Source organism: Cornus florida, unplaced genomic scaffold (genome assembly GCF_030987335.1).
Source record: "Cornus florida cultivar Cherokee Brave unplaced genomic scaffold, ASM3098733v1 CherokeeBrave_3.0.0_Hap2_Chr01, whole genome shotgun sequence".
NCBI classification, from domain to species: domain Eukaryota; kingdom Viridiplantae; phylum Streptophyta; class Magnoliopsida; order Cornales; family Cornaceae; genus Cornus; species Cornus florida.
This window is the reverse complement of record NW_026775571.1, coordinates 42932290-43076468: the sequence shown is the minus strand read 5'-3', so window position 1 is coordinate 43076468 and position 144179 is coordinate 42932290. Positions and strand designations below refer to the sequence as shown.

The following is a 144179-nucleotide window of genomic DNA, read 5'->3' as shown; positions in this document are numbered from 1 at the left end:
TTGAATGATAACCAGTGTAATGACCCTGGATTTTTCAATCCAATGTCTTGTGATGACCCGAACTGGATCCAGAATATGGAAGCAAAAGATAAAACAATGGTCTTAGGAGACACCACACATCCCTAAGACACCAATGTGACCCCCATTGAGGTCATGGAACTCAAAGAAAACAAGTGTGGAAGCAACAGTTCACAAACGGACAAGAATAAACCAAAGGGCAAAATGGTCATTTTTAAAATCAAAGTGGGCGCTATCGAGCACACCATTGGAAAGAAAATGACAAAATAATGAAGTTAGACTCAAGAATCGCCTGATTCCGAGTCTGAACGGAAAAGATATGAATTAAAACAAAGTGGCCTTTTCCGTTTAAGAGATTCCACGACACTATTTTACTAGAATTGGAATAACTCTCACTATAGGTGAAGTTTTGATGAGTGGTTGGTACCATTGGAAAGCTAATTTCTAGCTCTTGAATTGAGACTCAAGAATGACCCATTTTGGATTTAAAACGAATGAGATATGATTCCCCAAAGTTGGAATAACAAAGCTATCTAAGGAAAAGATGAGGAAGATGGTTCCAGGGAGGATCGATCGGCCGAAGTGTAACCATTAGCTGACTGAAACTCAACCGTTGGTTGGCCGAACCCCCATTATCAGCCGGCCGAAATGAGGTTTTTCCTAAAAAGGCTACTAGAATGGCTCCTCGAGCATCGTCAGTTGGTTGATGGAGCTTCATCGGCCGACCGACACATCTGCTGCTGCTTATGAAAAGTTGTTGCAATGTGTGTGTGTGTGCTAGGTCCATCTCTAAGGCTCTATATGCTTTCTACATGATCCAAACAAGTTTCAAAACACTTCCTAGCCTCGTTCAAGCATCCAAAACATGCCGAAATAAGGAGGAACCTAAAATGATGCCCCAAGGCATAAATTTTCATGAAAATTCTTAAAATCACCCAAAAGTTGAAACTTAAGAATTTTGTGAAATGTGGACATGCACGCATGCGTAAAAAGACATTTAAGACGCGTCTTAATGGTCCGCGGCCTCAAAATGTCCTAAATGCAAAATATGACCTCTCAACAGCCAAAAATGCCTTAAAATGCAATAAATGAAACCAAAGTGCAAAACCTAGAATGAAATGGTGTTTGGCCCTTGGCCACACCTCGTGCATGATCATAGAGACTCTACAAAAGAAAAAGAATGAAATTCTCACGCCCGATGCAAAAGTTATGAAACAATGACCAATGATTTTCCAATATTTTCATAATAAACCTTGAAGGTAAAAGTGCATAGAATACATAATACATGTCATTGGCCTCGGCCTTATCTTATACATGTTGAATACAATGAAAATAGTGTACTTATGCACACTTTACATATATGGAATCAAAGAATACTCGTTTAGACATACAAAGTTATGAAAATGGCAATTTATACTAACATTTGCATGAAAAAGATACTTCCAGTCTATGAAACTTCCATGGCTTAGTGTGCATCCCAAATTAAGGTTCCTGTACCTGAAAAATGTCTCCACAACGTGGGTGAGTAACATAAAACTACTCGTAGGAGATGAGCAAGCATCGACCTAACATTTTACAATTATATCACCTTAAGGTGAACCATGTTAAAAGGGGCTTATGCCACCTAACGTCTATATCAAGATGAGACTCAGGGAGCATTCTAAGCTACCTTAGATCATTTCTAACATAAATCACATCATTCATGCAATTTAAACATTGTGGAAGCATGTTAGACAAAGTAACAAGATATAGGTTCTCAAAAGTATCAACTTGCAACTTAAGATACGAAAACAACTAAAGTGGGTCATGCCACCTAGCGTCTATGTTTTAATGAATCTGAGGAATCACCTAAGCTACCTTAGGTCGTTTCTAGCATCATCACATCATTCATGCAACTCAGATAATCATGGAAACATATTATACAAAATATCAAAATATAGATTCTCAAAGTCTTCAGCTTGAAATCTAAAACACGAAAACAACTAAAGTGGGTCATGCCACCTAATGTCTACGTTCCAAATGAATCTATATGATTGTTCCTAAGCTACATTTGAACATCAAAACACAAATCACAATATCGATGCCATTTAACCAACATTGGAACTTCCAATACAACGCATAAAGCATGATTTCTCAAAGTTAATATCTTGAAACTTAAAATAAGAAATCAATTAAGAACCAACAGGTTACAACATCATCTAGTTATCAACTTGAAATGAAAAGTGAAATCAAATAAGGTGGTTACTAGGACATCAGTCGGATCAGGCCGACACCTTGGTTACTTTAGGGTTACTAGCCCATGGTAAACCTCCCTACGTGCGTACTAGACTGTAGAGGGACAATCCCCCGTACTAGAACCATGTCCTAGCCGTAGTCAAACAACGACATTCCCAAGTTTCCAAAATCAACAAGTTGTGCTACGACATATATATCAGCATGTAGATACAAGATAATCAACTATCTACCATGCACAACCAAATTTGGAATCGTATACAATACATGCTCTAAGTCCACAACTACTATGGTATTACAAATGTCGAATCTTCAGTGTGCGATTCGTTACACGCTATGGCAATATCATTCAATATTGAAAACAGATACTCATGAATCTAATACAAGTCCAAAATCATGATTTAAACATACAACCAACGTCACACTCATCATTAAATCAACAATGCAATAGAAATGGAAATTAATCAAGTAAACTAATTAATCTCCCTAAGTTTCAATTCTCAACTAAATGGTCCCTAATTAACACATGTTATACAACATAGCTTGATCATGACATACATCATTTCAAAAACTTGATTAGGCCATTTGAACAATAAAATGAAATTTAATTAAATCTTAATAATCAATTCCCTAAATTCTAAAACAACGTCAAATGATCCCAATTTAATATATGCTAGTATACAAGTCCTAGTCATTACAAATATCAAGTTAAAAACTTAATTAGGTCAATGGAGCCATTAAATAGATTTTAATTAATTCTTTTAATTAAAATCTCTATATTTTTAAACTCGTCCAAATGCTTTCAAATTCACATATGTTAGGGAACATGCCAAGGCCTATTGTAATATCACATTACGAGCTTATTTCATGCAAATTATATCTATGTAAATTAAACTTTCACTAAAGATAAATATTAAATAAAAGTTGCAATTCTCATTCAATTTATCCCAATTTAATATATGTGAAAAAACATACAAAATCTTAATTTTCTAGCATGCCACAATTTAATTCTAAGTTACATAGCATTATGAGATTTAAATCTTAACCATAGAAAATAATTAAATTAAATTCTAAAACTTAAATCAAAGCATGCATATAAGTTGCATAAACTTCTAAAATCATCAATACAACAATAATATAAACCTAAGACACCCCCTATCTCAATTTGAGATGAAAATCTCAAATCCCCACCGAAAGGAAAGTGCTCCGAATTCGACGATACTTTGGGGTTTTGTCGGGGACAACACGATAAACAAGAATCACAAGGAAGCCCCATCAAAATCACAACTTGAATTCAAACCCAAACTCAAAATTTGGCGAAAAATGGTTTCTAATAAGGGAGAAAGGTAGAGCACATTGAGGCCTACGATAAATGTTAAGGCCGAAGACTTTTCACCAAGGAAAAGTGGTTCAAAGGAGGAGAGAGAAGGTGGCAGCCCCATGGTCTTCCATGGCTGTCGGCCAAGAGAGGAAGAAGAAAGGAAAAATCTGATTTTTCTTTTTAAATTGCCCTATTTATAGAAAAACCCTAAAAGTGTCCCGAAAGGGCCCCGCCGGGTTCAAAAAAGTGAAATTTGAGCAAACGCGCTCAAACGGCAAAAATCCGTGAATGAAAAAGATTCAAAAATGATAAAATATGAACAACAGAAGAAACAACATCGAAAACTGAGTCCCGGCCAGAGAGATATGCCTCGAACAAGTTCAGCGGCAACCGGGACCAGAAACCCTGAAACTAGAGAAAAACGACCAGAAGGAAATTCTAAGAGTACACGACTTGATGAAATGTGAAAATGAATCCCGTACGAGGTTCCAGGCTCCAGACGAGGTATTTTGCAATAGCTTTCATTAATTGCACAATAGCCCCTCCAAAAAGTGAAAACTGCACTAATGACCCATAATGAAAATATCTTCCAAAAATATTTTCTTAAAAACTCCTGAAATAAAATATCTTTAAAAGATATTTACAAAAAACACCCCAAGAAAAGAAAAAGATTATGAAGAACTGTGCTTCCATGCCCCTATGGACACTAGGAGCAACCAGAGTACTTTCTTACAAAAGTAAAGATACGTATTTCGTGGAAACTACTTAGAATGAAGATATGTGAAGTCAAAAACCAACTCTGAGCATGAAAAGTGAGGTTATGCCAACAAAGTGACAAATGGGGAAAAGACGAAATAGGGAAAAAGACGAAACAGGGAAAATGACGAAAAGTGAATAGTGTCAAAAAACAAAAAATGCGGAAATGACTTGGTCCTCAAAGGAAGTTGTCAATCCGAATAAAAGAGTCTTCGAAACCAATTCCAAGCACTCGAGACGACACTAAATGACAAGAAACAGAACTCGGAAAAAATTCATCCGTAAAATTTCAGGAAAAGGGAAAGGAAGGAAAATGACCGGGTTATTACAACCAGCTCACTGGGTATATTCCACCAGGGAAGCTCACCGATTTGTTTGACCTGTATATCCTGTCTCTCTTAGTTACTCTATTTGAAGCAGTTTCTGCTTTTCTTAAAGCAAGTTAATGACACTAAATGCTTGCAGAAATGTAGCTAACAACAAGCTTGTTGGCCCTTACCTAATAATCTCAGCTCTTGTACAAATCTTAACAGCCTATAAGCATTGAACCTTACTCGCATTGCTTTATTTATTGAACGTTCAATCATTTGAATATTATTATTTAATTACCAATTGATTTTGATGGTAGAAATGTGCATGGGAACGAGTTGAATGGGACTATACCTCCTATATTTGAAAGGCTGGAGAGTATGACATATTTGTAAGTTCAGCCCTTCTTGTCGTCATCATCATCTTCTTCTTTTGAAATTTGAGAAGTTTCATTGAGTTTATGTTGGTATTTTATAAGATTTTATTTCAATATCATTTGGTAACTTCTCACATTTCGATTCAGATTTCGTTTGGAAATGAAGAGCAGGCAGCAACAGATCTTAGGTCGGACTTGCTTGATGGTGATGATGACACCTATTGGCTCATTCTATTATTTTTATGATCTGATTGTTTCCTTCTTCTATTCTTCTATTTGGGACTTATTTGATGCATAATTGTAGTTTGTATTAATACGAATACAAGTTATTTGTTTCTAATACGTTATATGTTTTATTTCAAGTTGCTCGTAAAGAATGATGATACTTGAAGGATATATATAGTCTCTCCTTTTTCTTTTTCTTTTTTTCTTTTTTTTTTACGATTTAACGAGACATTAAAAATTCTTTTATTTCCCTTGTTATTGTGACATAGCTACACTAATAAATGCATTGTAATTCCTTTTTTTTTTTCTTGACTTTGTTGTGAATTGAGTTTATTTAATCAATAAATTTGGTTTATGAAAGGATTAACCTTGATTATAAGGACTTGAATTTTCCTTAAATTTGCTTCATTTAAATATATTGTTATAACATTTTAAAAAATTTTGTCATTTTTCAGAGCATTTATATTTGCTGTCATATGTTTTTAATATATGGCAGCACATATAATTGTTGTTAAGCCTATCGCGATACAGGTTATGACAGCAAATACAAATGCTGCCTATAAATGCAGCCAAGGAACTATGATAGCATTTTTTTTACTTCTAACAGCAAATAAAATTGTTATTAGAGACCATAATTGTTGTAGTGGAACCCTTAGATTATACTCTGATGCATGCTCCAATGTATCTGAAATATCGAAAGTCTACCCAGGCCTCCAAAGGTCATTTCTAACCCACACAAAGTCTCTAAAAAAATAAAGAATATATGAACAAATTTAATAATATTACTTCATTTAATATTTTCTATAGTTGTTGGGAATTGGGATAATGGATTTGAGTCCACAAACCCTTTTTGCATATCATTCCATAATTGTTCAGTGGTCATCCTTTGAACGCAATCAAACCAAGACCATTGATTTTTTCTACTTTAATATTGTTCTTTTTTGTAGCTCTTTACATCTTTTTTCTAGATATTGTTGGACAACTTTTTATTATTATTTTGGTAAGGTACTCACAAATGCCTATTCTGGGGCACGAACCCCAAACCCCACACCTCTACTTTAAGGGATGAGAGGTTATACTAGCTAGGCTAATGGCCAAGTGATTACATTGTCAGGCCAAACAACTCAATGTTTGATATTGTTTTTCTTTAACTCCATAATCGTGTTGACAAAAAATTTGATGATTTAATATAATGCACGAGGATTGGGATTCCATTCAAATCCAAAAACCTAGACACTCAGCATCATCATCCCCATTTAAACAAGGGTTACTAAAGTTTAGGGTAACATAAATAACACAGCAAATGCTTTACAATTATAAATCTTCTAAAATGCCCAAAACTCGGTCAAAAATATTCCTGCATATTTTCCAATCTAACCTTAGGTAGGAAAAGAAGTATAAAAGAATATAAAACATTGAACATTGCAGACTATTTTGATGACATACAGATCGAGGAAACAACCCCTTCCATATACTTAGCTTGCATGTTCCAATGCAAACTGATAGGGAAAAATAAACTTAACCTACCTTGACCTAACAATAGAGGCAACTAAGTATTGACCAGCCGCCAGATCTCTTCGGTGATCAACGATAATATTTTGTTATTAGGGATAATGATTTCTATTGGATAAGAATGATGACAAATCTTATCCAGGATAAGATTTCTATAGGAATGATGACAAATCTTATCAAGGATAATATTTCCATCGGATAAGGATAATGAAATTCCCTTATCAAGAATAAGAGAAGCAACAATAAATAGGAAGACGATTCGGGAATAAGGTGCACACAAAAAAAACTCTTACTAGGGAAATTACGATTGAAATTCTTTCTCTAGAAATCCCTACTAACTTGATCGTCGGAGGGTCAACGACCAGCACCACACTGGTGTTTGACTTTGCCATCTTTGTTTTGTAGGAAATGGTGTCGTACCAGGCCATGGCGAATTTTGACCTCAACAGTTGGTGCCGTCTGTGGGAATGACGATTCCCTTAAATCAATTAATTACTCAGTTGGGTATATACGTTTGCGATTCGGTATGGTTACCGAAGAAACACCTTTGCAGGGATCTAGTCAAAGGAAAGAGTCGGGTGAAAACCTAGACGTCCCAAACGACCAGGAACAACTTGCAGTGCTGGAACTACAGGTCCAAACTCTGAATCAGTGTATAGATCAGTTGATCCAGCAAAATACAGCACTCTTGCAACACCTTGTTCCACCAGTTCAACAGAGCTTGCCACAATAAGACCTCTTGAACCCAAACAGAGGTAATGGGAATCTTAAGGAGCAGGATAATCATCCTCCCTGATAGGAGACCGAAGTGGAACAAAGCCAGGTGGGGAACCAACATAGAGAAGTGATCTACCTATCTCTTCCATGGAGTTCCCGACCCTATGAAGACACAACTGTCATTGAAAAGACATAAGAGATTTCCCATGTTAACCTAGAGATACAGGATCCCAAGGCAAAGATAGAGGATATGATGCAGGCCATGAAGGGAAAAGGCATTACAACCATAAATGGCTTAGTACAGAAGACCAACTTGCCGTTCAGCCCCTCGGTTATGAAATGCCCCTTGCTGAGCAAATTTAGAATGCCCTCAATTGAGAGCTTTGACAGAACTAAAGATCCCCTCGACCACTTGGAGACTTTTCAAGCGCTTATGCATCTACACGCGATGCCAGATGAGATCATGTGCAGGGCTTATCGGCACGGGTATGGTTCAACAAGCTGAAGCCAGGGACCATCGAAACCTTTGAAGAATTAAGTAAGTGCTTCATGGGCCATTTCATTGCTGGCCAGAGGCATAGAAGGCCAGCTACCCACCTTCTTATTATAAAGCAGCAGAAGGGAGAGTCACTGCGAGATTACATTGGTCATTTCAACATAGAAATACTGCAGGTCGAGGAAGCGGATGACAAGGTGGCCCTAGCCGCCTTTATGGGAGGACTCCAAACCTCGAGATTCCTCTTCTCTTTATTAGAGGAACCCCCTACTAGCATGGTCGAGTTACTGGTTCGAGCTAAAAAAACATATGAATGCTGAAGATGCAATGATTGCGAGAAAGGGAAAAGAAGGGGATGATAAGAAGGCAGATAAGAAAAGGCCGGCTCTGGCAACCAAAGATGAAAAGGAAACCAAGTATAAGAAACCCATGGTCAACCAGAATGAAAGGGCTTCTTGCTATAAGAGCGCAGAGAGGTATACAAATTACACTCCTTTAAATATGCCAGTATATCAAGTTTTCCTGTAGATCCAAGATGAACAATATCTGAAGTGGCCACCGAAGTTGAAGTCAGATCCAACGAGAAAACCTCGTGATAAGTACTGTAGGTTCCATAAAGACCATGGACACGTCACAGAGGATTGTTTTGACCTTAAAGATCAGATTAAGACTTTGATCCGAATGAGGCACATGCGAAAGTTTATTGTAGGGAATGACAGAACTGACATTAACCCACCAAGAGCAGGCTGAGATAACCGTCCCCCTGATCAACAACCAATGGGAGAAATCAGGGTCATAACCGGGGGATGTGTAGGAGCTGGAGAATTAAACTCAGCCCGTAAGGCCTATGCCAGGAGAATGCGAAACTCATCAAAGGTGTGCAAAGTTGGAGTACAGATTCAACATTGAAAAATGCCTCGTCTAGGTGATCCTGTTATTACATTCCTAGATGAAGATATTAAGGACGTGCAACAACCCCATGACGACCCTCTCATTGTCACCATGATGATCACTAACTATAGTATTCGGTGGATCTTGGTAGATAATGGAAGTTCGGCTGATATCATTTTCCTTGATGCATTCAGCAAAATGAAGATTGGTAAGGAGAAACTCAGACCTACGAGATCACCATTGGTAGGATTCACGGGAGATAAAGTCTTTCCTCTAGGAGCGGTCATTCTTCCTGTCACTGCAGGAACCAGTCCAAAACAAGTTACTGTCGTGGTGGACTTCCTGGTGGTGGATTGTCCATCTGCTTACAATGCCATCCTAGGAAGAACGACCTTAAACTCGATGAGGGCCATCACTTCGACTTATAACCTCTTGATGCGCTTCCCCACAGAGCATGGCGTAGGCGAGCTAAGATGAGACCAGACCACTACCAGAGAATGTTATGTTGCGTCTCTCAAAGAAAAGAAGCAGCAAGTGGCTTTGGTTGTCGAAGAAATTGAAGAAAAGGAGCAAGACCGAACCAAGCCAATCGAGGACCTGGTGGAGATATACCTAAATGACAATGACGTAACAAAAAAGGTGAGGATAGGGTCTCTGCTCCCCTCAGATTTCACGAATATTCTTGTACAATTCCTTAGACAGAATCAAGATGTGTTCGCATGGTCACATGAAGACATGCCTGGTATTAATCCAGCTACAATCAAGTATCGATTAACCACGGATCCCACATTCAAACCTATCAGGCAAAAATAAAGAACATTTGTCGCGGAGAGGAACATGGCTATATCAAAAGAGTGAACAAGCTTTTGAAAGCTTATTTCATCCAAGAAGTTAATTATCCTGACTGGTCGGCCAATGTTGTATTGGTAAAAAAAAGCCAATGAAAAATGGAGGTTGTGCGTAGACTTTATCGATTTAAATAAGGCGTGCTTTAAAGACAGCTTCCCTCTGCCAAGAATCAACATATTGGTAGAAGGAACGGCTGGCCATGAGCTGCTCAGTTTCATTGATGCATATTCAGGGTATAACCAAATCTCAATGCATCCACCAGATAGAGAAAAGACCTCCTTCGTCACGGACAGAGGTTTATATTGCTACAAGGTGATGCCTTTTAGGCTAAAAAATGCTGGTGCAACGTACCAGCGGCTAGTCAACTTGATGTTCAAGAACCAAATCGGAAGGAATATGGAAGTATATGTGGATGACATGTTCATAAAAAGCTTGAAAGCTCAAGACCACCTAGCTGATCTATAGGAGACATTCCAAGTCCTCAGGAAACACCAAAGGAAGCTCAACCCAGACAAATGTGCCATTGGTGTCTCCTCTAGGAAATTCCTTGGTTACATGGTAAGCAAGAGAGGGATAGAGGCCAACCCCGAGAAAATCCAGGCAATTCTCAACATGCAGTCTCCAGCATCAACCAGGGAACTTTAAAGATTGACGGGAAGAATCGTTGCTCTGAACAGGTTGATTTCCAGGGCAACGGATAGGTGTTTGCGTTTTTTCATGTGCTCAGGAAAGCTTTTTCATGGACACCTGAGTGCGAGCAAGCTTTTACAAAGCTGAAAGAGTATCTCACTTCACCACCGTTACTATCACGGGCGATGCAAGGAAAGCAGTTGTATTTGTACTTAGCAGTTTCTCTATCGACAGTAAGCTCAGCCTTAGTCCGCGAAGAAGATGGAATCCAGAAACCAGTTTATTATACTAACCATGTTTTCAGGGGGGTAGAAGAGAGGTACCCAATGATAGAAAAGTTGGCATTTGTTCTAGTTGTCTCTGTAAGGAAACTCAGGCCTTACTTCCAAGCGCATACAATAATAATACTGATAGACCAACCACTTAGGCAGGTCCTCCACAAACCTGATACTTCAGGGCGACTCATGAAGTGGTCAGTAGAACTTGGAGAGTTCAATATCCAATACAAACCCAGAGCGGCCTTAAAAGCCTAGGTACTGGCAGATGTTATAACAGAATTCACACCAGAAGATGGGTACAAGCATGGCATAAATGAATAAGAAGAAACTGAATCTACTTGGACATTATATGTGGATGGGTCAGTCAACGCCCGTGCAAGTGGGGCAGGACTAGTAATTGTCTCCCCAAATGGGGAATGCATCAAATATGCACTCAGGTTTAGATTTAAGACAACCAACAATGATGCAAAATATGAAGCCCTTCTGGCAGGCCTCAGGATAGCTAAAGCCCTAGAAGTTGAGCGACTAATAGCGTATACTGATTCTCAATTAATAACTGGACAAGTACAAGGGGAATATGAAGCCAAGGATGAGAAGATGAAGAGTTATCTGCATAAGATAGAAGATATCAAGGGCTTTTTTAAGAAGTTCTCCCTTCATCGGATCCCCCGAGAAGATAATAAGCAGGTAGACGCTTTAGCTCGACTAGCAACCACAGATGAAGATAAAGCCATATCTGTGGAACATTTGGATGAGCTTAGCACAGTTTGGGATTAGCCACAGAAAATACACCAAGTGATCCAAGGCATGGAATGGGAGAATCCATTATCAGGTACATAGAGAACGAAAAGCTACCCCAAGATCGCATGGAAGCACGAAAGATTAAGATGCGTGCAACAAAATATTCCCTCATTGATGGGGTTCTCTACAAGAACGGATTTTCTATACCATACTTGCGTTGTGTCTCAATTGATGAGGCAAACTACATTCTAAAGGACATACATGAAGGCCTTTATGGAAACCATGCTAGGGGCAGATCACTAGCCCATAAAGCTATCCGACAAGGGTATTTTTGGCCTACTATGAAGAAAGATGCACTTAATTTTGTGAGGAAATGTGACAAGTGCCAGAGATTCGCCAATGTCCCAAAATGACCCGCAGAAGAGTAAATCCCTCTTACAGGGCTGTGGCCTTTTGCCTAATAGGGGACGGACCTCATCGGCCCCTTACCCCCAGGGAAAAAACAAACTAAATACGTAATTATGGCTATCAATTACTTCACAAAATGGGTGAAGGCTAAGCCATTAGCTCATATTGGAGCGAATAAAGTAAAGAAGTTCTTTTGGAAGACAATAATCTGCAGGATCGGAGCACCAAGGGTAATTGTGACAAATAATGGGAAGCAGTTTGAAAATGAACAGTTCCTTGATTTTTGTAATGAGCTTGGGATCAAAGTTCATTTCTCTTCTCCTACCCATCCCCAAGCCAACGGCCAAGTTGAGGTCACGAATAGGATAATACTGAAGATGATCAAGACACGTCTAGAGAAAGCGAACGGCTTGTGGCCTGAACAAATGCCTGGAGTCTTATAGGCCTATCACACTACTGTGAGAACCCCCCACTAGGGAGACCCTCTTTGGGTTAGCTTTTGGAAGTGAAGCAGTGATCCTAGTAGAAACAAAGGTTTCCACCTTTAGCACTAAGTATTTCGAACCTCAACAAAACGAGATGGAACTACGGTTAAACTAAGACCTGGTAGAAGAAAAAAAAGAACAAACCCAAGTCAAGGTTGTAGCTTACCAGCAGATGGTATCCAAGTACTATAATGCCCGGGTCAAGCTAAAGAGGTTCCAGCTAGGAGACCTGGTGCTTCGCTAGGTTACCCCGGCTACTAAGGAAAAAGGGGAAGGAAAATTAGCTCCTAATTGGGAGGGCCCTTATCGGGTAACTCGGAGCAATAGATCGGGGGCATATTGGTTAGAGACACTTGGTGGAAGCCAACTTCCCCACCCATGGAATGCAGAACATTTGAGGAAATATTACCGGTAGGTACTTGTTCCAAGCTTTGTTTTATTTTGTTATCTCACTTTTAAAGTGATAGAATGTTTTTAGCTTTAATAAAGCGGACTAGGGTTTAATGAATGCTGATGATCGACTATCGAATATTACTTTCGATAAGTTTTTAATAAAATAATTATTCGTCTTTATTTCACATTTTTCTACTGCTGACGACATTACTAATGATTTTAATAAGTTACGAAAGGACTAGTAAAGCGTTAAGTCCATTTCTTTATTAAAATAGATGATTAACATTCCCTTATTAAAGGGACGAGCTAGGTGAAGCTTGTAAAAACACATTCCTTCAGAAGAAGGACGAGTTGAGTGAAGCCTGAAATAGTGTTCGAATATTTCTTTAACAAATATGTGTTCAATACCATAAAGGGAGAGCCGTATCAATAGAAAAGGAATTCGGTATAAGGAAATAATAAGTATGGAGCAACATCATGAAAGACAAAATGTCAAAAGCAACACAACTATTTTCTGAATTAAGAGATATTCTGAAAGGTTTTAAGGGATCGACATGCTAAGGAAGTGAAAAACCTAGCATATATATATATATATATATATATATATATATATATATATATATATGACTACTACTACGAAGTTCAATCTTCCTCTTCGCTCTTAGCTAGAATATCATGCATAGAAAAATCTATGTCTGGACGATCTTTGCTGATAAAAGCTTTGAACTGGTCAAAACCATCACAGCAAGCCTTGCCTATGAGCACCTTGAACTCATTAAAATTTTTGAAGCTCTCCACTGCAGCTAGCTTCTTAAGTTCCAGCTTATCAGAGTATTCTTTGGTAAGTCTCACTTTCTCATCTTGAAAGGTTAATTTTGCTTTAGCCAAGTCATCTGCTTTATTTTTAAGTATAAAAGTAGCATCTTCGTATTTAGCCTTGAGGGAAGCTATCTCTAGGGAAAGCTTCTCGTATTCTTGTTCAATGGCAACAAAGTATGTAGTGCTCTATAAATAAATAAATAAATAAATAGTGGCAAATAGTTAAAAAAGAAAGGGATGCACATGACAAGAGTAAAGTCTCACCTGGCCAATTAGATGAAGAAATTTCCGTGAAAGCTCAGATGCCGGCAGATTCTGCAATCTGGCAGCGTCATCCTTTACCACCATTTTATGTAGCCTATCATATGCGACATTAGCGTTATCAAGAATTGATTCTCCTTGGAAAGAGGCTTGGTTGGTGGAAGTCAATATCGAACCAAGACTCTCAAAACTCGAAGGAACCCACCAAATTTGCTGAAACCTAAAGATGTAGGAGTATGACCTAACAGCACTCCAGAGCTTGAGGATCTACCATGATTTTCCTTTCTTACACTTCATAATTTTTTGGAAGCAGGAGTAGAGGGAAGATTACTTGACCGGACTTGGGCCAGGAGCCTTTTACTAAGTTTCTTGCCTACATATAAAATAAAAAGTAATAAGGAAAATATTAATGCAAAATTAATTAGACCTAGTAAGTTTATATATAGGTACCTTCGTTTTTCTTACCTTTCTCTGAATGGATGGGAGCTTCAATTGAGCTAGTAGCTCGTACGTACAATTCTAGAGTTTCATCAGTCATAAGATCACTAAAGGTCTTCACTAGGTAAGCAGAGGCATTATCAACATATTTTTCTTCTTGAGTTGAAAGAATTGGTTTGTCCTTGAAGTTTGGGAAAAGGAATTGTAAGCTGCAATTCTTTAAAAGAGTGATTAAAATAAATTTCTCTCAATAAAAAAAAAAATTATTGTTCAATGAACAGTACCCGAGGGAATAGTGCTGGGGCAAAAAAATATATATATTTTTATTGTTCAATGAACAGTACCTGCGGGCACTATTCGAAACAATGCCGGGGGCAATATATATATATATATATATACTGTTCAATGAACAGTACTTGCGGGCACTGTTCAGTGCCAGGGGCAAAAAAAAAAAATTACTATTCAATGAACAGTACTCGCGGGCACTGTACGGGAACAGTGCCCGAGCAAATATATATATATATATATATATATATATATATATATATATTTTACTGTTCAATGAACAGTACCCGCGGGCACTGTTCCAATAGTGCTGGGGACAAAAAAAAAAAAAAAAATTAACACCACCAAAGGATTAGAAAATATATACATATATATAAATCTTACCTGCAGGATCTGAATTATTCCAACAATTAGAAATTTCCCATATGCACTGGAAATAAAAAAGAAACGACTCTTCCAGCCTTATTATTTTCAGGAGTTGCAATGATGAGGAATATCTTCTTTGATCTACACTGGAAGTACCAAAAGTTATCCTTCTTCTTCTTGGGATAATAAAAATGGAAGAATTGATTTACTGTTAGATGACCATTGCCACACTTTCCCCAAACAATCAAACAGCCTATAATAATTCTCCATGAATTAGAGGCAATTCGAGAAGGAGCTATCTTCAGATGGGAAAGTATTTCTTCTACAAATGGATGAATCAGAAAACGCAAACCAGTAGCGAAAGTCGACTTGAAAAAGCATACTTCACCCAAACGAACAGAAGAACATCTATCATCTGGTTTGGGTATGTGAAGGTGAATAGATGAAGGAATGGAATATTTAAATCTACAATTACGTAAATTCTCATCCGTAATTAAGGATTCTCCATCGCGTGGGGGTTGCTTGGAAAAAGCAGTCCTTGGTCTTGAGGAGTAATCAATACCAGATTCACCAGCATAATCAAGATCAAGTTCTTTAACACTTTCAGAAGTTGAGTCTTGAGACTGTGATTCAACATTCAAGTTATTTTCATACACAGACATGATAAGATTGTGGATATCGAGAAAATAGCGAAACCACTTTGGAATTACACCAACAACCCGGCAGAGATGACTGGACCCAATTATGTATCCACAGATTGGGGTTTGGAAGGATCCAAGTAAAAGAAATACTAACTATAACGATCCACAAAAAACTCAGAGACAGGATCCAACTTAAAGGATTTCAGACAACAAGAAAAGAGAAAAAAATAAAAGAGGTACATAAATATATATATATATTTATAGAAAAATTCTATTTTTGGTAAAAATGAAATTCTTGTGAAAGAGTCCTAAAATTTGGAAGGGGGCTTGTAGTAAAAAGGAAATAAATAAGATATAAGAAAGTATATACATATTAGGTACTATTTCGTTGGTCTGAAACGTACGCAAAAATAGGGGACAACTGATAGGGAAAAATAAACCTAACCTATCTTGACCTAACGATAGAGACAACTAAGTGTTGACCAGCTGCCAGATTTCTTCGGTGATCAACAATAATATTTTGTTATTAGGGATAACGATTTCCATTGGATAAGAATGATGACAAATCTTAGCCAGGATAAGATTTCCATGGGAATGATGACAAATCTTATCAAGGATAAGATTTCCATGGGATGATGAAATTCCCTTATTAAGAATAAGGGAAGCGCCGATAAATGGGAAGACGATTCGGGAATAAGGTACACAAAAAAAAACTCTTACTAGGGAAATTACGATTGAAATTCTTTCTCTAGAAACCCCTACTAACTTGATCGTCGGAGGGTCAACGGCCAGCACCACACCGATGTTTAACTTTCCGTCTTTGTTTTGCAAGAAATGGTGTACTACCAGACCGCGGCGAATTTCGACCTCAACACAAAGAAAGGATCATAGATATTCCTAGACCACCAAGAATGATTAATGATTTTAACCCTCAAAAAATTCACAAACAGAATATATTCTTAACCACCCAAACCACCTTCATACTCTCGGTCCTCTTTCATTATCCTCTCCCACAACTTCTATGTTCCCCTATTGTCTTCTCTAATATCATTCTTCCCATGTTTTCTTATTTCTCTTTCCTCGTATTAGACACACAAGCATTTTTGTACACCTATGACCAGCATTTCAAATTTTCTGCAAAAGAATCCTCATCGTCTTCATATATACCAAATTTTCTCGACTCAAATCTGCACTTCTAAGATTCGTGAACTCGCAAATGTAAAACCATCACCAATCAACATAGTCGACAATTGCTGCCGAAACCGATCGTCTCAAAACCATATTCCCCATTCGTCTCAATTTCAGGAACTGTGTGTAGACATTTTACCATATTACTTCCTCAAAAATCTTCTCCCTTATATTTCATGTAGAATATGAAACGCCTTGTCAATTTAACATCTCCAGCACACAACACATCACCACTCAAAAGATCTGGTCACCAAGACTCTTGTCTCAAACAATTTCAGTGTCAACAACCATAAATGTAACACAAGACAACCACCACTATGATGGCCAATGTCGCCTCTCCAACCCGTGTTGATAGGATAAATCCTAACCACATTTTGCTCAACGTCAAAATCGAATTCAAGTTTATAAAGGAGTTGATGGGAGTAATCTTAAAATCATAATGTTGTTGGAGCTTTTGGGTTTCTCAGAAGTCGTAATATGGTTGCCATTGGGTTTTTCTTGGACCTCGCTCAGTCACTCCTTTTATGGATTGATTGCCTCTCATGTGCTCACTAGCTATAAGACACCTGTTTGTGCTATAAGACACCTAATTTTTTTTATTGTATTTTGGTCAATAATTGGGTTAGAAAACTGTTTATGTAGGTCAATATGACCCCTAGGACATGATGGTTAGTGGAATGGATATAATCATACTGGGTGTGGGTCAATGTGTCAGCTACTTGTGCTATAAGACACCTGAGGGTGTTTTTTTTTTTTTTTTTTTTTTTTTTTTTTTGTATTGTATTTTGGTCAATAATTGGGTTAGAAAACTGTTTATGTGGGTCAATGTGTTAGCTACTTTGTGCTCTTAACAGTAGATGGCTTTAATGAAGCCTTATGTATTATTACTAATATCTGCTTGTAACATATAATTAATGAAGAATTTTACCTTGATCAAGGAGTAGATTTAGGCCAACATGAATAAACCATGTGCTCGTTGTTAATTCCTGCTAAAACTTTAGCTTGAAAGATTTTAGGTTGGTCATCATTATCATTCTTGGCCTCAAAACTAATACAACAAATGACACCAACAGTAGCCTGTCAATTTGCCTTCTGAACGTTCACAAACCTGTATTTTGTATCCTACAAGAGATTTTATACAATTAAAAATAAGAGTAAGAAAAATAAAATAGACATGTAATATATATACATACATACATACATTTTCCTGATTGTAGCTTGTAATAGATTACTCTGAGAGAGTGTTGAGAAACTCAAGTGTCTTGGGGTATGTGGAGAGGTTGAGAAGTGGCATAATTATACCAATTATATCTGCAGAACTTATATCAGGAAATTCATCAACATCAAAGCCCTATAAGAAACAAAATTATATTAGCCAAATACACATATTTTAGTGCATTATTCTTGTAAGAAACAAAATTATTTAGCCAAATACACACATTTTAGGGCATTATATAATAGCGATTTTTGGATCTGCTCGTCATCATCGGAATCTACATATTCCTCTTTGTCATGTTCCTCTTCGTCATATTCCTCTTTCTAGGGATGCGTAGGTATCTGCTTATTCTTCATCCAACTTAAATCTGGCACGCCGAAAAATTCTTTTGCAATTCACAGTAATCAAAATCATCATCTTCATCTAACTCCTGCGTCTTCTCTATATCATCAGTTTCATTCAGCTTCTTCTCGTTATCATCAGTTTTGTACAGCTTCTTGTCACTATCATCAGTTTCGTACAGCTTCTTGCCGCCATCATCAGTTTTGTACAGCTTCTTCTTACCATCATCATCAGTTTCATAGAGCTTCTTCAAGTCGTCCTCATCAAGTTTCTGTCTCTTTTCTCCTGGTCCGTAAAATGCATCATCGGCAACAATATTCGAAGCCATTCAGAGCAGGGCCGGTCTTGGTAACTAAAGAAACATATATGTGTTCGGCTCCTAAAAACCGTGGTTCCACTTTCCAGGTGAGTGGAAAGTAGGGGTGTGAGTTGCAGGCATGCCAGGAATAGCAATAGTTCCAAAGTAGAAATGTTATCCAGTTGGAAAGTTGTAGGGATCAGGCGATTGTACGAAGGTCTAAAATGACCACTTTTGAAGGGCCTTTTTTGCCTTAGAATAAGGACTTTAAACTATTCTATGGCTAATGGAAATGAAGACGGTATTAAAGTGCAAGTGCTGAAATTTAAGGTAATTGAAGTGCAAGACTTGGAATCTAAGAAACAAAGTGCGAGTGCTGAAATTAAAGGTAATTGAAGTGCAGGACTTGGAATGTAAGAAAGGAAGTACGAGTGCGGGAATTGAAGACATGGAAAGCTACTGGACGGAAAGTAATGAAAGGAAGTGTTAGACTCAACTCAAACATTATGAGAATTCATCGCAGAAATGAATGCTATATGGAATAGCAAAGTACTGGACTCAACTTAAAAGAATGTAAATTCATTGCAGGAATGGAAATATATGTACTAGTAAAGTGTTAGGTTTAGACATAGTGTAAACTCATTGTTGAAATGAGAGATACATGAAAAGCAAAGATGTTTGTGTTGATGTATTGTTTTGGGCTTGGCAGGCAGACCTTGCAACCTAGCTTTGAGTGCTCTATTTATAGAGCTTCTTTGTATGCAGCAACTTGATGTGGCAACTCCAGCGATTTCCACGTGGCCAAATTTTGGATTGCTATGTGTCCCATGATCTTTCAGCCTTCTCTAAATGTTACCAAGTGTAAAACCATATTCTCCCATGATTTATAACGGGTAGATAGTGGACTTGGTGGTTGAATACATGCTTGCAAGCCTTCTCCCACGTTCTGGAACTGCCCAGATGGAAAGGCAGCGGTTTTCAGCAGCAGTTGAGAACTTCCACCTGGAAGGTCCAGATCGTGCCACAGGTCCCATGTCTTCCTTAGTCTTCTCCCTCATGCGTGGTCTTCTCCTTTATTTCAGACCATGATTCCCCTAATTTAGCCGTGTCATCCATTATCTTCAAACACTCCCTCAGTTAATGGTAGTTACCATATAAAGTTCCACCACTTTCAATCGACGTATTCTTGTTTGGCCAAGCATCCCACTATTTCTAATAGTCTTCCCCTTCTATAGAACCTTCCTTCTATATAATTTCTATATATATCATGCATGTATATAGAAATTATGCATATACCCACGTTCCCTTAGCTTTAGGTAACCTCTTTTGGTTGGACTTTCCTGTTTGGCCTTAACTTTCATGGCGTCGTGGCCCCTTTTTTCGGTGACTTCTCCTTCATAGGTTATATCTGATATATAAATATATATGCATAAATATATATCCATAAATACAGATATTCACCACGTCCCTTATTCTTCTACAAGCCCACGTTTCTTTGAATTTTTGGTAACTTCCCTCATTTCGACTTTCTTTTCTGAGTTTGGAATCTATGGCACCATGTACTCTTTCTTTTTAGTGACCTTCTCATCATAGGTTGGCATCCTCAACTCCTGTAACTTCCCTTATTCAAACTTTCCTTTCCGGTTCAAAGTTTATGGTGTCGTGGCTCTTGGACTTCAGCGGTTTTCTCATCGTTGGCTTATCCCCCACGTTCTTTTCTTCTGCCGACAATGCTCCCTGAATTTAAGCAATCTTCCTCAATCAAACTTCCTTTTCTAGTTTCATGGCATCATGCTCTCTGATTATCAACGATTTCTTTTCATCGTGGGTTTAATCTAATATATATATATATATATATATATATATATATATATATATATATATATATATGTAAAATAGATTAAACCCCATGCCATGCTTAATTTTACCAACAAAGTTTGACTAAGTTTAGATAACCCGCTAAAGTTTCCTAAAAAGAAGGAGAAAATATAGCGTCCACGTTCTCCTTTTCTGGCTTGGTCAACTTTGCAAATTTTGGTAACTCTTCAAGGGTTTTTGAAGATACGTGATTTACCCACAAAATTCACTCATTAATTCTTTAAAAGAAATAATATCTTATAGTAAGTTCCGTAGAACTCACCATGTGTCGAGAGCTAATTGGTTGAATTTATCTTAAATAATTGCATGAGATTGCATATATGGTAGTATTTCCATAGAATAATTCCTTCATTCCAAATAAGAATTTGTAGGCCATCACTATAAAGATGGCAAGTCCTAATAGGACTCACCTCATTTCTTTTAGGATAGAAAACTCTATATGGTATGATTGTACTGTCCCACTTGTCTTTAATTGCTACGTAAAATTAAATAGTTTTAATACTCCAATAATAACTTATTAGAGTTGTGATCCAGCGTGGTAAGTTCCATTGGAACTTGCCACTTGTCGCCTTTCCATTGTGTCAAAATAATGGAGTAAACATATGCCCCCCAAATTCCATGTCTTGTGGAACAATTTGATGACAAGGCATGGGATTTGAATTTCGCCATCATGAAGAAGAAGAAAAATAAATTGAAGGAAAAGAAGTGGAAGTACTAGAAGAATAAGAGGATGTTTTGTATAAAGCAAAGGAATAAGAAAAAGTTTCTCAGGTACTTTCAATATGCCTGAACTCAACTTGGAATTGCTAACATGGAAATGCATGTATATAGAAGCAAGATGAGTAATTTCCAGTATGAATAGAACCTGAACCATGTAGTGTAGCCTCTTTCTTAATGAAATGCTCTATACTTAGGAAATTAACTGATCTTGGAAATTCAGCTAAGTCTGTTTCATAACTTTAGCCAATGTACTTTTTCAATTACTTAGCTTTTTCATCTTAAAATGGCCAAAGTATGGCCATTACCCTTCTTTTCCAACTTTCTAGTTTACTTGGAAAGGAACGTACGAGCCACATTATGTGGCTGGTTGAAAAACTATGTCTTTCCAATTTTCATGAATGGAAGGGTGATACTCTTTCAAGTACACACCATTCACAGGATGCTCGTGGGATCCTCCATCTATGTCTATCAATCTATAAGCCCCTTTTCCAAGGACTTGTTCCACCAAGTAAGGACCGTCCCAATAGGGGTCCATTTTCCATATTCTAAAGTTTTAACCCCGGTTGAAAATTTAACTTGCCATACCAAGTCTCCTTCAACAAATGTCTTTGCCTTAACATTCTTGTTGTATGCCCGCATGACTTTCTTCTTCTGAGCAATAATATGGTCTAAGGCATTGAGACGGACTTCATCAAGATCTTCTAGTTCTACTAACATGGTGTGATTGTAGTCTGCTGGAGTTAGCTTGTTTTGGAAAGCCACCCTTGCAGACCTGATGGTCATTTCCATTGAGAGATCAACATCATGTCCATATGTAAGCGTATATGGTGTGACGCCAGTACTTGATCTTTTTGAATTCCTGTAAGCCCAAAGGGCCTTAGAAAGTAAGTGATGCCACTCCTTTGGATGATTCTCAATCATCTTTTCAAGGATGTTGAGAACTACTTTGTTGGAAGCTTCTGCTTGTCTATTTGCTTGGGCAAAGTATGGAGTAGAACTGATTACTTGAACGCCACATTCAGCACAATAATCAGTAACCTCACTTCCCACAAAGGAAAGGCTTCTATCTGTGGTGAGAGTCTCTGGAATTCCAAACCTGTGTATAATGTGCTTCTTGATGAAATTAATAACAGTTGATTGCTTACAAGTCTAATAGAATGGCCTCCACCCACTTTGTGAAATAATTTGTTGCAACTACCATATAAGTGTGGCCATCTGCAGATGGTGTCTTAACTTTCCAATAAAGTCCAAAGCCTACCCTCTAAATGGCCATATTTTTACTATTGGCTGCATGCTTATTGCTGGAACCTTTTAGACTAGGCCATGTTCCTGACATATAATATAGGTCTTTGCAAACTCTATGCAATCTTTCAAAATGCCTTTCCAATAATAACCGTACCTTCTAAGAAGCCATCTCATTTTGATTCCAGCTTGATGTGCTTCGCATATTCCAAAGTATGATTCTGCCATTACTCTCATGGACTCGTTCCTGCAAAGGCATCTTAGCAAGAGTTCATTTTATTTACTCTTTTTATAGAGATCTCCATCAATCAAAATGTAATAAGGTGCCAAAAGTTGAATCCTCATGTCCACATTGGCACTAAGATCTTACAAGAAATGAATAATTGGTGTTCTCCAATCATCCAAGTCTAATCCATCTATATCAACATTGAAAATCTCCCACGTCTTCTTGGCAGGTTTGATTCTTTCTGGCTCATCAGCTTGGAAATGACCTGTCATCTCATACCGTGACTCTATAGAAGGGAGAGTCCTTCTTTTGATTGTTATCAAAGTTTCTTCTACACTCGGTAGGACTTTCACTCGAGAGGCTAGTTGTGCTAAATCATCAGCCGCCATGTTCAAATGCCTTGGCCAATATTTGAGTTGAAAAGCATCAAACTGGCAAAGTAATTCCAAGGCCAAAGAGTGGAAAGGCCTCAAATGCCAGTTGAGACATCTATATTCTTCAGAAAGTTGGCTAAGTATCAAGTTGGAATCTCTAATAATCTGGACCTTATCCACTTTTAGCTCTAGTAGGATTTCCAGCCCAATAATTAGTGCCTCATACTCAGCTTGGTTGTTTGTACACTTGAAATCCAAGAAGAAAGAAAATGTGGTTTTCCTTCCTTTTGGTGAAATGATAATTATTCCATCCCCTCCTCCATCATGAGTGCTTGACCCATCAAACATGAGAGTCCAAGGTGTATAGTCAAGGTAGAGATTATGCATCTCATCACATGCTTCTGAATCAATCTTGGTGGAAGGATGATTCGCTAGAAATTCTGCCACTGCCCTTCGTTTGACCGCCTTTTGTGGAATATACTTAAAAGAAAACTCCATCAAGGCCAATGACCACTTTCTAATCCGTCCAGTAATCAAAGGCCTCGAGAGCATATACTTAATCAAATCTGTTTGAGAAATGATATACACAGCTACTGGCAATATGTAGGTTCTCAACTTCATGGCTGCATAATATAAGGAAAGACACTGTTTTTCAATGGAAGTATACCTACATTCCACTGGGGTGAGCGCCCTACTTAGCTAATAGATGGCTTGCTCCTTTCCCCATTCATTGTTCTGGGCTAAAAGGGTTCCAATTAACTCATCAGCAGCCGATAAGTATAATCTTAAAGGCCGCTTCTTGATTGGAGGCATCATTACTAGAAGGTTAGTCAGATAATTTTTCAAACCTTCAAAGGCTTGCTGGTGCTATTCTGTCCATTTCAATTCTTTAGCGCCTTTCAATTTCAGCAATGGGGAGAAAGCATGAGTCTTTCCAGCATGGTTAGCAATGAATCTCCTCAAATATCCAACCTGGCCAAGAAATTTTTGTAGTTCTTTCTTAGTGGCCGATGGCTTTGCTTTAATAATTGCCTTTGCTTTATTTTGGTCTATCTCAATATCTCTTTGGTGGACCAGGATACCCAAGAAGTTTCCAGCTGAAACCCCAAAAGCGTACTTCAAGGGGTTCATCTTCAATTGATGCTATCTCATTCTTTCAAAAGCCATTTTCAAATTATGGAAATGTTGTGCCTTGGCCGAGGATTTGATGACTACATCATCAATGTATACTTCTAGAAAATAGCCAATTATGTCATGAAAAAAAGCATTCATGGCCCTTTGATATGTCGCTCTAGCATTCTTCAACCCAAATGGCATGATAACCCATTCAAAGGTTCCAATGGAACTTGGACATCTGAAGGCTATCTTAGCAATATCTTCCTCTGCAATGTAAATCTGGTTGTACCCGGAATGTCCATCCATAAATGAAAGAATTGCATTCTTGGAAGCAGAATCTACTAACTAGTCAGCAATAGGTATGGGGTATTCACCATTTGGAGTTGCAAGATTTATATTCCAGAAATCCACACATACCCTCAACTTGTCATTCTTCTTAATAACTGGAACTATGTTGGAAATCCAGTCAATATACCTAATGCTTCTTATAAAACCAGCCTTGTGTAGCCTTTCTATTTCTTCTTTGACCTTTAGAACAACTTCCTGGGACATCATTTTTGGAGGTTGCCTAAAAGGCTTGAAACCTTCCTTGATTGGCAGCTTATGCTCTACCAGCTCTTTGGAAAGTCCTGGCATTTCCTCATATGTCCATGCAAAGCAATCTTTGTATTTTTTTAAGTAAGAAAATCAATTCTTCTCTAAAGGTTGGTTCCAAAAGCTTACTGATGTAGATAGGTCGAGGGTCTTGCTCCATTCCAAGATTAACTTCCAAAAGTGGATCTTGTACTTCGGCCTTGAGATCATCTAACTTTATTGGTGCTGCCTTCAAGTCTGTCAATTAGATGGCATCCAACTTGTCTTCAGTATCTTCCATAATCTCCAAAACATTGGTTGAAAATGAAGTACTGGTAACTGCAGTCCTTTCCAGCTGTAGTTCGGCTAGGTATGCTTTCAACCTGGCAAGGCAACAACAATTAACCGCCTGGCTAAGTATTCTATCTTCTTTAGGTTTTCCTTCCATAAAAACTTTTGTCTGAAATATAGTGCAGAACACTGGCCTTAGGTAAAACTGTTACCTTGGTGTTCCTTGGAAGAACTTCCTTATATCCTCTTCTGTGAGAGTTCGTCTCATGGTGGCCTTCCTTGGATGGCCTTTGCTATTCTTTCCAATAAATCTGATCAGAACGAATTCTTCGCTATATAGTTCGGCATCTGCATGGTAAACCCTTGCCACAAATGGTCGATTATCAGCCTCCACCACTTTTACCTTATCTCCATCCCAAAATATTAGCATTTGATGGAGAGAAGATGGGATGCAAAAGTTTGGGTGAATCCATTCGTGGCCTAAAAGCAAGTTATAGGCCGCTGTGGACTCAATGACAAAGAAGGCTGTGATGGAAGTTCTATCTCCCACCGTCAATTCCAATGGTAGAATCCCTTGTGTCTTCACTATTCCTCCCGTGAATCCACTAATGGATAGATCAGTTGGAATGATGTCTTTAGGTGACTTTCCAAGCATACGTATGACATTGACTGGAACAACGTTCAGTATTGAACAATTATCCACCAGAACTTTTGCCAGGAGCCTCTCTTCCAACAGTACCTTGATATATAAAGGTTTGAGCTACGCTTTTCCAACATAATTTTCTTTGGTTTTGTGGGGCTATTTTCGTCAATCATAACTCCCTTTAATTTCTGGAAATGCTCAGCTTCATCTTCGAAAACCTCTTCTATATGGATACCCTTATTCGGTTCCATTATAAATGGCCTAGAGCTAGACTGTCCAGGGCTTTCTAAGGGAAGACTTATGTCTACTACATCTCCTTCCATTGAAGTTGGTTGGTTTGGTTGTGGCTCAAAAAATAAAGGAAGAACCACTACAATATTGTAAGTAAACTCACCCGGAAGGCTGCTGAAACAAATCTTCTTACTGCTGCTGGTACTGTTGGAGATTTCCAAATCTGTTTCCTCTTTTGTAGGAGGGCTATCTGTTTTCAAAGAATTTCCAACTTCTGAATCCAGATCTAGCAAGTCATCAGGATTTCTTTCCTTTCCTTTATCTGGAAGTTCTGACAAATCTGATGGCTTAGTAGTCTTCTTTGGCCAGTTGGACCAACCATGGTCTTTTTCCCATAATTTCCTTCTATCAGCCCTTTTCCTTTGCTGCCTTCGCTTTTGTGTGTGGGTTATATATGAATCATCATGAATAGGTGTGATACCCCTCGATTCTAGAACCACGGGTGATCAAGTCCGGGTACAGATCCGAAGGATACCAGACAATCAATATATAAACAAGCAGGAATAAAACTGAATTAAGAATAAAATAATGATATGCTGAAAAGAATTCTAATTGTAAAACCTCCAAAAATAAAAGTTTTAATATAAATTAACTTTCCAATCCGTACAACTCGGGAATCCAACTAGTGGACCCCTAATAATCTCAACTGATAAAACTTTACAGAATAAAATCCAAAACTAAAACCAGAAAGAAAAATCCTATTTAGTCGGAAGAGTGAATGACTGTATCTGCATCACCACGAACAAGCTCTAAACCTGTTATAGACGATCACCTGAAAAATAAGGGTGGGTCAGGCCCACATGTAAGTTCCATGTCACTACAATCCATACATAAACCCGATACGCAGATACATCCTAGATAGCTCAACAATAGCTAAGATAGTCCATATAGATATAAGTACACACTATAGGAAGTTCACCAGCCTACATAATCCGTCTCAACCCTAGTAGAACAACCAAGGAAACATCATCAGGCCTGGTTATCAATCCTAGGCGATATACGCACCCTAACCATGATCAGGAGACTCAAGCTCATATCACGGCACTTACGTATATATTTAAATCTCTTCCTAATACAAAAAAGTAAAGCAACCATCCATTATGTCGTTCAACTGTTTTAATTGACAGGGCATGCATCCAAGTAGGAGTTAACTGTTTGAGTTAATCCATTCCATATGTATGAAAGGGGTAGGACTTAGCTTTTTTTTATCTAATCCATCCCTAATATGTCACCGTCCCATACCGGTACATATAATGCAAATGATCCATCAATGATGCACACATGTTTGAACATCAAATCCATCCGGAAACCAACACAATAGAAATCAGATATTGATAAGATCCTATTATGCATCCAGTATATGTTTATAATCATAGATCCTCCTTTTAAATTGTTAAAATAAGAATAAACAATTTAAACCATCCATTTCCATGTAATTAACAGAATCAAAATTAAAACAGTTCAGCAATTATCCTCCATAACATAATATAATGAATATCAGAATTTTAAACTGCACATTATACTAGAATTCCAAATCAACACATCCATACTAGTTCGTTTTAAATGTTAAAATGATGACTAGCATTTACATCCTCCCAAATCCTTTACGGCATGCAAATCTGTAATTAAATCTCATGGCATCTATATAATTTCCCATTATAAATTCTGTGTCGGATATAATGACACTCAAAATTTTAAGTACATCATATGAAACTTCAAAAGTATTTTATACCAGTTTCATTTAATTTGCTAACACGAAACTAGCAACTAACCTTCTACTACTCCCGACAATATACAACTTATTAGATACGAGTACATGAGGGACATAACCAACATTCCTAGAACTAAACTATGCTAAATATATCATTGATATAAATTCTAACAATAATTATAATGTCAGTCCAAATTAAGTTGTCAAAATAACTTAGCAAAACAAGCATTCCTCCTTCCTTGACAGTAGGCCTATTATAAGCTTATGTTTTATGACATGCATTTAGGTTTAGCACCTTAGCATAAACCAACTATTTGAAAGCTTTAACAAGTTAATTTTAATCATTTAAAACCCCCCATCACTTTCCAGTAATTACCTTTTAGCCCCTGAACTTCAGAAAAATTGTAGAAAACACCTGTAGGGGTTTTTTTCCCATGGGAGCCGGCTCCCCTTTATTGGAGCCGGCTCCTAGGCTTCTAGAGCCGGCTCTCCCTCATGGAGAGCCGGCTCTCTCTTTATGGGAGCCGGCTCTCACCCCTGAGAGCCCATCTCTACTTCACTACTTCGTTTCTGCTTCGTCCGGTTGTCGTCTGCTCTTCCGGCGAAGCCCAATGTCCTATCCTAAATCTTTTTAACATTCCTAGGGTTCTATTCAAGTTCCTAAAGTCCTAGAAACCCTACATATTCCAATATGAATGTATTAACAAAGCTTCAACCGAAACAATTTTCTTTTCCTCTGTTTATCTTCTTCGCTTCCGGCGAAGACCACTCCTCTGCTCCAAGTTTCCTTAAAGTTCTTAAGGTTCAATACAAGTCCCAAAAATCATAGAAACTTCTTAAATTCTATTATGAACTTGATTGACAGAAGTTTAAATCAAAAACAACACAGTTTGAGAGAAACCCAATTTCAGTTATTTAAACGTAAAACAGGTTACTGTCTAATATAACATGCATCAACTATTAGTTTTAAAGGTTGAATTAATCCCTGGAGACTATATAGAATGCACAGAACACAAGTTTATAGGAAGGAGATAGAATGAAACTTGCCTTTGAGATTTTTGAATTAAAATCCCTACGCCGTCTTTCCTAGATTTTCCGGCGATCCCGCACTGTTCTAACTTATTTGCTTCCTCCTTGGTTCCTCATACGAACAACACTCCTATCCTTCCTTGGTTCAACCCACAGTCCATGGCTGAAATCCCATCTGGTGGTTCTATCAGTTTCAAGCGCCCCACTGTTTTTCCCTCAAACACCCATTACATGTCTCTGTATCTCTCTATCTCACAATACGTGAAAAAGGGTTTTGTTTTCCTAACCCTAACAGACATATAAGATTATATATATAGGCACTTACTAAGACCAAATTCCAATTCCTAGCTAACTATAAGTCGGCTTATTTATCTCTATAAAAGAAAACCCTAATCCTATATAACCATACAAAAAATATATACCAAATAAGTCCTATTAAAACATACGTCATTTAATCCTACGTTTAAGTAAAAAAAAAAAACACAATTAAATTAAAGCAAAATTAAATAGTTAAAGCAACACAGCCAATTAACATAAAACAGATAAATAATTAATTTAACATACATAAACAATTACAATACAACAATTAAATTAAATACACACAAATAATAATAAATCAACTAATTTAACCAAATAGCAAATAAGTCCAATAATTTAAATAAAAATGAAAAACAAACCAAAATATTCCCATTTTATCCTTTTGAAAACTAGGGGTATTACAATATGGAACTTGGGATGATCAAGCCTCTCCCACCTATTAATTTGCAAGATTGGAGGCTTAACTATTCTTGGTCGAAGATACTCATTCCCCTTTCTGACCCATACTTCTAAGGCCAATTTTGGCCTGGAATGCCTATCACCTTCAGAACCTCTGCCATGCCATCTGCTACTTTCATACTTTCTGCTATGACAGAAACGTGACTCATAAGGAACCCTATTCCTTTCCACGTTTCTTGGAAGGAATTCTGGTCTCCTGTCTGCTTCCCTTCTTTCTATATAGACTCGGCTTTCCTTCTCTGGAATAGTTACAGTAACTGTGTTTTCCACCTTTTGGAAAGTTAGCCGGTCATAGATCTTCCTTTTCGGACCTCGATCGTCATTGGAAAGCTTCTCTTTTGAAAAATCTCTTTGGCAACCTTATTCTGAATTTTACACCTGGAGCAACAACGTTGCTGGATTAAGGCAATATGAGCCTCTCGGAGTTGCATTTCCAACTTAGCCACTGTTTTCTCCATAGATGTTGTTGCCTTAGGAATTTCCAGCTTTCCACTAGCCGCTGGACCTATCAAGTCCACCTTCTTTTTAGGATGTTCCAGAACCATAAAAGCAACGTTCATTGCAACGACCTTAGGGAAAGGATTTCCATCAACACCCATCACCTTTGATTTTTCTAGAAACTTCAGCCTGCCATTTTTAATTGCTTTCTGTGCAATATTTCGAAAAACTACAAAATTGTTAGTGGCATGGCTCCACACATTGTGGAATTTGCAATACTCTTTCTCAGCCATTTAAAAGCTATTGGCATCTTGTAGCCTGCTGTGAAGATCAGTTGTTTGTCAGTCATGAGTAAATCAAAAATTTGCTCGGCCTTGGAAATATCAAATGACTAGAAGGGTCTGCCCCCTTCCACTTGGAACCAGAGGCGGCCAGTAAGTTGGCCGTGGCTGATTTTGGTTTTGCCAAGGCCTCACAAGTATAAGCCTTCTTTATGTTGAGCTCAGCTATATTAACTTCCAAATCTCTCTCTGTTTCAGTGGCAAACACCTCATAGTTAGAATCACGATAGTAAGTGCCCTTGGAAGAAGACTTAGGTCTTGCTCTTCGTGTAGGAGGTCTTCGTACTTGGCCACTCTACTGGCCAAATCGAATAAATCATGGAAATGTACTCCTTCAAACTTCTTTCAAAGGTCAAATTCCAAGCCATTGACAGCCATTTTAACATACTCTTCTGGTGGCAAGGACAAATTGCATTTGTGTTTAGCCCTTTTTAATTTTGGAAAGGAAACTGATCACCGACTGTCCAGGTAACTGATGAAGTCTAGAAAGATCTGCCATGGACACCTCAGGCTCGATTCTATAAAACTAAGTATGGAACAAGTCCTCAAATTGCTGCCAACTTTGGATGGAGTTGGCTGGCAAGTTGGAATACAACCTGAAAGCATAGCCGGTCAATGTGTTTAGAAACAAACATACCTTCAGCCATAGATTGGTTGCTACTTCTCCACATTGGACAGTGAAACGGCTGATATGTTCCAATGTGGACTATTCGCCCTTTCCATTGAATGTTGTGAATTTTGGAATTTTGAAATTCCTTGGATACTCAACTTCGTCAATGAACTCCGGATAGGGCTTTCTATAAGCTGGTCTTCTACCCCTTCGAGTTAAGCCAAATTCATGTTAGAGAAATTCTGTAAACTAGCCTCTATCAAGTGTCATGGGCTATGGAAAGTTGTTATCTGGCCTCCCTTGAGGTTGGTTGACCCCTTGATGTCCCCCACCTACCATCGGTAGTGGTTTGGGGTCAAAAAGGTTATTCCTCCCATAGTTTCTTCCTCCCTGGTACAAAAGTGGCTCCTTTGGAAAAGGTTGCCCCCCAATCGCCATCGGCAAGGCCACATGTTGCCTTAGAGGTGCAAGTGTGACTGGCTGAATGTTCATACGTGGAACATTCTACTATTCTTGAGAAATATGGTATGGCCATAGTTGGCCAGGCTGATCATGCCATGTCCGTTGTGGGAATGCCACAGTTGGAAAGTTCTAAACTTGCAGAGTGGCTGGCATGGGCACTGATTGTGGAATAGTCTTCTGTGCCATTGGAAGAGACTGTACCTACTACAAAGTTGGAAGGAATAAACTTGCATGTTATTGAGAAGGACTGCCTTCAACAAAAGTAGCCGGCCTACTGACTTGGAAAGCCAACTATTGAGTCTTTTCAGAGTTGTTTGGCTGAGGGGCCATGGCTTGTGCCAACCTTCCAATGGACCGCTCCAACATAGACTCAAATCTTTGACAGATTTGGTCCACCATTTCTGCTAACTTCCGCTCATTAGCAAGAATGGCTTTTGCATGATCTTGACTAGCCTTAGACTGGTCTTGCGCAACTCTGGCTAAGTCTTGGGCAACTCTTACTTGGTCTTGTTCAAACCTATCTTGTTGCATGGCCATCATGCGGATGTTGTCTATGATAAGTCTATTTGCCATGGTTTGGGCAAACTTTTCCACCATGTCGCTTTCATCAAGTGCAAATCGTGAACCTTCAGCTAGAAGTTCACTGGCTTATAACTCTTCAATCTCGGTAGGGTCTTAGATAGGCTTGCCTTGCCTTCTTTCACCGGCCGTTGAACAATCTGTCTAGATGTCCCGCCGAGTGTGCCAATATGTTCGGCTCCTAAAAATCATGGTTCCACTTTCCAGGTGAGTGGAAAGTAGGGGTGTAAGTTGCAGGCATGCCAGGAACTACAATAGTTCTACAGTAAAAATCTGAACGGCTATCCAGTTGGAAAGTTGTAGGGATCAGGCAATTGTACGAAGGTCTAGAATGACCACCTTCGAAGAGTCTTTTTTGCCTTTGAACAAGGACTTTAAACTATTCTATGGCTAATGGAAATGAAGACGGTATTGAAGGGCAAGTGCTGAAATTTAAGGTAATTGAAGTGCAGGACTTGAAATGTAAGAAAGGAAATGCGAGTGCTGAAATTAAAGATAATTGAAGTGCACGACTTGGAATGTAAGAAAGGAAGTGTGAGTGCAGGAATTGAAGACATGGAAAGCTGCTGGACGGATAGTAGTGAAAGCAAGTGCTGGACTTAACTCAAACATTATGAGAATTCATCGCAGAAATGAATGCTATATGGAATAGCAAAGTACTGGACTCAACTTAAAAGAATGTAACTTCATTGCTGGAATGGAAATACATGTACTATCAGAATGGTAGGTTTAGACATAGTGTAAACTCATTGTTGAAATGAGAGATACATGAAAAGCAAAGATGCTTGTGTTGATATGTTGTTTTGGGCTGGGCAGGTAAACCTTGCAAACTAGCCTTGAGTGCTCTATTTATAGAGCTTCTTTGCATACAGCAGCTTGATGTGGCAACTCTAGTGATTTCTACGTGGCCAAATTTCGGACTGCTATGTGTCCCATGATCTTTTAGCCTTTTCTAAATGTTGCCAAGTGTAAAACCATATTCTCCCATGACTTATAACTGGTAGATAGTGAACTTGGTGGTTGAATAAATGCTTGCAAGCCTTCTCCCACGTTCTGGAACTGCCCAGATGGAAAGGCAGCGGTTTCCAGCAGCAATTGCAGCAGAAGTTAAGATCTTCCACCTGGAAGGTCCAGATCGTGCCACATGTCCCATGTCTTCCTTAGTCTTCTCCCTCACGCGTGGTCTTCTCCTTTATTTCAGACCATGATTCTCCTAATTTAGCCATGTCATCCATTATCTTCAAACACTCTATCAGTTAGTGGTAGTTACCATATGAAGTTTCATCACTTTCAACAGACGTATTCTAGTTTGGCTAAGTGTCCCATGATTTCTAATAGTCTTCCCCTTTTGTAGAACCTTCCTTCTGTATAATTTTTATATATATCAGGTATGGATTTCTAATAGTCTTCCCCTTCTGTAGAACCTTCCTTCTATATAATTTCTATATATATCATGTATGTATATAGAAATTATTCATATACCCACGTTCCCTTGGCTTTAGGTAACCTCTTCTGGTTGGACTTTCCTGTTTGGCCTTAACTTTCATGGCGTCATGGCCCCTTCTTTCGGCGACTTCTCCTTCATGGGTTATATCTGATATATAAATATATATACATAAATATATATCCATAAATACAGATATTCACCTCGTCCCTTATTCTTCTGTAAACCCACGTTTCCTTGAATTTTTGGTAACGTCCCTCATTTAGACTTTCATTTTTGAGTTTGGAATCTATGGCGCCATGTACTCCTTCTTTTTAGGGACCTTCTCATCGTGGGTTGGCATCCACAACTCCTGTAACTTCCCTTCTTTAGACTTTCCTTCCCAGTTCAGAGTTTATGGCATCGTAGCTCTTGGACTTCAGCGGTTTTCTCATCGTGGGCTTATCCCCCATGTTCTTTTCTTCTGTCAACAATGCTTCCTGAATTTCAGCAATCTTCCTCAATCAAACTTCCCTTTCTGGTTTCATGGCATCATGCTCTCTGAATATCAGCGACTTCTTTTCATCGTGGGTTTAATCTGATATATATATATATATAATAGATTAAACCCCATGCCTTGCTTAATTTTAGCAACAAGGTTTGACTAGGTTTAGACAACCCGCTGAAGTTTCCTAAAAAGAAGGAGAAAATATAGCCTCCACGTTCTCCTTTCCTGGCTTGGTTAACTTTGCAAATTTTGGTAACTTTTCAAGGGTTTTGAAGATATGTGATTTGCCCACAAAATTCACTCATTAATTCTTTAAAAGAAATAATATCTTATGGTAAGTTCTATAGAACTCGCCATGTGTCGAGTGCCAATTGGTTGAATTTATCTTAAATAATTGGATGAGATTGCATATATAGTAGTATTTTCATAGAATATATCATTTATTCCAAATAGGAATTTGTAAGCCATCACTCTAAAGATGCCAAGTCCTAATAGGACTCACTTCTTTTCTTTTAGGATAGAAAACTCTATATGGTAGGATTGTACTGGCCCACTTGTCTTTGATTGCTACATAAAATTAAATACCTTTAATACTCCAATAATAACTTATTAGAGTTGTGATCCAGTGTGGTAAGTTCCATTGGAACTCGCCACATGTCACATTTCCAATGTGTCAAAATAATGGAGTAAACAATATGTAACATGAATTAATACAAAATAAACTAATTCATTCAGTAATGCACTCATGAAAGAATTGAACTATTAGAGAAATGATGCCCAGCAAATAAAAAGTCCATTTTGCTTATGTTGCAGTGAACTGCATTATTTCAATTTTCAAGTATCCCATAAATTTTCAAAATTCAATAATCAGCCAGAACCATGAAATTCTATTCAAATTGATATAAAAGGAGAAAAAAAAATGTGTAAAATATTCTATATACACACCAAGGTTGTTAAAATCGGGATTCTACCTAGAATCATTTTGAATCGAAATCATAGAATCGGATCGTGAATTATAAGATTCTACCAAATTAATAAAAATATAACTCAAACTAACTTTCTCAATAAAAATTATTTTTAAAATAAATAAAAAATTAGCCAAAAACACAAATATAATTATATATATATATATATATATATATATATAAGTTCATATAAAATTATCAATAGATTCTTTTAAAATTTACAACAAATTCTTTTAAAATTTAATTTATTTATTCAGTTTTTGGAATTAAAAGACAAATTTTATATAAATGTAAATATTACATTAGGCTTCAAAAACTTAGGCCATGTTTGGTATGAGTGAATGGAATCATATGAAGTGGGAATGGAATGTTTTTGTTTCCATTCTTTAGTTTGGTAACTTACTTTAAAGTTGGAATGATGATTATTTCCTATTCTCCGAGAATGGTGATTCCCACTAATTCATTTCACTTTCTGTGCAACCAAACATGGGAATGAGAATGGTCATTCCATTTTCATTCCATTCCCATTCCATTATCTGATTCATTCCATTCTCATTTTATTTCATTCAACCACACCAAACTAGCCCTTAATGTTTGCAAAGCCTATTTGGCCCAACTGTACAATAGAACAAATAGAGCGAGGGCCCAACGGCAGAAAAAGAGAGCAAAATTCCCCTGTTGCAATTCCCGACAGCGGCAGTTCCTCTTGTCTTTTTCAGGTAAGCTCTCTTAGCCTCTTGTTCCCTCTTTCCTCCTCCTCTGCTTCTTCTTCACCAAAACCCTAGCATTCTTTTTGCCCTCTGCATCTTATCTCTTTTCGGAGTTGTGCTGGAGGCCGCGAAAGAGAAGGAATTGTTGCACTGTGGTAATCAATTTAGGGTTTCTTCACAACTCTTAAACCCAAAACAAGCCCTCAATCATGGATAATTCAAAATCGTTGGGATCGTATAGAGTCGTATGATTCCACGATTTTACGCACGATCCCGGTAATTCAACTCACGATTTTGCACAAGGCACTATTTTTCTACAATTCGGATTGATTTGAGCATGTTGGATCGTAAAATCGCACGATTCTAGAATCATGATTTTAACAACTTGATACACACCAAAAAAAAAAAAAAAAGATCAATTTCAGATTGGAAAAAAACCCAAAAAGGAACCCAATAACCAGAACCATGAAATTAGATTCAAATGGATATAAAATGAGATAAAAATATATATATATGTAAAATATTCCATATACACATCGTCCCTTTTTCCTTTCTTTTTTTTTTGTTGATATCGAAAAAGGCACCAACTCAAAACCGATTCTGGTCAATTAACACAAAGGATATGCAGTCCATTTTGATAAGGTAAACCATATTGGGTAAAGTCTGTAAAGAAAATAGTGAATTAAAAAAAAGTGAACAAAATGGTAATTTCTATTATGGGCCCGACAATTTCTATTTCTGTATCAGGTTTTTTTGTCCCTGTAGGATCAACTTGGGCCAAATTTTGAAGCCTAGAATAACTATATAAGGATGGGGGCCCGATTCAGAGGTTAATTCACAAAACGAAAGACCTGGATTAGGTCTTTTCTTCTGAGATGGATACTAATTTTATGCGGTTCTCAACGGTTAGGTTTCACATTTATTACGAGTGTGGAATAAAAGAAATAAGAAATAGGTGATCGGCCGTCGGCTGTCCTTTAGGTGCAGTTTTAATAATAGAAATAATAAGGGTTAATTACAATGTGTAATTAGTGTATTAAAAAAAAAAAACTCACAATTTAGTCAAAATTAAATAATGAAATAACTAAAGCAAATAATGAAATAACTAAAGCGCGCTTACTATATGTTCAATTGCTCAGAGAGCAATATACTCACTGTTAATTATAACCTTAGGATTTAATCTAAGACAATAAGATAATCAATCTTTCTTTTCTCTATTTTAAGACACTTACCAATTTTTTACATTATCATTAAATAAAATTAGAATGAAATGACAAAACTAGACCCCAATTAAAGGGAACAAAAATGAAAGATTTTGGCAACCCCCTCCTATTTCCGGTCAATTACAAATGAATCAAGGTTTCATAAGTATTATTGAAGATGCAAGAAATTCATTCCCTCTTTCTCTCTCTAGAATTCTTACACTTCAACCAAAAAGATCTCCCTATCTCTTTCATTCCTTCCCTTATTTATAGATATTTACAAGATATTTACAAATATTGACTGATTGCTGGATCTGGGCCTATTCCTCCATAAGTCCTGGTCACCTTTGATGGGCTTACTTGCGTTCGGCCCATATGGCAGTGTCTTTATATGGGCCGACCCAGCTGTACGGACCGAATGTAGTGCTTGCAAGTCGGATCCGGCCCATGTCGTCCTGGGCCTCCTCAACTGCCCCCATAATTGCCCCTTATTTAATAAGGGGTAATTATTGATGGCGTCTCATCATGATGTTGACGGCTCGAGAGAACCACGTGGGAGAACGGACGGTCAGATCCAGAATCAATGTTCCGGGGCTCGAGGAATTTCTCGCCTTCCCGACGCTTCGGCCCTCGGGCCCCCTCGCCTTTATAAGGCTCTAGAATACCACTTCACGTCCTTTTACCGTCTCCATCATCAGTCAAATCTCTCTCTTTCTAGAACAGTGCTAAGCTTTTTCTGGTGAAATCCTTCAAGAGTCATTCTTCCAGCGATCTTGCAGTCCTCTGAGGTTAGTTTTGTTCCTTTTTACTTTCGGCAGGCTTCTATTTACCCCCTTTTAGATCCTTCAAGCACTTCCACCATGGTTGTAGATCTGGATGTTCTTCGTATGAGACTTAGACTTCCTGACAACATCGAAGTTAGGGTTTGCCCTCAGGACGTTAACATTATGACCGGTGCCGGCCTCCTGCCCGGCGAAGTCTTATTCACGAACCTTCAATTGAATGTTGCTAGGTTCCCTCTGCACCCTTTCTTTAGTTATGTCTTCAATAGATTGGGGATATCCCCCCTGCAGGTCAACCCCAACTTCTTTAGAATCATATCCGTTATGCTCCTGTTGATACGTGACAGAAATCTGGACTTTGACCTCATAGACCTTCTTCTGTGCTATAAGGTCAGTAAGATCCGTACTAACGAACCCTTCTACCACCTCTACCCGTTCGAGAAGATGTCCATATGTACGGACACAATAAAATCTGAAAAGGGTTGGAGGGATAGCATCGTGGGCATTAGTGGGGCTTGGTCTTCGCCGGCTGCAGAGGGTTACCCAATCCCGAGCGCCTTTGGTGTCTGTTCTGTCTCCTCCTATAAGAAATTCAAATCTCATAAACATGATTGCCCCTGCGAAACATGCGTTCCCCGTTTTTGTACTTTCTTATGCCGTTCCTTAGGAATTCCTTGTGATGACTTGAGCTACAGTGTTTGCAGGGATAGGAGTAATTACTTGAAGAAATACGTTCTGAACGATATTCCTTCCTGCTCAGATCTCCTCACTTCAGACAACCTATTAGCGCTCTCATCACTCGGTTACAACATGAGCAGGCTTCAGATTCCTTCTTTTGGCAGGAAGAAAAATACTCCCCCAGCCACTCCTGCTGCTGGGGCGACTTCCTCTCCAGCATCAGCCTCTTCCTCAGCCACCATCTCTGACACTGTCCCGAGCACAGTGGCTATTAACTCTGTTATCAGCGCCCCTGCTGCCAACCAGAGCGCGTCCCCCCAAACTACCATAGCTCCTGCGGCTGCGGGGGGCGTTCGGGACAAAGAACGAGGCAAAAGGCCTCATCCTGACAGTGAAGTCGATCCTGAGGAGGAGCCTCTCATAAGAAGGACCCGGGTCTCCGGGCCGGGTGCTCTCTTGCACCGTGCGATCAGAGCTCCTGCTACCTCTGGGCCTACTGCAGCTGGTGGCTCCGCTTCTGCTTCAAGCCCCCCTTCTATCCCCACCTTACCGCCATGGGCCCCTCGGTACACCCGAACGGATGGGACGTTCGTGAAACCGAACGAGACTATGCTGAAGGATGGCCAGACCGCCATGGCGTACTATAGGAGCATGTGGACTCCGAAAGATCTTGAGGCGGCAAAGGGCCTATCCCAGAAGGATGTGTTCAGCCGCTTTCCCCAATCTGCTATGGAGGTGACTTTTATTTTCCAACTCATGAATTCTCTCATATTATTTGGTCTTGCCTTCGCCCGACCTGACTATTGGCTTAACCATTTTTAATGTGCACCTATGCAGACATTGTTCGGAATGATGGCTATGCAGAAGCAGGTGGAGATGGGGAACGCTAGGGCTCGTAAGTTTTCTGATAGCCTGGAGGTGGCTAATAAAGAAAACGACCTCCTCGCCATGAAGAATACCGAGGTACTGGCTCGGCTTGACAAAATTGAACAAGAGAGAGATGTCCTAAAGAAGGAAAATGACTCCCTTCAGGATGAGAAGGATGCCCTCCAGCTTGAAAAGAGCGTCTGGCAGACTGAGCGTGAATCAATTAGAGAAGAAAAGGCAGAACTCCAGCGCCTTCTGGCTGATGAACAGTCTGCTCGGATGGCTTTTGAGAAAAGAGCTCTGGACGAGCGTACCGCTCTGATCGATGCGATCAGCAGAGTGAGCGGTGGGATGCTGGCTCTTCACGCTCAGTTCTCAAGGGTCGGTGCTGTTAGATATGCTCAAGGATTCCGGGAAGGTTTCGCCGACCGAGTTCCGGATGAGGGACAGACCAGTTCCACTCCAGATGAGGTCGACAAGGATCTAGGGATCGAACCTCTGGGGGTCTATGTCGACCCAGAACCCACCGAAGCGGAGCGCATATTCGATGAGTGCCAGGACATTGCTTCCTCAAGGATCATCACAGCTCCTCCTACCGCTCTGCCTCTGACCGCTCCTCAATCGTCAACCGTGGTACCTTCCATAGCCACTGCTGACGCTGAGCCCCAGCCGAACGATTCAGTCATTCATCTTGATTCCCCACCTCGTGAAGGTGAGACGGCTGATGGGGCCGAGGAGGCGGGTCAGCACGACCAGGATGCTGTTGGTACTGAGGCGTCTAGCTAGGGCTCCTTTGGACTCTTCCATTCCATATCTCTTTGTAACGATGGACATCTCACTTTTGTAAACTCAATGCTTAATATCAATGAAATGACAGAACTCTTTTTCCCTTTGTGTTGTGCTCTGTTCAACTTATTTTCAATACATATATATCTTTTCTCTCTTTTCTTTTATATTAGCTTTGCCGTGTGTTTGTTTATGGCAAGTGCCTGGCGCTCGGCTAGAATGCCACTTGCCACTTGGCTTTAAATTTTTAGCAAGTGCCTGGCGCTCGTCTAGAATGCCACTTGCCACCTGGCTTTAAATTTTTAGCAAGTATCTGGCGTTCGGCTTATAGTGCCAGCTGCCACTTATCTTTAAATTTTTAGCAAGTGTCTGGCGTTCGGCTTATAGTGCCAGCTGCCACTTATCTTGCTTAAGTGCCTGGCGCTCGGCTGGAATGCCACTTGCCACTTGGCTTTAAATTTTTAGCAAGTGTCTGGCGTTCGGCTTATAGTGCCAGCTGCCACTTATCTTGCTTAAGTGTCTGGCGCTCGGCTAGAATGCCACTTGCCACTTGGCTTTAAATTTTTAGCAAGTGTCTGGCGTTCGACTTATAGTGCCAGCTGCCACTTATCTTGCTTAAGTGCCTGGCGCTCGGCTGGAATGCCACTTGCCACTTGGCTTTAAATTTTTAGCAAGTGTCTGGCGTTCGGCTTATAGTGCCAGCTGCCACTTATCTTGCTTAAGTGCCTGGCGCTCGGCTAGAATGCCACTTGCCACTTGGCTTTAAATTTTTAGCAAGTGTCTGGCGTTCGGCTTATAGTGCCAGCTGCCACTTATCTTGCTTAAGTGCCTGGCGCTCGGCTAGAATGCCACTTGCCACTTGGCTTTAAATTTTTTAGTAGGCCGTTGGAAAAGAAAGTTATTTTTTGTAAATTTCAGTAACTTGCTCATTCATACGTATTTGATTGACAACAAACAACATCCAATTAAAGCCGAAACCTAGCTTTTATTGATAGTACCTCTTCAGAGACGTGGCGTTCCAGGGCTTGCTGACCAACCTCCCCGCCATGGTTTCCAACGTATATGCCCCCTTGCCTATGACTTCTGCAATTCTGTATGGGCCTTCCCAGGGTGGCATCATTTTTTTGACCATCCCCACCTTTCTTTTCAGAACCAGATCGCCAGGGGCAAAATCCCTGTGTTTTACTCTCTTGTTGTGACTATTCGCCAATACTTGCTGATACGATGCTAACCTTATAGCCGCTGCGTCCCTCCTTTCGTCTATCATATCGAGGTTCAATCTTAACATCTTGTCGTTCTGATCTCGACTCCATGCTAAGCTTCTGATAGTGGGGACCAAATGCTCAACCGGTATAACTGCCTCGGTACCATACGCCATTGCAAACGGGCTCTCCCCAGTCGGCCACCTTGGGGTGGTTCTGTAAGCCCATAGAACGTTCGGGAGTTCATCCAACCACTTTCCTTTATGATCTTCCAGCTTCTTCTTAATGCAGGCGAAAATGGTTCTGTTTGTGATTTCTGCTTGTCCGTTGGCCTGAGGATGACTTACTGCAGCCAACTTCTGGTTGATTCCATACTCCTCCAGTAGCTTTCTTACTTGCCTGCTGTCGAGGTTTGTGCCATTGTCCATGACTATTGATCTGGGAACACCGAAACGGTAGATAATATTGTTCCAAATAAATCGTCTCACATGAGTCTTAGTCACGCTAGGATATGGTTCTGCTTCCACCCATTTAGTGAAGTAATCCGTGGCCAGTAACACATACTTGTTCTGAGCTCTTGCAGTTGGCAGAGGACCGACCACGTCCATCCCCCATTGCGCGAAAGGCCATGGCGAGGCCATTACGTGCAATTCCTCAGGTGGTTGGTGGATCAATGGTCCATATCGTTGGCATTTATCGCACCTTCGAGAGAATTCCTCCGCATTTCTTGACATGTTTGGCCAAAAATACCCTTGTGTCATTGCTTTATGCGCTAACGATCGCCCCCCAGAATAATTGCCACACACACCCTCATGAATAGCTCGCAATACCTGCTGCGCCTCCGCGGGGGTGACACACTTCAAGTATGGGCCAGAGTAGGACCTTCTGTACAGCTGGTTACGCACGATGGCGTACTTTGCAGCATTCTTTTTGAGTCTCCTAGCTTCATCCCTCTGCATAGGCAAAACGCCATCTCGAATATAGGTAATGATGGGGTTAATCCAGCTCGGTTCGTACGGTATGACGTTGACTTGCCAAGGGTCAGAGTCCAACGGTTCTTCGAAAATAGATGGCTGGGTCAATATTCCTACTGGAATCACCCTCGCCAATGTTTCACCGCAACTCGAAGCACTACATGCTAACCGGTCTGCATCTGCATTCTGTTCCCTCGGCAGCTGTATGAATTCAATCTTTGCAAAGTCCTTGGCTTTATGCAGAACGGCAGAACGATATGCCCCCATCGTGTCATCCTTGGTCGTGTACTCACCATTTACCTGCCGAACAATCAGCTGCGAGTCACTATACACAGTCAAACTTTTGATCTGTAGCTCTCTGGCCAACTTTAATCCATTTAGCAACGCCTCGTATTCCGCTTCATTATTGGTGGCTCGGAACTCAAGTCTGAGTGCTTGGCTCAAGGAAGTACCCTCTGGGGTTTGCAGTTTGATCCCAATTCCAGCCCCCATCTGGTTAGAGGAGCCATCCACAAAAAGTTTCCAAGAGCCGCATCTAAGGTCTTCTTCCGTATCTTCGGCATCACATTCTAGCAGGAAATCGGCCACCGCTTGCCCTTTAATAGCTGTTCTCGGCTCATACGTTATGTCAAATGATCTCAACTCTATGGCCCACTTTGTCATTCTGCCCGAGAGCTCTGGCTTGTGCATAAGCGTTCTAATTGGGAAAGTTGTTAGAACAGCTATGGGGTGGGATTCGAAATAATGCCTCAACTTTCTTTTTGCATTTACAAGTGCAAGTACCACCCGTTCGGCCTTTGAGTATCTTTTTTCTGCCTCCGTCAGTGTTTTGCTTACATAAAATACTGGGTATTGCACCCCTTCCTTGCAACGAATCAGAACGGCACTCGTCGCGACACCAGATACTCCAAGATATAGAAATAACTTTTCTTCCGGATCTGGGGCTGACAGGACTGGTGGATTCTGCATATATTCTTTCAAATGAGTCAATGCTTGTCGTTGCTCATCCCCCCAGACCTGCCTTCCATGGCTCCGAATCGTGTCAAAGAACGGTTTGCAGTGATCTGACAATTTTGAAATAAATCGACTTAATGCAGCTATTCGTCCTGTGAGGGCTTGCACCTCTCTGATCGTCTTTGGCTCGGCATTCTTAATCAAAGCCTCTGCTTGAGCGGGGCTAACTTCGATGCCTCTGCGGTTGACCACGTGTCCCAGAAACTGTCCGGAACTCACACCGAACGAGCACTTGGTTGGATTGAGCCTCATCCCATATCGCTTCAGTACATCAAATACATCTTGCAGATGCTTCAGATGATCATCCTTCTTCCTACTCTTTACCACCATATCATCAATATAGGCTTCCACAATCTTACCCATTTGATTCTTAAAAATTTTGCTAACAAGTCTTTGATAAGTTGCTCCCGCATTCTTTAGTCCGAAAGGCATAACTTTGTAGCAGTATGTTCCTCGCTCGGTGACAAAAGAAGTTTTTTCTTCATCTGCGGGGTCCATAGGGATCTGATTATAACCTGAATAAGCGTCCAGAAAGGTTAAACGCTCATACCCGGTGGTGGCATCCACCATTTGATCAATCTTAGGCAGCGGGAAGCTGTCCTTCGGACAGGCTTTGTTCAAATTGGTGAAATCAATGCATACTCGCCATTTCCCATTCTTCTTCTGCACGACAACGACGTTGGACAACCAATCAGAGTAGTGCACTTCTCTGATAAATCCCGCATCAAGCAGCCTATCGACCTCTTCCGCTATGATTTGATTACATTCTGGAGCAAATCTTCGCTGCTTCTGTTTCACCGGTTTGAAATTGGGATTGACATTCAGGGAATGACAGGATACGGAGGGACTAATTCCAGGCATGTCTAGGTGACTCCATGCAAATACGTCGGCATTGTGGGACAAGAAATCCACTAGCTCTTGCTTCTCTTCTCTGGTCAGTCTTATACCTACTCTGGTAGTTCGTTCTGGCCTGGACTGATCGATCTGCACATCTAGAAGGGGCTCCTCGGTCAAGTCGACTGACTCCTCCACCCTGTTCTACTCGGGCGGAGGTTCCTGTAATTGCTATCTGGGGCTTGCCGAACGGACGGGCGCCTTCCCTTTCCCAGCATGCTTTAGTGTGACGGAATAACACTCTTTGGCTGCAACCTGATCCCCCCGAATGTCTATCACTTTATCTCCATCGGGTCCGAGGCACCTCATGACCTGATGCAGAGTTGAGGGTACACCTTGGACTCTGTGAATCCATCCTCTTCCCATCAGGAGATTATACGAGGGGTGAATTTCTACAACCACAAAAGTTTCCATAAGAGCTCGTTCTGCAGCTTGAACTTCCACTTCCACCATCCCGACGGGCTCCACCCTCTTCCCATCGAACCCTAACAAGGGATTTCCGGTGGGCTTGAGCCTCTCTGGTTGAATCTCGAGCCTATCAAATGTGTCCCTCGGCATGACATTCGCACTGCTCCTAGGATCGATCAGAACTCTGCGCACCAAGCAGTCTGCCACTGTCAAACTGACTACCAACGGGTCTTCATGGGGCAGTTGAACACGCTGCAGGTCTGTCCAGTCGAATTTTATCTGCATCGACGGGCTCTGCTGATGTAGAGTATTCACACTGCTGACCCTTTTCTTCATCTGCGCTTGCCGCAGGCGCGCCCGGAGTAGCTCATCTGACTCTTCACTAGGCTCGGGTCGACCATGGATAGCATTGATTATACGAACTGGTTGTGAATTGTGGGAGCTTTGTTTATGACTCCTTTTTATTTGTTCCACCGGTCGATTCTGCTCTATCGCCGAACCTTGAACATAACTCGCGAACTCCCCTCTATCTATCAACATCTCCACTTGCCTCCTCAGGTTCCTGCATTCGTTAGTTTGATGACCGAAGTCAGAATGGAAAGCACAATGTTTAGTTTGATCCCTCTGTTCGAGGGGTTGCCTAATTGGCAGTGGTGGATGAAACTTATCTTTGTTCTCCTGATACAGCCTCGCCAGAGTGACCTTCAGCGGAGTAATCAGCTCTTCCTCCCTGGACCTTTTTTCTGCCTTCCAATAGGTCTGACGTTGCGGCTGAGCCTGCTTCTGCCTGATCTTTGCCTTGGACTTTTCCTCGGTCGACACGAGCGACGCTGTCCGAGCATTAGCTGCCTCCTCTTCTTCTAGGCGCACAAAGCCATCGGCTCTTTCATTGAGTTCATCCATAGTAGTTGGCGTGTTCACTACCAGACTGGTGTGAAACGGAGTTCTACGTGTCATGGCTAACTTGAAGGCTTGAACTGCTGTAGAAGGGTGGCATTCGATCATCATACTCTTAGTGAGATTAAACCTGGTAAGAAAAGCCTGGAGACGTTCATCCTTGTGCTGCCTCATCGTGAATAGGCTCGAGATGTCTTTCGGCGGGCGCTTGTTCCCATAGTACTGGCTTATGAACCGATCGCACAGGTTTCTAAAGCTACCAATGGAGCTCCTAGGCAAGTTTTTGAACCAGCTGAGCGCCGGTCCGGCTAGGCTTGTAGGGAAACATTTGCACATTAAAGAGTCATTTTCCGTATTCAGGGCCATTTTCAACTGGATATGATACACATGATCGATCGGATCGGTTGTTCCGTCGAACAGAATAAAGACTGGCATAGTAAACTTCCTTGGATGCGGGGCATTCAAGATCTCGTCGGTGAATGGTGAATCAACCGTCCGAGCTGCGGATCGGAGAGCTTCATTCTCTCTCTGGAGTCCAGCGGTAGCTCTGTGAGTTACGGTTCTACCCTCCGAACCGCGATGAGTGATAGTAGCCATGGAGGGCCGGTAAGACAGATCGAACGACCGTTCCTCTATGAACTCTCTTTGCCAAGGCGACGCTACTCGACGGCGATCAACCTCTATCACTTCCTCTCGGTCGAACCTTTCCCGATGCGGATCAACGTGAGTCGATCCTTCGTGATCTTCAACTCGACGAACATTTGGCGGCAAATTGTCCATCATCCTTTCATCACGGTGGTGAGCTGACTGATTGTTCTCGTCCTGTTCGCCTTGACGCGCGATATTAGATTGAACACCTCCTTCACCGACCGGAAGTGGATGCGAAACCGCAGGTATTTGCCGATGTTGCATTCCAGCTTTCAATTCTGCATTCTCTTTTTTGAGAGCTTCAATCAAGTTCATCAACTCCTCAAGCTTTGTTTGCTGGACAGCCTCCATCGGATTGGAGCTTTCACCTATCATTATTCCTGAACGGAGTAAAGGCATTAATCTCAAGTTCGCGAGTAGATCCGAGCTTCGTGAGTGGGAATTTTTTAGATCTGGCTTCGAATTCTCCGAATTATGCTCACTGTTTACGAGATCTGAATTGTCTGAACTCTAAATCCGTCAGATCCTGCCACAATCGAACAACTCGTTGTTGCGTAGATCTGAAGCCACTCCTGCCAAAGCTTCAAGAATTGTAATTCCTCCAGAGTAGGTCACAATCGCTCAGATCTGGATCCAAATCCCAAAGATCGAGTCTCGATCAACCGAATTGGTTTGAATCCACTCGATATTCCTCATTGATCAACCAAACTTCCATGCGCTTCCCACAGACGGCGCCAATTGAAGATGCAAGAAATTCATTCCCTCTTTCTCTCTCTAGAATTCTTACACTTCAACCAAAAAGATCTCCCTATCTCTTTCATTCCTTCCCTTATTTATAGATATTTACAAGATATTTACAAATATTGACTGATTGCTGGATCTGGGCCTATTCCTCCATAAGTCCTGGTCACCTTTGATGGGCTTACTTGCGTTCGGCCCATATGGCAGTGTCTTTATATGGGCCGACCCAGCTGTACGGACCGAATGTAGTGCTTGCAAGTCGGATCCGGCCCATGTCGTCCTGGGCCTCCTCAATTATTATTATTATTATGTGTTTTTTTGCCATCTCCATTCTCTAGGGAAGGAGGAGTAGCTAGAAAATTATTTGTTAAGAATTTAAACAACCAAAATTTTTGTATAGAAGAAAGGTCAAGTTCCAAAGAAAAAACATGACAAGAAGATTTTACTAAGGGATAAAAAGAAAAGAAAGGCTGATTAAAATATTAAGATCAGAAACCTCGATCCGCCTGTTTTAGAATTTTAAAATTATATACATACAAAATGAAAATTTAAAAAGAATTAAACAAGAATTAAATGATGGCAAGTGTTGGACAGTTTAAAATTTTTGATTTATGCAAGATGAAAATATAAAAATTATTATACCGAAAAAAATATATATATATAAATTATCAAGGAAGAATAACTGCCCCATATAGCTTTGTCAGTTTGTACAAGTAGCAAATATGTCGGACCTTAAAATTGGGCATGCATGTTGAAAACTTGAATTGGATAGAAATTGCAGTCCAAAACATTCTTTGCATGAATTGGCTTAATAAGTTCAATAAGAACTGGTAAATCCTTTCCACCAGCAAATCAATTCATTCAAGTCTTTTAATTCTACTAGCAATCCAACCTTGAATTTTTTTATATACATAATTACCGAAATATATATATATATATCGTTGTTATCATGTTTTTTCTTTGGTATTCGTTTTTTACATACAAATTCTCTTTTCTTTTTTCTTTTTTTCTTTTTTTTTTTTTTTTTTTTAACTGAACGTTGTTTCTGACTCTCATCAAAGGTCTAGTTTTGTCATTTCATTTTAATTATATTTAATGGTAATGAAAAGAATGTGTAAGTTTCTTTAAATAAAGAAAAGAAAGGCATATTGATCAAAAAAAAGAAAGAAAAGAAAGGCGTATTAACTAATTGTTGTCGGATTAGATCATAAGTATATATGTGGTGTTTCTATATTGCGACAACATTTCGTCTCACGCCTAGCTTCATTTGGTTAAGCAATCTAAGCTTCATTATGTTGGAGTAGAGCAAAATGTGGTTGGGATTTCTCCTAACACGGTTGCATTTGGAGGGGCAGCATTGGCGATGGTAAGTCTCCGGGGGTGGTGATGGTTTGTGCGCTGGAGATTTTAAATTGCAAGATACGGGAGAACATAGTTGTAGAAGTAATATGGTAAAATGTTTGGACTGAGTTTCTGAAATTTAGACGAATGGGGAAAAAATTGTTATGCAATAATGACCGCTACAATCGCCAGACAACTATTTCTACAGTGTGTCCATCCGCGTGAACAACTCAAAAGAAGATGCTTAGACACATACCCGTCCTGGACAACACATATCTGTGCTACGAGTTTTCCAGCAAGATTTTATTCTTGTCTCATACTTTAAAAATTTCGTGCAAAGCAACAAAATTTTACACTGCCAAGCAATTTGCAAGAAGCAATCGAGAAATTTATTCCAGGTTTGAACACTCGATCACATTCAATTACATGCATGCAAAAGTCCCATCCACATTTGTACTCTAAAAACAAATGCAACATTAATTCCTCTTTATCACATATTTCTTTAAATTAAAGTATTAACCTTGATCCACAATCAACTATTAGTAGCAAATTGCAAATTAATATTCATAATCTCACGAATAAGACAAACCACAGTTTTAAGTTAAAAGGAGCTCTAAGGAGTTTTGCCTAGAACTTCAGTACATTGGCGACAATCCGAAATTCTTAGCACACAAGTATTCCAAATTCAAAATCAAGCAGTTTACTATCCCTTCCATCCAAATAGAACTAAGCTCTACCTCGCGTATTACTTTCATTAATCTCGGAATACCTGAAATAACAACAAAAAATTACAAAAATATAAACATATGCCATGCATATAGATTCAAACATGTCAATCAACCATTCACGGCATTCAATTACAAATGTTATGTTACATGCAACAGCACCCAACCATATCTTATTTAGAGAGTAAATAACACGAAGATAAAGTAATCAAACTATTCTACAATTTGAGTAAACAAAAAGACACATGAAAAATTATATGAAGGTTGCGCATTTCAATGCTTTGAGATTCTATATCAAGACCTAGTTGGATTTCCATCTTTTATCTCTCTATTCAAGGGGATAACTCTCTATATGGAGAGAGATTATCTGCGAAACATGGTAGACCGCCGTGCCTCCTGTGTAAGAAAGAAAAGTGAAGCACAAATGCAAAATCTAAAATACCATTTACTTGAGAAGAAAACATACTAATCTTTATCCTGTAAGAACTACTCTAACATTTCACTTTTGTAGTAACAATAAAGCTTCCACCATAATCCATTAAAAAAAATTTACTTAGTCACATTTTTGTAGGACTTAACCCTAACAGTTTCTTTTTAAGAGAGATGAAGCAAAACAGACTTCCAGACAAAATCCATTATCTCAAAGTCCCTTTAGTCAAAGTTGTTGGCAGTAGCTTTTTAAGAAAAACCTCTTCAAAGTCGGGCATATTACTTAAGCTTTTAGAGCAGATTGTTGTTAACTAGTAACACAAATTCAAAAGATGCTTGTAATGAACATTCTTGGACTTCTAAAACCTCGTATTAAAATTAAAAGAACATAATTCTAACCTACTCAAGCATGTAAAGTTGCAGAGCTTGCAAAAACAAAAACAAAATTTTGAAGATTCTGTTACCATTTTAAAAATTAAAAACTGTACCCAAAGCATATTTTTAAATTTTTTTTTTCCTTCATAAATAAGCATATTTTGATTTTCTTGATACCATTTTCAAAAATGCATATGATTCAAATTGATGGGACAAAGGGAAGGGGGAAAAAGAAAAGAAACTCTAAGGTAGATGAAAAGAACATGATTGCTAGGCTATGAAGCACCGATATGGATTTGGCATACCGATATGACATAATAATGACATGGCAATACAACGAATTCTATGAGGACAACAATAACATGACAATATGCATGAGTACGAATAAATTTTATTTTATGTAGACATGTATAATAGGAAAATAGCTAACCTTCCAACTTCATGGGGAGAATAAAGATTCTCCCACATCTCTTGGATAAGATAAACTATTATTTACATTTCAACAAAAACTAATAATAAAAATGTCAATGAAATTTGATACAAGTGGAATTAGTAACACTTAATCCAACAACTATTTTCACAGGAGATAGCATTCTTTTGCACAAGCACCATTACTGATGCTCTATGTCAACACCGCCAAACATCCTACATCTGTCAGTTTTAAGGCTGTTATCATTATTGCTTTTTAGATGATAATCTCACAGATGAAGACATATTAAAAAACAATAATGGGCCAGTTTGCAATTAAACTAACTGGGAAACACATGCTCCAAACTAGTCACATAGCATACTTTTCTGCATGCTGCAAATAATCAATTAGGTATCTAGAGATCCACCAAAACAGCATAGAGGTTATACTAATATTAAAGCAAAACAGTGAAACAATAGCTCCAATTTAAAAACAAAATCACATTGAATAGAACACGATACCTTAGATAATACTCTGATGCGTAAAGTAAAACATTGAAACAAAGCTCCAATGAAAAAACAAATTACATAAAATAGGACGTGATCCCACTGATGCGTGCTCCAATTCATCTGAAGGATCGTAAGTCTACCCAGGCCCCAAAAGGTCACTTCTAACCCACACACAGTCCCTAAAAGAATAAAGAATCTATCAACAAATTTAATTTATTCTATAGTTATTGGGATAATGGATATGAGTCCACAAACCCTTTTTGCATATCATTCCATAATTGTTCAATGGTCATCCTTTGAATGCAATCAAACCAAGACCATTGATTTTTTTTTTTCCTACTTTCATATTGTTCTTTTTTGTAGCTCTTTCCATCTTCTTTCTAGACATTGTTGGACAACTTTTTTTTTTTGGCAAGGTAAATGCTTACACCCACCCACAAAGGCCTATTGTGGGGCACAAACCCCTCACCTCCGCTTTAAGGGATGAGAGGTTATACCCGCTAGGCTAATGGCCAAGTGCTAACATTGTCAACGTACTAGTCAACCAATACAGACGTCAATATTATCAAACAATACAAATGTTTGATATTGTTTTTCTTTAACTCCATAGTCATGTTGACAAAAGCTTTGTTGGTGGTATTAGTATAATGCACAAGGATTGAGATTTCGTTTAAATTCAAAAACCCAGCATTCGGCATCATCATCCCCATTTAAACAAGGGCTACTAAAGTAACATAAATAACACAACAAATGCTTTACAATTATAAATCATCTAAAATGCCCAAACCTCAGTCAAAATATTCCAATGTAGTTTCGAATCCAACCTTAAGGCAGAAAAATAATTATAAAGGAAAACAAAACATCAAACATTATTTTGATGGGCATACCAAAAATGCATGTATCGAGAGGGAATGACACTTCCATATACTTATCTTGCATGTTCCAATGCAAACGAAAGATCATAGATATTTCTAGACCACCCTTAGTCTAATCCACAAAAAAAAATCACCAACTAAAAAACTATGTTCTAATCACCCACATCTTCTCCATCCTGTCAGTCCTATTTCATCCACTCCCACAACTTCTATGTTCCCTACAGTCTCCTCCAATATCATTCTTCCCATGTTTTCTTATTCATCTTTCCCTATGTTAGACAGAGAAGCATTTTTGTACATCTATGACGAGCATTTCAAAATTTCATTAAAAGAATCCTTATCATCTTAGTATATACCATTTTTTTTCTTCACTCAAAGCTGCACTAATAAGATTCGTGAACTCACTAATGTAGAACCATCACCAATCAGCAACATGAAACGCCTTGTCAATTTAACATCTCCAACACACAACCCATCACCACTGAAAAGACCTCTTCATCGGTCCGAGACTCTCGTCTCAACCAATTTCAATGTCAACAACCATAAATGTAACCAAAAGACAACAACCACTAGATGTCTCAACCAATTTCAGTGTCAACAACCATAAATGTAACCAAAAGACAACAACCACTAGGATGGCCAATGCTGCCTCTCCAACCCGTGTTGCTAGGTGAAATCCTAACCACATTTTGCTCAACGCCAACATCAAATTGGTTTTTATAAAGGAGTTGATGGAGCAATCTTGAAATCAAAATGTTGCTGGAGCTTTTGGGTTGCTCAGAAGTCATAATATGGTTGCCACAGGGTTTTTTCTCGGACCTCGCTCAGTCACTCCTTTTATGGATTGATTGCTTCTCATGTGCTCACTAGCTATAAGACACCTCTTTGTTGCGGAATTTAGGGTGGGGGAAGGGGGGTTTCTTAGTTTCTGTGGGTCAATACGACCCTACTACATGATGACTGGTAGAAAGGATATAATCATAATAATAATCATTCTATATGTCAGCTACTTTATTTATGCTCTTGACAGTAGATGGCTTTAATGAAGTTCTATATATTATTATCAATATTTCCTTGTAAAAATTAACTAATGAAGAAATTTTACCTTGATCAAGGAGTACATTTAGGGAAACATGACTCAACCCAGTCCTTCTTGTTAATTTCCGCTAAAACCTTAGCTTGAAAGATTTTAGGTTGGTTGTCATCATCATCCTTGGCCTCAAAAGTAATATAAAAAAAGATACCAGCAACAACTTCTGAATTTGCCTTCTCAACCTTCACAAACTTGTATTTTGCATTCTACAAGAGATTTTATAATTAAAAGTAAGAGTTAGAAAAATAAAATAGGCATCTAATAAATTCATGAAAAAATAAAGGAAGGAATATATATATATATATATATATATACACACACACACACTTACATTGTCTTGATTGTAGCGTGCAATTGCTAAATTTGAGAGCCTGTTGAGAAGCTCAAGTAGCTTGGGTTGTGTGAACTGGCAAAATTAAACCAAATACATCTGCAGATACTAAATCAGGAAATTCCTCAACATCAAAGCCCTGCAAGAAATAAACTGTATTAGCCAAATACATACATATAACATAATAATAATAATAATAATAATAATAGGAAAGTAAGTATTGAGGACATTATAGAACAGAAGGTAGACATATCCCGCTGTCCATATCCTGTTGTGCGTGTTCGCACAACGATTTTTGTATCTTCTCTTCATCTTCGGAATCTACGTACTCCTCTACCTCCATACCTGTAACTCTCTCAGGCATGTTATTCATCCAATCTAAATCTGGCTCCCCGTGAAGTAATTTTCGCATTGCATCGTCGTCATTGAATTCATCGTCATTCTCCAGCTTCTTCTCGCTATCATCAGTTTTGTACAGCTTCTTCTCGCCATCATCATCAGCCATATTCAGAGGGAGTTTAATTGGGAAAACGGAGTAATAGGATGGGTACTACGGAGTAATTTGTGTTAAGAGATTTACTACATTAGGTCTATATCAAGTTGTTAAAATCGGGATTCTACGCAGAATTGTTTTGGTTTCCGTAGAATCGGAATCATAGAATCGGATCGTGAATCGTATGATTCTACCAAATTGTGAAAAAATAATTGAAACTAACTTTTTAAACAATAAAATCCGTAAAATATGACAAAAATAAGACCAAAACACACAATTAAATATATCTAACCTCAACTTAGCCTATCGAAAAATAAAATTTGACATTTAAGAGATATTTTTTGCATTAAATTAACTCCTATATTATATTAGTAATTATATTTTCATTTATAATATTTTGAAAAGTAAATTAATTATATATATATATATATATATATATATAAATTTTTATTTTTTTATTGTATCTTATATATACTTGTATCTTACAGACTATTTATTTAATATTTATCTTATTATCATACTCCGATCATATTTTATTATATTCATATTTAGAATGTATTTATAAATTACTTAAATTAAATAACATGAAGATGATGTGGGTCAAAGTGCAGATCACGGTAGCCTCTTTCGCACTTGACATATATATTGGAAAGGTTTATATTCATATTTAGAATGTATTTATAAATTACTTAAATTATATTTTTTGCATTAAATTAATCCTGACGGCCCACGTAAGAAGCAACCTTATCTCTGGCCGTCAGTATTTATCTTTGCTTTCAGACTTCAAAGTCTGTGAAAGAAGAGGAGTGATAAAGAAAAGGGGAGCAACGACGAATAGGAGGGGATCAGCGACACGAGCGGCGACCAGAAGGGAGCGATCAGTGACCTACGAGCAACGACCGATGATGCAGCGACCGGCGAGCAGCAACCAGTTCTACCAGCAAGCAAGGATGAAGGTACCATGTTTTGCCTATTTATGTGATTTTCATCTGATTTCTATGACTGTCCAGTGAATTGCCCTCTTCTCTTCACCTATAGTATAGTGATGAAACCTTTAGGATTCATGATTGAATAACAATCTTTGACAGTGTATTGAAATTTATATAATCGATTCAATCGTCTAGAATCGTACGATTCTACGACTCTACCCCCGATCCTACCTATTCTACCCCCGATTCCATCAATTGAACGATTTTGTTACGATTTGGATTGATTTTGGATTTTGAATCGTAGAATCGTGCGATTCTACGACGCAGAATCGCGATTTTGATAACCATGGTCTATATACATGTGTACCGAATCCTATTTCTAGTCTGACTATATACACTCAAATTTTCCTTTTCCATTCCAAATAAACTTACTTTACTAAAAAGAAAATATAGATTTTAAACTATGACACAAGTTTTTATTTATTTCTATACGATTTTACTTAATTTAATCTAAAAAGTAATATTATTTTTACTGTTACAAATTTAATCTCTCACTAAATAAAATATAGTTTACTTAAATCAATATATTTCGTTTCAATATTCTTCAAATTTTTTGTGTCATAACTTCTTTTCTTTTTTTTAATTTGATGTATTTATAATTTATATGAAAATTTTAGTCTATAATTATATTTGAAATCGAATTCGCTCCTAACTAATCACATTTTATATGTAGGAATCAAAGTACACAAAGTCACAAATTCAATTATAAACTTTTTATTTTTATTTTTAATTTGATGTATATATAATTTATATGAAAATTTTAATCTATAATTATATTTGAAATCGAATTTTCTCCTAAATAAAGAAAAGAATCATACAATCCTAATTACATTTTATATGTAGGAATCAAAGTACACAAAGTCACAAATTCAATTATATTTGTGATTTTTTCATAATATTTATCTCATACTCCATTTTTTTTCATTTATTCACGATTCAACATTCACAAATAGTGGGTTTAAATTATCACCACTAATAATAAAAATGTAACGACCCAAATCTACTGGATCCGGATCGTTAATCGGGTCATTACCTGACTCGAAGTCATCCAACGGTAACACAATCATTTTGCGTTAAATTAATACGTTAAAGCCAATAAGGGCAAAATAGTCCTTTAACACACACACACACACACACATATATATATATATATATATAATGGTTTAAAACTCAAAAAGAGTAAAACGGTCTTTTGCTAAGATCATCCAATGATTAGGATGAAGTCCGTCCGTGGTTAAAATATAATTATTGTATTTAATAGGTCAGATGGTGTGTAATAATATCCTTAAGCGAGTGAGAGATGGGAAAAAAATAACAGGAATTGATCGACGACTAACACTTAAGTCGACTAGTTTGGGTGAACTGGTCGACGTGTACAGTAAAAAAGCCTACTGTCTAGATACCGATTGACGTGTGTGTATCACACGTCGACTAAAACCTGCCATTTTTTTTTTCATTTCTTTATTTCACAACATTGGTAACTAGTTTATCTAAAGCTCAAACACTTCAATACCACTAAACCACTGAAAATATTTTCATAACACCATTGTACGTACTCATCTAATCCAATTGCAATTGTAATTGTCCAAAACCGAACCATCCAACAATAATAAAGTGGTGCATGCCAATCTATCTATATATATCTTGTGAAACAACATTTTAAGATACGAAGTAATAAACATATCTCATTCCCATATAATTAACATGTCAAATAGCTTAAAAGAATAACTTTACTAGTTTAAGACCCTTAAGTTCTTGATTACAATGCCGTATACAAAAATAAACGAATTACGAGCGCTTTACAAATAAATTACATCAACTAGGCATTAATTACAAAATTGTCAAAAAAATGTATCCGTTAATCCTAACTATACTTGTGAGGTCCGTTTTCAACCATGTCATCGTCATACCTTGAAAAATGATAATGGAAAGGGTGAGCACGGAGGCTCAGTAGGAGATGCCTAAGGAACCAACTTTGGACTCCCTTGAGCCACACATCACATATATGGGATAAATAGAAAACCGGGATCATACTTGGAGTTTATAGCATTTAATTCACAAATCAATAAAACATAATAGCATTTTGGCATGTTAATACAAATATGCATAAAATGCAATGCAATGTCCCACATTCTCCCAACCTTGGTCTTTACCGACCCCAACTTGGTCTATATCGGCCTTAGACTTGGTCTCTACCAGCCCCAAACTCACATTTGAAATCCGTTAACCAACTTTACCAAGCCGAGATTGATAACTATCCCTGACTCTAAATTCGGCAACCATTTGAGGCCTAGTATCAACTTTTTCACGTCCAAAACTGGCATGCGCTCCCTCTAGGTCGAATTAACATTGGACTCGTGAAATTTGGTTCATTTTTATAAAAATCATTTCAAAATCCTTTTCTCATTCCCATTTCCCGCCATGTTATGCATATGCCTTATTTCAACAATTTAGGGTCAATTTCGTCAAACAAACAACAATGATCGTACATAATACTTTCTACAATGAACTCTCAATATGGCATTCTTCTAGGAAAGGAACACAAGCATGAAATCTCATTTCAATTAACCACAAGCATATTTATTATAAAATCTCACAACAACATAGATTATACTAGCAATTGCAATTTAGACAACTTTGCACCAAGGCATGTTATACACATACTTAGCATATAAATAAACACATTTTTATTTAATCACTAGCATGCCTTCAATCATATCAATACATTATCATCTTCAATTACCATAAAATCATATAATCACATAACTTGCCTTTAACATAGAATAAATAAGAAATCAAGAGAAAATTGCTCAACAAAAGGCACAGTTTTGAAGCATTAGAAATCCCAACCTCATGTGTGCTAGCCAAACATGCCCTTATCCAAGCCCTAATTCGAAATTCCTTCTAAGCCCATGCAATATTGGTGTCAAATGGAAGCTCTTTCCAAGTGGAGCAACTTTCTCTTCTTGCCTAGCTTTCATCAAAATCTCAGTCAATGCCTCTCAAAAATGGATTTGAAGCTTGGAAGGCATATGTATATACAAAGATATAGAAAGAAAAAGAAAAGAGATGGAGAGAGAGAGAAAAGATGCCGAGAATGAGGAGGAAGACAAGACTTGGTCCTTGTCTTAAAATGAAATGTAGTCCTAACCTTGCCACATGTCAACATTAATTGGGTGAAATCTACTTTATGCCAAAATATCATATTGCCCTCATTCATCCATCACAATGCCAACTTTATCCCACAAAATATCTCCTCTAATGTATAGATACACTTATATGTATATGCATGCGAAATGACTACAATGCCCCTCACTTAAAATGAGAAAACTGAGAGAAGTTCTCGAACACAAAAATCATCCCGACTTCCAAAAAATCCAAAAAATCCTAAAAATAGTCTCATCACCTCTAAATGACTAATTAAAATATACTTCAAAAACTGTCGGCTCAAGAAAATGACCAAAATGACCCTCGAGACCTGCGTGGCACACTAACACGCAAAACGAGGAACAAAAAATAAATAAATAAAAATTCAAAAAAAATCGGGACATTAGAAAAATATATATATATCTATTAAAGCTTCACACCCAAAGTCTCAAAAAAATAGTTAGAACTTTTTTATACACTTAATTACTTATTAAGTTTTACTTTTTATCTTTTACTATTTTATGTTTTTGACCTATTATGATTTACAATTATGACTAATGGTTTAAAATTTTGAATTTCAATATTTATCTAAAATTAGTATTTATATCATAGTTAATAATTATTTAAGTAAATTTTGTAACTCTTTAAATTTTAATCTTTACTCTTATAATACTATTGTTGTTCATGATTCCTGAATATGCAAAAATAATAATACATTTGATTTCATTAATATTTAAAATTGTAATTACTCAAACAAGTTGCTAATTAATTATTTAAAAATAAAATTTATTTTGATAATTCTCTATAATTTTTAATGAAAATTATAAAATACATTTTGATCACGTGCATCGCACGTGGTTTTTACTAGTGTGTGTGTGTGTGTGTCTATATATATATATATATGTGTGTGTGTAAAGTGAAGAGTCTCGCCCCTTCCTCTAAGTGATTAAGAAAACGAACTTTTTAATGCGAGAAGTCGCTTTGCAAGGTCAAAATATGAATGTGGTTTTGGAAGCCTTTCTAGTCAAATTTACATTTATAAAAATCACTACTACAACTAATGAAGTATAGCGAGTAGGGATCGTCCATAGAGATTATACGTGTTGGAATTTAACTTTGACTCTAATGTATCAATTGATTACAAAATGAGAGATTGGTTGATTAAACTAAGATGCAATGAAATTAAAATGTAAGAAAAATAAACTAGTGAAAGATTGGGATTTAAGAGATATGAAAAAAGGTCTTAGGGTGTTGGAATCACCACTAAGTTCATGTAATTAACCACTTGCTTTCCATTACTGGGGAATACATTGTTGCAATCAAGATATGGCCATAAACATAAACACAATTTGCATGTAAAAGTGTGATTGTCTACCTAACCAACAAGAAAACTAAGTGTAGAACAACCCACCAAGAAAAAGACATAATCCATCAATTAATTAACAAATGTATCTAATGAGAACACACATCAATCTAGAGAATCATGGAATTTGCAATAATAAGTGTGGAGTATCAAACCAAGCAAAGATTGTCTACCTACCTACAAGCATGAATTAAATTATAGAACAACCCATCAAGAGTAAGCATAATCCATCAAATTAATTGACAAACCCATTTAATGAAAACCCATGCTTAGCCATCACTAAATCCTTAATTAATCACACATAGACATGCAACTAATATAGAAAATCTAGTGTAGAGATCAATTCCCAAATAATCACACATAAGACAATCTATAATTAAAATAGAGAATCATAAGGAATAATTAAATCAACAATCACAAGGCTAAGCATTAATCACAACAATATATATATAAATCCCCAAAAATAGAAATACAAAAGTTTAGATTACGCAAGACTTAGGGCTCATCCAAGCCCTAAGTATAGATCTAGCCAATCATGGAGGAGGTAGATGTGGTCATGAAACCCTCAAGAACAAGCTCCAAATATGGTTCCATCTTCTTCTTCCTCTTCTTTTTCTTCTTTTTTGAAGCTCAAGAGATAGGGAGTATTTGGATCTAGAGATGTGTTATTGAGATGTGCCTCCACTTCCCTTTTTTCTTCTAACCCTAATCTCTAACTTTTTAGAGAGAGAAACTACAATAATATAGAAATTACAATGTAAAAATATGAATCTCTCTACAAAAATGGTTCAATCTCTCATATATACAAGGCTTTTAGAGCCTAAAAATGTGAGAACTCGGCCCTAGGATCTCCTCTTTCAAGCACAGCCCGAGTTGGTTCGAAATAAGCTTTAGATCTGTTTTTTAATAACTTCTACGAACAGTTCGATCAATCCAACCAACAGCGTGATCGATCAGAGGTATGGTGTGATCGATCAGGGTTCAATCGATCCAACTTGGTAGTTTTTAGCATCAGCCTCCTTTTTACTTCAGATCAGCCTCCTTTTTACTTCAGATCAGCCTCCTTTTGCTCCAGATTCTCATAAAGACTTAGTTTGACTCAAAAAAGGTCTTAAGAAGCCTTTTTTAGTCCATTTTAATATTATTGACCTGAAATAGACAAAAATATGAAATTAGACTAAAACGGGAAAATAAGATAGAATAAGGTACTAGAACGTTCAAGTTTAAGGGGTTTAAATACGTACTTTTCAGTGCTCATCACACCCCCAAACTTAAATATTGCTAATCCCTAGCAATGAACTACAAAGTAAAGGAATGAAATGAACAACTAAACAACTATGAACTAGAAAGCAATAAATGGATAATGCCACTTTCGTAGGGAACACGATTGTATTTAGCACATACAACAAGCCTTTTAAACCCCTAGGTTATCCCTAGTGGACGAGTGAAGTCTCGTGAGGGTTTCCAAAAATGATACCCACAAACATTAAGCTCATTCTCACAAAAGAAGCACTAATATTGTAAACAAATATTGGGAGAAAACTACCTCAAGTATGTAATTTTTCAACCATTTCCAAGCAATCTACTAAAATCTCAACATCAAGCAAGCAAGTATGGTCCTCCACACATCAAGACAATGATCATGCAAATCAAAATAACTCTAGAATCCTTTTTAAGTGAACCGGCATCAAATATGTTGTTATTTAAGATAACCAAAGAAATAATCACATCTGGCCTCAAACTAGCACACAAATCTAATGCCGATTATCAAGACAAAGAATTGATTTTTTATTAAAGCTTTATTAAACTAGGTGCGCTTATTTTTTTCACTCGATTTTTTTTTTTTTTAATCCTAGAGAATCAAAGATGAAAGTATAGTGTAATGTGTTGATCTATTAAGCTTTCTAGCGATTCATGAGGTCAAGCTTTAGGTTAGTGACTCTCAAACCAGACGGCTTTAGGGCATTAGGGGTTTAAACACCCCTAAGGACTTACAAGTTCAAATCAACTAGACTATAAATTAAAACAACCTCCATCTAATCATTTCACACTTCTCACCTATTAGGAGATCCTCACTTTTTTTATTTACTTTTGCAACTTCTTTTTTTTTTTTTTTTTTTTGGAATTCAATTATTAACCTAGAGTTTGGGCCCTCCACCTTTTGGCGTGAGAAATTCAGTGCTTGATGAGGTTAGAATCCCGGCTATTTAGTGAAAATGGGTTGTTATCCACCTTTATTAAGAATGAAAGCTTTCAATGCACTACTAGCTCAATTGGGATAAAACCAAATCAATAATCAACATGGCATGTACCCCACAAATGAATGTTAATGTACGCCTATACTAGTGTAAAATCCTAGAGTGAATCTCAAAACAATCACAAAATCGGGATGATGATGTGGACCACAAATACAAACAAGATATCAATCTTTCAAAAAATTTACTCCTAAAGAGTATCCACAAAGTATACAAAGAATATTAAACTCTCAAGTCAAGCAATTTTTAAATTCTAAGCAATATAGTTCTCAAAAGATCAAAATCATAGCTAACATGGATCTCCAATCTTAATCATGCATTTAAAACTCAACTTTAAGTAGAATGCAACAAAGACACCTTACCCCCAAACTTAAATCGCACATTGTCCTCAATGTGCAATGAGAACAATGGAAAAGAATTGAAAGAGTATACCGTGGTGGCGAAAGCATGAAGCTCGGCAATGATCCAATATGAAAAGGGTCTCTCCCAAACTTGGAATCAACAATCTATTTGAATAACCACACTAGCAAACTCACATCAAATATCAAATGGGATAAGAATAATCTAATCATGCATTCTAAAGCAATATAACTGTAATGACCCCGTCATTTTTCTTCCTTTTCTTTTTTCTCAGATTTTAACGGATATTTTTTTTCCGTTATCTTTTCCTTTTTGGGTTCGGTTTTTCATCACTTGATGTCGTCTCGAGTGCTCTAGAATGATTTTCGAGACTCTTTTCCTTGAATTGACAACTTCCTTTAGGGATTGTGTCATTTCCATATTTTATTTTTCCGAACACTATTCACATTTTGTCTTTTTTCTCGTTTATCCTTTTTCCTTGCACAATCTCACTTTTTGTGCTCGGATTTGATTCCGGTTTTGTATGCATTCATGATATTTGATTTCCATGATAGTGGAATTTTTACTTTTCTAGAAAAGCATGTTGATTGCTTACTTCTTTCATAAAGGGGCATTAATGCATACTTTAGTGTAATTATTCTTAACTTGTGGAGTTTTAGTGTAATTAAATAAAGTAATTATTTTTCATCTTGGTGACCATTTTGTAATTAAATTTGGAAGATACTTTCAAAAAGAACCTTTTTGTAATTTTGAGAAGTGTGACAAGTGTCACACTCTCATTAGTTTACTTGTTGACATTTGTGTGGAAACACTTTAATATATTGGATGATGACATTTGGAGGGTGAGGATTCATCCACTTGTCGGCCTATGATTGGTGCACTTGTTGCCTTGGATGGTTGACAAGTGTAGGTGTGGGATTAAGCCTAGGAAGGAGCCATGGATTGGTGACAAGTATAGGTTCATAATTTAGTCTTGCAAATATCTTTGGGCCACTTTGGGATTATGGTTTTAAAGGAGGGTTTTTGTGCAATTGACCATAAATGTGTGTGTTGACCATGGTGTAAGAGCACATAGTGAGTGGAGGATTTCTATTTCCTCCACTCACACTTAACCACATTATTTCATTCTCTTCCTTACAAGAAAACCCTAGCCTCCATGGATGGAGCTTGAAGCCTTAGGCATTGACCTTGATCTTTGAGGCCCTTCCACTTATTTTAAACCATAAAGCTTGGATTACTTTTTGTTCCCCTCATCCTCCTCTTCAAAACCCTTGAAGGATTTAGCCTAACTTCTAGTTTTGCTTTGGTATCTAGAGATTCAATTCTCTAGTGAGGTATTGATCTATTATTTTGAAGTATTTTTATATCATTATTGAGTGTTTTACATGCATGGAAGAGAAGGACTTGTATTTCGCCCTTAAAATGTTTTAACTTGAAATTAATCTTGTCAAATTAAATATAGAATATGAAAATATACTCAATTAGCTTTCATTTAGTTCTGGTTTCATATAATTTGGATTTAAAATGAATTAGTTATGAATTTTTGAAGTTGCAAGCTAGTTGCTGGAAATTTGAAGCTTTTCCTTTTTGGTCCGGAAATGAATTTTTCTATGGAGCTGTGGTACTTTAATTGCCTTGAAATTTTTACTGGAACTTCCCCTATGGGTTTTACACTACTCAGAATTTTTTCACGATTTTAGAGCATTTCTAAATTTTTTTGAAATCCGAAACTATCTGCTGTCCATGTTTTTATTGCAGTTGGAAAACATATTTTTAGATGATTTATTTCACTAACCTTTTGACATTGGCTCATGGCTTATATTTCCAATTTTATACTCTCATATGTTTACTTCCAAAATAAATTAGGTTTTCCCAATTTGGATATCAAATGAATTTTTCATGAATTTTCAAAGTTGGAAGCTATAGGCTAAAAATGTGTTTTCTGTGCAGAATTTGTTTCAAAGTTGTGGGGCAAAACTGTTTTAATTGGGAAAATATTTTGTTAAACTAAATTGATATTATCAAATTATAGTGTTTAAGCTTTCATTGGGCTTTGGATTCATTCAATTTGGGTTAGAATTGAATTTTTTAGGAATTTTACAAGTTAAAGGTAGCAAGTTGAAAAATCTGTTTTACGGACCGAAAATTTGGGACGATTTCATTTCGGTGGTAATTGGGATTTTCATTCCAATTGAGGTAGGGAATGTTTTAGCATTATTTGTGTGTTGTATTGTGTGTTTGCCATGATTATACAACAAATATATATGCCTTGTATCAAATCTAGAAAGTTAGTAATTTTTATTTCTTTGTATAAGATTTAAAATTTATGATGATGTATAACTTTGATTTTAATTGTAACATGCTAGGAAATTATACTTAGATATGTTGGTTAACATATATTAAATTTGGATCATTTGATTAAGAATTATAACTTTTATTTAATATTTATCTTTAGTGAAAGTTTAATTCACATGGTTGTATCAAGCATTAAATCAAGTTGTAATGTGGTATTTAAATAGGTCTTAGCATGTTCTCTAACATAGATTAAATTGAGGGCATTTGGAATTGTTTAAAAATCTAGAGGAAATTAATTAATTAGCTTGATTAATTTTGTTTTAAGTGTTTTAATCACTTAACTTTTCATTTGATATTATATATATGATGACCATGACATGTCTTTCAATATATATTAAATTGAGGTTATTTGGATTAACTTGGAATTTAGAGAATTTAACTATTTATGTTTAATTAAATTTTACTTTATTACTCCATGGATTTAATTGCATTTTAGAAGTTGTTTCTATATTTAAATCATGGATTTGGATTTGATATATGTTCATTTGATTACTTTTGAGCATTGGATAACATAGTTGTTACTTTTATATTCATGAGAATATGTTTTTCCTTATTGAATATATTGTTGCTATGTGTAAGGAATTGCACACTTTGTATTTGACATCTTACATGCCATAATAGTTGTGAATTTTGAGCATATATTGTATAAGTTTCCAAAATTTGGATTGTGCTTGGTAAATAGTTGATATCTTGTATATACATGTTGATATATATACGTTATTGCACAATTTGTTGATTTTGAAAACTTGGGGATGTCGTTGTTTGGCTACGGCTAGGACTTGGTTCTAGTACGGGGGATTGTCCCTCTATACAGTCTATTGCGCACATAGGGAGATTACCCATGGGCTAGTAACCCTAAAGTAACTATGTTGTCGGTCTGATTCGGCGTGACGTCCGAGTATCCATTTTGTTTGATTTCGTATTTCATTTCAAGTTGATAACTAGATGATATCGTAACTTGTTGTTCCGTATTTGATTTCCTATTTTGAGCTTAAGATGTACCTTTGTGAAAGTTGTACACACAAATTTTGTCAGTCTGCAATAGAAACAAAATATGGAGCAAATAGAATTTTATTAATTTATGAATGTGAGTACAGTCCTTTGTAATATCTTTTACAAAAAAAGAATGGTCCTCTGATTCGATCTCCTTGTTTTTGGTTGGTTGGATCTAAGGGCTGCACGAGCTTGTTCTTGAATCACTGTGGAATTTGATGAAGAACGGCACGCTGTTGGATGTGCTTGATATTCTTCGCTTTTGGGTTTCGATTCTGAATTTGTGTTTGAATTCTAAGTCTCTGGATTTCTGAGTCTCTGAACTTTTGAATTCTGAATTTGTGTCTGAATTTGTAGACTTCTGAATTCTGAATCCTCTCCCCTTTTTCTTCCTCCAAGCCTCTATTTATAGGTTTCTTGGATTAATAGGATGATGACACGTGTCATCTCCTGATAAGGAAAAAACTATAATTGGGCCGGGGCGGATATATTATGATAATTATCCTTAAAAATAATTATTCCAAATATATTTTATTAGGAATAATTATTCTTTTTATTTGACCATCTAGACTCTAAACTAGGCTTAATTAAATAATTTAAGTGGACCATACTTGGGCCAATTAAATAACTTAATTAAACATTGGGCACATATTTAATGGGTCCATTTGTCCAAATTAAAGTTCACTAAAATTTTAGTGTCTACAAATTGCCCCCACTTCAAGTTCTACGCTTAACAGGACTTGTCTCCTTTTTCAAGTGGGACTTGAAGTATCCAACTTTTTCTTCTTTTTTTTTTATTGGATTTTTACTTTCCAATTTATACAAATCCCTTGCCTATATATACCACCCAAGTCATAGGGTTTGACATCAATTTCAATCAGTTCTGAAGAACTTGTAAGATTGCGGCCTCTGACGATTGTGTTGGATTGCGACATCTGCTTGAACACATAGGTATGAATGCTTTTTTTTTTTTTTTTTCTCCATGCCTGTTGTTGTTGGAGGGAACAAATTTTTTTTTTTTTTTTTTCCTCCTCCCCGTTTCCTGGAGGATTGAGATTTGCAAATTATATATATATATATATATATATATATATATATATATATATATATATATATATATTTTCCTCCTCCACGTTGCCTGTTGTTGTTGGAGGAATCAATTTTTTTTTTTTTTTTTCCTCCACGTTGCCTGTTGTTGTTGGAGGAATCATTTTTTTTTTTTTTTTTTCACGTTTCCTGGAGGATTGAGATTCGCAATTTTTTTTTTTTTTTTTTAAATTTCCTTTTCTTTTCTTTCCTTTTTTTTTTTTTCTTTCCTCCTTTTTTTTTCTTTTTTTTTTTAAATTCCTTTTCTTTTCTTTCCTTTTTTTTTTTTTTTTTCACGCTAGATTTCTTTTTTTTTTTCACACTTCACTATAGGATTTTTTTTTCACACTTTCTAACTTCTTCTTCTTCTATTTTTTTTTTTTTTTTTTTTTTTGAAGGACTTGAGAAGGTATAGCAAATTGGTTTTGTCAGCCATAACAGAAATTGAAATCCTCTTTCTAAACAACATCGATCGAGCTTTGGTATCCATCATGGTGGTGTTCAAGTGTTTCGCAAAGCAAAAGCTGACTATCTTAGAGAGCGAAAATAGTCAACGAGTCCAAGGAACGACATTAAGTGTATATGACTCACTTTTTGGTCGCAATGCTATTCAAGTGCCTGATTCTAACAATAAACATTGTTCATCTCATTGGACATGCACGGCCACATGCGAACTCAACGACTTTGGTCCTGATCAGATTAATGAAGAATCTATTGTCTCTAAAGCCTTGATACTAAATTCTTCACTTCATGAGAGAGTTGTTGAAGAAAACCAATTTTCACTATTGGGTCTTAATGTTCAGGCGAAGGAAATATCATGGAGTATTCCCTATAAACTTCCTGCTGAATTGCTATACACCGAACTATATTAGGAGTGGTTAGAAGATGTCTTGGCGCGTTTCCATGACTTTCTATCAAAACAACAACTATATGGTGCTTTATTCGCCTCCCTATTTTCCTATGATCATCATGAAGATGTATTCAAAGCATTCCTTGAATGTTGGTGCCCAGCCACTAATACACTTCATTGTTCTATTGGCGAGCTATCAATTTCTCTTCGAGATCTATATATGCTAGGTGGTCTCCCTTAGCAAGGAACTATTTATGATGAAGTTATTCCTTGTGCAGATGAACTATCAAGAGCTGGCAACAACAAAAATTCTATCCCTTTGAGTTGTCAACACCTATTTTTGGCCTTCCACAGACTTTCTAAGAAGTATAAAGGAGATCAGAATGTGAAGATATCTGACTGGATTAATTTATAGTTTAAAGGTGCATCAAGACATGCCAAACCTTCAAAGAAATCAACAAAAAATAAAGTTCACCGCCCTATGAGGACTCAAAATCCGTCTGGTGTGATCCCTCCTGTCCGGTCGATGTCCACCAAAGAGACACCACTTATCTAGCTGCTTTTTTAGCCTGTTGGCTCTGCAAATTTGCCTTACCTGCACACCCTGGCAACATAATTCGTCCTGGGACTTTCAAGGTCGCACGCATGTTAGCAGATGGCTGCAACATTTGTCTTTCCATCCCGGTTCTGGCCAGTATTTACAGAGGCTTGAACGAGATTGTTTCCTCACCAGATCCTGGAAGCTGCTCTGCGATATTTCCTATTCACTATGTATTCGGATGGTTGAGTGAATATTTCAGAACTAATTTCACCATTCCTAATACCAACTATTGGCCTAGAATTACATTATATGCAGGCGAAGGAGGAGCAAGATACTTTGACCATTTTGAAGCCCAAAATTTATTCATATCATGTAAAGGAATAAACTTAACTCGAATGGCTACAAGATTTTCAAAAGAGCGACTTATTGTAGATAATGGCGAGATGAAAAAGGCTGACTTTGACACCCTAATCAATCTTCGATCATGTTATTTGACATTACGCCAAAATGACCGTCTTATCATTGAGCCGTATAGACCACATAGATTTAGCCGACAATTTGGGTACCATCAAGATATTCCTGGAAAATTAAAAAATGACTTTCGTACTTGCACCTTAGAGGAATTTTTAAAGCATTGGAACTCATCCGTTCATTATTCTTTTGGTTGTGATGCGTTGCTTCCTTCAACCTTCAGCCACCAAAAATCCTCAGTTACCAGAGCATATGCTAAATGGTGGTCCAGCGTATATATTGATCCATTTATACAGAAAGAAACTACCTCAAAGCAATCTAAACGCACGATTTCCCCACCAGAGAAACCAACTAAAATCAGAAAGGTTTTAATTAAGGGGCTGAAGTCAAATCTCCCATCTAAGCCAGTGTCAAAGTTAACCATCAAATCTCATAATGATTATGACGTTGTTGGAGGATCTAGTAGCCATCACCAAACAGCAGAAGATGTCCCACCACTAATCAATAACCGTCGCCGTCGTCAGTTATTAATAGAGTTAGAGGAGGATGTGAAAGCTTATGATGAGGATCGTAACTAGAAGCATGTCACCGACAAAGTGAGACTTGATTCAGTACAGGAATGTGTTGCCACTTCTCTTGATTAATTTTTTACTAGGGTACCTAGCAGTTCACAACCTATACAGGTAACTGGTATTTAAATTGAACTTTCCTATATATATAAAAAAAAAAAAAATTTTTTTTTTTTTTTTTGGTACTGCAAATTACCATTATTTATTATTATTTTTTTAATAGATAAAAGACAGCAAGGGATTTCTTGGGGAAGATGTCGTCATTGTTGCTAATCCAACATGTAGTGAAGAATCTATTAATGGACCGTCTGCCTTAGAGTTGGCCACTGCGATAGGAAAAGGTACAGAGATTTCACTACAAAGAAGCAGAGTTAGTCAACACTCGGATCTTTTGGGGGTTGCTGAAGTGACTAGTCAAGCTATGGAGGTGGTTGAAAATATTGGTAAAGATCATGTAGTTATCCCTTCTTTAATTTTAAGAGAATAGGGTCCACCCTTGCATCGTGTTGCCCATTCTGAAATGTCAATTTTCAATGCAGAAGAGATCGTTCTTGATGTTCATCGTCGTGCTGCTTTATTCTTTATTGATTTCATAAAGAATATCATACGCGATACTCCTACCGATAAAATACCATCTCGAGCACCTAAACTTCAAACACTTTATGAAGGACTCGCAAAACTCCCTGGAGACCATTCAGCTTTGAAGAAGCGAATTGACTCATATACCAATAATGCGGCCAATTATATTGCTACATCTTCTTCATATGCCTGTATGATGACTTCAGACTCTCAATCCCAACGATTGGCCAGTATTGATGCATAGCTCACCAACGCTAGGTCTATAAAAGATGATGGTGCTAAGTGTATAGAATCACTTCAATCTAGTTTAAGTGAAGCTGAATTTAAAGAAGCTAGATTAGTGAAAGAATTGCAAGAAGCCAGGGAAGAGACTCAAGGGCTTAAAGTCCTCATATCGAGAACGGATGCACAGTTATCTCAGAAGAAGGAAGCCATCACCAAACTTTGGGAAGATCAAAAATCAATAGAAGAAGCTAACGTCATCTCGAATCGCAATCTTGAAGTAGTGAAACAATTGGAAGAGGTATTATGGCAAGAACGTGACGAAATTATCGCTATAGAATTTTAGTATTGATCATCATTTTTTTTTCAAAAACAAAGTTGTAACTTTGAATTTTAGCAATAAAACAAATGATTTATTATCTCCATTTTATTTACAAAGATGTTATCATTATTTATTTGTTTCACCGTTCACAGTTTATACTCTTGCGGGTCAGGAGTTTATAAAGAATTTTTTTTTTTTTTTTTTTTTTGGGCCGTACACAGTTTTAGCTCATGTGGGCCAGGAGCATAGAGTTTAAGCTCGTACGATCAAGAGCATTGCCTTCATGGGTAGTAGCGCTTCAGGAATTTGCCATTAATGGGCCCCACTCTTACTCCGTCTTCATCAATAATGAGATATGCGCCGTTAGTATAAACTTCGCGAACAACATATGGTCCATCCCATTTGGATACAAATTTATTTCCCTTGCGATTTATGACAATCGGTCTACGAACAGCTAATACTAAGTCTCGAACTTGAAATGACCAAGGTCGAACTCTCTTATTGAACGCTTTAGAAAGTCGAGCTTGATAACACTCTAGCTGTTGTTAAGCTTCTAATCTCTTTCCATCCAATGCTTCCAGTTCTTGAAGACGTAAGATGGCATTTTCTTCACTTGTAAGACCCTCTTGTATGGCTATCCTTAATGAAGGGATTTGTTGTTCCAATGGAAGAACTGCTTCTACGGCATAGACCAGAGAATATGGAGTTGCTTGAGTAGGTGTCCGATGCGTAGTGCGGTATGCCCATAATGCTTCTTCCATTCACTCATGCCAATCTCGCTTTGTTTGGTTGACTACTTTCTTCAATAGCTCACATAGAGTCTTATTGAACGCTTCTGCGAGACCATTTGCAGGGGCTTTGTACATGGAGGATTTACGTTGTTTGAATCCCAATTTCTCACAAAGGTCAGTTACCCAACTATTTTTAAAATTCGTCCCGTTATCAGTGATGATGTATCGAGGGACACCATATCGATAAATAATGTTGGACTTGATGAAGTCAACCACTGTTTCCTTTTTCACATGTTTATAGGGTGCAGCTTCCGCCCATTTTGAAAAATAATCAGTTGCAGCCAAGATATACAAGTGGCCTTTTCAAGACTTTTCTAAAGGACCAACTACATCTAATCCCCATGCACGAACGGCCATGACGTCACAGTAGGGTGTAATGGTTCCGGTGGTTAGTGTATGAAGTTGGCATAGAATTGACACGCTTGACACCTTTTTGCATACTCCAAGCAATCTTTGACCATGGTGGGCCAGTAATAACCCATTCTTTTGACGCGAAAGTGCAGCTTTGGACCAGATTGATGAGCTCCATAAATCCCGGAATGTGCCTCCTTCATTGCATGCGTTGCTTCATCATTTCCAAGGCAGCGAAGGAAAAGGCCCTCATAGGAACGCCTATATAATGTATCGTTGTAATAGATGAAACGAGGTGCTCGCCTTCGTATTTCAGTCTTATAGCGTAGGTCCTCGGGAAGCTTTCCATGTTCCACATAATCAATGATAGGGATTCTCCAGTCTTCTTCCTCTTGTGTCCAACAAGAAACTACATTACTTTCTTCAAATTTATCCTCCAAGACTTGTGGTAAGACCCATCTTTGACATACAGGAACATCAACCAGGTCTTCATCAGTTAACGCCAATGTTGTAGCCAAATTTGCCAAAGCATCAGCTATCCGATTTTCTTTTCTTGGAATGTGCTCTAGTATGACGCTATCAAACCGTTCCAACAAATGAGAGGCGTAACGATGATACGGTACTAGATCATCTTTCTTAACCTCATATTCTTTAAGAAGTTGGTTGATCACCAACTTAGAGTCTCCATATATTTCGAGGTCCGTGATGTTCATCTCATTCGCCATTTGAAGGCCGATAATCAAGGCTTGATACTCAGTTACATTATTTGAGCAGTTTTCAGCAAGTGCAAAAGAGTATGGAATGACATGTCTCTTTGGAGAAACAAAAACTACACCTGCTCCAGCCCCATCTGATCGTTCTGCCCCATCGAAAAACATCATCCATGGAGGGAGGATGTCCACAAGGTAGACTTCTTCATCAGGAAAATCTTCAGAAATTTCCCAATTGGCTGGAATAGGATGGTCAGCTAAGAAATCAGCTAAGACTTGTCCTTTTACTGCTTTTCGTGGCACATAAATAATTTCAAATTCGTTGAACAAAATTGACCACCTCGCCAATCGTCCGGAAAGGACCGGCTTAGACATGACATATTTGAGAGGATCTGCCCTTACAACAAGATGTATCGTATGAGCCAAGAAATAATGCCTCAATTTCTTAGAAGCGAAGACAAGTGCGAGGCATGTTTTTTCAATTGGAGGATAATTTCGCTCCGTCGGGGTGAGTCTGCGACTTAAATAATACAATGCCTTCTCTTTATGTTCTTCATTATTCTGAGCAAGTAAGGCACCCAGCGATTCTTCTTGCACAGCAATGTAAAGTATGAGTGGCTTTCCAGGTACCGGTGCTCCCAATACCGGAGAATTGAGAAGGTACTTTTTGATGCTATCATGATTGGTCCCAATTAAATGGAACATCTTTTTTTAGGAGTCAGTTAAAAGGCTAACAACGACCCGCTAAATTTGAGATGAACCGACGAATGAACGCAAGTTGACCTTGTAAACTTCTAAGTTCACGTAAAGTCTTTAGTGGCGGCATCTTTTGAATGGCCTCAATTTTATTAGGATCAATCTCAATACCACGATGACGTACGACGTATCCCAGGAATTTCCCTGAAGTCACACCAAATGCACATTTAAGGGGATTCATCTTAAGTTGATATTTTCGAAGGCGATTAAAGACAGTACGTAAATCCTGTAAATGATTTCTTCATTCTTTGGTCTTAACCACCAAGTCATCAACATAACATTCAACAATCTTGTGGAGTATGTCGTCGAAGATCCTTTGCATAGCGCGCTAGTATGTTGCTCCCGCATTTTTTAGTCCAAAAGGCATAACTTTGTAACAATATATGCCTTTAGGAGTGCGAAAGGCAGTTAACTCCTCGTCCCTTGGAGTCATTCTTATCTGGTTGTACCCAGAGTAACAATCCATAAAAGAGAGAGCTTCATGTCCAGTGGTTGCAACTACAGTGAGCTCAGGGATGGGAAGAGGAAAATCATCTTTTGGGCATGCCTCATTCAAATCACGAAAGTCCACACAGATTCGAATCTGTCCATTTTTCTTCTTCACTGGAACAATGCTCGAAATCCATGTTAGATCTTTGACCTCACGGACAAACCCTACTTCAATCAATTTGTTGAGTTCTTCCTCTATCCTTGGAACTAGCTCTGGACGGAAGAAATGTTGAGACTGCTTAATCGGACGTGTCCCACGTTTGACAGCGAGATTATGCACTGCAATTTTAGGATCAAGATTGGGCATCTCTTTGTATGTCCAAGCAAAGACATCCTTGTACTCAGACAATAATTGAAAGTAATCATTTTCTTCTGAGGGGTTTAGGAATGCACTAACAAAAACTGGTTTGGGTTGATCGTCAGTTCCTAAGTTGATTTCTTTGAGTTGATCAACAGTAGCCTGCCCCTCGTCTTCTAGTGTTGGTGGAGCTTTCTCGATATCATCTGGTTGTTCACAGTCAGGTTCCTCTTCAACAGTGATGTGGTATGCAGTAACACAAGACGATTCGCCAGTGCCTTCTATTCTATCCACTTTTGCTGATTGATTAGTAAATACAATGGTTCGCCTTCGAGCTTTCAATGTAACATCATTGGTGACGTCTATCTCTGTCTTACGTTTCATTCGCGAAGGCACTAGGCTCTGAACTTCACTATTATTCACCACGTCGATGTTAGCTTCTTCTGACTTCACAATCTTGCTGTTTTTTAGTGGTGCATCATGGATAGTACCAATTCGAGAAAATACTGACTTTCGAGATTGAAGTTGTGCAAATTTTCTTCCTTGGTCATGAAAGCTCATTCTATTAAAAACAGAGTTACGAGGCAAATTGCTGATATGAGAACTTGAAACATTTGATTCTCGGCTTGACAACCTGTTGAATATAGATGTTCGATCGCATAGAGCTCTTATAAGGTCAAAGACTGATTTTTGATGCCCAGTCTGCTGATCTTGTTCATCCTCAACTTCTTCACACCCAATGTATGAGGTACTTAACTTCTTATCCCTCTTTGTGATTTGAATTCGAAGTGGCTCAGAAGCTACGAAACCGAGACCAGACTTAGGTGAAATGATTTTATGCCCTTGATCTTTCAACTTCTTCTGTGTCTCATTGAGGCCGTGCACCTTCTCACCGGTGACCTCAGCATTCAGTTTTCCAAGGCTTGCAAGATTTGTAAAATCATACCCTGACTTAGCCAAGAGTTGGTATGCTTTAGGATCGAATCCTTCGTCGGTCCTTTGTTTTGGAAGTGATAAATGATCAACCATAGATTGAGAAGGCCGCATGAACCCTTTTAACGGAGACTTAGAAGGCGAAGACTCCTGAATCTTAAGGAGAGAAAGAGTTAACTCTCCTTTAAGCTTTTGCATATCTTCTTTTTCCTTGGTTTGTGACATCTTTAATTTAAATTCCTTAGTTTTAATTATCTCGATAACAGGTGCCTGCCCTTCTTGTCGCTGAGATTTGGGAACATACTTTAAAATAGGTTTCGTCCGATGTGCTTTTATCGAGACCCCTCGCGTTTTAGCTACCTTTACAATGTCTGTCACTGAAACGTCTAGTGGATCACTTAATGCTTCTTTTGCTTTTGTAGATTGAATCTCTTGTGTAGACGGAAGGCTTGGGATGGGCACTTCCAAAGGTGTATCATGATCGATATAGAACTTGGCATCGGCAAAATGAGATTCTGCCTTTGTAAATGGCTTATGATCCGCCACAACCGTTTATACGCCATTTTTGTAGAATTTGAAGCACTGATGAAGAGTTGATGGAATGACGCCATTACTATGTATCCAAGGCCTTCCCAACAACAAATTGTAGGACACCTTTGCATCAATCACAAGGAATAAGGTTTCTGCTTGGAGCTCGCCAATAGTTAGCTTTGCCCGAATCATGCCGATAGCTCTCTGTCCTCCTTGGTTAAAACCTTAAATAATAAGACGGCTACGCGATAACTCGTCAATTGTGATGCCAAGATTTTTCATCATAAATTTTGGCATTAGATTCACCGCCTAGCCACCATCAACAAGAATACGAGTAACTCTTCGTTCTTTTATGTAACCGGAGACGAAGAGAGGACAATTGTGCGGCTTCGAACCCAACTGAAGATCCTCGTCCGTGAAAACAATTGGTGCATAACATGACTCAAACGTACCTCTGACCACTTCATCATCATCAGATTTTTCAATGATGGCTGTATTATGGTTCTCTACAGTCTGGACTTCATCTTGATCCTCGTTCTTCTCATCATTAAGGCTTGTTTTCTTAGTTGAAACCATGTAAGTTGTTTTAACTTCGTCATTTAGGTATCCTTTTGGAAAGAACTCTTGTAAAGTAATAGGCTTCTAACTCTTTTTGCTTATAGAGGTGTGTTTAGTTTACTGTGTCTTCTTGACCCATTTTCTGTTATGGCCAGACTGTTTATGGTGATATTGGGGTTTCTTCTTCCTTTGCCCTCTGTCAAAATAATTAGTCTGAAAAATATCAGCTTGTTGCTTCCGTGGTTTCTTTCTTGTCACCAGAGTCCATCCTTCTTCATCATCCTGAGGAAAAACCCTTCCAAATGTTGAAATGTCACGTACACTCCCTTGGCCAATATAGATTGGGATTGGTTCCAATGAACCAAACTGGATAGTTGTGCAAGATACCTCCGAAGTTAAAGGTTGAGAACGAGCACTCCCCATGACAGAGGTTGTCAAAGTAGCAGTAGTATGATTTGAAGTTACAACTTCGTCTGTATCCAACAAGATTTTTCCTTGTTTTTCCAGATTCATCACCACCTCCTTGAAGATAAAACACTTCTCAATTGGATGACTGATAATGCGATGATATTTGTAGTATTTTAGATCATTGATACGTCCCATCTCTGGAGGACGTTTGCATTCACGGAGTTCTATAACTTTACTTTCAAGTAAACATTCCAAGATGCCAAGAACATCGGAATCGGGGAAGGGGTATTCTTTCTTCTCTAACTCCTTTAGCGTAGGACGTTGTCTCTCCCTCTCTTGAAACTGGCGAGGCTTTTTATCATCCTTCTTGTCATCTTTAACAGATATCTTAATTGGGGTGGTTGAGATAGCCATTGAATCTTTAGCCTCATTTTTTGATGACTTGTCGCCCTTCTTCCAGTCCTTCTTATCTTTGCGTGGTTCTATAGTCATGGGACTTTTGCCATCATGAGATTTCATACTGATCTCCATGTCATGGGCACGCGTAGCCAATTCCTCAAATGTGCGAGGTTTTATGCCTTGTAGAATGTAGAGCAGGCCCCAATGCATTCCCTGCATACACATCTCCACAGCAGATACTTCTGATAAACGGTCCTTGCAGTCAAGACTGAGGGCTTTCCACCGATTAATGTAGTTGATTACAGGCTCATCCTTCCATTGCTTCGTGTTAGTCAACTCTATCATACTAACAGTACGACGAGTGCTATAGAACCTGTTCAAGAATTCTCGTTCCATCTGGTCCCAACTATCAATTGATTCTGACTTTAGGTCAGTGTACCACTCGAACGCGTTTCCTTTAAGTGACCGGACAAACTGTTTGGCTAGTAAGTCCCCCTCTGTTCCGGCATTGGTACAAGTCTCGACAAAATGGGCAATGTGTTGCTTGGGGTTACTTTTTCCGTCAAATTGCTGAATCTTCGGAGGTTGGTATCCTACATACATTCTCATACTGTCGATTTTCCTTATATAGGGCTTTGAGTACATGAGAGTGCTCTGTGAGACACCACCATATTGAGCTCGGATTGTATTTATTATCATATCTTGCAATTGTTCGACAGATAATGAAGAGACTGAAGAAGAGGTATGATTGGTTTGACTAGTCGCCTGTTCTATCCCCGGCGTCTGATTTTGACTGGTCGCTTGTTCTGTCACCGACGTCTGTTTGGGATTCTCCCTGTGAGTACCTTGTGCTGTAGAATTAGGATTCTCCGTTAGTATTGCTGTGGAAGATGTAGGTTTCCCAAACGGTGGTGGTGTGAAAGTTGCACGATTCCCGGATGGCATTGGTGTTTCACCGAAGGTCTAAACTTCCAATTTATTCATTAGTGTAGCGATTTGCAAGTCCTTTTCTTCAATAGTCTTTGTGAGGTTCTCAATGGAATGAGCCATAGTTGCTAGTTGTTCCTCCACCGTAGCAGCTCCAGTCATCATAGCAGCAACCACATCTGAGTATGATAGGCCTTGAGAATCCACGTTCCTTGAAGTGATTGACTACTCCGAAGTCTGACGTGGTGACTCTGGGGGTGAACCGACACTAGAGTGAGCATCATAGATAGAACGAAGTGAATCTGGTGGTGGAGCCTCCTCTGGAACAATGTCAAGGTTTTTGACATGTTGAGTTTTCACGTTCGCCGGTGTTGCAGGATTAGTTTTCACCACATCTTGCTGAAGTTTGAATGACGCCATCGCCTGGGACTTGCTACGTGTCATAGGGCCCGTCAAGGGACTTCCATCGCTTAATTTGGTCTTCGTGCCACTTTTCATGGTGGCTTTAGTGTCGACCTTTGCAATAGCGATGTTCTTTTGGGCTTTCTTGTCTGTCTGAATCTTAGGGGGAGCCATAGAATCTGATAGAGAAGAAACTTGATGGTAGGAGAAAGAGATGAGAGGCAAAGGGAGTCCCACCGGGCGTGCCACAAATTTGTACACACAAATTTTGTAAGTCTGCAATAGAAACAAAATATGGAGCAAATAGAATTTTATTAATTTATGAATGTGGAGTACAGTCCTTTGTAATATCTTTTACAAAAAAAGAATGGTCCTCTGATTCGATCTCCTTGTTTTTGGTTGGTTGGATCCAAGGGCTGCACGAGCTTGTTCTTGAATCACTGTGGAATTTGATGAAGAACGGCACGTTGTTGGATGTGCTTGATATTCTTCTCTTTTGGGTTTCGATTCTGAATTTGTGTCTGAATTCTAAGTCTCTGGATTTCTGAGTCTCTGAACTTCTGAATTCTGAATTTGTGTCTGAATTTGTAGACTTCTGAATTCTGAATCCTCTCCCCTTTTTCTTCCTCCAAGCCTCTATTTATAGGCTTCTTGGATTAATAGGATGATGACACGTGTCATCTCCTGATAAGGAAAAAACTATAATTGGGCCGGGCCGGATATATTATGATAATTATCCTTAAAAATAATTATTCCAAATATATTTTATTAGGAATAATTATTCTTTTTATTTGACCATCTAGACTCTAGACTGGGCTTAATTAAATAATATAAGTCAACCATACTTGGGCCAATTAAATAACTTAATTAAACATTGGGCCCATATTTAATGGGTCCATTTGTCCAAATTAAAGTTCACTAAAATTTTAGTGTCTACAAAAGCATGCTTCATGCGTTGTATTAGAAGTTTCGTTGTTGGTTAAATTGCATCAATATCATAATTTTTGTTTTGATGTTCAAATGTAGTTTAGGAATGACCTTGTAGATTCATTTGAACATAAACGTTAGGTGTCATGACCCACACTTATTGTTTTCGTATTTTGGATTTCAAGTTGAAGACTTTGAGAATCTATATCTTGTTGCCTTGTATAACATGTTTCCATGTTGTTTGAATTACATGAACAATGTGATTATGATAGAAATAATCTAGCTTAGGATGCTCCCTGGGTCTCATCTTGACATAGACGTTAGGTGGCATGAGCCCCTTTAACATGTTTCACCATAAGGTGATAAAATTGTAAAATGCTAGGTCGATGCATGCTCATCTCCTACGAGTAGTTTTATGTTACTCACCCCTACGATACTAGGTTCAGGTATAGGACTCAGAATATGAAGATTCCATTGCTCATTGGATGGCTTACAATTTCTAAGTTTCTATTTTATGCAAGTGTTAGCATAAGATGCGTCTTTGTAGCCCTATTTGTTTAAACTTGTATTCGTTGATTCATATATGTAAAGTGTACGTAAGTGCACTCTTTTCAATGTATTTAACATGTATGAGAGGAAACCGAAGGCAATGACATGTATCTCGTTTTCTATGCACTTTTGTTTTCAAAGTTTGTTATGAAAATATTGGAAAATGTTAAGTCATTGCTTCATAACTTTCGCATCGGGTGTTGGAATTTCATATCTTTTCTGCCCGTACTCAGAATTAGACGATTCTTGAGTCTAATTTTGTTCATTTTTCGTTGTCCTTCCAATGGTGTGCATGGTGGCACCCTTTTCAGGGAGAAATGACCATTTTGCCCTTAGTTCATCTCTTTTCGAGTTAGACATTCTTGCTTCATTTGTTTGGCTCATTTGAGTTCCGTGGCTTCATGGAGATTCATTTTAGGGCCTTAGGGATGACGTACATCTCTTGAGGTCATTTGACTTCTTTCGCTTCCGCATTTCAGGTCCGCTATCGGGTCAACTTCCGGTTCATCACTAACGCACCGGGTTGAGAAATCCAGGTCGTTACAGGTGGTATCAGAGCTCCTAGGTTTGAATACCTTGGGACGACGGGTTTTGGGTGCATATCACATTTCTGTTGCTTTATTTTACGTGCTTATATGATTTATGATAATATGTTTTGGTTTAATAACACGTTTAGGTGCTTATGTGCTATACGTGGTATGCTATTTGTTTAACTTGTTTTGATTCCAATATAAAAAGCATGACATATGATGTATGCTAGATTAGATTTGTATATACATAACTGTGTTGCATATTTGGCATGACACGAGATTGGTCATTGAGGCTCGAGTTGAGGTTGATGGTGATTGTAGTCACAGTTGTGTTGTAGTTTAGGTTGTTGTTGACCTAGAGTTGGTTTTGAGGTAGGTGGAGAGACACCTTTTGTTTAGGCTCTCGTGGGGTGAGCCATTAGGCACAACTGTAGTACTGGATTTGTTGAGTTTAGGCCATGGTTAGGTTTTAGACCTTTTGGGATCCTTGGTTGTTTTGGAAGGTTCCTCTGAGATTGCAATTTTCGTGGGCGGGTACTTTGTGGGCGGGTGCATGGCACTGTCATGTTACTGTACTGGCAAGCTACGAGTGCAGTTCGGATAGATTCAGCATTAGGTTTTGTTCCGACAGGTGTAGTCCTGTTGATCGATAATCATGATGGTTGTTTTGGGGATCAGTCATAGTGATCGATTTGGTTGTATGATTGTACGGCTAGAGTTGCCATTTTCTTTGAGTTCTCCTTGCGCGATGACGCTGTTGGGGTCAAGTCGATTGATAGATGCTTTGGGTAGAGAGAACTTTGCATTGTTAGTATCACTTGTAGTGTCACCCTTAGATTCAGAGATGGATTGTAAGAGTCTTACCATTGTGGTAAAGGCTCACGTTTGTTTTGAGACAGGTTGTTGTTGCATTGGTTTTTGGAGTCAGTGTATGGCTAAGACTGGTCCTTTCTTTTTACCTAGGCACTCTAGGAGACGATGTCCATACGGTTCATTGTTGTATCACTTTTGTTTTCTGCAGTTTCATTTACTACCATGTTAGTAGTATGATTTATGATATTGTGATGCATGAGTAGGTGGAGGTCTATCCACGTTTGCCTTCTTGTTGTATGGCAATAGCATGCCTTTCTTATATGCTTCAAAATGCCATGTTGTTACTGTGCTTTAATGACATGCTTTTGTGTTTATGTGGAGACGTGCAGCATATGCTTTTAATTATCATCTATGTAAGTAGATTTTCTTTCTGGTAGTTACATTCCTTGTCACATGCATGCCTTTTAGGTTTGGTTTCCCCATTCATTTCCCTTGGTCGCACGTAGTCTGTATGCGGGTTTCCACAATGGTTTTATGCTGGTTCGTGTTAGGGACTTCACAAGGAGTGAGTTTCTTCCCTCCGTTGCGTTGTGCACTGTTTTGGGGTTGGTTGGTCCATGAGGATCATTGTTGTTATCTTGAGTCCTTAGTGAGGATTTGATAGATTTTGGTCGACTTACTTCCATGTAGGGGGTAAAGTCGTTGACTTTGTTGTCTTTCATTTCAGAGATGTAGTCATGGTGTTGTCCTTTTTAGGACTGGTGGTCCCCTTTCTTTCGTGTCTTCCCTTAGGGAGTTCTTGCTGTGGTTGTTGACGGTTGTGGTGCTCAAGTGAGTTGATTGGTGTGAGATCATTTTACGGAGACTTATGTCCATATCTTTAAGGATTATTTGATTCGTGAGGTGAGCTCGATGCTCTTTTGAGAATGTCTTTTGGAGACTTGTTCCAGTTTTGGAGGCCTGGATGTGGTTGACTCTTAGGAGGAGTTTTGGAGGATCGTTGTTGGATATGGCTTGCTTGTGGAGTTTTCTCGTCCTAGTTATGACTAGGCATAGCCTTGAGGAATCATAGTTCCAGTGGTTGTTTATAGATGGATCGAAATTGAGGAATTTTGATTTAGGTTGGTGTTGTCAAGTACGATTTTGAGAGACTCATTCTATGACCTTGGTTATCAAGATTTTGATGTGTGTGCCACTTCGTGGACTTGTATTTCGAGGATCTAGTTATCCGTGATAGGGATTTTGATTCGATGTTTGATTACGGTGAGTAGTCTTATAGTTGATCTATTTTAGGATCATATCTGGGATTTTGGAGATGCTGTTTTGCTTGTCAGACTTTGGATTCGTAATTGATGTTGTTGATAGTAGTGTTTTGAGATGTTAAAATTGTTGGTCTTTTTGTATTGAGGATTTAAGGCCTTAAGCGTAATGGTACCTATGACATTGTTGTCAGAGTTTTGGGATTGGCCAAGATGGTCCGGCCGGACATCTTTGCACCATATCTCAACTCTCACAAAATGTTGGTTTCTGTAGTGCTTTTGGTAATGATCATTTTTGACATTAAAGTCATTTGTATCGAGAGGTTTCATGGGTAGACCTAGTGGGGGCAGGTTATGAATTGGTGCCTTATACTGTCATGCTACCGTACAAGTTGTGTGCTGTGGGCGGGTGCTAGTTGCCGTCGATGCTACCTTACTGACGAGTAAGTGTGGGCGGACACTAGGAATTATCATTGCTACCACACATTTGAGTACGTCGTGGGCAGCTTCTAGTCGCTATTCATACTGCCATGTCGTCTTTGTTTAGTACTTTGATTTGATTCATGGATATCTTGGAGTTCTGTTGGTGGTTATTTTTGGTTCCTTATGATGGTTCGTCAGGAGGGGTGCTTTCGATTGTTGTCTTCCGTTCCCTCGTCTGGCCTGAAGTTCTGTGTGTGAGTTTCGACTTATGGTGTGGCCATGTGATAACTTTTCTTTTGAGGGGTTGTCCTGTCGTGAGCACATGGGTGCGAATGACATGGGGTTGTACGTTGTCTTCAGTTTTGGGATTGCTTTCGTAGCATGTTGTGAGGGATACTCAGAGATGTACTCCGTAGTTATCCTAGTTTTGCCTTTTTGTTTTGTTGGGGCAAGATTTCAGGGACGAAATCCCTTAAAGGTGGGAAGGTTGTAATGACTCGGTCATTTTTCTTCCTTTTTTCTCAGATTTTAATGGATATTTTTTTTCCCGTTGTCTTTTCCTTTTTGGGTTCAGTTTTTCATCACTTGATGTCGTCTCGAGTGCTCTAGAATAATTTCCGAGACTCTTTTCCTTAAATTGACAACTTCCTTTGGGGATTGTGTCATTTCCATATTTTATTTTTCCAAACACTATTCACATTTTGTCTTTTTCTCGTTTATCCTTTTTCCTTGCACAATCTCACTTTTTGTGCTCGGATTTGATTCCGATTTTACATGCATTCATGATATTTGATTTCCATGATAGTGGTATTTTTACTTTTCTAGAAAAGCATGTTGATTGCTTACTTCTTTCATAAAGGGGCATTAATGCATACTTTAGTGTAATTATTCTTAACTTGTGGGGTTTTAGTGTAACTAAATAAAGTAATTATTTTTCATCTTTGGGACCATTTTGTAATTAAATTTGGAAGATATTTTCAAAAAGGACCTTTTTGCAATTTTTGAAAAGTGTGACAAGTGTCACACTCTCATTAGTCCACTTGTTGACATTTGTGTGGAAACACTTTAATGCATTGGATGATGACATTTGGAGGGTGAGGATTCACCCACTTGTTGGCCTAGGATTGGTGCACTTGTTGCTTGGATGGTTGACAAGTGTAGGTGAGGGATTAAGCCTAGGAAGGAGCCATGGATTGGTGACAAGTGTAAGTTCACAATTTAATCTTGCAAATATCTTTGGGCCACTTTGGGATTATGGTTTTAAAGGAGGGTTTTTATGCACTTGACCATAGATGTGTGTGTTGACCATGGTGTAAGAGCACATAGTGAATGGAGGATTTCTATTTCCTCCACTCACACTTAACCACATTATTTCATTCTCTTCCTTACAAGAAAACCCTAGCCTCCATGGATGGAGTTTGAAACCTTCGGCATTGACCTTGATCTTTGAGGCCCTTCCACTTACTTTAGACCATAAAGTTTGGATTACTTTTTGTTCCCCTCATCCTCCTCTTCAAAACCCTTGAAGGATTTAGCCTAACTCCTAATTTTGCTTTGGTATCTAGAAATTCAATTCTCTAGTGAGGTATTAATCTATTATTTTGAAGTATTTTTATGTCATTATTGAGTGTTTTACATGCATGGAAGAGAAGGACTTGTATTTTGCCCTTAAACTGTTTTAACTTGAAATTAATCTTGTCAAATTAAATATAGAATATGAAAATATACTCAATTAGCTTTCATTTAGTTATGGTTTCATGTAATTTGGATTTAAAATGAATTAGTTATGAATTTTTGAAGTTGCAAGCTAGTTGCTGGAAATTTGAAGCTTTTCCTTTTCGGTTCGACAATGAATTTATATATGGAGATGTGGTACTTCAATTGCCTTGAAATGTTTACTGGAACTTCCCCCATGGGTTTTACACTACTCAGGATTTTTTTACGATTTTAGAGCATTTCTAAATTTTTTTTTAAAATCCGAATATATCTGCTGTCCATGTTTTTATTGCAGCTGGAAAACATATTTTTAGATGATTTATTTCACTAACCTTTTGACATTGGCTCATGGCTTAAATTTCCAGTTTTACACTCTCATATGTTTACTTCCAAAATAATTTAGGTTTGCCCAATTTGGATGTCAAATGAATTTTTCATGAATTTTCAAAGTTGGAAGCTACAGGCTGAAAATGTGTTTTCTGTGCAGAATTTGTTTCAAAGTTGTGGGGCAAAACTGTTTCAATTGGGAAAATATTTTGTTAAACTAAATTGATATTATCAAATTACAGTGTTTAAGCTTTCATTGGGATTTGAATTCATTCAATTTGGGTTAGAATTGAATTTTTTATGAATTTTACAAGTTAAAGGTAGCAAGCTGAAAAATCTGTTTTGCGGACCGAAAATTTGGGGCGATTTCATTTCGGTGGTAATTGGGATTTTCATTCCAATTGAGGTAGAGAATGTTTTAGGATTATTTGTGTGTTGTATTGTGTGTTTGTCATGATTATACAACAAATATATATGCCTTGTATCAAATTTAGAAAGTTAGTAATTTTTATTTCTTTGTATAAGATTTAAAATTTATGATGATGTATAACTTTGATTTTAATTGTAATATGTTAGGAAATTATGTTTAGATATGTTGGTTAACATATATTAAATTTGGATCATTTGATTAAGAATTATAACTTTTATTTAATATTTATCTTTAGTGAAAGTTTAATTCACATGGTTGTATCAAGCATTAAATCAAGTTGTAATGTGGTATTTAAATAGGCCTTGGCATGTTCTCTAACATAGATTAAATTGAGGGCATTTGGAATTGTTTAAAAATCTAGAGGAAATTAATTAATTAGCTTGATTAATTTTGTTTTAAGTGTTTTAATCACTTAACTTGTCATTTGATGTTATATATATGATGACCATGACATGTCTTTCAATATATATTAAATTGAGGTTATTTGGATTAACTTGGAATTTAGATAATTTAACTATTTATGTTTAATTAAATTCTACTTTATTACTCCATGGATTTAATTGCATTTTAGAAGTTGTTTCTATATTTAAATCATGGATTTTGATTTGATATATGTTCACTTGATTACTTTTGAGTATTGGATAACATAGTTGTTACTTTTATATTCATGAGAATATGTTTTTCCTTATTGAATATATTATTGCTATGTGTAAGGAATTGCACACTTTGTATTTAACATCTTACATGCCATAGTAGTTATGAATTTTGAGCATATATTGTATAAGTTTCCAAAATTTGGATTGTGCTTGGTAAATAATTGATATCTTGTATATACATGTTGATATATATACGTTGTTGCATAATTTATTAATTTTGAAAACTTGGGAATGTCGTTTGGTTACGGCTAGGACTTAGTTCTAGTATGGGGGATTGTCCCTCTATATAGTCTAGTGCGCACATAGGGAGGTTATTCATGGGCTAGTAACCCTAAAGTAACTATGTTGTCGGTCTGATCCGGCGTGACGTCCGAGGATCCCCTTTGTTTGATTTCGTATTTCATTTCAAGTTGATAACTAGATGATATCGTAACTTGTTATTCCTTATTTGATTTCCTATTTTGAGCTTAAGATGTAGCTTTGTGAAAGCATGCTTCATCCGTTGTATTGGAAGTTCCGTTGTTGGTTAAATTGCATCGATATCATAATTTGTGTTTTGATGTTCAAATGTAGTTTAGGAATTACCTTATAGATTCATTTTGAACATAGACATTAGGTGTCATGACCCACACTTGTTGTTTTCGTATTTTGGATTTCAAGTTGAAGACTTTGAGAATCTATATCTTATTGCCTTGTATAACATGTTTCCATGTTGTTTGAATTGCATGAACAATGTGATTATGATATAAATGATCTAGGTAGCTTAGGATGCTCCCTGGGTCTCATCTTGACATAGACGTTAGGTGGCATGAGCCCCTTTAACATGTTTCACCATAAGGTGATAAAATTGTAAAATGCTAGGTCGATGCATGCTCATCTCCTACGAGTAGCTTTATGTTACTCACCCCTACGATACTAGGTTCAGGTACAGGACTCAGGATTTGAAGATTCCATTGCTCCTTGGATGGCTTACAATTTCTAAGTTTCTATTTTATGCAAGTGTTAGCATAAGATGCCTCTTTGTAGCCCTATTTGTTTAAACTTGTATTCGTTGATTCATATATGTAAAGTGTACGTAAGTGCACTCTTTTCAATATATTTAACATGTATGAGATGAAGCCGGAGGCAATGACATGTATCTCGTTTTTTATGCACTTTTGTTTTCAAAGTTTATTATGAAAATATTGTAAAATGTTAAGTCACTGCTTTATAACTTTCGCATCGGATGTTGGAATTTCATATCTTTTCTGTCCGGACTCAGAATCAAATGATTCTTGAGTCTAATTTTGTTCATTTTTCGTTGACCTTCCAATGGTGTGCATGGTGGCACCCTTTTCAGTGAGAAATGACCATTTTGCCCTTAGTTCATCTCTTTTCGGGTTAGGCATTCTTGCTTCATTTGTTTGGCTCATTTGAGTTCCGTGGCTTCATGGAGAGTCATTTTGGGGCCTTAAGGATGACGTACATCTTTTGAAGTCATTTGACTTCTTTCACTTCCGCATTTCAGGTCCGCTATCGGGTCAACTTCCAGTTTATCACTAACGCACCGGGTTGAGAAATCCGAGTCGTTACAATAACACAAGATGAAAGAGATATATGAGATCAAGCTCAATAGAAAATATGAAAGTAGCATGACTACACATAAGGGCACAATGGTGAAAATTTTTTATATTTTTCTTTTTATAAAAGTACGTACAATGAAATAAAATGCAAGAAAAATAAAGAAATAAAAATGAAAATGAACATGTATGATACAAGAGATAAAAGACACAGTGTGTCATGTGGGTGCTAAGTTTAAAGTCTCTAGTAAGACGAAATACTACTTTGAAAGATTATTTTTTTATATATATATATTTTTTTTTAGACATAACAAATATGTATACAAACAAAAATAAAAAATGCAAGTAAATAAAAGTGTAAGGAAATAAAGAATGATTTTTTTTTTTTTTTTTTACAAGAGAAAAGTAACTAAATAAAAAAAAAAAGAAAAAGAAATTGACAAAAGTAAAAGAAAATAAAATAGAAAGTGGAAAAAGTCAAAAAGTCATAGGGGCAAAGTTGTGATTGATCCAGTGGAAAACTGGATCGATCAAGGGATACTTGGATCGATCGGATGGAATGTTCGAATAATACACAGAGAGATGAAATATGCGGAGAATCTTCGCATGATGGAACAAAAAGATGAGAGTATGCAGAGATGATATTCGATCAATCGAATATCTCTTGTGATCGATCGAACATGCACTAAATGCCTAATTTTGAGCTGAAAGTGCAAAAAATCCTATGCTAAGCCCCAATGATGGTAACAAGAATGGAGATTGGAAAATGGATGGAAGAATATACACAAGAACGAAAAATAAAAAGAAAAAGAAATGAGGGAGGAATAAAGTTTTGAAACTCTACGAATACTAGTGTTTAATGTCTCTAGTAAGACGTTGGGTCAACTCAATAATCAAAAGAATTAAAAACCGGATATGAAATATCTTTATTGATCTTCTTTTTACTTTTCTCATTTGATGCCTCATTTATGACAATATACACATTCTCCAAAACAATGACTTGAAAAGAAATGAAAGAGATGATTTTGTTCCTTTTATCCACGGTCTTGAAAACAAAATCAATGATGATTGGCCTTGCCTCTTTGTTGTGTTCTTGAAACACATTCAAATGATCATTCACTTTGATAATTGGTGAGGCAATGTCTTTCAAAGACTCATTTGGAATATCAAAGAACACCTTCTCTTTATCATTTTTCTCTTCTTCAAAAATCACCATCTCCCTACCTTCCAAGTTAGCTAAGAAGTCCATTAGAGAGTTAACTTCCTTTTTGGAGCTTTAAAGGTCAAAACCACAATTTTTATACATTTAAAAAAGGCATGTCTCAAGAGGGTCTTTTGAAATAATGGAAGGAAGGTCCTCTTCAACAAGTTCCTCATCCTCCTCTCCTACCTCTATAGTGGTCAACATCTCCTCACTCTCTAAAGTATTAGTGGCTGGAATTAAATCATGATCAAAATGAGGAAAATCCTCATAAGTCATGTTGTGCTCTATTGGATTAGCCATTGGTGGACTCATCAACTCCTCAAATTGCTCACTTGCTACTTCTTCCTCTTCATTTTCATCATCTTCATCTATATAAATTGAAGTTCTTGCCGTTTTCTCATTTGCCTCTTCCTCCTCCTCTTGATGAGAAACAGCACTTCCAATTTGCTCAACTTGAGCTTTAAGCTTGGCTAAAATTTGAGAATGTGAATTAATAAGTGGAGTTTGTGAAATATGCACATCAAGTAAAGCTAACATTTTTTCTTCAAATCCGGGTGAGTACCTAGAAGGTGGTGGAGTTGGTTCATCATAACATAGTGGGGGAGAATAGTAGTTACAAGGAGGATAATGAGAATAGTTAAGTCTATAATAAGATGATGCATGTTGAAATGAATTGGATTCAACCTCATAAGGATCAAAATATGGTGGAGGGATATAAGGCGATGGGAAGTAATTTTTCCCTAAACTTGGATCAAATAACGGCTCCGTCCATATTCAAAATCCAAATGCAACAAATAATGGCCTCCACATGGGACGATGCTTGGACAAAAATTTAAGCAATAAAATTAGCCTCAACAAGGGCTATCACAAGCATGCAAAGAAGTGAAACAATTAAACTACGAGATTTTCAAGAAATGCTCACAAAGGTCCTTAAGCAACTTCAAATTCCAAGCTCCAATGATTGCTCTAAGATCTAATGTTTGACTTCCTTGTAGTCAAGTACCTAATTGAACAATTAATATCAAGAATGAGAAAAGAAAATATAATGAAAAATAAATTAAAAATAGAAGCAATCGAATGAACACTATTGTCTAGTCTAATTGCAACAAAACTGTTAATTCTCGACAACAGCATCAAAATTTGACGAGTCTCGCCCTTTCCTCTAAGTGATTAAGAAAACGGACTTTTTAATGCGAGAGGTCGCTTCGCAAGGTCAAACTATGAATGTGGTTTTGAAAACCTTTCTATTCAAATTTACATTTATAAAAACCACTACTACAACTAATGAAGTATAGCGAGTAGTGATCGTCTACAGAGATTATACGTGTTGGGATTTAACTTCGACTCTAATGTATCAATTGATACAAAGTGAGAGATTGGTTAATTAAACTAAGATGCAATGAAATTAAAATGCAAGAAAAGTAAACTAGTGAAAGATAGGGATTTAAGAGATATGAAGAGAGATCTTAGAGTGTTGGAATCACCACTAAGCTCATGTAATTAACCACTTGCTTTTCATTAATGGGGAATACATTGTTGCAATCAAGATGTGACCATAAACATAAACACAATTTGCATGTTTTAGTTATTCGATTTATTTCAGTTCAGTTATTTTAGTTAGGATATTATTTGGGGTCCACAGTATGGATTCCCGAATTGTAGTTTAAATAATTATTGGTATCAGAGGATTGGAGGATTTTATTTTGGGATTTTAATTATTATTTATTTAAGGATTTTTAAATAAGAATTTATTATTTAGTTCCCTTCAGCTTATTATTTATGTATTTCTTTTTTATTCCTTTTGTTTTTAAATGCTTGTTTAAATATTAATTGTTTGATAACTCTTGTATTCTATGCTCGGATTTGATCACTCGTGGCTCTAGAATCAAGGAGTATCACACCTACCAATTCGTCCAAATAACAAGAAGATCAAAATTGTCCGAGGTAAAGTCATTATATTCTGACTTCACATGTTTATCAGGGTAAAACACACACACACACACATATATATTGTTGTTTAGAATATTGTTTAATGTAGCTGTAAAATGTGATAAAGAATTCTTGCTTGAAGCAATGGAAAACTTTAGAGGCCACTGCAGTTGGTGACATAATATTTATCAAATGTTTTGATATTATGGCTCAGTTTATTTGGATGTAAAATATTTTTCAAAAATTTTTATTTTTTATTTTTTGGTGTTTGGTTTGTCGTAAAATATTTACGAAGAAAAATATATATTAAAATTTAACAAAAATAACATATTCATCAATTTTCGACAAGTTATTTTACATACCCAATCCGATAGATTCGACATCAATCTCGACTTAGACCTTTGCCATCGAAAAAATAAAAATAAAATAATGTTTTACCTAAAAAAAAATATTTTCTAAAACATATATTTTATGTCGAAACAAACCTTACCAGAACTATGCTGTACAATTTTCGAAATACTTCCAGATGGTGCCCCCAACGAATCAATAAATGGTCATAAAAACTTTTGTTTTGTCTTGATAAAAGATAAATAGGAAGTTTCCAAATAAAATATGAGTGTTCTACGTAACACATACACGTGGTCTATTATATACTTTCTCGGGTCATGGTACACTGAATCAATGAGAGACTTAAAATGGTGGGGAGGTCCGACTAATCAAAAGTTGCTGGACAATAAATAAAAAAAAATGCTGAATAAAACTAAACATCAAATTTAAGTCTAAGGTCTATCAAAAATGAAAATTTTATATTAGATTCTTTAAAAAATAAAAATATCATGCAAATTATTGGAGCTAGAACTCATCCAAAGTACTTACAGTGAAAAATTATGCATTAACCTTTTCGTCACATTGTGAGTACTCACACCCCTTGTGGGGTCCACCATGATTGGTGGGCTATGAGAACTAGCAAAGTCGCGATTCAATGGTTTTAAAATTACTTAATTTATCGTTTTATATTGTAAGTTGGAATTGCTTTCAGTGAGTCAGTACTGCAGCCTTAGAATCTAATATTAACGCTAATCGAAAGAATAGTTGATTTAAAAAATTGTTATTCTTTTAATTTATAATGAATTATAATTGAGGTAAAATTGTTATTATAGATCTTTCCTTTTAAGGAAAAAAAATAAATAAAATAAAATAAAATAAATAAATGATATAACCCATTAGGGTCTCGTGAACAGATGTGTTTACGTAGAAACCACTTCTCACACTTTGCGGAGTCATTTAGCATTGTACAACTTTGATTGGTTTATGGCTTAGTAGCTTTAAGGACACGTAATTTTTTTATTATTTTTTATTTCTCATAAGAAACTCTTTATTATAGTCAGTTCAAGGTTTTCACCTCAATTATAATTAATGAAAAATTAAAAGAATAATAGTTCCTAAATCAAGTATTCTTTCAATTAGGTCAAATTAGATCATAACACTAGCTATAATAAAGTGAGGATATTATTCTTATTTTTTTTAGAGAGTAGTTGAATACTACTGCTTAATCTGTTATAAGTAACAAATTAAAAGAATAATAGTTCCTAAATCAAGTATTCTTTTTATCATTGTTTTCACCTATCATTTTCGTTCTTTTTCTTTGAATATTTTCTCTCTTTCTATCTGGATATTTATACAAGATAATTGAACTTGATTTCCGCCTATCCATTCCCTAATTCTCAAGAATTGGAGCCAAACCTCCCTTTCACGAAGCTAATTTGGTTACTTGTTGATTCTATGAGATTTTTATTTGTCCTTATACTGATTTAGTGGATTAATCGGCCTCTTTTGCCCGTCGGAATAGCCCTGTGTGTTGTCTAAGTCCGCATTATTGTGACCGCGTATTGCTCTATGCTTCGATGTAGTACTTCATATAGATGTCACAGTTTTACATTCGAAAAATTTCTCCAATGGTTGTTGTATTTTATATTTATATAACTTTTCAACCGCTGCTTTTGATAGTTGATTGTTATATTAAGAAATACCTTTTTATTTTTAAAATTTAAAATAGATAAACTATTACTAATTTTTCAAACTACACAATGTTAATTTCTAAACTACAAGTTGAATGAAAAAATTCCGTTAAAAAATATCAATACAACTCGGTCAACCTATTTTTCCTCTTATTATTATATTTCAATTGCGCATATAAATATGTGAGAATCAAATGAAAGACTATGATGGGACTGATAAACTAGAGTGTTGCATATCAGTTTTGAAAATTGATCCTATACTCTGAATTGTGTTTTGCTTTTATTAGTTTGCTCTAATATCCCATTCATTCTTTATGTTTTTTTTTTTTTTTTTTTTTTTTTTATAACAATCATTTTATCATTTTGGTGGAAATTAAAAGTCATAAAATGTATTTTATAGATTAAAATCATGTATAAACAGAGTCTTATTTGATCACAGGAATCAAATGTACAAATTCAAAATAAGAAAATGTGTGATGATTTAATCACACGAATTACATTTGAAATGTTTAAGTTAGAACTTGATGAGATCCATAAGTTGGGGTAGGATTAGAACAAAATGCGCAAGGCATTCTTACAATATTGGTAAAATAAAATAATAATAATAATAACTAGGCTATAATTTCTTTGCTAAGAATCGAACAAGTTTGTAAAGGGATGGACAAAGAGCTGCCATCTGTAATTTAAGGATCAGTTAGTTTATGAGTAAAAAAAATGTCCTAGTATATGTTCAATGAGATACATTTATATATGTAGAACAAAAATCTTCAAATTTTACACATCGATAACTCGATATCACTCAAATTCAATATTAGGTGTAATCAGTTCATTAGTCACAAAAACAAGAAATTCGACCGAATTTTTTTAAGTTTAAAGATGTTTATTCAAGTCTATTTGAAATTCTTAAAAATAAAAAAATAATAAACTAAACAACAAAAAATATTCACATTTTTCATCTGGTTTCAGTTTCCATTTCAAAAGATTCAAAGAGTTGAGATAATAATCCCTAACTAAAAAAATTAAAGGGCTGGCGGAGAAATGAGATGTAAAGTGGAGGGTTTAATTTCATGAAGAGAGAGAGAGAGAGAGAGAGAGAGAGAGATAGCTTAAGAGATATAGGCGAAGAGAGAGAGAGGGGTGTGGTAGGGGTAACCTTCACCGTCCCGTCTAAGGATGGCAACGGGGGCAATTCTGAATAGGTGTTCCTTTCTTTGCTCCCGCAACCGTTTAGAAACTCCCATCCCATTCTTGTGCAAAACCGCTTAAACGGGGGCCTTTCCATCTCATTCCCACCCCGTTTAATTTTTTTACTCCCGTGGGCACCCTCCCCATCCCATTTATTTCTAGAATTTCTCCTCCTTTTTAATTTTTTTTTTCCTACGAATACAATTATATAACTATTGAAGAAATTAATAAAAAAACATGGACAATCAATAATTTAACGAATTCAAGAGTATGGACGTTCTTAGTTCGTAGGGCTCTGTTGGTCTCTAGAACTAGGGCGAGCTAACCCAACCCAACCCAACCTAGAAATTTTGAAATTGGGCTTTAAATTCACAAATCGGGCTCATGTTCGGGTTAGGTTCAAAACAAAGAGACGTCACTTCGAATGGCACCGATGGGGTGCCAGCCAAGGACCCTCCGACGATCAAGTTAATACTTGTAATCGTATCACATAATAACTATGTATCTTTTGTTTAGGAGTTTTTTCTCATACCTTTATTGCCCAGTAAGATTTCCTTCTTATGGTCACTCTCCCTCGGTTTATTTGCGGGATCATTAACCCTTTTGACTTCCTTGTGCTAGGATTATCCTTACCTTATTGAACCACGTCGTTTTTCATTATCCTGGATAAGAAATATTATCAATCTTATCTAGTGAAATCGTTATATTTGATAACGAAATATTATCACTCAAAAGTAAAAGAGCTCTGGTCAACATTTAGTTACTTTTTATTATTAGGTCAAGGTAGGTCTATTTTTTCCTATCAATTACCACTAAAAAGATGTGTCTAGTTGTCTCCTTTTTATCCTAAAGTGGCATAAGGTATCTGAAAATTCAGTACTTTCTTAGATATTTATGTTACTCATTAATTGTCAATTATTACCATCAGTTGCCTTAAAGTGGGTCTTATTACAAACTTACTTTAGGCCTAACTATTTATTTTAAAAATTATTTTCAAAAAAAAAAAATTGATTATTTGGCAGAGTATCTCAACCCAAATACTACGCAAAACAACATGTGCATAATGAATTGTGTTATTGGCCTATTGCACAGTATTTCTGCTGAAGTGGCGGGTGAAAGAAATTTTCCAATGAGATAATGATTTTTGTTGGTGGGCTGGACCGGAAAGAACGACCTATGAGGCCGACTAAGTGAAACCCTTTCCATGGCAGATTAATGGCATATTGCTTTGTCTGGTGAGTCAGTTTATTCAGTCGGCTGGTAATAAATATCTAAGTTCTAAAGTACCCCCACCACTTAAGAGAATAACGGCTGAGCCAGTACTACTCTAGCGGGGATGAAATAGCCTTTTCATGTCATTCCAAAACCACGTACAATCTGTTCTCACTCTCTCTATATCTACGAATCGTTTGACTCAATTGTTGACTCTGTTTTTTTCTCACCCTACTAAAAGCTCTCAGATATGGCATGACTGTCTCAGTTCAATCATTTTCTATACAAACCCATTTCATTAATGATGCCTCAATTCAGTTCCAAAACCTCTTTCTTTCTGGCGAATTTGATTGGTTTTACGACCATAAAGTTGAGATAGAGGTTGAAGGTTTCCATCAGAGAATACAAGAAAGCCATATCGGTTTTTAGAGTGAAGGTTGTGAATGAAGAAGACGAATGGACACCGGAGGAGGAGGCATCAGAAATGGCGGTGGCCGAGGAGGAGGAGCTGGATAAGTTGAAGAAATAGTTGGTGTCTTCGTTGTACGACACTGATCGTGGACTGAGAGCAACAAGGGAGAAGAGGGGGGAGATTGTCGAGCTGTTTATGGAGCTCGAGGTCAAGAATCCGATTCCGGCACCAACCGAAGCTTTGACCCTCCTCAACGGCAAATAGATTCTTGTGTAAGTTCGGTGTGGAGGGAAAAATTTCCCTCCAATAAGAATGAGACACGTCACCATTATATAAATCTGTATTTAGGAGATCTCAGAAACCCATCCGGATTAAGCCCAAGTTACGTTGTGCTTTAATTCATTATCATTTATGTTGGGCCTCCAAAACCAGACAAAAGTATCGATCAGCCCAACATCACCGCTGTTGAAGTTTTGATCCATTAGTCAAGTCACTTACACCAAACCGCATCCGGCCCAAGTATAATTAAATATGGCTCAGTCATATTTAACAAAGGAGTCAACCCGGAAGGAAAGTTTTTATACAAAGCAAATTCTACATAAGAAATATCATACAACGGAAAGAACTCTATTTGTAAAGAAAGTCATTTATGGAAAGAATTGGAGGACAAGCAACGCGAGTCCTACCATAATTCTACCAACTTTTGTGTATAAATAGAGGCCTAGACCTCCAATAAAGGGGCAAGCAATTCAATTCTTCTATAGACACTGTTCTTGTTTATTATTATTGTTTGTTGAGTGAGTTCTATTATTTTCTCTCGATCGTAATTGGTTGAGCGAAATTTTGCACCTACACTTTGGTGTCGTCTGTGGGAACGTGTGCAAATATATTCCCACTCTTGTTTCATAGGTGAATCTTGCAACTACCATCCAGAATGTCGAATGGAGGATCTTTAATGGATCAACAGACAGAGTTGATATAGAAGATGCGTGAAGAGTTTCTACACCAATTTGACGTACTTCGTCAGGCAAACGAAGCAAGCGTGGCTTAGATCGCCTTGCTTCAACAGTAGAATAACACTCTACAAACGGCGATGGCTCAGTTGGCACCACTACCACCAATGGGTGACACAGCAGCACCCCCTAATCAGAATATTCCTCCGATTACCGGGCTTCCACCTAATGAGGCACGACCCAATGAGGCTCAGCTGAATGAGGTTCAGCAACAACAGAGGGCAAGATCCGAGGCTGTGGCTTCAGACAACGTCCCTCGTCGCGTACAAGACGAGCAAGTCGAATCCAGCCATAAGCTCACGGTGTGGTCCAATGGAATTCCAGATGGTGTAGGTGTTCTGGATGCCTTTGATAAGAAAAGACTCCTGAAGATTCAGACACCTGCTGAGATGGCTAGAGAACACAAAAATTCCTTGGTCAAAACTCCTTTCACTGACGATGTGTATCTGGTTGAGAGGCCCAAGAAATTTACCATGCCTTCTTTCACCCAGTTTGATGGAACGGGGGATCCTTCTCGGCACCTAGATCATTACGCTCAAAAGATGGCTTTGGATGATCATAATGACCCTTGGATGTGCAGAGTTTTTCCTACCAGCTTGACAGGAGCAGCACTAGAGTGGTTCAGGAATAGACCGCATAAGTCCATCCCGGATTACGTAACTCTGTGCACCATGTTCCTGGCACAGTATTGCGGGAATAAGAAGTAAAAGAAGAGCATTGTTAGCCTCTTCACCGTAAGGCAAAAGAAGGGGGAAACATTGCAGGATTTCTTATCAAGATTCAACATGGAAGCCTCAGAAATAGCAGATTGTCATCCCGCGACTACTATAGAGACATTTAAACTTGCGATGATTCAGGGGACGAAGTTCCACACTTCCTTGGTCAAATATTCTCCTCCCGACATGTAGACTCTCAATGCCAGGGCCCAGATCTATATTCGGCTCGAGGAAAATATAGCCCACCGAGCGCTGCACGCCACCCTCGTGACGGTGGAGAATAAGCCTCGAGAAAGAATTCCAAATGCAAAGATTCAGAAAAGCCAACGTACCTCAACGCCGATCACCCAGGCACTTGAGAAGAGGCAAAGGGTAGAGGAAGGATTTACACCTCTCCGAACTACCTTGGCTCAGCTCTTCCAAAAGAATAAGATAAAGTTCACAGCCCTGAAGCCAATAAAGCAACCCCTGGAGCAAAGGGACAAAAGCAAGCATTACGCTTATCATCGAGATTGCGGGTATTCAACCAATGATTGCAGATCCCTTAGGCGACAGGTGGAGAATATGATTGCCAAAGGTGAGTTGGCGGATTATCTCATGACAAAGGAGTATGCAAAGCCCCGCAAGGTAGAAGGTACGCAAGTAAAAGCCATTCATGCAATACATGGCAGGTCTAAAGATGATCAAGAGTTCGAGGGGGTATACAGATCCAGATTGAGGGCAGCCCACAAGCTCAAGAAGATATCCTCGGTCAATGCTATCGCTTCGGGTAGCATCAGTATTGGATTTGGAGATGGCGACCTATCCAGAGTTCAACTCCCCCACGAGGATCCATTGGTCATCAGTCTTTTAGTGGCCAATTGTATGATCAAGAGGGTTTTGATAGATCTAGGAAGTAGCGCCAACATCATCACAAAGACGGTCTTTGAGCAGCTAGAGATCCCGTCATTATCTATTCGACCTACCTCCAGCCCGTTGATGGGATTCGATGGCACAAGAGTAGATCCCCTTGGAGTAATAGACTTGTCCGTAACTGCGGCGAAGAGGACTCTGAAGGAGAACTTTATTTTAACATAAATCCATCCTTCTTATAATCTCATCATGGGAAGAGGCTGGATACACCGGATGAGAGGAGTTCCGTCCACCCTTCACTAGGTGATGCAGTGCTTAGCTCCGTACGGAAAAGAAGTGATTAATCTACGGGGCGATCAAGTCGCTGCGAAGGAATGCTATGTGTTGACACAGACTAGAGCAAAAAAGGTGTCTACTCAGCAGCAACCAGGTGTGGCTTCCAAAAATATACCCAAATAGCAATTACAGAGCCTTCTGCCCAAACATCTTAAGGTAGAGGAGGAAGAGGAAATTGCGAAGCCCACTGAGGAGACCTTTGAAGCTATGAAAGTTATCCTCGGCGACCCTCAGAAGGTCACTTATTTAGGCTCTTCCTCCACGTCCGAAGAAAATGAGGCGTTAATTGATGTTATTCGAAGCAATGTAGATGCTTTTGCATGGGATTACTCGGATATGGTAGGAATCGATCCTTTAGTTTCCTACCATTGCCTGAAGGTGGATCCGGAGTTCAAACCGGTTAAGCAGAAACACCGAAGGTTTGCCCTCGAACTCAATCGCATTATAGCTGAAGAAGTGAACAAATTGTTGCAAGTAGGTTTCATTCGAGAAATGCAATATCCACAGTGGCTGTCAAACGTGGTGGTCATACAAAAGAAGAATGGAAAGTGGAGGGTTTGTGTAGACTATACCAACCTTAACAAAGCCTGCCCTAAAGATAGCTTCCCTCTGCCCAAGATAGATCAGATGGTTGATGCTACCACCGGCTACGAGAGGCTAACATTCCTTGATGCATACTCGGGATACAATTAAATTCCTATGAACCCTGAAGATGAAGAAAAAATGGCTTTCATTACAGAAAAGGGGACTTATTGTTACAGGGTCATGCCCTTCGGACTGAAGAACGCTGGGGCTACTTATCAACGTCTTGTCAATAAGATCTTTGACAATCTGTCGGGAAAGACAGTTGAAGCATATATAGATGACATGGTGGTCAAAAATGTGAAGAAGGAAGACCATCCAAAGCATTTCCAGGAAGTTTTTAATACCTTGAAGAAGTACAACATGAAGCTGAATCATCCAAGTGCTCATTTGCGGTATCATCAAGTCAATTCCTTGGCCACATAGTGAATAAAAGAGGGATAGAGGTAAGTCCGGCTCAGGCTAAGGCACTCATCCAGAATCAGGAACCAAAAAATCGTAGGGAGGTACAAGTTCTTACTGGTCGGATCGCAGCCCTCAGCCGGTTTATATCCCGATTGTCAGATAAGTGCAAACCATTATTCGATGCTATAAGATCTAAGAATAAAGATATATGAGGACTTCAGCAGCAGGAGGCCCTCAATCATTTGAAAGGTTATATGGTCGAACCACCAATTCTATCCACTCCAAAATCCGGGGAGGTTTTTATTATGTATTTGGCGATTTCTAGTATAGCAACAAGTGCAGCATTGATTAGAAAGGAAGGAAAGAGGCAATATCCAGTCTTCTACACAAGTAAGACAATGACAGATGCGGAGACACGATATAGCAAAGCAGAGAAAATCACCTTAGCCTTGGTCTATGCTAAGAGGAAGCTTCGGCATTATTTTGAATCTCACAGCATTGTGGTATTCACCAACTATCCTATACAGGGTACACTCTCTAAGCCCGATCTATCTGGGAGAATTACCAAATAGGCTATCGAGCTCAGTTCCTTCAACATAACTTATGAGCTGAAGATGTCGCACAAGGGACAAGCCATAGCAGACTTTCTTCTCGAATATGAAGACACTCCCGAAGAGCCGGAACCCCCTGAACCACAGTGGGAGCTTCGGGTCAATGGTTCCTCGAATCAAACAAGTGCAGGGGTAGGGGTTGTTATGTCAACACCCGAAGGCACCAAGTTACAGCAGTCTATCTACTTGAAATTCCCTGCTATGAACAATGAGGCCGAGTATGAGGCATTACTTGCTGGTCTTCGATTAGCCAGCAGCCTCCAGGTACGTTGTTTAAAGGTTTTTAGTGATTCATAGCTTGTTATAAATCAAGTGACAGGTCAGTACCATCCCAAAGAGGAAAGAATGAAGGCATATAAAGAAGCTGTAGAGAATGTTACACGGGGATTCGATCAAATCAAATTCTGTCAGGTACCTCGTGTTGAGAATGCCGAAGCAGATAACAGCATCATCCTCAAATGAAGATCTGACTCGGATTGTGCTTATCGACGTCTTGGACGATCCCAGCATTAACCATTAACAAGAAGTAATGGTGATTCCAGTTATTCCTCGAGAGCCATGCTGGATTGATCCACTGGAAGCCTACCTCAAGCATGGAATTCTTCCAAACCAAAAGCCCAAAGCACGGAAGCTCTAACTCACCACAGCTAAATATGCCATCATTAACAACCAGTTATACCGGAAGTCATTTTCAGGTCCTTACCTGAAATGTTTAAGCCCTACTGAAGCTCTTGTGGTGTTGAAACAAATCCATGATGGAGATTGCGGTAACCATTCTGGGGGTAGATCCCTTGCACATAAAGTTCTAACTCAAGGCTACTTCTGGCCGTACTTGGCCCGGAATGCAAAAGAGTATACTCAGAGATGTGACAAATGTCAATGCCACGGTCCTATGAAGCATCAACCTGTCGAAGATTTGCATGCCATAGCAAATCCATGGCCATTCGCACAATGGGGGATTGATATGGTGGACCTTTTACCCAAGACCGTGGAACAAAAGGAGTACATGCTACTGGCTACAGATTATTTTACTAAATGGGTAGAAGCCGAGGCTTACTCAAGTGTAACCCATGAGCAGGTAAAAAGTTTCCTTTGGAACAACATCATTTGCCAGTTTGGGGTCCCAAAAGTCATTATGATGGACAATGGCAAGAACCTCGACAATAAAGCACAAGAAAATTCTTCGCTGAGCTTGGAATTGTACAAAAGCTAGCTACAGTCAGTCATCCACAAGGGAATGGACAGGCTGAAATAACTAACCGAACCATTTTCAGTTGTTTAAAGAAGAAGCTGGAGAAACTTAAAACAAAATGGTACGAGAATCTCCCTCATGTGCTTTGGGCGTACCGGACCACACCACGGCGGCCCACAGGAGAAAGTCCCTTTGCCATGGCTTATGGATCCGAAGCTGTAATCCCAACCGAAGCGGCAGTTCCAACCCTTCGGACATTCTTGTTGCTTGAAAGAAACAATAGTCAGTAGCTCGAACATAGTCTCGATCTCCTGGATGAAAAAAGGGATGCTGCAGCAATTAGGCTTGCTTCATATCAGCAACAGCTGTGCAACAATTATAACAAACGTGTCAGATTCAGGAGCTTTGTGGTAGGCGATTGGGTTCTGAAGTAAGAGACAGCTCATGTAAAAAAACTGGAACCTAATTGGACCGGACCCTACAGGGTTACTGAAGTAGTGGGGAAGGGAGCATATCGTTTGGCCGAAGTTGATGGACGTCCCATTGCGCGTCCTTGGAATGCAATACACCTTAAAAGGTATTTCCATTAGATAAGTTTATCAATTTTGTTAAGAATTCTTCACAAATAAGGCTGCGTATGCCCACATTCAGCCAAGCTTTTCTTTATTTTGCTTCTATCATATTCAATATAATTCTACTCCATTTGTTTCTTTCCATAAAAATGGGGGCCATATCACACTGTGATTATGCAATTTTCTGCTTTTATGCAAAGCAGCAATTTTGTGTCGCATTATGCATTACGCAATTTTTATGCAAAAAAAATTTCATACTACACTGTGATTATGCAATTTTTTACTTTTATGCAAAGCAATGTTGGAAGCAAGTTATTAAAAAGCATGCGTTTTGGCCTATGGTTAAAACTCTCTGTCCCACATCGACAAAAAAGTGTGAGTTACATTCTGTTATATATGGGAATATTCAAATAGTTGATTATGGTGTAAGAAGGGCCCACTGGTATTAAAGACTATCAAGCTCAATACCAGATGCATTCCTTATACCGACCTTTTTGACAAAATTTAGTTTATGTCCCACATCGGATAAAAATAGAAAAGAAATGTGGTTAATATATGCGTAGTCCATTATATTTGGTTGCCATGAAGGGAGTATCGATGGAGGAAAGTCTCCAAAGTACACAAATAGGAAACTTCACAGCCACTGTTACTCGCTTTCTTGGCCTCCTATCATTTTTAAGTCCTCGGCTTCATGATAAGTTGTTTGGGAAAAAAAAAAAAAAAAAAGGAATATATATATATATATGCAAACTTCTCCTCAGGCTCAACACCGAGGAGGAACCAACTCGCCTCGGACCCTAAGTGTCCAGCTCAGCAAACCTCCCCTCAGGCTCAGCGCCAGGGAGTAATTTACTCACCTCGTGTAATACCCCTAATTTTAAAAGGATAGTCCGGCATTTATTTATTATTTTTATTGTATTTTTGCATGATTATTTGGTTTAATTATTTTATTTAATTGTTTACCTGTGTGACGTGTATTTAATTGGTATCTATTTCTTTGTTTAAATTGCATTCTATTTATTTAATTGATTATTCGTCTATTTAATTGATATCTATTTATTTGTTTAAATTGCATTCTATTTATTTAATTGATTATTAAAGGTTTTAATTTAGGAAGTAATTTAGGAAGTATTTTAATTAACGATTTTTCAAAATTGAGGGTTTAGTTTCTTTATTAAAGGTTTTAATTTAGGAAGTAATTTGGGAAGTATTTTAATTAACGATTTTTCAAAATTGAGGGTTTAGTTTCTTTAGCCGACACAGGATTTAATTAAGTTCTATGGGCCGGTTAGGATTTAGTTAGGGCTCTAATTAATGTAGGGTTTTGGTATAATTCTATAAATATATGGGTAAACGTCTGCCAAGGGTTTCCAAAACCCTATTCACCATATTCCCGTATACAGTAAAGAGAGAAGTTGAGAGAACAGAGCGTCGTAACGGTCTGTCAAGGAGACTAACAGAGAGGACCAATGGAGGTGTTTGGTGGATTAGATCAGAACCAGAGGAGGCTAGAAGGTAGTCAGTGGTTGCCGGAAAGCTTAGAACAACGGCGTCAAGGTTCTGTTTATAAAACTGTACAGGCAAATTCTTCTCTTTCTCCTTCCCTTTGGCTTGTGTTCTGTGCACCTAGACAGTCTCTAGGAGATTAATTGGCCTTAAACTGAACCATGCATGTTTGATATATGATTTGCTTGATCGTTTTATCTGTGCAAAATTTATTTACAAAATAATTATAGCGCGTATGTTTTCTTGACTCTGTTTTGGCATAACGTCCCACTGTTCTAATTTTTATTTTGAATCTTACTGAAATCAATCAAGGTCTAACTGGATACTAGATGTAAATTAAGACTTCAAATTTAAATTGGAGAAAGAACAGAGGGGTTGGGATAAAACTGATCTTGCAATTTAGTTTCAGTGCCGCTCTTCAACAACGCTAGTTTAAATGGCCTGAGTAAACTCTGTAATTGCTTTCAAAACTATTGTAAACAATCTTGGGAAATGCTTCTAGACTAAATTACGAGTCCTAAGATTAGTTCAGAGACTAACAGAGGGTTAGGAATAAGCCGGAGAAGGAGCACAAGAGCTGAAACGACGCACCGGGGACGAAGGCTCTCAGAGGAAGTGAGAGCCGGCTCCATGGAAGTGGGAGCCGGCTCCCACAACAAAGTGGAGCCGGCTCTAGGGAGCCCTAGAGCCGGCTCTAGGCTGGAAAAGAGCCTGCTCCAAATTCTGGAGCAGGCTCCCTTGGTATTTTTGATTTATTTTACGATTTTTTTTAATTTTCTACATACTGTGTTCACTGTTGTAGCATGGAGACTGTTTGAATGAATTGGGAACTTTACAGAGGGATCAAGAAATGAATTTTGAGTGTTATTAAGACCCTAAATTGAGTAAAGTTTAATTCTAAGTTGTCGGGACAAACAGTGTAAAAATTAAGGCACTTATCAAATGAAAGTTGAATTAATTGTTGAATTAAAATTCAGCAATTTGATGGAACATAATGTGTTTATAAAACTTGTTTTAGAATGCAGTCAAGTGCATGATAAGGTCATTTAATTATTAATTTTGATCTATGCATGCTTAGGAGACTAGTTGCTGAAGTATTAAATTGTTTACGGCAACTATATGGTTAATGCTTGGACTTAAACTGCTGAAATATTTAAACAATCTTCTGAATTGTTTTAGCAATTTATTGGTTAATAATAGGATTATTTAACCTATTCACATGCATGATGGAGTCCCCGACATATTAAATTTGGTCTATGCATGCTCTGGATGTTAGTTGTTGATTTGTTAAAATCGTCTCCTGCAACTATATGGTTAAATGCTTGGATTTAAATTACTGAAGCTTTAAATAGTTTTCTGCAATTGTTTGGATTGTAGTTTTTGGTCTGTAAATTATTGAACTGTTATATATGTTGTAATTTACATGGATATGGAGGATGGTATGTACCGGTATGGGACGGTGACATACTAGGGACGGTTTAGCTCAAAACGCATAAACCTAACATAATGGATTAATGGAATGGATTGAAAGATATCGAATCCTAATTGTGGCTAAGTCAGATCAGCTGTAACCAAGTTGGATGACTTCCTGGATTAACGGATGGTAGTTAAGTCATATCAACTGAATAAGTGGAGTGACTAACTAGTTGGTTTATTGTAGGTCAGTTTAATAAATAGTTGAACTGCTTACCCTGGATTTGGACGGACTTTATATATATGGTTATGGTACCACGAGTTGAGCTTGAGTCTCAGACTCGTTGGTTAGGGTGCGTATATGCAGTGGATGCGTAGCTGGTTATAATAGGTTGAGGTATACCCTGTTAGGTCTAGGTACTCATGCCCACCTTTGGGTGCGTATTCGCATGTTGCCTTCTATTCAGGTTGAGACCCCTATTATAGACTAGTGAATGTCCCTTAGTGTGGATATATTTATATGTATGAACTAGATAGATATTGTGAGGTGTCTACGGTGTATCTGCGTATCGGGTTACTGTATGGATTGCAGTTAGATTAGAACTTGCTCGTGGGTCTGACCCACTCCTTTATTATTCTTTTCAGGTACAGGACGGTTCCAGCCTTAGAGCTTGATCGTGCTTGTCGAAGACAGTCTCACCTTCATCTGATTACGTAGGACTTCTCTCGATATTTCTAGCATTATCTATTTTCAGTTTTCAGTTTCAGTTGAACTTTTGGTTAGGGGTCCATCAGTGGATTCCCAAGTTGTAACCTTGAAGTTTTGGAGGATTGGAGTTTCATTTTTCAGTTGTCCATGGAGGATTTTATAATTAATGTTTCTTTCAGTTTTATTCCATCACTTTTGTTTCATTTTGTCATCTGTGTTCGCTTTAAAATACTTTAATTGTTTGATATTCCCTCGGGTTTGGGCCTGGGCCTGATCAACCCGTGTCTCGGATCCGAGGGGTATCACAGTTGGTATCAGAGCACTCCAGGTTCAAGTGTCTCTAGGACGTTTCGTATTAAGACTTCCGCGTAGCGTTTTTTATATAGAGCTTATGTTTAGGATTCGTTGAATTCTTTTACGGTTCGTTTAAACTCGTACTGATGTCTGTCATTCCATGTTAACAGCATGGTTAACACTGGAAGAGGACAGAACATGAACAGTCGACAGAGGAGAGCGGCACGTAAACAGCAGGAACGTCTACAACGTCGACAAAATGAAGAAGAGCAGCAAATGCCGGGGTTTCAGGAGGAGCAGGAGGAAGTTCAACAGACTCAGGGTCGGGACAGAGATTCAGAGATTCCTCCACATCTCAATGACCTTGTTGCTCGGGCTATAGAGGCTGGGGTAACAGCTGCACTTCAGAACCAACCACAGGTTCAGCAGACACCTGTACCAGCACCAGTGGCTCAGACGGATTCTTGGGGAAAGGCAAGGAGCTCTTTCACAAAGGGGAGTCCACCTGTGTTCTCAAGCTCCACCGATGCGAGAGCAGCTCACCAGTGAAAACAAGACATTGAGCATCATCTTCGTTTGGTTCAGTGCACGGAGGTTCAAAAGCAGATGCTTGCTACTTTCAAGCTAGTTGGGGATGCACTACAGTGGTGGGAGTTAGTTATCACCCCAGAGGAGAGGATGACATTGTCTTATGATGAGTTCAGTGTTCGCTTTGACGAGAAATATTTTCCCTATGCAGTCAGGGCAGCTATGAAGATCGAGTTTCTAAGTCTGCAGCAGGGAAACATGACAGTGGCGGAGTATGAGCAGCAGTTCACACGCTTGTCTCTTTGCACCGGATGAGGTGGATACAGAGGAGAAGAAGCGTAACAGTTTCGTCAAGGGACTGATGTGGTCTATCAAGAGAGCTATTACAGGTAGTCCAGCCTATACTACCTATGCTCAGGTGGTAGACGCCGCGCTACAACAGTATCAATTGACTGTGGACATCAGACAGGCTCGTGGTGAGAAGCGGGGTGATAAAGACTCTGCAAATCAGTCAGCTGAAAAGGGGAATGGCAATGGTCACCGGCAGAATGACAAAGGCAAGTTCCAAGGGCAACAGCCTTGGAAGAAGCACAAGAGTGGTTCAGATGCTCATCGGAATGGGGCATCTATTCAGAGGCAACAGAATGGGGGACCACAGGTAGGACAGGGTCAGCCGCAGGCTAACCGACAGAGGAGGCCATTCGGTACTTTCCAGGGTAGTTGTTACACTTGTGGAGAGTATGGTCATACCACTAGGCAGTGTCCTAAAGCAGGACAAGGACAGAGACAGTATGTGCAGCAGGGACAGAGGGCACCAGTGCCTCTACCAGCTCCACAGGTTCCACGGATTCAGGGACAGACACATCTGGCTTTACCGGCACCGCCGCAGACTCAGGGACAGGCACCACAGCAGTTGCATTATGGCAGGGTGTATAACCCCAAGCCACAGGATGTTCAGGCACCTCAGACTATTGAGGGTAAGTTTCATATTCATGGTTTACCTGGACGTGTTTTATTTGATACGGGTGCTACACACTCATTTGTAGCTAGGACTTTTGTTGCTTTATTTGGGATGAGGACGAGGGTATGCACTAGACCTCAGGGTATTTCTACACCATTGGGTGATACAGCTATTATACATGAGAGTGATGGGCCTGTGACACTAGATATTGGCAGACTCAGGTTTCTAGCCAATCTACTGGTCCTGGACATGCACACTTATGATGTGATACTTGGGATGGATTGGTTGTCTCATTACCATGCCCAAGTTGATTGTTTAGATAGATCTATTATTTTTACCAAACCTGGTCAGGATATGTATGTAGTAGCTATGCCACGTTCTAAAGGAGGCGGTAGCACCTATTTGTTCCATGTGGAGGAGGAAAAGGATGAGGGGATTACTGTGTCATTGGATAACATACCAATTGTACAGGATTTCCCGGATGTATTTCAGGATATTCCAGGGTTGCCACCTAGTCGCGAGATTGATTTTGTGATAGACTTAGCTCCAGGCACTGCGCCTATTGCTAGGGCACCCTATAGGATGGCACCGGTAGAGATGAGAGAGCTGAGGGATCAGATTCAGCAATTACTCAGCCAGGGTTTTATTCGTAGGAGTACATCACCTTGGGGAGCACCAGTTCTGTTTGTGAAGAAGAAGGATGGTTCGCTTCGTCTGTGTATAGATTACAGGGAGTTGAACAAGGTTACGATTCGTAACAAGTATCCTTTGCCCAAGATTGATGACTTGTTTGATCAGTTAAGGGGAGCCACATATTTCTCCAAGATTGATCTGCGTTCTGGGTATCATCAGCTGAGGGTTAGGGAGCAGGATGTTCCTAAGACAGCGTTTCTCACGAGATATGGTTCTTATGAGTTTCGTGTTATGCCGTTTGGGACGACTAATGCACCTGCAGTGTTCATGGACTTAATGAATAGAGTCTTCCGGGCTTATTTGGATCAGTTTGTTATTGTCTTTATTGATGACATCTTGATCTATTCTCGGTCGGAGGACGATCATGCTAGACATCTTTGCATAGTCTTGCAGACGCTTCGTGAACACCAGTTATATGCCAAGTTCGAGAAGTGTGAATTTTGGCAGCGGGAGGTGAAATTTCTGGGTCACGTGGTGTCAGAAAAGGGGATAGCAGTGGATCCGGCCAAGGTTTCAGCGGTGGTTGAGTGGGGACAGCCTACATCACCTACTGAGATTCGGAGTTTTCTCGGTCTGGCCGGATATTACAAGAGATTCATCCAGGGGTTCTCCAAGATAGCAGGACCACTCACTCATCTGACCAAGAAGGGTGTACAGTTCGTGTGGGATGAACACTGTCAGCGAGCTTTTGATGAGCTGAAAAGGAAGCTGACTTCTGCACCGGTTCTGGCTACTCCGCAGAGCGGGATAGAGTATCTTGTTTACACGGATGCTTCATTGCAGGGTCTTGGATGTGTATTGATGCAGGAGGAGCAACCGATTTCTTATGGATCTCGGAAACTTAAGCCTCATGAGCTTAATTATCCAACACATGATTTGGAGTTGGCAGCAATGGTTTTTGCCTTGTGTATTTGGAGGCATTATCTGTTGGGTGAGTCATTCAGATTATTCAGTGATCACAAGAGTCTGCAGTACTTGTTCACTCAGCGGGAGCTGAATATGAGACAGCGCAGATGGTTGGAGTTTGTAAAAGACTATCATTTTTCTATACAGTACCATCCAGGGAAAGCGAATGTGGTGGCGGATGCACTCAGTCGCCGACCTGCTGGTAGTCTTTCTGCTCTATTCACTACTGAGTGGAATGCTTTGAAGAGTGTGGATGAGTTATCGGATGCTTTTATGGCTTGCATGGTGGTTACACCTTCCATCATTCGCAAGGTTTTACAAGCACAACTCACCGATCAGCAGTGTGTCGACAAGGTCGCAGAGATAGCTTCCGGAGAGGTTCCATTCTACTATGTTGGGGCTGATGGAGGTTTAAGGTACAAGGGACGGTTAGTGGTACCTTCTGCTGATAATTTGAGGAAGGATATGATGATTGAGACTCACCACTCTAAGTTCTCTGTTCATCCAGGAGGCGATAAGATGTATCAGGATATGAAGCGGCAGTTTTGGTGGGCAGGTATGAAGAGGGACATTGCTCTTTTTGGTTCTCAGTGCAGTACTTGTCAGATGGTTAAGATTGATCATCAGAGGCCGCCAGGAGCTCTACAGTCACTACCAATTCCGGAGTGGAAATGGGAGAGCATATCTATGGATTTTGTGGAAGGGTTGCCAAATTCTTTCAAGGGGCATAATTCCATATGGGTCATTGTGGATAGGTTGACCAAGTCAGCTCATTTCTTGCCTATTTGCACTGACTACACTTCGGAGCAGTTGGCGAGGCTTTACATTTCAGAGATTGTGAAGCTACATGGCATTCCATTGTCTATTATATCGGACAGGGATTCGAGCTTTGTATCTGGATTTTGGAAGAGTTTTCAGCAGGTTTTAGGTACGGAGTTACACCTTAGTACTGCTTATCATCCTCAGACTGACGGACAGACTGAGAGGGTGAATCAGATTATGGAAGATATGCTTCGATCGTGTGTCCTGGATTTCAAGGGCCACTGGGAGGAATATTTGCCACTTGTGGAGTTTGCTTATAACAATAGTTTCCAGAAGACTATTGGGATGGCACCTTTTGAGGCGTTATACGGTCGACCGTGTCGATCACCTGTTTGTTGGATGGAGGTTGGAGAGAATCGATTCTTAGGTCCTGAGTTCATCAAGGATACTTCTGGAGAGATTGCTCTTATTCGAGATCGCATGCGTACTGCCCAAAGTAGGCAGAAGAGCTATGCTAATCGTCGCACTCATGCTTTGGAGTTTCGGGTTGGGGATTTTGGTTCGTGTGCAGTGGAGCCATCACAATGAGGCCGAGTCCACTTGGGAACGGGAGGATATCATTTGCTCGCAGTTTCCTGAAATATTTGAAGAAGGTAAGGGCGAATTCCGAGGACGGAATTCCTTTTATTAGGGGGGAAGAATGTAATACCCCTAATTTTAAAAGGATAGTCTCGGCATTTATTTATTATTTTTATTGTATTTTTGCATGATTATTTGGTTTAATTATTTTATTTAATTGTTTACCTGTGTGACGTGTATTTAATTGGTATCTATTTCTTTGTTTAAATTGCATTCTATTTATTTAATTGATTATACGTCTATTTAATTGATATCTATTTATTTGTTTAAATTGCATTCTATTTATTTAATTGATTATTAAAGGTTTTAATTTAGGAAGTATTTTAATTTACGATTTTTCAAAATTGAGGGTTTAGTTTCTTTATTAAAGGTTTTAATTTAGGAAGTAATTTGGGAAGTATTTTAATTAACGATTTTTCAAAATTGAGGGTTTAGTTTCTTTAGCCGACACAGGATTTAATTAAGTTCTATGGGCCGGTTAGGATTTAGTTAGGGCTCTAATTAATGTAGGGTTTTGGTATAATTCTATAAATATATGGGTATACGTCTGCCGAGGGTTTCTAAAACCCTATTCACCATATTCCCGTATACAGTAAAGAGAGAAGTTGAGAGAACAGAGCGTCGTAACGGTCTGTCAAGGAGACTAACAGAGAGGACCAAGGGAGGTGTTTGGTGGATTAGATCAGAACCAGAGGAGGCTAGAAGGTAGTCAGTGGTTGCCGGAAAGCTTAGAACAACGGCGTCAAGGTTCTGTTTATAAAACTGTACAGGCAAGTTCTTCTCTTTTTCCTTCCCTTTGGCTTGTGTTCTGTGCACCTAGACAGTCTCTAGGAGATTAATTGGCCTTAAACTGAACCATGCATGTTTGATATATGATTTGCTTGATAGTTTTATCTGTGCAAAATTTATTTACAAAATAATTATAGCGCGTATGTTTTCTTGACTCTGTTTTGGCATAACGTCCCACTGTTCTAATTTTTATTTTGAATCTTACTGAAATCAATCAAGGTCTGACTGGATACTAGATGTAAATTAAGACTTCAAATTTAAATTGGAGAAAGAACAGAGGGGTTGGGATAAAACTGATCTTGCAATTTAGTTTTAGTGCCGTTCTTCAACAACGCTAGTTTAAATGGCCTGAGTAAACTCTGTAATTGCTTTCAAAACTATTATAAACAATCTTGGGGAATGCTTCTAGACTAAATTACGAGTCCTAAGATTAGTTCAGAGACTAACAGAGGGTTAGGAATAAGCCGGAGAAGGAGCACAAGAGCTGAAACGACGCACAGGGGACGAAGGCTCTCAGAGGAAGTGAGAGCCGGCTCCATGGAAGTGGGAGCCGGCTCCCACAACAAAGTGGAGCCGGCTCTAGGGAGCCCTAGAGCCGGCTCTAGGCTGGAAAAGAGCCTGCTCCAAATTCTGGAGCAGGCTCCCTTGGTATTTTTGATTTATTTTACGATTTTTTTTAATTTTCTACATACTGTGTTCACTGTTGGAGCATAGAGACTGTTTGAATGAATTGGGAACTTTACAGAGGGATCAAGAAATGAATTTTGAGTGTTATTAAGACCCTAAATTGAGTAACATTTAATTCTAAGTTGTCGGGACAAACAGTGTAAAAATTAAGGCACTTATCAAATGAAAGTTGAATTAATTGTTGAATTAAAATTCAGCAATTTGATGGAACATAATGTGTTTATAAAACTTGTTTTAGAATGCAGTCAAGTGCATGATAAGGTCATTTAATTATTAATTTTGATCTATGCATGCTTAGGAGGCTAGTTGCTGAAGTATTAAATTGTTTACGGCAACTATATGGTTAATGCTTGGATTTAAACTGCTGAAATATTTAAACAATCTTCTGAATTGTTTTAGCAATTTATTGGTTAATAATAGGATTATTTAACCTATTCACATGCATGATGGAGTCCCTGACATATTAAATTTGGTCTATGCATGCTCTGGATGTTAGTTGTTGATTTGTTAAAATTGTCTCCTGCAACTATATGGTTAAATGCTTGGATTTAAATTACTGAAGCTTTAAATAGTTTTCTGCAATTATTTGGATGGTAGTTTTTGGTCTGTAAATTATTGAACTGTTATATATGTTGTAATTTACATGGATATGGAGGATGGTATGTACCGGTATGAGACGGTGACATACTAGGGACGGTTTAGCTCAAAACGCATAAACCTAACCTAATGGATTAATGGAATGGATTGAAAGATATCGAATCCTAATTGTGGCTAAGTCAGATCAGCTGTAACCAAGTTGGATGACTTCCTGGATTAACGGATGGTAGTTAAGTCATATCAACTGAATAAGTGGAGTGACTAACTAGTTGGTTTATTGTAGGTCAGTTTAATAAATAGTTGAACTGCTTACCCTGGATTTGGACGGACTTTATATATATGGTTATGGTACCACGAGTTGAGCTTGAGTCTCAGACTCGTTGGTTAGGGTGCGTATATGCAGTGGATGCGTAGCTGGTTATAATAGGTTGAGGTGTACCCTGTTAGGTCTAGGTACTCATGCCCACCTTTGGGTGCGTATTCGCATGTTGCCTTCTATTCAGGTTGAGACCCCTATTATAGACTAGTGAATGTCCCTTAGTGTGGATATATTTATATGTATGGACTAGATAGATATTGTGAGGTGTTTACGGTATATCTGCGTATCGGGTCACTGTATGGATTGCAGTTAGATTAGAACTTGCTCGTGGGTCTGACCCACTCCTTTATTATTCTTTTCAGGTATAGGACGGTTCCAGCCTTAGAGCTTGATCGTGCTTGTCGAGGACAGTCTCACCTTCATCTGATTACGTAGGACTTCTCTCGATATTTCTAGCGTTATCTTTTTTCAGTTTTCAGTTTCAGTTGAACTTTTGGTTAGGGGTCCATCAGTGGATTCCCAAGTTGTAACCTTGAAGTTTTGGAGGATTGGAGTTTCATTTTTCAGTTGTCCATGGAGGATTTTATAATTAATGTTTCTTTCAGTTTTATTCCATCACTTTTGTTTCATTTTGTCATCTGTGTTCGCTTTAAAATACTTTAATTGTTTGATATTCCCTCGGGTTTGGGCTTGGGCCTGATCAACCCGTGTCTCAGATCCGAGGGGAATCACACCTCGGACCTTAAGTGTCCAGCTCCTCCCCTCAAGCTCAGTGCCGGGGAGTAATTTATTCGCCTCAGACCCTAAGTGTCCGGCTCAGCTCCTCCCCTTAGGCTCAGCACCGGGGAGTAATTTATTCGCCTCGGACCCTAAGTATCCGACTCAGCAAAACTCCCCTCAGGCTCGACACCGGCGAATAATTCATTCGCCTCGGACCCTAAGTGTCCGGCTCGGCAAAACTCCCCTCAGGCTAGGTACCGGGGAGTAATTCATTCACCTCAGACCCTAAGTGTGTCCAGCTCGGCAAAACTCCCCTCAGGCTAGGTGCCGGGGAGTAATTCATTCGCCTCGGACCCTAAGTGTGTCCGGCTCGGCAAAACTCCCCTCAGGCTCAGCACCGGGGAGTAATTCATTCACCTCAGACCCAAAATGTCCGGCTTAACAAACCTTACTCTCACGCTCATATTCACTGATTCTAAGTTCGGTAATATAAGCCACGAGATTGTCCCACATCGAAAAACTACAAGAAGAAACAAGTATAAATATACTTACTTCACACAAATCTCATCTAAGAAGGGTTCCCTTGACGGTTGAGTCACCAAAGGAAAAAGCAATCCTCTATTATCAGATAAACCGTTAGAGGAGATCTCTTCTTCACATCTTGTTTATTTTGCTTCAGACTAAAACAGATAAGGAACCCTCAGGTAGGGTGATAAGCACCGAATACTGTATATTCAAGCGCCCTAAATTGCATTAGTTAAGTCCGTTGTTTGTTTAATTAAGTAGATTATCTTCATTTGTGTGTATGTATATATTTTCAGGTCCATTTGCCAAAAAGGAGCAAAACCAAGGCTTTGTCATCAAAAGGCACAAGGCTGAATTTCTGGCAGCAGTGGATCCTGAACTTTGCTCGCCATTTTCACCTTGAAAACTTGGGAACTGGACTTCCCTCATAACATAAAAGATTTAGAGCTCTGAATCAGCTTTCCAAACCTTTAAACGGTTTGTCATTCAGAGCTCGGAGCAGAGAGTTATGGCCTTGTTACCAGAGGTGCGCAGAACTGCCTGGCAGCAATGCAATTCTGCCTTGATCTTCATTTTCGACCAATCATCCTTGAGAATTGGATCTCCACCAAAACATGAAGTATTTAAAGCTCTGAATTAACTCTCCAAATCTTCAAATGGTTTGTCATTCAGAATTTGGAGTGCAAAGTTATGGCTATTTCATCAAAGTAGGTCCGGACGGAGCAAGGCAAGAATGGAGCATTCTGCTCCAATTTCGAGTGCTCGAGCCCTTATTTCGAGTGCTCGAAATTAGGGCAGAATTGCACTCGGGAATGGCCCATTTTCAGCCACTTGCATCTTGGGTTCCTCAATTCTAATTTCCCTCTTTAATGGTTGGTTGGAGATGTTGGTTGGTGGGGGTTTTTAGAGCCTTATCTATACAAGAGAAGGGAAGCAAGGCCACATATATCATTAAGCTTCATTTTTAGAAGATAGAGGAGAGAGAAGAGAGCAAGAAAGGTGTGTTCTTGGAGCTAGAAGAGGGGAGCTCGAAAATGGAGGTCAAGGCTTTGATTCCTCCTTCCTCTAGTGCATCAATGGGTAACTAAACCTCCATCTAGGGAGGTGATGAAGCTCTACCTTGTAAGCATGTCTAGTTTTTGATTTATTTTGGGGAATGAAATGTATATTTGGCTAGTTCCATGGTCTAGAGCATGTTACAAATTGTAATGAAGATTTTGAATGTTTGAATGACTATGTTGATTTACATACTCTTATCTTAGATTATTTAATCTCATAGTTGTATGGCTTATAGTTTCATAGTGACAATGGAACTAAGATTATGGAATGGTTTTAATGGCATGGTTTTGAGTAGCTTGTTAATCCATAGCTTAAGAATTTCTTTTGATGAGTTAATCTTGTGACTTGATATCATGTGCTTCCACCAATTGATTAATTGTTTGACAATCTCTAGCTTAGTGAGCATGTCTAGGGTTCCATCTTAGTTTAGGTAACTCAACCATGTGAAGCTTTGATAGGTTGTTCTTACTCTTTAATTAATTGAATTTCTTGAAGATATTATAGTAGTCATGTATTATTATATATCAAGGTCATTTCTACATTAATTCCCCAAATTAATCATATAATTAGCTTGTGTAGAGGTTTGGAGTGGACTCACTTCCCTAGACTTCCTTCTCTAAATCTTCTCTTTTAATCTCCTTCAATTTATTGTTTTATGCATTCTGAATTTGTAATTTAGTGACAAACAAAACAAACCCTCTATGAACACCCCTTATCACTCTAAAATGACTCTAGACACTTAAGTTGCCATAGATTAGCGCAGTCCCAGTGGTTCGACTTACCCGACCAATAGCCCTATTTTACAATGATTCGTGCTATTGCGAAGGTTGATGTTTAATTGACCAACCGATCAATTTTTGGCGCCGTTGCCGGGGACTGCAAACGGTTTAGCGACCAAAGTTCTAGGGTTAAATTTAGTTTGATTGTGAATACTGTGTTTTGTGAATATTTCTTGTGTGGTTTAACCATTTTTGTGTTGTAAGTGAGATTCTAGGAACTCGAAGCTCGCCGTGGGAATGCTAGCAAATTGTAAGTCTAGAGGACCCCAGGTAAGTCTCGTGACTTCTAGTTTCAAATTGTGAATATCGTGCATGTGTTAAGCTTAGAAGTAGATAAATTGCAAGCCCTTGTCGAGGCTTTTTCAATTGTGTATTTTCAATTCCAAGCATCGGTCCTTGTCGTGGCCATTTATTTTCTGTCTTGATAATTGAGGAGAAAGGAAACATCGTATGTGGAGTTGTGGATAATGAATTGCTTTGTTGATTATATGCTGTGCTGTTGATGTTCGGTCGTAGGTCACTCTCTCTACCCACAATCGATTCGCCCATTGATATCAATTCTCTTGAAAGAACTCTTAGACGGAACCTTAGGGAACCCACTCTTACAAGGGACCTTGAAACTGAATTCAATATAATGGGGGATAACGTAGGAAATCAGGGGAATGAAAGGGCTGAAATTCCTAATGTAGAACCAATGACTCTTAGAGATCATTTCATTCCTACCACCTATGCTTCTCCTTCTTGTATAGTGATGCCAAACATCGATGCAGCTCAATATGAGATCAAATCTAGTACCATTCAAATGCTTCCATCATTTCATGGCTTTGATAATGAAGATCCATATAAGCACCTTGATGAGTTCCTTGAAATCTGTTCGACCATCCGGTTGAGAAGTTTTCCGAACAATGCACTTCATCTCCATCTTTTCCCATTCTCCCTAAAGGATAGGGCAAAATATTGGTTGAACTCCCTCGCTCCCAACTCTATTACTTCTTGGGCTCAATTGCAACAAGAATTTCTTAAGAAGTACTATCCGGTGAGTAAAACCAACCAAATGAGGCGTTCCATTCTAAGCTTTTCTCAAGTTGATGGAGAACAACTCCACGAGACTTGGGAAAGGCTACAGGATCTTCTTCGAAAATGTCCTCATCATTTGATCCCAAAATGGCAATTAGTGCAAGCTTTCTATACCGGTTTGACCGACACCCATAGATTTATGGTTGACTCTTCTTGTGGTGGGATGTTCATGTCCAAGAATGTGGATGAGGCTTGGACCTTACTTGAGAATTTGAGTGAAAATTCACTTCAACACAATTCTCGTAGGGCTCCGACCTCAACCACTCCAAAGAACACCAATCCTTGTCAACAAAAATCAATAAGGGAGGAATCATCTCAAGTGGATGCCATAGCTCATAAATTCTACCAATTGATGGCACCACATCTTCCTCCTTCATTGTCTCAAAATTCGGTAAGTTCGGTTTGTGCCTCATGTAATAGTCCATTTCATCTCTCGGAAGATTGCCCCACACCGGAGCAATTTCCCAATCCCAACCAAGAGCAAGCTAATGCCATGTTCTCACGGCCCGGGAACAATCCATATTCCAACATCTACAATCCGGGTTGGCAAGACCATCCGAATTTTTCGTGGAGGCAACAAGCCCCACAAAATTCCCAACTTCAAAATCAAGGGCCTCAAAATCAGCCCTCTTCTCAATATCAAGGTAGGCCTTTCCAAGCCTCTTCAAGCTACCAACCTCCATACAATCCAAATGTCTCCACTCAACCTCCTGTGAATCCAATTGATGAGATAGTTGCTGCAAATAAGCAAATGATGGAATCATTAAACAAGCAAATCATAGATTCCAACAAGCATCTCTTGACATCCTTGCAACCTACTCTCCAAATGGTTCACTCCCATACTCAATCCATAGCTAGGCTCGAAAATCAAATGGGACAAATAACTAACCAAGTGAACCAACTTCTTCAAAAAGACAAGGGTAAGCTTCCCGCTCAACCATTTGAAAATCCTAGAGGAATGCATGTGATTGATGAAACCCCTCCTCCGAGTGGGCCGACTCATGAACAAGTTCAAGCTATCACCACCCTTCGGAGTGGTAGAGTGGTTGACAACAAGGTTGATGGAGACACAAGTGAGAAAAACCCTCCGTTGAAAAATCCAAATTCAAGCTCTTCAAGTCCAAATCCAAGTTCTTCTTGTCCAAATACCATTCACGGAAGTCCCACGCATGTCACCCCAACTGTGGAAACTACTTATGAGCCAAAAGCTCCGTTCCCTCAACGTCTTCAAGAGTCGACACATTTTGGGAATAAGAATTGCAAAATTCAAGACATGTGGGAGGTCTTTAGGCAAGTAAAGATCAATCTTCCTCTCTTGGATGCTATCAAGCAAATTCCTCCCTATGCAAAATTCCTTAAGGATTTGTGCACTCAAAAGCGCACTTCCAGAAGTCATTTACCAAAGAAAGTGAGGTTAACCGAAAATGTTAGTGCGATCATTCAGCACAGCACTCCTCCGAAGTATAAGGATCCGGGTGCCCCCACAATCTCTTGTGTCATTGGTGACAACAAAATCGAGAGGGCCCTCCTTGACTTAGGAGCTAGTGTGAATTTGATTCCATATTCGGTTTACCTACAACTTGGTTTGGGAGATCTAAAGCCAACTCCGATAGTGTTGCAATTTGCTGATCGATCTATTAAGCAACCACGGGGAATTATTGAAGATGTGATCATAAAAGTGGACAAATTCTACTTCCCGGTAGACTTCGTGGTTCTTGATACGGAACCAGTCCATGATCCAAGAAAACACATTCCCATAATTCTCGGATGTCCTTTTCTAACTACAGCTAATGCTTCCATTAACTGTAGATCCAGATTGATGGATACCTCTTTTGGGAATATGAATGTTAAGCTCAATATCTTCAATGCTGTGCAACTTCCTTTAGATGACAATGAGTGTTTTGAAATCACTATTGCTGATGAACACATTCAAAATCCAATCCCACCTCCTTCAACGGAGGATCCCCTACATGCTTGCTTGGTCCCTTTTGATTTTGAGGATTTTGGTGTGGACAAATCCATTCGGGAAGTCAACTCCTTGCTTGATATTCCATCACCATTTTCCTCTCCTTTATGGGAAGCACCAAATCCATCTCTATCATGGGATTGTCCATCTTCTTCCATTTCTACACCGGAGTTACCTCAACATTTTGAGGGTGAACCACCGGACAAAGGTAAGGAGAATGTTGATAGGTTGCTGAAAATTCTTCCAATCATTCTAGCCCAATCTAGAATCATTGTCCATGATACTCAACCTGTGAACAAACCATTTGAGTACAATGAGGTATATGACTTGGAGATTGCAAATATGAAAGGTCATGATCCTACCATTGTTAGTCAAAACAATGACATTCAACGAGCCTCCATAATCTCGAACAAGCAGCACCTTTGCTTAAATCTGAAAATAAAAGAAGTGAGATTAAAAGCGATGCTCAAATCCTCTAAGGCCAAACTTGTTTCTCTTCGGAAGGATCAATATCCCTCACCATTCATTGATCCAAGTCTGAGACCATATGAAGGAGGCAAGTTGCATACGGAGCGTTAAGGATCCATCTCTCCAATGGATCCTGATCCTGGTTCGTCTAGCTATCGACATTAAATTTAGCAAAGCAAGGGAAGAAATTCTTTCGATGTTCCAAGCTTCCCTACCTTCTCAAATTGCTCGTGCCTTGAAATTTTCTGGGAAATGGTTTAGAAAAGCCAAAAATTTGATTCTTCTGAAATGGTCTTCAGTTGCGTTCCGCAATTTTAGACCGGCCTCTTAGACCTTCTCAGCTCTAATTTTCATTCCTGGAAATTTCCATCGCTTTCGAGCAAGTTCATAGGATCTTTGGCATGCAACTCATGTGCACAACCTCTCATTTTCAACGCATTGTTGGATCATGGTTCCCCAAAATTTTCCATGCATTGGAGATGAAATGCAAAGTTTGACAATTTTTCATCTAGGCATTAGAAATGTTGAGCAATTTGACAATTTTTCCAAAAATTTTCCATCCATGCAGTGGAATGGACTGAATTTGCAAATTTTAAAATTTTTTCCATGCTTTAGAGATAAAGTGCTAAGTTTCAAAAATTTTCCATCCATGCATTGGATTGGAATTATCTTGCAAAGCTTCAAAAATTTTCCCTACATTAAAATTTGAATGATGTTGCGATGCAAAAGTTCAAAAATTTCTTCTATGCATGGGAATGCCATGCAAAGCTTCAAATTTTTTCTATGCATAGCTTGAATTTAGGTTACCGCATACAAAGTTTAAAACTTTCCACATGCATTACATGGAATGACATGCAAAAATTTTCAAAATTTTTTCCATGCATGGGAAGGTTGCATTCATGGAAAAATGTTGCCACATTTTCAAAATGCATACCTTAATGGGAATGAAGTTGCCACTTTCTAATGCCATGCGAGGTTTACAATTTCCATCTCAATGTTGCAGTCCAGTTTAATGATTCCATAGCATGCATTCATGTAATACATAAGAATACTGCTAGCACACCATGCATGAAAATGCATCCAATGCATGCAATAGTGCCCATTGTCAACCCACAATGAAAATGTCCAGTTGAGTGCTCGAAACCAAATATCCTGAGACTACTGCTATGATTTCGAGCAATCTACCTTCCCTGTCGAGTGCTCGCTGCTGCCTCCAATCTTGCTTGCACCACTGTCCTAATTTCGAGCACTCGAGGACCAAGCTTCGAGTGCTTGCAGTTGCCTACCTCAGTTCCGCGGCTACTGCTTCTAATTCGAGCAATCGAAGACCCCATGTCGAGTGCTTGAATTACACCCCACTCTCTCCTCACTCAACCCCAAGCCTACTGTCCCATCTTCGAGCAATCTACTTCAATGCTTAGAGTGCTCGAAAATCAACCCCAGCTGCAACCACCTTCCTCTATCCCTCATCCTCTCAAGCATGCAGCAGCAAACCCACAACCCACCCTCTCGGCTTCTCTCGCTACCCAACTCCCATGTAACCACCCAACTCCTCCATCTTCCCAACCGGTAACTTTTCTTACCACCATCAATCCGAGGCCTCCAACTCTATGCCCCAACCCTCTCTCTCTCGGCATCTTCCCTCTCCACCATGCAGCACCATGAAACCAACTTCCTCCCATGCATTCCACAACCACCGTGTAACCACCTCTTCACCTCTCGGCAACACACCCACATCACCAACACCACCCCCACCCTCTCGGCAGCTCCACCATCTTCTATCCTCCTCACCTCACTATTCTTCCCTCTCACAACCAACCAACCAACCTCCTCAAGCTTCACCACCTACCTCAACTCCTCTCTCATCTCCAACCAAACAACCCACTTCATACAACCCAACCTCACTCTCCCATGCCACCCTCTCGGCACATCAACCTCCCATCATGCACGCCAACCTTGCCAACCATGCAGCCACCCTACCCAAACCAACCAAACTTGGCTTCTATCCCCTTCACCCTCGGCATCCACCCTCACCCACCTCACCTTCTCACTCACCACAAACTCATGCATGCCATTCATTCCAAAAAAATAAAAATAAAAAATAAAAAAAACATAATACTATATATATATAATAATAATATTATAACAAAATATATATATATATATATATATATATATAAATAAATAAGTCCTGTTTTTCTTATTATTTATGTTTTGATTTTTACCTGTGTACATTAGTTGTGTTTTGATAGGTCTTCATGTCCAAGTTTGGGGGACGCATTTGCACACTCACATGGCTGACCATCTACGTCGTCGTCACTCCACTTGGTATTATTGTTCTTTTCCCCCCTTTACTCTTATTTTGTTTCACTTGTCTTCACACATTGAGGACAATGTGACATTCAAGTTTGGGGGTGCAATAGGACATTTTTGGTTTCACATTTTGACATTTTTGGTTTTATAATTTTTGCTAAGCAATGATAGTGTAACTTGGAACTTGTCGGAGACGAAGCATATGTTTAATACCTTGTGTATAGAAGCAATTGACATTTTTGAAAATAAAGAAAAATTTGAGTTGAAATGATCATGTAGATTCAAATTAGTCTGTATAAATGTCTCAATTAAATTCTCGCTGGATTTGACACTCTTTTAAGCTTCACAATGCACAGATGCACATTGGAAACTTAACTGTGAGGCATGCAACTTGATTGACGTTGACCTTGGCCTAGTTAATCTGATTTGATGAACCTGATAGATGGATACCTTTGGCATGTATCTATTAAAAAAAAAAAAAATGAGAAAGAAAGAAAAAAATGACCAGTTGACGTTCGTAGCCTTTCCAACTCGAGCTATTAAGCCCTATGGAGTGTCTCTACACTTAACACCCTAAAGCCGTCTGGTTTGGGAGTTGTTGGCCTAACGCTTGCTACAAGGGTTGGTTAGAAAGCTTAAGGGACTTAAACATTGCACGGTCATTCAAAAAAATAAACTAGTAATAAACATGGTTCGTTAGAGTTCGTAGCCTTTCCAACTTGAGCTATTAAGCCCTATGGAGTGTCTCTACACTTAGCACCCTAAAGCCATCTGGTTTGGGAGTTGTTGGCCTAACGCTTGCTACATAGGTTGGTTAGAAAGCTTAAGGGACTTCAGCATTACACAACCATTCTATGTTTCGCTTATGAGTTACAATAAATTGTCAACAAGCAACAAAAGTTGTCTTGTAAATAAAATCATGCCTTAGGGACCTCATTTAAAGGGGAATTCAATGATTTGAAAACTTGTGCTTTGGAATTGGAAAAGAAAGTAAAATCCGCATGTTGAGAATCCAATTCACTTTCACTGAAGCTAGAGTTGATTTCCATTCAAGAGATGATAATTGAGTTATTTATATAGACTTTGATGTTGATGCATGTATGTGGAAATGTATTTAGCCAATTTTTGTATCAATGCTTCATATATGCAAGGTAGTTTTCCCAATGACCCCATCTCTAGTTTTTGTCTGTTTCAAGTTGTATTTGAGCTATGTATCTATATCATTTTACCATGGATGATATTTTTGGAGTAGCATGCCCATGGTTGTCTTTTCATTAAGTTTTTCATTGTAGTTTTGCTAAGGGACTAGCAAAATGTAAGTTTGGGGGTGTGATAAGCGCCGAATACTGTATATTCAAGCGCCCTAAATTGCATTAGTTAAGTCCGTTGTTTGTTTAATTAAGTAGATTATCTTCATTTGTGTGTATGTATATATTTTCAGGTCCATTTGCCAAAAAAGGAGCAAAATCAAGGCTTTGTGGAGTTTTGGCCATCAAAAGGCACAAGGCTGAATTTCTGGCAGCAGTGGATCCTGAACTTTGCTCGCCATTTTCACCTTGAAAACTTGGGAACTGGACTTCCCTCATAACATAAAAGATTTAGAGCTCTGAATCAGCTTTCCAAACCTTCAAACGGTTTGTCATTCGGAGCTCGAAGCAGAGAGTTATGGCCTTGTTACCAGAGGTGCACAGAACTGCCTGGCAGCAATGCAATTCTGCCTTGATCTTCATTTTCGACCAACCATCCTTGAGAATTGGATCTCCACCAAAACATGAAGTATTTAAAGCTCTGAATTAGCTCTCCAAATCTTCAAACGGTTTGTCATTCGGAGTTTGGACCGCAAAGTTATGGCTATTTCATCAAAGTAGGTCCGGGCGGAGCAAGGCAAGAATGGAGCATTCTGCTCCAATTTCGAGTGCTCGAGCCCTTATTTCAAGTGCTCGAAATTAGGGCAGAATTGCACTCGGGAATGGCCCATTTTCAGCCACTTGCATCTTGGGTTCCTCAATTCTAATTTCCCTCTTTAATGGTTGGTTGGAGATGTTGGTTGGTGGGGGTTTTTAGAGCCTTATCTATACAAGAGAAGGGAAGCAAGGCCACATATATCATTAAGCTTCATTTTTAGAAGATAGAGGAGAGAGAAGAGAGCAAGAAAGGTGTGTTCTTGGAGCTAGAAGAGGGGAGCTCGAAAATGGAGGTCAAGGCTTTGATTCCTCCTTCCTCTAGTGCATCAATGGGTAACTAAACCTCCATCTAGGGAGGTGATGAAGCTCTACCTTGTAAGCATGTCTAGTTTTTGATTTATTTTGGGGAATGAAATGTATATTTGGCTAGTTCCATGGTCTAGAGCATGTTACAAATTGTAATGAAGATTTTGAATGTTTGAATGACTATGTTGATTTACATACTCTTGTCTTAAATTATTTAATCTCATAGTTGTATGGCTTATAGTTTCATAGTGACAATGGAACTAAGATTATGGAATGGTTTTAATGGCATGGTTTTGAGTAGCTTGTTAATCCATAGCTTAAGAATTTCTTTTGATGAGTTAATCTTGTGACTTGATATCATGTGCTTCCACCAATTGATTAATTGTTTGACAATCTCTAGCTTAGTGAGCATGTCTAGGGTTGCATCTTAGTTTAGGTAACTCAACCATGTGAAGCTTTGATAGGTTGTTCTTACTCTTTAATTAATTGAATTTCTTGAAGATATTATAGTAGTCATGTATTATTATATATCAAGGTCATTTCTACATTAATTCCCCAAATTAATCATATAATTAGCTTGTGTAGAGGTTTGGAGTGGACTCACTTCCCTAGACTTCCTTCTCTAAATCTTCTCTTTTAATCTCCTTCAATTTATTGTTTTATGCATTCTGAATTTGTAATTTAGTGACAAACAAAACAAACCCTCTATGAACACCCCTTATCACTCTAAAATGACTCTAGACACTTAGGTTGCCATAGATTAGCGCAGTCCCAGTGGTTCGACGTACCCGACCAATAGCCCTATTTTACAATGATTCGTGCTATTGCGAAGGTTGATGTTTAATTGACCAACCAATCGTAGGGTACTTTCCTTAAAACAAAAAATAAAAATAAAAAAAATCTCTCATCCAACAGAGTGTGTGCAATATCAAAAGCATACAAGCATACTTAGTCGAAGCAGAATAAAAGTGACACAGCTTAAGAAACAAAAATATATCATTCCTGTTTATCATTCCCAATGTTGTTTCATTACAAAAGAAAAAAGGAAAAAAAAAAAAAAAAGGTTACTCGATCCTACTTCCTCTTCGGATCAAACAGGGCAAACTCAAAAGCATCTACCACAGCTAGACTTGCAGGTGGAGGATTTGATGGACCAGTTGCAGGAGTGGAGACACTTGGAGCTGAAGGGACCTCAGGATGAGCTTTCACCATCTCAGCGAAAAGAACTTCAGCTTCCTGAGCCTTCGGACCCTCATCATAAGGGAAAGACACTCCCATATGAGCATCAGAAGCCTCAAGGTCTGTTGTTTTTTCCTGGGAACCTTGATTGAAGCCGGACCTGAAGGCCTTGGCGCTAGATAAGCACACCAAACTGGAGTAACGACCTTGCATCTATCTCTCTGTAATGATGCAGGTGCTAAGGGCATCATTCAAACGCTAGACTTCAGCCTCCAACGATTCCACTTTTGCATCAGAAGCAGCCAGACGTTTCTTATAAACATCCCGAGCCTCATATACAATTTGTGCATTTGCAATGGCATGGGATGCCTTCTTCTCAGAATTGCTGAGATCTTTCTCAAGCTTCTGAATGGAGAGAGATTGAGCCTCAGCAGTGGCACAAAGAGCCATGATGTGATACAGGCCCTGCGTTATCAAGATAGAGACAATATCAATGTAAGAAAATTCCTAAGATAATTATGACAATGGAAAAGAAGGAAGGAGCAAACCTCTATGGCTCGAACAGGGGCAGATGGAAGTAGTTGTTCCAATCCCATTCTACCAATAATTTCTTCATCCTTGGGGAGCCACATTCCCCGAGCAACAGCCAGCGCTGCAGATGGGTCAGTGATCATAGAATCACCAACATGGAGGATGGACTTGTCAGCCCTCGAGAAATAAGGAGTCCAAGGTGCCCCGGCCTCAGCAAGGATGTAAGCACTGACCTTATTTTCAGGGTTAATCTCTTCAGCTTTCTTCCCTTTGCTTTTTTGGTTGGAAACACCCTTGGGTTTCATGGTTGAAGAAGAGTTTAGCCTCGCCTTTTTGTTCAAGGGGACTTCGTTAATCTCCTTCTCCTGTTCGTTTGAGCGCAATATAGTCAACGAGGCATTCTCTGCAGCCTTCCTCTTCAAGGCTTCAACCCTTTATTTTTCTTCCTCAGTCATGGGGAAGCTGTTGAATGATGGAAGTGAGAGGTCCATGAGATCAGCGGCTATAGCTCTGAAAGCAACTGCTTTAAGATTTGCAGAAGTAAGCAAGTTCTCAACCGAAGGAGGGCCCTTCTAGGAAGGAAAGCCTCTTTTTGGCAACCGAAGAAGGAAATGTTGCTGAAAAAACACCAAGAAACTCATAAATATATCGAAAGAATAAGACTCGACATGGGAAACAGCCAGAACAATCTTCATGAAGAAAGGGGGGATGTTCTATACCTAACTTCCCGAACTTGTGAGGGATTGGGAGTTTGCTCGATTGGGGCACGGCCCATCTCCTTTTAACGATTATCATCCTTTCTTTCCACTTCTTCTCAGAAGTAGGGAGGTTTATACATATCCTTTGGTGTAAGGGGGAGGTGAAAAAGAAACGACCCAGTTCGGTCCCGTGCTTAGAAATGGAATAAGTAATCAGCAAGTCAGCCAGAGTCAGGTCAAGACTCTCCAGCCATCGGCAAATGAGGAGTGCCGAGATTACTCGAAGGAAGTTAGGGATTACTTGCGGGGTGTAATCCCTAATATGTTAAAGACTAGGTGGTAGAAAGGATGAAAGGGGAACCTAAGAGTGTTGAGATGCCCAACAGAGAGGAGCAACTCGTCTTCTCTGACGCCTTCGCCGGCGCAAAAATCGGCGCCCTTGGGGTATTCCGCAATTTCTACCCCTTCAAGAATCTCAAACTCTTCTATTACAGATTCAATGGAAAACGGGATACGACGAATATATAAAATTGCATTCTTTTCTTCCTTAGTGAAGATATTGTCTGACCCAGAGGTGGATGTTTCAGCCTGGATCGGGGAAGCATCCAGCTGATTAACCGAGTCATTTACAGGCTTAAGGAAGTTCGAAACCCTAGAAGGGGGAACCCTAATGAGATTAGGGGAAGACGAGGGCGTGGACTCAGAATCTACGATCTCTATACGCTCAGGAGTAGTCAAAGTACTCATAATGTAAGATTGGAGAAAGGGAAAGAAGAACTAACCTGGAGATATGAGAGTATGAAGAACGCAGTAGACAGAATGAGCACACTGAGAACAAAAGCGAGTCTTGAAGAAGCCCTTGAGTCAGAATAACAATAGACGTGAATGAAAACGCCTCGTGCGAGAATGGCAACTACACGACTTCAATTCCCCTTTAATTAGGAGTCATAACCCAATTAAAGTGGAATTGGGGGCAAAGTGTGGAGGGAAAAATTATCCTAATTAAAGGGGAATTGGGGGCAAAGTGTGGAGGGAAAAATTTCCCTCCAATAAGAATAAGACACGTTACTATTATATAAATCTGCATTTAGGTAATCTCAGAAGCCCATCCGGATCAAGCCCAAGTTACGTTGTGCTTTAACCCATTATCATTTATGTTGGGCCTCCAAAGCCAGACAAAAGTACCAATCAGCACAACATCACCGCTGTTGAAGTTTTGATCCATTAGTCAAGTCACTTACACCAAACCGCATCCGGCCCAAGTATAATTAAATATGGCTCAGTCCTATTTAACAAAGGAGTCAACCCGGAAGGAAAGTTTTTATACAAAGCAAATTCTACATAGGAAATATCATACAATGAAAAGAACTCTGTTTGTAAATAAAGTCATTTATGGAAAGAATTGGAGGATAAGCAACGCGAGTCCTACCATAATTCTACCAACTTTTGTGTATAAATAGAGGCCTAGACCTCCAATAAAGGGGCAAGTAATTCAATTCTTCTATAGACACTGTTCTTGTTTATTCTTATTGTTTGTTGAGTGAGTTGTATTATTTTCTTTCGATCGTAATTGGTTGAGCGAAATTTTACACTTACATTTGGTCTTTCACTTTCTTCATTATTTCAAATATTTTGATTCAAGTTCATAAGCTTTTTCTTTTTTTCCCCTAATTATTATTTTGAATTAATTATGATTTATACTATTGATCTGTATGTATAGCAACAATGTTCTTTGAAAATTATTCGTGCTGTTTTATTTCTGACTCCAATTATAGATATCATAAAAGTGGTTGTAGGGATGGATGGAATTCACCTTCGGCTGGTCAATTTGTTAAGCTTGTTTTGGACTTTGCTCAATAAGCTAATAGGGCTAGCCCAATTTACATAGTTGCTTCCATTGTCGGGTCTGGTACCTGGCTGTTTTTGGTTTCAAACACGGGCAAAGCCAGGATTTCAGTTTGAAGGCCCTGTGTAAAAAAATTGATTGAATAAGGAAAATTTAACTCATGGGAACGTACCCCTAGTAGGTCCAGCCCTGACCACAGTGAAGCAATCTTATCGTAAAAATCAAAGCAGTTGGTGCCGTTTCAATCACATAGCAGCCACTTAGTAAGTTAAGCGAGTGAGGTGTTTTCAACCAACCTTACGTAATTAAGTTAGTATTTCAACTTGTATATGACCCTAATTTCTCTAAAATTTGTATGTGGAAGTATGTATTCCCTAAATTCTTAAATTGTAGAAAATTTAAGTAGAAGTACAAAAGTTGAATACAACCCAAATTTAAAGTGTTGGATGGAATGGAAGTATGGGCACTAATAATTGAAGTAGAAGTACAACGGTACAAATTAGTAGGGTCCAACAAAGAACTACTACAATTCATCATGATTAATGCCGTGATATGACCACCCTATCACATTTGTCTGATGAATAATGCATTACTCTTTCTGTCTCAAGTTAAGTATCCTAAAATATGAGTCCCGGTTTCTAACAGGACACTTATTTTGAAACAGAGATGTACAATTTACAATTAATTTAGCTCGCATCTTGAGATATTTTGCACCTAGCAATATTTGTGATTGATAGATGTGTGTTGTATATTCCCTATGTACAATAATAGCAATAGTATTTTTGTTTGTTAATAAAAAATAGCCCAGACAAGGACCATCTTTACGAAAACTGGAAATAGCATACATGAATGGTACTTTGGTTCGGACCATCTTTATGATACTTATGTATCTATCTAGATTAAATGGGATATAATTACAAATTAATTCATTTTTCTTGCTATAATGTTTAATCTTGGATTGTTGTTATTGGATTTGATAATGCATGGTTAAATTATTGCTATAGAAGAGTCCATAAGGAACTTCCAAATTTTCAGATCATAACTACTATGAACGGTAAAATAAAAAATGAAGTCTGGAAATGGCACAATGGATTAAGGTGGTTTGAAACAGGACTCAACCAATTTTAAGTCTTCTTTATTATTTCTTAAAATCAGTTTAGAATTTACAGGATGAATGGCCAAAATCATGGTTATCCAATAAGAAAATTTGATATCCAATGTACAAATATTTCATGTTGATAATTAACAAAGATACAATTTGAATTCTACAGTAATTGTCTGCGTTACTCTGCATTTTTATTTTGTTAGTCTGTATTATTTTCTAGCTATGGTGATTCTGAATGATTCTCTTTTCGGCATTATGAAAGTCTGGTCATAGATGATAAGTAAACTATTCATATATTTCACACATCAGTGTTGCCTCAAGATAACTGATAACAAGGGTTTCAGCTGCTTAGGAAATAGGGCTAAGATGGAAGAACTTACCTGTATGAGGTATCATTGAAGTCACGAGAGTGTTTTAATGTATAAAGTCAGAAACAATTCGAGTGAAAATGATAGTTTTGAGTTAAAAATGACCTTATTTAAGGTACATTTGAAGTCACAAGAGTGTTTTGATGTATAAAGTTAGAATCTTTGAATGAAAATGATAGTTTTGAGTTAAAAATGACCTTATTCAATGTAATGAGAGTGTTTTGATGTAGAAAGTTAGGAACTTTGAGTAATTCTTATACAGAGATCGATCTTGAAGAGATTGACAAATTTTATGTGGCACTGCAGGTACATATCGTTTATAGGATTGTCCTCTTTGTTGTCGAGGGGAGCACTGCCACTGGTGAAGGTGGAGGAGATATCAGAAACCTTTGACACGGAGAATTCCACAGTCCAGAATTCTGTCCTCTATGCTACTACTTCAATCAATTAGTACCAATGCGAAATTTGAAATACAAAATCCCAAGCCAGTGCAGGTTTGTTCTATCCATGATCTTGTATTCTTTTATTGTTGATCGATCATATAAAAAGTTGCTTAGAATATTTGTCTTATGGATCACTTCTTGAATACATTGCCTCACTTTAGTGATTTTGTTTTCAATGTTAATTTTTTTTTTTAATTGGTTAATTCAGATCAACATTGAAGAAGGCATCATCGGAACTCCTCAGTTGACGGACTCCATTGTCTTACCAGAGAATTTGGAATTTATTGGGCAAAAGATTGACCTTGCACCCCTCAAAGGCTTAATCACTACTGTCCAAGACACAGCTTCTTCTATTGCAAAGACCATATCTTGTCAAGCCAACAACCACTTAAGTTCTCAATCTCCAACAGCAATGAAGAATCATGGTTACTGATTACATATATACCTTGACAATGATCTTCGGATCTCAAGGGGAGATGCAGGCAGTGTGTTTGTGCTCGTCAAGGCAGCCAGCCAACTCTTGACACCTTAAACTTTGAAGCAAGTTTTTTTAATTAATGTGTTCAAATTTTTTTCTCTGGGCATGTAATATTGTACATATTGATAATGTGTTAGATTGGTTTTAGAAGTTTATGTATAGCAAAGTATTGTTTCTATTAGAGCCTAAAATGGAGCAATTTATGTAAATTCAAGTTTAAATCCATGTGTGTAGTGTGAAGGTCTATTAGTCCCTTTTGATTGCGGCTAAGTACCAATATTTAGTTGGTGAACGAGATGGAGATGGAATGACTGCTCTGCAACTTCTTGCATGCAATACTTCAGCATTCAGAAGCGGGAATAAAGACAATTCCCTCAAGCGATTCATCTACTCTTGTATGATTTTTTTCTTGTAACTTAAGCTTCATGGACTTTGAGCTATAATTTCATTCTTTTCATATAAGCTTCATTTGTTATCCCGAGACCAAGTGATGCAAGCAATCTAAACTTGGGACCTTCCTTTTTTCTCTTTCCCTTCATCTTCTAGGCAACAAATAGAGCAATAGTATCTTTTTACACTTCCATTTCAACATTGCCAGTAGAAGATTCCTTTAATTGTTCCACCACACTTTATAGAACTCGTCCATGTCCCATGTGTTGGGATATGTGTGCCCTAAAATAGCAAATTCTTATTTTGGATTGTAAAAATCATGGTTCTTTATCTTAATATTATTATTAAAGCATTATACAATTGGTGAATGGAATGTATTATTTTTCGATTCATTATGGAATTGATTATGTCCACTTGATTACAACATATGTTTATATATGTATGTAATGGCAATTAATACTAAGTTATAAATTAGTAATCATAAATGGTTCAAACGCGGCAATTATGGATGGATATTTAATTAGTTAAGACTTGAACCGAGTCCACGATAGATTAAGATATATTGCGAGAGCTGTCGTATGCAATTGCTCTCTATCACAGTCATGGCTTTTGACTCTCAAGCATGAGAGAAGTATAGACTCTTTTATTAATTAATAATTACTTTGATTTGTTCGGCGAATGCCTTGGGATCCTTAGATCGACACTTTGGGTAGTTATGTAATTAATAGTTAGAGTTTTATATTCTCAATATTTGCATCAGTGCTATTTGTATTTATTTTGTTTTGATTATGGTTGATCACAAATTAAATTCGAAGGCCTTCGTATATTTTAGACAAATGTTTTCTATATATATTTATTTAGAAAATTACTATTTTTGTCAAATAAATATTTTATTATGATCGAGGTAGAAATAATCAAAGGTAACAAAATAATTATCTTAATTATGTTGTCGGATTGATGACTTTAATTATCCGATAAATAATTATGTATAGAGGGGTCAAAGTGCAACATTGACTTAGAGGTTATTTACTATTTAATTGGAGTACAATTAATTTCTTTTAGTGGAGTAGAAATTAATTTATGAATTAATTGAATTAGGTCCATGGTTTAATGGATCAGACCAATTATTAATTTATAGGAGCCAAGAAAATAGTAAGCCCAAAAGGATTCTCACCACTAGCCCAAGTTGATATTAGAGTCCTGTTAGAATTAAGAAAGTTGAAGATGGAGAATGATCTAATATTTCCTTTTCTTATTTTTATTTTGCCCATATATACAGGGGTCCATGTATATTTTAGGTGTAACTTTTAGAACAAGAAAAATGAATACATTCTCTCTTTAGATTTTAGGGTTTGTTTTCTCTTCTAAAGGAGGCTACCACAAGCCTTGATTCCAAGATCATTCATCAAGGCATATTGGTGATTCCTAAAGGGAAGATCATAATCAAGAAGAAGGAGAAATGATCTTGCTAAAGGGATCTACAATAAGTGAGAACATTCACTTTAGAGGAAAGATTAAAAGGTTTACTCAGACCTTGGATGTAAGTATTCAATCTGTTTATTGAATAATACAACACCTTTTATTTATTTTTGCATAAAACTTATCTCTATGTGATGAATCAAGATCCATGATTGCAAATCCCTCAAAAGTTTTTAAAAACTTGCACGTTTCCCAACAGTGGTATCAGAGCATGGTTTGATTCATTACTAGAGATCATGTGTTTACCAAAATCATCTTCATGGATCCAAATTATATATACATATATATATATTTATTGATGTATATTGATGTATGATTTATTATGTTGATATATATTGATACATGATGATGTATGTATAATTGTGAATGGATGATGATGTGTGTTTGGGCCATGGATGAAGCTTATAGGTATATTGAATATAATTTTATCTTTGGATGAATGTAATTAAGACTTTGATTTAGCTGTTTGAAAGTTCAATGATGTAATTTAGTTTTTTTCATTATATTTCAAATTGTAAGTATTTATTAAAGCCATGTAATCTTCATCAAATAATACTATGAAGCTTCAAGAAGGTCCGAAAAGGTTAAATTATGCTTCAGTAATTTTCTGAATTTTTTTAGGCTTAATTTAATTTTCTGGAATTTTTTGGCCTTTTTCCGGTGGCCGGAGCATCGCCGGCGGCGAGAAGAGGCGTCGGAGGAGGCTGAAATCAGGTGTATTGCATCTATGGTGGACCTGGTGCGTGAGAAGCACGCGCCAGGAGCTAAAGATAAAAGAAACTTGCTGGCGCATGCATCTCACGCGCCAACCTAAGTCTCTTGCCTTCCACGCATGTGCAGGTGCGTGGAGGCGCGTCCCACGCACCCCAAGCGCGTGCCAGCGCGTGGGGGCACGTGTCTTGTCGTGCTGCATTCCCCAGGCGCATACGAGCGCGTGTGGGGCCCTCCAGGCTTGTTCCAAGCGACGTTTTGCTTCATCAAACGCGTACCAGCTTTCTATAGGTGTTTACAGACTGTTGAAGGACGCCCGTACAGCAAGCATAGTATTTAAATGTTAAAAGCTGAATCCATTGGCCATTTAAATTGCTTCTGTCTGTGGTTTACTTATTTATGTAATGCATGGAATAATTTAATACTGATTATAATTGTCCATGCATTAGATCCATGATTTTTATCTAAATGGCTTGATTTATATTAATTATATTATGAAGATAAATTGGATTGAATTGCTATTTAATTTGAGGGCATTTATTGGAAAATGAAAATTTATTTTTTGTAAACTATTTTAAAAGAATGCCTCAAATTAAATATTAGTGAATCATTTAAAATCCATATATTTTCTAAATTTAATTGGATTAAAATCAAGGCGTTTTGCATGCATTAAATCATAAATAGAAAACCCTAGTTATATATGATTAAAAATTGAGTGGGAGCGGAAATTTTTATACATTACCCCATGGCCTTCATAATTATAACCATTGTGATTAAATCTTTAAAAATAAGGCCACACGCATGATTTAAAGATTAAAATCAAGGCGTTTTGCATGCATTAAATCATAAATAGAAAACCCTAGTTATACATGATTAAAAATTGAGTGGGAGTGGAAATTTTTATACATTACCCCATGGCCTTCATAATTATAACCATTGTGATTAAATCTTTAAAAATAAGGCCCCACGCATGATTTAAAGAGTCTGGATTACAAGAATGGTTATCTCACAAAAATATATTTATTAAATGACCATTATAGTTAGATCTTTAAAAATAAGGCCCTACGCATGATTTAAAGAAGTCTAAGCTAATAATGGCAATATATTTAATATTTGATTTTTCGTTGGAGCATTAATTTCGTTATACACTCAATCTAAAATCAATAGTATTAGCTCCCTAACGGAGTGGTCTATACTAGGTGCTTTTAGAAAGGCTAAACTTAATCGGGAATTATTTCATATATAGATAAGGCATTGTCTAAAGAGATATGGAAATAATGAGTTGTTCTCGTCAATAAGTAATAATGAATTCCGCCAACCGGATAAGTTTTTGGCATATTGATTGTCCGATTTTTCATGCAATGTGGTTAAGGGACCCACAATTAATTAATTATTTTATTCTTGCATGATTATTTTTATTCACTTTATTTATTGTATGAATGCTTTTATTTTCAGATTTATTATGACTAGTCCATTCAGTCCACTTGCAAACATACTAAAAGAAAATCGATTAACTGGACCTAATTATATCGATTGGAAAAAGCAACTAGATATTGTACTCACATATAAGGGGTTGAATTATGTGCTTACTACTCCCAGACCTTCTCCACCTTTGCCTGAGGATCCTCCTGAGGAGCATGAAGTTTTTAAGAAATGGAATAAAGCAGATAAGATGACTAGGTGCTACATTCTTGCTTCACTCTCGAATGTACTCCAAAGTCAACATCTTCAATATCTCACTTCTGCAGACATCATGCTTAACCTCAAGGAAATGTTTGGGTAAGTTGGTAAGAGTGCACGCCAAAATGCTATGACAAACTTGATGACCATCAAGATGGTCCAAGGTACTTCAATTCGGGAACATGCTTTAAAAATGATTGGTTTTCTAAATGAACTTGAGATCCTTGGATGCAACTTGTATGGCGAACTTCAGGTTGATATGATTATCGCTTCATTGTAAGACTCATTTAACTCTTTTAGGGTTAATTATTCTATGAATAAGCTTGAGTATTCACTCGCTGAACTTCTGAATGAGTTGGTAACCTTTGAAGGGATAATCAAAAGTAAGGGTGCATCTATCAACTACACAGTCTGCTGGACCATCCACTTCTAGGCCCAAGAGGAGGGGCAAGAAAAAGAAGAATGATGGTGCCAAAACTGTGGTTGTGCCAAACAAAGTAATCCAAAAGGATAAGGGAAAGAAGAAAGTGCGGGTTGGAGGCGAAAGAAACTGCTTCCATTGCGGTCAACCGGGTCACTGGAAACCTAACTGCCCAACACTTCGCACGTAAGGCAAAGGAAAAGGTATATTCATTGTTGAGGCATGTAATGTGATTGAATCTATAGATTCTTGGTCTAGATTTTGGAGCCACTAATTATGTTTTCAATTCATTGCAGGGATTTCAAGAGTCCAGAAGCCTCAATGAGAGATATAATTGCATATGGGATCTAATGCCAAGGTGGAAGCTAAAGCAATGGGAGTGGTTCATATACAGCTTGATAGTGGGAGTAGTCTTATTTTAGAAGATTGTCTTTATGCACCAAATGTTAGGCGCAATTTAATTTCAGTTTCTTCATTGGTTTGCAAAAACTATATTTTTACTTTTGAAAAAAATATTTGATTAAATTAAATGGTTGTGTTATAACTTCTGGTGCATTGAAAGATAGTCTATATATTTTAACCCCTAGCTCATATCAAATGCAAAATTATGAATTAAATGCAACTTCATCTAGATTGAATGTTAAAAGAAAAGCAGTTTCTCCAAACTCATTATATCATTGGCATCTACGATTGGGTCACATCAATTAAAATAGGATTCAAAGGCTGGTTAAAGAAGGTTTATTACCGTGTGAGGCAGAGGAGCCTATGCCAACTTGTGAATCCTGTATTGAAGGAAAGATAACTCGAAGGGCTTACTCAGCCAAAGGTTATAGAGCCAAAAAACAATTAGAGTTAGTACACACAGACGTGTGTGGTCCCATAAACACCCAAGTGAGAGGAGGGTTTGAATACTTCATCACTTTCATTGATGATTATTCACGTTTTGGATATATTTACTTAATGCAACACAAGTCAGAAGCTTATAGAAAATTCCGTGAGTTTCAGGCAAAAGTGGAGCGTAGATTAGGTAAACTTATCAAAACACTTCAATCTGATCGAGGAGGTGAATACATCTTGGGGGAGTTCAAAGACCATATGGTCAATGAGGGTATTGTGCGCCAGTTATCCGTACCTGACTGCCCTTAACAGAATGGAGTGGCAGAAAGGAGAAACAGAACTTTGCTTAACATGGTTAGATCTATGATGAGTTTTGCTACATTACCTCTATCATTTTGGGGATTAGCCTTAGAATCAGCGATGTACATCTTGAACTGTGTTCCATCCAAGTCTATTTTAGGAACACCATATGTGATACCCCTCGGATCCGAGACGCGGGTTGATCAGGCCTAGGCCTGAACCCGAGGGAATATCAAACAATTAATATTTTAACGAACATGGAATACAAAATAATGAATTAAAGAAATAAATAATAACGCTGAACGAATACTAAATAATAAAATCCTTAAATCATAATAATAAAATCTAACTTCCCAAAACCTCCAATCCATACAACTCGGGAATCCATCTAGTGGACCCCTTATTAAAATCCCAAACTGAAACTAAAACAACTGAAGTAAAATCTAAAGCTAAACATAGAGAGTATTCTTACGTAGTCGGAGAAATGAGTGTCTGTATCTGCTCTGCATGTCCAAGCTCTAACCCTGGAACTGACGAGCACCTGAAAAATAAAAGAGTGGGTCAGGTCCACATACAAGTCCTATTCTACTACAATCCAAACAGGAATCCGATACACAGATACATCCTAGATAGACTCAACAATATCTAGAGTAGTCCATATATGTATATACAGTACACACTATAGGACGCTCGCTAGTCCAATAGGTCTGTCTCAGCCTGAATAGAAGGCAACATGCGAATACGCACCCTAAGGTGGGCATGAATACTTAGACCTACCAGGGAACAACACCTATGTCTAGTTATCCATCCTAGGTGATATACGCGCCCTAACCATAGTCCTGAGACTCAGGCTCATACCATGGCACATATATAATATATATATAAAGTCCGTACTCCTCCTAATACAAAATACCATCCATCTGTGTAGTGGTCTGATATATATATAACAAATCCATCCTAAAACCATAGTAGGTCATTCAATTCACAATTGATATGACTCAAATATGAGATGTACTTAACCTTTATGGTTAGTCCATAACTCAATCCAAGTTAGGTAGAACACAGTGTTTGAACTAGTCCATACCTAGTATGTCACTGTCCCATACCGGTACATACGATCCTCCAGATAGCATAGTTAAATAAATGACACTATTATATACATCCAACAACCATCCTTCAAAACATACATCAATATAAATTAACACATGTATATCAATACTAGGCAGTCATTAGAGAGCCTAAAAATCCAATTCCAATAATGTAAACAGCTAAACAAGTATAAGCGTTCACATCCTCCAAAATATCGATAAGCTGATGCAGTTGAATAGCAAAGTGAATATTAATTTGATCTAACACAAGCATGGTTAAATTCAGGTAATCTATGTTACTTATAATCCTATCCAAATATGATTAATTAAAATTAATTCATATAAAATAATCCTCCAAGTTCTAAAGTGTAAACTGATTAGCATTTGCAAAGCTCAACATGTAGGATCCTCCCCTAACTGTACACTGTCCATAACTTAATCCATTTATAAATCATTGTTTACCTATAATCTTAAAGGTCTAAAACAATAATATACATCATTTAGAACAATTTAACACAACTGTTAAACATTTAAACAACAAACTATCCCTTAAATAATTTATAAAAATTATTTATAAATCCATATTGCCCAATTCCTTTAATATAAGAAGTGTATTATGCTTCGTAAAATCCTCCAAAGTCCATTTAACCCATTTAGATTAATCAAAATAGGTTCCAACACAATTCTGGGCAATTAAAACTAAAATTCAAATCGCGGCCCAACTTAGTCGGCTCAATTGCCAACTGAGCAGGCTAAGTTCCTAACTTAGTCGACTCAGTTCCCAACTGAGCCGGCTAAGTTGATTCTGAAGCCGTCTTCTTCATCCGTTCAGCCCCTGTAAGCCCCAGAACTCCATTATTAAGGCCTCTAAGCTTCAACCTACGTCCCATACGTCTATAATTATTTTAACATGCAAAGATTTATCTTAAACAACAGGTATGCATCAAAACTTCCACAACCATTCAAAATAAGAAACTGAAACTAAAAACATATACCCTCTGTTTTAATCCAGTTAAGCATACATGATTAAATCAGTTTTAGCATGTATTTAAACCCCTGGAGTCTAGCTAGGCATGCACAGAATACAAATTAAAGGGAAAGAGCAAGAACAGAAACTTGCCTTTGAGTTTCAGATTTGAAACTCTAATCCATGTCTCTGAACTTCCAACTTTGTTCTATGCCTCTGTTACTCTTGGCTAACCCAGAAGCAACCCACTCCTTCCTCCTTGAGCCTCTCTATTAAACCCTCAAAGTTCCCTCTCTGTTGCTCTCTGTATTCCTCTCTGTAACTCTCCGTTTCACAGTATTCGTGAATACACTGAATAGGGTTTGTTTTGTAACCCTTGGCAGACATATGCTTATGTATTTATAGGTTTTAATCTAAACCCTACATTAAATCCTAAACCAATAACAAGTCGGCTCTAACCCAACTATAATGTATAACATAAAACCCTAATAATGAAGCAGCTAAATTACATTTAAATCACAAAGCCACATAAATAATTAAAACGCTAGAATATAATTAAGTTAAAAACAAAAGACAATTTAAATAACCAATTAAAATAATTCCATTAAAACCATAATAATAAAAGAAAATAAAACACCATTTAAATAAACCAATCCACAAGTAATTTAAACAACGCAAGACAAACAAGCATGTAATCGATTAACAATCAAATAATTAATTAAGTCCAACACACAAGCAACTAAACAATTTAAATAATTAAAAATTCAATTAAAACAATAAATTAAACACAAGGACTATCCTTCTGAAATTAGGGGTATTACACTGTATGAGCTATGGTTTGGGCAGAAACCTAATTTAAATCACATGCATATATGGGGGTGTCCAGCACACGTGCGTAAGAAACAGGCAAACAAGTTGGAAGTAAGATCAGATGCATGCTTATTTGTTAGCTATCCTAAGGACATTAGAGGTGGATTATTTTATAAACCCAGGGACAATAAGGTTATTGTCAGCACTCATGTTGTTTACCTGGAGGAGGATTATATTATGAACCACAGACCAAGTAGCCAAATAGTGTTAGAGGAGATGGTTGGCACATCAGATATACCCCCTGTGGACACACCTAATATAAATACTGAGAATGATGAAACACAAGAAGTCCCCGTTGAATTACCATCATCTAGTACATCAATTCCTACACCGGTCCTTCGGCGTAGTGGGAGGACTATCATCCGACCCAAAAACTCACGCTTTTGGGTGAGATCTATGAGGCTATCCCCGATAAGCATGAGTCGGACCCGGTAAGCTATGCGGAAGCGTTGACCGATATAGATGCGAATCGTTGGAAAGATGCCATGAAATCAGAGTTGGAATCTATATATTCTAACAAAGTCTGGGATATTGTAGAACTTCCTAGTGGGGTTCAACCCATTGGTTGTAAGTGGATCTACAAACGAAAGAGAGGAATGGATAGGAATGTTGAGACATTCAAAGCTAGACTGGTTGACAAAGGCTTCACTCAACGTAAAGGTATTGATTATGAAGATACATTCTCACCAGTTGCAATGTTTAAATCTATTCGCATTCTTTTGGCCATTAGTGCTCATTATGACTATGAGATATGGCAGATGGATGTTAAGATGGCATTTTTAAAATGCCATCTTGAACAAGACATCTACATGAGGCAACCAGACGGTTTCGTGGTTAAAGGTCGTGAGGACTGTGTGTGTAAGTTGAATAGGTCTATTTATGGACTTAAGCAAGCTTCACGCATATGGAACATTTGTTTTGATTAGGCAGTCAAATTATTTGGCCTTGAAAAAACGTGTTTGAACCTTGCATTTACAAGAAAAAACAGGATAATGTCATCATGATTCTCGTTTTATATGTTGATGACATCTTACTCATTGGTAATGATGTAGAGGCTTTGTCATCAGTTAAAAGGTGGTTGTTCAATAAATTTGAGATGAAAGATCTTGGAGAAGCAAGCTATATTCTTGGGATCAAGCTTATGCGAGATTGGGTTAAAAAGAAAATAGGCTTGTCTCAAGAGTCTTACATTGACAAAGTTCTAACCAGGTTTGGAATGGAAAACTCTAAGAAAGGGTTTTTGCCATTTAAACATGGATTAGCTCTTTCTAATGACCAGTGTCCCAAGACTGATAAGGAAGTTGAACAAATAAGGCGAGTATCATATGTTTCGACAGTTGGTAGTCTCATGTATGCCATGGTCTGTACCAGACCAGACATCTGCTTCTCTGTAGGGATTTTCAGTAGATATCAGTCCAATCCTGGACTTGATCATTGGTCAGTTGTGAAAAATACCTTAAAATACCTTAGAAGAACTAAGAGTCTCATGCTCAATTATGAAGGTGATGATCTGGTTCCAGTCGGATATACAGATTCTGATTTTCAATCAGATCCAGATGCCAGGAGATCTACATCTGGATATGTGTTTAAGTCCAATGGAGGGGCAGTTAGTTGGAAGAGTGTCAAGCAGGGTTGTACTGCTGACTCAACCATGGAAGCAGAATACATTGCAGCCTCTGAGGTAGTAAAAGAAGCTGTTTGGTTGAGAAACTTTCTAATTGAACTGGAGTTTGTGGAGCATATAGATCGGCCTATGACGCTTCATTGCAACAATAGTGCGGTTATAACCCAAACCAAGGACCCAAAATTTCATAAAGGAACAAGATACATTCAGAGGAAACATCATGTGGTTCGTGATATAGTAAAGCGAGGAGATGTACTTATGTCCAAGATTGCATCGGAACATAACCTTGCTGATCCATTCATAAAGGCTTTACCAATCAAGATGTTTGATTGTCATATGGAGAACATGGGAGTTCGATGTGATTCGAATTGGCTATAAGTGCAAGTGGGAGCTGTTGGGATATGTGTACCCTAGCATAGCAAATTCTTATTTTGGATTGTAAAAGTCATGGTTCCTTATCTGAATATTATTATTAAAGCATTATACAATTGGTGAATGGAATGTATTATTTTTCGATTCATTGTGGAATTGATTATGTCCACTTGATTACAAGATATATTTATATATGTATGTAATGGCAATTAATACTAAGTTATAAATTAGTAATAATAAATGGTTCAAAGTCGGTAATTATGGATGGACATTTAATTAGTTAAGACTTAAACCGAGTCCACGATAGATTGAGATATTTTGCAAGAGCTGTCGTATGTAATTGTTCTCTATCACAATCATGGCTTTTGACTCTCAAGCATGAGAGAAGTAGACTCTTTTATTAATTAATAATTACTTTGATTTGCTCGGCGGATACCTCGGGATCCTTAGATCGGCACTTTGGATAGTTATGTAATTAATAGTTAGAAATTTATATTTTCAATATTTGCATCAGTGCTATTTGTATTTATTTTGTTTTGATTATGGTTGATCACAAATTAAATTCGAAGGTCTTCATATGTAATAGACAAATGTTTTCTATATATATTTATTTAGTAAATTATTATTTTTGTCAAATAAATATTTTATTGTGATCGAGCCAGAAATAATCAAAGGTAACAAAATAATTATCTTAATTATGTTGTCGGATTGATGGTTTTAATTATCCGATAAATAATTATGCATAGAGGGGTCAAAGTACAACATTGACTTAGAGGTTATTTACTATTTAATTGGAATGCAATTAATTTCTTTTAGTGGAGTAGAAATTAATTTATAAATTAATTAAATTGGGTCCATGGTTTAATGGACTGGATAAATTATCAATTTATAGGAGCCAAGAAAATAGTAAGCCCAAAAGGATTCTCACCAATTGCCCAAGTTGATATTGCAGTCCTGTTAGAATTGAGAAAGTTGAATTAGAGATAAATAATGATTTAATGTTTCCTTTTCTTATTTTTTATTTTGCCTATATATACATGGGTCCATGTATATTTTAGGTATGACTTTTAGAACAAGAAAAAGGAATACATTCTCTCTCTAGATTTTAGGGTTTGTTTTCTCTTCTAAAAGAGGCTACCACAGGCCTTGATTCCAAGGTCATTCATCAAGGCACATTGGTAATTCCTAAAGGGAAGATCATAATTAAGAAGAATGAGAAATGATCTTGTTAAAGGTATCTACAATAAGTGAGAACATTTACTTTAGAGGAAAGATTAAAAGGTTACTCAGACCTTTGATGTAAGTATTCAATCTGTTTATTGAATGATACATCATCTTTTATTTATTTTTGCATAAAACTTATCTTTATGTGATGAATCAAGATCCATGATTGCAAATCCCTCAAAAGTTTTTAAAAACTTGCACGTTTCCCAACACCATGTTGTCGCATTCTAGAAACACCATATATTTGAGTTATGTTTGTTCTGATTTGTGTTCTCCTTTCTTCTTCTTTTTCTTTCTAATAAGCTACATTCTAAATATCACAAAAAAATTGGGTTTTTTGTAGGTGTCATAACTGAAGATACTACTGTGACAAATGAAGGTAAAGGACTATATAGCAAAGTTAATACCATTGTTTCTCTTATATTCAATTTTGGAACCCTTTCATCCTCGCCTCTTTGTCATTTCATGTTTTTTCTCATGCATTATCATCATAATATGATAATTATTTTAGTTTCTTGGAAGTGTTCTTTTTGATAGTATTGGGATTACAGCAGATTCGTTTCATTAATTAGGCATTACAGTTGTATTTCCATGTATTAGCTGTTTATATATGTATTTGAATTATTTTCCATATATAGTTTGTGGTAGGTAAGATCTCTAGGAATTAATTCAGATTTGTATAGTTATTAGTGATTCTGTATTACTGACAGATTTATTTTTTCTTACTATAGAGTCTTGTATAAATAGAGGCTGGGTCCTATCCTCCATATAAATCATATAATACAAATTATTCATCATCTCTTCTTCTTATTCCACTAATATGGTATCAGAGCTGGAATTTTGAATCTAATATTATTTTTTTTAATTTTTTTTCTTCTCTCTTTTCTGTGCCTCTTGCTAGCCTAGCCTTTGTGCTTCTTCGTGGCTATTTTTTTCTATCTGGTTATTTGTTCTAATGGCAGAAACCCCTGTTCCAGCCACTGTGGTGACTAAATAACCCCACTCTCCAAATTACCCCTGAGAAACTCAATGAAATAAATTTCCTTGAGTGATCCCAATCTATACAACTATTCTTCAAAAGCAGAGGAAAAATGGAGTATCTTCAGGGGATTATTAAAGAACCCAAAGAATCAGATCCTTCTTATGATTCCTTGGAAGCTGAAAATTCCTAGATCATGACGTGGTTAATTAATTCCATGACTCCAGGAATTAGCAAACCATTTCTCTTCCTTTCCACAGCAAAAGAAATATGGGACAGTGTGACTCGGAGTTGCTCAAAAAAAGAAAGGGCTCCACGAAAGTTTGAACTGAAAAGAAAAATCCACAACCCCAAGTAAGGAGACTCCTCCATGACAGAGTATTTTAATACTCTAATAGTATTATGGCAAGAGCTAGACCTTCACCAACACTTTGAGATCAAGGACGCTGAATTTGCTAAACAACTTGCTAAGATTTTGGAGGAGGATCGAGTTTTTGAATTTCTTACTGGACTCAATTCTGATTTTAATGAAGCCAGTGGGAGGATTCTAGTAAAAGAGCCTATTTGCTCTTTGGAGGAAAGTTTTTCGTATGTTAGTAACGAAGAAGATCGAAAAGCAGTTCTCTCTAAAACTACTGCTCCCGAAGTTTCTGCTCTCAAAACTAAAGGAGTTCAGTTCAATTTTAGGCAGTATAAAAATCAGAATAAAAAATGAGAGACTGACTCAAAGTGGTATGATTTTTGTAATAGACCAAGGCATACAAGACAAACTTGCTAGAGATTGAATGGGAAACATTCCATTGGAGACAAAGGAAATCGTCTATAGCAAAGGAAGGCCTTTCAAGCAGTGACTGATTCTATGGAAAGCAGTATAAAGGATCTCTCTAACGACCAAATCTTCTCCAAAGCACAACTTGAGGCTTTACAACAGATAATGAGACGTGCTGGTCTCTCTGGCATATCAAGTTCTAATTCAGTTGTCACTAGCCACTTTGTCCAATCAGGTACTACCCCTACTGCCCTCCTTAGTAGCACCAATAAACCTTGGATTATAGACTCTGGAGCCTAAGACCACATGACTGGTAATTCCTATGATTTCTTAACATATAATCCGTGTTCAAGCAAAGATAAAGTTAAGGTTGCTGATGGGTCGTTTGTTCCTATCCATAGAAAAGGTTTTATTCCTATATCCAATACTCTGTCTCTTTCATCTGTCCTACATGTCCCTAGTTTTCCTTGTAATCTTTTATCCATTAGCAAGATCACAAACAATCTAAACTGCTCAGTGACCTTTTCCCTACTTATTGTGTGTTTCAGGATCTAACCTCGGGGAAGAAGATTGGCAGTGGTGAAGAGAGAGATGGGCTGTATTATCTTCATCCTGATAAAGAGATTGCTCAGGCCCATACTTCAATCAGTAATAAAGAAAATATGATGCGGTTACTCCATTTTAGAACTGGTCATCCAAACTTTAAGTCCCTTAAAGTGTTATACCCAGATTTGTTTTCAAGTTTAAATCTTTCAGTCTTTCAATGTGAAATTTGTGAACTTTCTAAAAGTCACCGTGTTCCTTTTCCAATTAGTAATAAACTTTCTGCAATTCCTTTTTTGATGGTTCACATTGATGTTTAGGGACCCTCCCATATCCTATCCTTGTTTGGCTTTAGATGGTTTGTCAGTTTTATTGATGATTGCACACGTACATCTTGGATTTATTTACTTCAAAAAAAATCTAAGGTCAGTAATATATTTAAGTCCTTTCACATGATGGTTAAAAATCAATTCAATACCAATATTCAAGTCTTTAAATCTGATAATGGGAGGGAATATTTTAATGACACTCTGGGAACCTACCTAAATGAAAACAGGATTTTACACCAATCATCATGTATTGATACCCCTCAACAAAATGGGGTAGCAGAGAGAAAAAATAGACATTTACTCAAAGTGGCAAGAGCCTTATCATTTTCTAGGAGTGTACCCAAGTGTTATTGGAGCGATGCTATTCTAGCAGCAGCTTACTTGATTAACCGAATGCCCTCTAAAACATTCAATATGAAAACTCCGATTGACGGCCTTAAATCCTTTTGCACAAATGAAAGTATTTTCAGTAGTCTTCCTATGAAAGTTTTTGGGTGTGTAGCCTACATTCACCTTCCAAGTAGAGAAAGATCTAAACTTGACCCTAGAGCACAAAAATGTATCTTTCTTGGTTATTTCCCAAACAAAAAGGGCTACAAATGTTTTCATCCTCCTACGGAGAAATATTTTGTCACTATAGATGTAAATTTTTTTGAAAATCTCTCCTACTATCCCAAGTCCGATCTTCAGGGGGAGATTGGTGATGAAAAGGAAGATCTTTCCTATGATCTCTCAATAAATCTTGACCAAATAAATCTTGATTCCACTCCTACTCCTACTCCTATTGCTTTACCAGAACAGCCAAGTCTAAGGGAGGATATTCAAGTTGAAAAACCAAAGGGAAATAGAACTATAGTTCAGCCAAACACTCCAC

The 144179-nt window shown here is 38.0% G+C and overlaps 1 protein-coding gene and 1 pseudogene across 3 annotated transcripts in view; both read left to right on the top strand.

Moving 5' to 3' along the window:
• The window catches only part of LOC132295494 (LRR receptor-like serine/threonine-protein kinase ERECTA), an 8333-nt gene extending 2959 nt beyond the window's left edge, over positions 1-5374 (top strand). For all 3 annotated transcript variants that reach the window (XR_009478503.1, XR_009478502.1, XM_059793786.1), the window contains 2 exons: positions 4956-5027; positions 5160-5374. Coding sequence is in view for 1 of the 3 variants with exons in the window: in XM_059793786.1 (XP_059649769.1) it covers positions 4956-5027; positions 5160-5310 (223 nt within the window). In the remaining 2 variants the exon portion in view is untranslated. The remainder of the gene's footprint in view (positions 1-4955; positions 5028-5159) is intronic.
• Positions 5375-67114: 61740 nt separating this feature from the next.
• LOC132271367 (plastid-lipid-associated protein, chloroplastic-like) lies at positions 67115-128776 on the top strand (annotated as a pseudogene).
• Positions 128777-144179: the final 15403 nt, after the last annotated feature.